Here is a 140,107-nt window from a genome sequence, read left to right as displayed (position 1 = left end):
ACTGATTTCTATTGCTGTCTGGCCTGGGGAAGGGAATGCGATGTAAGGATGTCCCAGGAGCTGGGATGCTCTTTCAGCTATGAGCCCTGAGCAGGATGCTCAGAAGCACCTGCAAAAGACATGGTAGAAGCAGAAAGGGCAAAAAATAGGGACGATCTCAGACCTTCCTGGTCTTCCTAACGCCAGGGAGCACTGGGAGCAGCCCAGGGCTGGATGTGGGCAGCTCCGGAGGTATGGAAGTCAATCCCAGCAGGATCAGCAGGCGCAAAACCATCGTTTCTGCAGGGGTTGCGCGGCTCTCGGCAGCAAGGAAATGGTTTCTGTGGTTTCAGCCCAGCTTGTCCTGGAAAGTGCCCAGCTCCCACCTCGCACCCGCCTGCTCCCCCTGCATGACTCACGCGCAAACCCAGTCCCGGGACTGGGAATTCACTGGGCTTTGGAGGTGGCAGCACCTCCATAGGAGCGATCTCATCCTAGGAGCGTGCTGAGGGGCTGCGGGATCGGGGCTCCTGGGGCTGCCCTTCCTCACACTGCTTCCCGCATCCTCCCTGCGCTCCGCTGCTCCGTGCCTCAGTTTCCCCACACGGATGGGATCCCTGCGTGGCGGGAAGGCGCCGTACAGGATCAGGCCGGGGAGATTAAGGCTGTGCAAATACTGCCACACTCAGGAGCGGTGGGAAGATACACGAGGTCCCCTCGCACGGGATTGCAAACTGGGACACTTCAAACCACATCTTGTGAAGGCTGCATCTGTCCGTGCATCTGTTCCTCCAGCCAGCACGTGCCCATCCATCTCTCTCACTGTATATTTGCTAATCTACCTGCCTCCGAATTTCCTCTTTGTGAGATGGCTGTGCTCTCACAGAGCTGACAACCTTTTAGAATAAATCCATACAGTGGGAGCTTGTGTTTTGCTAGAGAAAGGTCACTTGAGCGATTTGTATGATGGAGCCAAAGCCAACTCGATATCCTTCCTGCCTCAACATCCTTTCTCGGGCGTGCAGAGGGGAAAAGCAATCCCTGGAAACGCCAGCCCGCATCTCTCCCGCTGGAGCCAGCGCTTCCCTTCTCCATGGCAGGGGCAGGAGGGAAGAGAGGGCAGGGGTTAAATTGAGGCTTTGGAGAGCTGAAATCCTCCAAACACCAGGCGGATGTGGCACTTCCCACATTGCACGTAAATCAGACACACGCTCCTCACGGCACAGCGGCACACACGCACCGGCTATTTGCAGCACCCACGTTGCCTTCTTGCTTTCTGCTTAAACCCTCCAGGACCGGAGCAGTTTGCTCCAGCCCTGGTCCTGCTCTGCACTGCAATTGGGGGGTACCTGCCCCCAGGGACTGGCAAAACCCTGGGAAGATGCCCCTGGAGTGGCACGTGGCGAGCTCCGAGCTCCCCACACCTTGTGCAAGCCCCAGCTAACGTCACTGTGGCAGCAGTGCAAGGGGTAAAGTCCATCGCTGCGCTGGCTGGGAGCAAAGGGCAACGTGCTGCTCAGCGCCGCAGGATGCCGGGAGCAGGGATGCACTGGGAGCACCACCTTGCATGGCCGGGGTTTTTGGGAACGGGTCCCAGGCAGCTCCCAGGGAAGCTGCATCTTCACTGCCAAGTTTTGCATTGGTGGGGCAGGAAGCATTCCCGTGGGCAGTGCATTTGAGTCTGCTCCGGTGGTTAGTGAAGTCATGTAGCCTCCAGCGTTATGGCAGGCACACAATAGTCCATCGGGAATGCAGCCTGTGTCCTGTCACCCCAACACCACTTCTGACCTGCATCTCCCATGACTAGGATGTCTGACAAGGAGCATCCATCTGACTCTGCACTGAAGCGCCCCTATGAGCAGGTTGGGACACAGTCACGTTGCTGCCCCCTTCCCAGGGCTACCAGCCAGATGCAACTTCTCCAAAGCTGCAGAAGTGCCCACACTTAACCTGTCCCACTTCACTTTCTTCCCAGTGCTTCCAGCTTGGCAGCAAGGGCAAAAGAGGTAGGAATGAGACTGGTCCAAAGCCACCGCCTGGGTGGGATGAGAAAGGAAATTTACAGTTATCTTCCTACCATTTCTCTGCGAGATCCAGACCAAGATTTTCCCTCCTGATGCACCCAGGGCTGATGCTAAAAAGGGCCAAGGGGAACAAGCCCTGCTGCACTTTTTTTGCACTGGGATGGCCGCGAGGCCCGTGCCCATCCTGCAGGGAAGCCCTGAGGATGCGGAGACCACGGGGGCTCATCCCACTGCAGGAGGCAGCATCTTTGGGTGCTGGACAAAGCAGAACGGCTTTGGCTGATGGCACAGACCAAGTCCTCCCATCAGGGATCACTGGGGCATCTCAGCTCACTGCAGCCCCTAATTCAGATGTGGAGACACAACCTCCCCCATGAGGACACGAGCAAAGGAGCAAGAAAGCAACATACAAAACCTCACGGGTTGATGGAAGGTCTTCCAGCACATCCTTGCACCTTTCCAGGGCAACGCAGAAACATTTTGCAGGAAAGCACTAACTTCTGCTTAATCTGGGACTGGAAGAGGTCTCAGCCCTACTGACTGGGCTGCCGTGGTCCAGGCTTTTCGTGCTGTGTCAAAGCAAGATGTTGCAATAAGGCTGAGGCCAAAGGAGTGATGAGTTTTCCCAAGGCATGTGGCATTTCAGGCCCTTCAACATCTCCAGCTCTCCTTGCACGAACCTCAAGAGCTTGGGGGAAGTCCTGGCCCTGCCTCCTCGCTGGGTGGATGGATTCATAATCCCCAGAGCTGCCAGTGCCACATGGAGATCCAAGAGAGGGAGCCTTGGAGGGGCTGGACAGACCAGCAATGCTGGAAGGGCTTTTTATCCTTATTAGATGTAATTGAACTGTCCACAGAATCAGGATTCCAGAAAGGAGAGACACAGAAGAGCGCTAGGCGCCTCGGGAAGCCGGCGGAGATGATCCGATGTGGCACGCTGCTGGGACACATTTGGACATCCTCAGGCAAAACTCCAAGCCCCACGCCGTGCTAGCGAGCAGCAAGCTCGCAGCCCGGGCACCCGACCAGAGCATCACAGGAAAGGGGCTTCATTGGGAAATATCTCCCACCTGATGCTATGAAACAGCTCCGGGAGCCTCCTGGGCTCCAGATGTAGGTTTGGGATTGAGAGGCTGATCACAACATGACAGTTTTTGCCAACATGCGCATCTTGCATCGTTGCTTGTGCTGCTCCAATGTGTCCTTGCAGAGATTTTGCCATGCACGCTGCTTAGCAGATGCTCAGAGGCCTTTCACATTTTGCACGAGATTTCGGTGTCCCCCTGTGCATGTGAATGATGAAGCAGGAGAGCAAGCAGAGCCCAGCCCGCTTCGGTGCCAGCCGGCAGGAGCAGGCTCCGACGCGTGCCGTCTCCTGGCAAAGATCCAAGGAAAACTGCTTCCAGAACGCACCTACTCCTTTCAACGTCCGTTTTGATTAAGCAGGCCCCAAATTTCCATCTTTCATCCTCTTGCATCAATACCTACAAAGCAAGTTCTCCAGGGCTCTTCCCAGCAGCTGGTAACGCACATGGCACAGGGATGTCCTTGGGGGTAAGGGGATTATTCGGGTTTTGCCCGTTACCCACTTACAGCCCCAAACTGCTGTTGACTCATGGCTCTTTCCCTCCCACACTGAGGTCTGCAAACCCAAAGCACAACGAAGCCCTCACCATCCACGAGGGCTTGGAGGGACGTGGATGCAGCGCATGGAAGTTATGCCAAGAGCTTCGCTCAGGAATCTGCAAAACCCACTTCTGCACAGCTCCTGCCAAGAGAGCAAGCGCCGAGTCCCATCTGCAAAGCAGAGGCCAGGCCAGGCCCAGCCAGGGAAACGAGGGCTCCCAAGCACAGGGAGGGTTTGTGTTAAAGAGGCAGATTCCAAATTAATACATTAGGGAGAGGGGAAAAAAAAAAAAGAATATGAGAAGAAAAGAAAATGCAGCAAACCAAAGCTCTGCTCCAGGCTCTCTTGGTCCTTGTTAAATGGAGTCGATCTCCTGATTTGCACCATTTCAGAACTCCTGCTTGTGGAGCTGCAGTGGCTCCTGCAGACGCCCAGGTGGGAACCTGGATCGAGGTCCTCTCATTCCAGAGGCAAGGAGCAACCTTGTGGCTGGCGCTGGGAGGTCCTTGCTCAATGCAAGGCTCGTGCATGGAGATTATTCCCTGCCTGGGATCTCTGGAAAGGGGCTGGATCAGTGCAGGCAGAAATGGCTCAGTTTCCCTCTGGCAGCTTTCCCAGCTGAAGGAAAGAGGTAAAAGTGGAAGATAATGCCTTTTATTATTATTATTATTATTTTTTGAAAAAGTCCAGAAGGAAAGAGTTGTGCTGAGATGAGGCTGAATATGTATTTCAAGTGCAGCCCTCCTTCTCCCCACATCAGCAAGAGGACTCCCGTTTCTCTACTCTGCACAGTACAGAAGGAGAATCACCCTGAAACACTCATGCCTTCATTTCAGAGACCTCCTTTTCCTGCCTCTTCTGCTTCCCAAGCCTGCCTGGATGGGCGCTGACACTGGACTGAGATTTCCTGCAGGAGAAGCCTGGTGGGACAGCAGGGCAGGAAGCCCGTTCCCCCATGGATATCTACAGCTTCTGGAAGTGATGGAACGTGGCACTGCCACCAGGCACAGCTCTGGGCTGGGACACAAGGGTGGGTTTTGTCACCACCTTGCTGCACCATTCCATGACCCTCTTCCACGGATCACGGCCGCTTCCAAGAAGTCTGCATTGATGCCGAGTTCTTCACCGAGTGCCCAGAGCCCTACAAATTAATGAGTGGAGCTGCTAAGGAAGGTATTAAGAGCTACTTTTGGCCCAAGAACTGCAACTGCACATCCGGATTTTGATTTAGCCACTCGTGTAACCACCTGTTAAACTTTAAGCAGTGTCCGTAAGTCCTGTTGGCTTCCATGAGACCAAAGGACACATCTGAAGTTAAGCATGGGGTTAAACCAAACTTTTTAAAAGGAGTTTCTGAGTTAAACCGAGTTAAACATTCAAACCTCACTGAGACAGGGTTTGGGTACCTGCCTGAATCCTTAGTTTTCCTGAAAACAGGATGCAAAGACAGCATTGCTTCACCTGGCCAGGTGGGTACCTCAGACTGCTTCATACCCATCTTGGCCCAGTGACTTGTAGGAAACATCATGTTTTCCATCCAAGGGAGCCATCCAGGAGGTGAGGGACTCCAAGCCTGCACAAGCAATGAAGCCACATAAATAAGGATGGGAGCCCCGTGACACCAACAAGCTGGTGCTGATGGCACTTCCCTGTGGTCCTCATCCCACAGCAAGGCCAGAATTCCCTCGTGACCCAGGCCAGGCAGCTAGGAGAGCATTTGGGAGCTATTCTGTTTAAGCAATTCTTGAGCACTATTCTGTTTAAGCAATTCTCCTCTTGGAAATGAGGTTATGGAGAATCCAGTGAAAATCCCTCCGTGTCCTGCAGCACAGAGGAGAGGAATGAGCTCAGCTCGCGGGGAACGCGCTCTGCCAGCCACAGCTCTGCACGGATCCCAGCACAGCCAACCCACACCAGCCGGGAAAACCCAGCTCCTTGAGGATGGACTCCAAGAGAAATCCCTGCCAGCATTTAAAGGAGTCAATGCAAGATGCTGCGATGGGGATGGACAGGGAGCAGGGAGGGTTGGATGCGGTGCAGAAGCACCTGGAACCTGCCCCAGGGTGAAGCCCAGCGATATGGAGTGACTGGGGCAGTGCACTGCGTATTACCACCATCCATCACCCATTGCTTGTGCTAAGGAAGGAGGCCAAAGCTTCTGAAAAATGCACTAATGCCACTGCTTGCAATTGCCTGCGCTCTGCCGTGGATATTGCCTTGGGAAGACAACTCAATCTCACCTCAACACCAAGCAAGAGCTCAGGGCAATGCATTTGAAGGCTGCTGTTTTCCTGGGGTCCATCAGCGAGATAGCTCCCACATCACAAAATCTTCCTGCCTTTTCCCCACTCACCGCTGCACTACTAGAAGCAGTGAGATTAAAGCAGATGTTGGCAGCTTGCAAGGTTTTTCTTTCCAGGCTAGGCAAAAGTGACTTTGATTTTCCATGCTGTTCCAGGAGACTTTTCTGACTGAATGCATGAGAAGATAGGGCTAATACAGAATTTACCTAATAAGTTTGGAGCTACAGAGTAGTACATATACATGCATACCTCATGCCTGATTCAGATGAACATCTTGTGACTGATCTTTGTAAAAAGCAAGAATTTGCACAGGCAGAATTTTAACATCAGTATGTTTCCAGCAAGCAGCAGATCTGATAAAGACTGAGAGTGTTTTTGCGGGTGTTAGTTGCCTACATTTCAAAATCTGTCCCCAAAACGCTTTCTGTCTTAAACACATGAAAAACTTTCTAGCAAAAAAAGACCATCTTCCTTTAGCCAGCCAGAAATGTGCCCACATCCTACATGGACATACATGGGCTGCCTTTAAGCAAACTAGCTCAGACAGCAGTAGCACCATTGCTTGAACAACAGAGACCCAGGGCACATCCAGGGGTAGTTTTGCAGTGCACGGGGTTTATGTTAAGGCCTGAATGCTCTAATATCAGAGCAAGTCAGTCAGAAAAATATTCAAATTTGCTTTTCAAAAAGCAAAAAAAAACCTCACCAAGGATGGGTGCAAAAATCAAAAAAAAATAATGCTCACCAGGGACGGGTGCATAAGTGAATGACAAGGCAAAGGTCTGCAGAGAGGGTCCCCAAGCAAGCTGCCCTCCGAGGCATTTGAGGATGCTCCGAGATGTCCCACGTGGATACAGCACAGGGACGGACATCGCTGGACCCAGGAGCAGACAACAACAGCCCAAGCTGCAGCAGAGCCCAAGACTTCACTCCATCCTTAGTGCAAACAAGGACCTCCCCCTGTCTCACACCAATTATAACTCACTTGTAAAATAATTTGTTCCAGGTGGTGATTTGGCATCTGCTTGCATTTCACCCTCTGTGCTGAGTGATTGCAGGTGACTCTAATGAGTGGCTAATTGTGCCCTCGGTGGGACAGATCCTGGGCTCAAGTCATCAGGGGAAGCACCACGGAGCCTGGAGCAGCTCTGCCCGCATGCACCGGCTGGGGACACTGGCAGCGTGTCCCGTTGGGATGGATGCCAGCCCTGGGCAGGAAACTAGCCATGGAGGAAAGGGAAGAGATGGCCCAGGACGGGTCCCAGGCTGGCCCTGGTTTGGGAGCGGAGGATGGAGATGGGCCCGTGGGCGCTGCGGGAAGCGGCCGTGCCGCAGGCTGTCTGGACACATCCCTCCACGCTGCCCAAAAAGTGGGTTGCGAAAGCAGCTTAAAGCCACAAGTTCTGTGTTTCAGCCCTGGGATTTGGGCGTGAGGAAGATCCCTGGCTGCAGCCCCCTTCCCAGCTCCTCTCCTGCCACCATCCCCGCTGCTCAGTGTGTCCCCGGCTCACACATTGCAGGGTTTCTGTTTGCATCCGCAGCCCCTTTAAGCAGCCGCCCTCGTGTCCCCCATCCGTTATCTCCCTGGCATTCCAGAGCCTCCAGCCCTGGCCTCAGGCAGCCGGAGGAATTTGCTCTCCCAGCACTAATTCCTCCTTTCCCTCCGGAGGACCCGCGGGATGGCTCCTCTTGTGCAACCGGCCGGGAGAATGGGGACAGCCACGTCCTCGTCTGCGTCCCCATCCGCGCCAGCCTCCCCAGTGCAGAACGGGGGCCCATCCCAGCACCTCACTCCCATTTCCCCATGCATTCCCATGCTAGGAAAGAACATTTTTCCACCCAACGGTCGCTTAGCCATTGTGCTCCTCACCCAAGGATGGAGCTGAGGCTACAGCCCGCTGAAGCCACGGGGGTCGATAAGCAATTCCATGTGCACAAGAGCAAATTGCTTAAAAATAAAGATGTGAGGGATAGATATGAAAGCTCCAGGACTGAAACCAGCCTAATTACTTGGGATTAGGAGACGGCTCGGGCACATCTGCTTATGGCAGGGCTCTTGCCACTGTCCTCTGCAGTTGCTGCTGGCTACAGAGGCTTCTCATGTGCCCCCAAACAGGGGTATGTTCTGCAAGGAGATAGGTATGGGGACAGGAGGGCAAAGCTCCATCTCCAAATCCTGGTGGAACCTCCCTTTTCCTGACGCTCCTGCTGGGATGCTAATCACAAGAGAGCAGCAAGGGCACCCCGAGCGCACTCTGCAGCACTGGCATGGGACACATCCCATCCCGGAGCATCCCAGCAGACCCCGGAGCAGAGCCCCAAGAGCCCTGTTTCATGTCGCATTTTGGCCGTGGTGACTCCCAACACGCTCCGCGTGCAAAGACGCGCATGCCCAAACGCGATCCCATTGGAAAGGCTCTTCTCCCCCACCTCCCCGATTGGAAAAGCTAATTAGCAACTAGCCGGGAAGCAGCGCTGCAAAGAGTCGACCTGCAGGTTCTCTCCCGGCCCGGCCGGTTTGCGGACGTGCCGGGGCGTCGAGCGAGGGGGCGGCTCCGGCGGCGCCCGCCGCGGCGCTGGGAATGGGCCGCGGACGGAGCTTCCTGGAGGACGGGGAGGCCAGGAGACAAAATGTTCTTGCTCAATGCTGTAAACAAGCCTAAAGTGTTTTGAAAGACTCTGTCAATATAAATTACCAAGAAACAAGACGCCGGGATTGCAAAAGAGGAGCCCAGCTGCAGAAAGGCTGCGCGTGGCCGCGGCCACTCGAGGGACTGGGCACCGCTCTCCACTGCCCTTGCACATTCCCCTCTATTTTTCTCCCTCCTTCATTCACCCGCAAAGAGGGGAAGCATCAAGTGTTCTGCGAAAGCCGAGTGCATTAAAGCATCCTCCAGCCCCGGCCTTGCGAGCGGGGGGAATTTGCTAGCAGAGCTTCTTGGAGCGGCATCGTCCTGCTGCAAACGTGGGGGCATCATCCCCCCGTGGGAGCTGCAGCCACCGGCCAGGGTGATGGTTTGCAATGCCAGAGCAGCGCTGGGTACCGGCTCCCGGGTGTATTGCACATCCCTCTTGGCCCTCTCCCAAAAAGATCCCTTGGAAAGAGGCTCTCTGAGCCTTTACAAGGCTGAGGTACCCAGCGCTGCCCTCCGCCCGCCTGGGCACTGCAGGAGGGTTGAAGGAGGCAGGAGCTTTAAGGCATGTGGGGATTTGAGCCCAAATTGCCAAATGCTGACGAGGTGGAAGCAGAGGCTTCAAATCCCACTGCAGCCCAACCAGACATCACTGCTTCCGCCCCATGTTTCCATCTGCTACCTGGAGAATAAGATTAAACAGATTAAAACCAGGAACTTCTGCATCCGAGGACCTCCACCAGTCCCTGCTGCCGCTCCTGGGCCCAGGCTTGATGTGGATGAGGACCCTGCACCTTTTCTTTGCTCTCCCGGGTTTCTCCCAGCTCCGGCAGCAGCCTGGATGCAGCAGGCAAAATACAGGCAGGGAAGGATGTGCAAAAGGATCGGAGGTGGAAGGGCAAGAAAAACCTCCGTGCCCTGCACAGAGCTGCAGCCGGCGCACGGCGACGGCTCCAAACTGACCGGGATTTTGCCAGGGCCCTGAGCTGAGAACAAATAAACCGGGAGCGCGGGCGGGAGCCAGGGCTGCAGCTCGGCGGGATGCGGGTGCCGGGAGCTGCGGGCGCTCGGAGCCAGCGAATGAGGCCGCTGCCATCGCTGCCGCCCCTCGGAACGAGCCGGCCGGGAGGCGCCGGCGGTGCCGAACGCCCCGATAACCGGCAGCCAAAAGCGCTCGGAGCCGCACGTCGGGATTGATGCATCCGCCAGCGACGGCGGAGCCGGAGGGAGAGGGAGGGGAAGGAGGAGTGGAAGGGGAAGAGGCGCCTCGGCTGCTGCTCGAGCCCTTTCCGAAAGCTCCCGTGGAGCTTGGCAATGGTCCCGGAGCTCTCCCGGGTTTCTCCCAGCTCCGGCGGCAGCCTGGATGCAGCAGGCAAAATACAGGCAGGGAAGGATGTGCAAAAGGATTGGAGGTGCCGGAGCTCCTGTCCAGGGTTGGTCTCTGGGGCTCCTCCGCTTGCATCACCCACCGCAAGGATGTTTGCAAGTAACTTGGTTTAAAAACTTCCTTGAGCAGCAAGAAATCTGTGTGGGAGAGAAGCGCACGAGCACTCCATCCCAGCCGTCCAAAGCATCCTTAGGAGATGAGGCTGAGGAGGTGCTTTTGGGAGGCCCAGGACACAGGATCAGGACACCCAGTGTCCTCAGCAGTGCTGCTCAAGCCAGAGTTTGCCTTTAATTTCCGTACAAAACCTCCCTTTGCTCCAGAGGCAGGATGGGCAGTGCTACCGATTCAGCATGCCCAACACGGGCTGCTCGCAGGGACTTTCCAAATTAACTTCATTAACTAGAAGCTTTAAGAGGAAACAAGGTCCCTTAAGGCTTTGAGGCTCAATACCATATATTTTAGGTTCCCAAGATTAAACATCCTGCTAGAAACAGAGGTCAAATGACTCAGTTCTCCACGGTGGCACTGCCAGTCCTGGGTGCACGTTAGGGGTAGCTACCTGCAAAGGATGCAGTGCAGGATGGCCACCCCATCAAACCAGCCCCACCAAGGTCAAAACCATTTTTCGAGCCCTCCTGCCGAGTCTCGCGGCGCTGCGTATCAATAACCGCGGCAGCTGAAGCTGCCGACAGAGAGCAAACACTCCCCGTGCCGCCGAACCGGGTGACATTCAGCCGAAAGGTCACTTTTCTCACGCTGGTATTTGCATTCTCCATCTACATACATTAAAAGGGAAGCGAAGGGGCTGAAAGGGGCAGATGAATGGCCTGGAAATGCCGCCGCTGCTCGGGTTTGAATAGGGCCACGCATTTATTTCCAGCCCTTTCGCTGCTAACCCGGAGCTACAAAGCGCATCCCGGGGGGCTCTTATGCCCAAGGGACCCTCCGGTGAGGCCGGCACAGCAGCACAGGGAGCTTTTTGAACCCAAAAGAGAGAGTCTGGGGCCACCTCAGCGGGGGCGAGCTCAAAACAAGGCTTTTTTGTCCTCCCGAGCCCGTGTTTGCTATCCGGGGGAGGGAAGAGGTGTTAGGAAATCTCTCTGACTCAGTCTCCAAACTTGCTTAATCGCGGTGCGCGCGGCGGGCAGCGCGCTTGGCCACGGCGCTCCCGCTCGGAGCTGCACCGGGAGATACGGCTGCAAGGGCTTGAGGTTAACTGTGCCCCACGCACCTCCAGGCTTGCATTTTTAAAGGGTGTTTCTGCGTGATACGGGAGGGGAGATGTCTGCACGGGCACAGATAGGTTTCACTGGAGCCTTCCTGAAGCCACAGGCCTGCTGCACGGCACAGCCCTTCTCGATGCAGTTTCTGCTGGTGTCTCGGGCATCGGGGTGCATCTCCTTAACCAAAAAGGACAAGAAAAAGTGTCCATGAGCCGTGTGAGCTCCATCCTCAAGCCCAAGGGAGCCTCCGATTTTATCAGAGGGGAAATGGGAATGGGGCTTTTGGGAGGAGATATCTGGAAGACTTGAGGGCTCCGAGGCATTCCGGGCTGCAGCAGGGCCCTCGCAGCCAGAAATAGGGCAGGGGTTTCCCTCTGCTTTCCAAACTGCTCCCGGGAAGCAGCCGCTTGGTGCAGTTGCTCCATGTGCATTAGCTGCAGCGGCAGAGCCCGCTGCTGGGGCTGGTCCCTGCGCATCGGGGACATGACGGGGGGAAGGGGACAAGTGGCCCAAACAAAGGCCAATTCGTCAACCAAAACAAAGAGGAGAAGAAGGGAAAAAGAAGAAATCACAGGCATCCTCGTAGAATGGGAATGGTCCAGCTGGGATCGCACCCGGAGCAGGCGCCGGAGCAGATCCTCATCTCCGTAGAGCACCGATTCCTGGAGCGATGGGGAAGGCATCGCATCCCCACACTGTAAAAGCAATATTGACTGCGCACGAGCAAGGGGAAACAGCCTGATCTCAGCAAAGGTAACCTCCTCTTTCTAAATGGTTAATCTCCAGCGTTAGAGCTGGTGCGCTAAAGGAGGTTTAGGACAATTTAATAGCCCATAAAACTTTATGGTCCCAGCTGAAATTGGAGTGATAACTCTGGAGTGTAAAGCTATACTTTGTTAAATGTCTCCCTTAGATTTTTTATTTTATTTTATTATTGGAAACTTAACATCTGCTACAGCAAAATAAAACGGAACAATTTGCGCTGTTGCGAGACATGAGCATTCTGCTTCCCTTCGTTCTGTTTATATGTTTATTGCTTAAAACTTTGGCATCGATATTATCCTTGATTATTGCCATGTCAAACACTTAAAGGAAGGAAGGAAGAGAACTAAGCCAAAATGAACCTATGATCAGTTTAACCTGTGAGCAGAAGAGAAACCAGGAGGGTGATAAATTGCGGACATCAGGAAGGACGGTCCGGAGTCCTTCTAAATTTCCATGGATCTTCTGGCTCCTTGGCCAAATTTTGCCTGGAAGTTTGTTGGAAGTTTGGTCAAAGGGTTAAAGGAGCTCCCGACACATCCTCCTTAGGACAACCCTGCCCAGAATCCAGCCCTAGCCTTGGATGAGACATTCCCACCTTCCCAAGATGTCGTTCAGGCCATTAGGGGACCTCATGCAGGGAATAACGCCTATCCCTTACATGTTTTTCCCTTAACTAGCAATTAAGCTAGCACAATATTGAAAAAAAAAAGAGCAAGATACAAATTTAATTAGTTGTATTTTATTGGACTAACTCAGGAGAAGGGCCCTGGACTGCACCCGGGCACAGGGATCGATACTGAACATCTATTTCCACTAGGAAGCAGCCAGGGCTGCACCGTGAGCCGGAGAGCATCCGGGTGTTCCCTGCTAATGTTGCGGAGCTGCTAATAGGAGCTGATGCGGAGCCATGCGGACACGGCTCCCGTTGCTCAATTAACTAATTGTCTTTTCAGCTGTTCCGAATGGGAAGCGAGGGCAGAGCAGCCTTGGCATTTGCCCTCCGTTTCCATGGGCAGCTCCTTCGTTTGCTCTGCAAACTGCTCCCACCGAGGCAATGCGAGGGCTGCTGCTTTCCCAGCAGGGTGATGTGCACAAAACCCAACCTTCCTCCGTGTGTTTTATTCCCACCATGGAAACCTCCCACCTGGACACACTTAAATGACTTTATCCCAATGCTCAAGAGGTGGCAGGTCCCTGAGTGCCTTGTTAAAGCCACCAGCCGGTTTCCCTCCTGCCCCATCCTGCTTCTGCCTCATTCCACCACAGAGAGCTGGGACAACCTCCGGAAAAGGAAAAGCAGGGATTTAGCAACACTTTCCTGGTGTTTTCTTAGAAACGAGGCCAAGCTCAGACCCGCAGTTGCTTCCCATCCCAGTGGCATCTCCCATTTGCAAGGCCTGTAGCCCTTGGCGATGCTTAATGCTCTGCAGCCGCCGCTCCAGAGGCACAGATCCATCAGGCCTCGATAAGATCCGAGCGGGAGGACGGGAGGAAATTGCAGCCATGCCCAGTGCTTGATCTTGCGCTGCTGAACCTGCTGCGTGGGGGACATTATAGCCCAGGCTTAACAGCATCGTGTTAAGTCAAGACTGTGCAGCCCTGTGACCTCACAGCGCTCCATAGCTAGGCTATTTCCCTGAAAAACTGGAATTTAAGGAAATGGTAACCTATGGGCAGCTGGCTGTTAGCAGGATCTCGCACACGCTCCCTGTTTCCCTGCTCCGAAGCCATCGGCAAAGGGGAGCCAGGGCCGGCCCTCACGGACACACCGGCTGCACTCCTCCTCCTCCGGCAAATTGAAGCTGTAAATATCGATAGTCTTTTTCTTCCCAGGCTTTTTAATGCCCTCTGATACTTAGAAACTATTAAGCGCGCCCATCATTACTAACCTGCGAAGTAAATGCGTCCTAATGGGCAGGCGAGCGGCGGCGGCGCCGACAAATCATTTCTAATGAATAGCACCTGGCACATCCATCACCCTTAAACGCCAAAGCAAATCCATCTGCGCTGGCTGCTGGAAAGAGCCGGGCAAAACCCGGCCTCCCTTTTATTTTTTCCGTAAGTTTGGGGAGGATTTGGCTCATTGCACCGTGGTTACTGTGGTCCTTGAGGGTCCCTATGTGCTGCCCTGCTCCCAACAGCATCCCAGCATCAGGATCTGACCTCCTTTCCCAACACTGACATCCTGGGAAAGTCCTGCTGGAGCTCTGGGCTGCAGGAGCCAGCGAAGAGACTTAAGGGCTTGTTTATTTATTATTTATTTAATTGCTCGCAGGAAATCAGCCGCGATGCTGCTGTTTTCCCCCGCGGAAAGGGGCCGCCAGCCTTGAACGCTGCCCCGGCTGCGTCAGCAGCTCTCAGCTTCTGAAGAGGAAAAAACACATTTTATTTTTTCTCCGTAAGAGGGGTCTTGTTCCCTTTTAAGGAGGGGCCAGAGGAAGGAAGGTTGGGAAGGAGGGAAACGAGGGAGCAGAAGGGCAGAGGCAAAACGCACGCCCCATCCATCGCGTGCCAGGTGCCCGCGAGGAGGGTCGTAGCCAGCACGGAAGCAACTTTCCCCGTAACGTTATATCCTTTCCCTCGTTTATTGCTTTATTTGCTTGCATTTGCCCTCCTCGAGCAGCTTGCAGGGCTTTCCGGAGTGCTGGGATGGGGGCGGGATGGATGGGGTGATGGATGGAGCCCTCTCCCAGATTAATAATCAAACCGGGAGCTTTGACCGGGACTCATGTGGAAAATGCGGCTTTGGGAGCGTTTGTGCTGATCCCCAGCCACAAGTGGTGGTTTTCCCCCATCCTTTGTTTCTTCCTTCCCCCCTCTCCCTCTTTTGGCTTTTCTTGCCCCGATTTGACCATTAAAACCTTTTCCATCCTTCACCTACTCCAAGTGGCTCCTGCCCTGCTCTGATTTATGCTTTGCTTATCCTGGGGAAATAATGACTGGATAATAAAGAGCATCAAGTGGCTTTCTCAAACGTTCTGGTCACCCAGCCTGGCCATGGGGTTGGGACATATAGGTTTACCTTCCGTGCTGTCTATAGGGACATGTGGCTGCACCGCTCCGGCTTTCCCAGCGCCTCCGAGAACGTCGTCTGCTTGACGGATTGCCGTTAATTTTAGGCCAAGAACCTGCTGTTTGCTGATGTGGCCGGGGAAAAGGGGTCGTTTCTGTTGCCAAGGAGCTATTTTCACCCGTGATGGAGATGCAGCTTGGACAGCGAGGGAGCTGGGGAGAAAATCAGGGGGTTTGGGGCAGGGTTTGCATGGAGAAGCTGGAGAGGAGCTTAGAGGGGTCTGGACTGCAGGGCTTTGCTGCAGGATGAACTCTGCAAAGGGCATGATGCAGGATCAGACCCTGGGAAGGGCATTTTACCCCCTTTCCCCCTGCACAGGGAACACCAGACCCTTTTCCCTGGGGTACCCCGTAGCCACTGGTACCCAATTCCAACAAATATTCCCCAAAAGAGACAACCCCATTTGCTGCAAAGAGCAGACGAGATGCAGAGCAAACAGAAAGGCGAGCATGGAATTATCCTGCAGGAGGGATAGCAGAGGTCCCTCCCGGCCTTAAGCAATCATAATATATATGTATATACACATTTCTCCAATTGCTTTCGCCGGCCGCTGCCACGGAGCACAGGCTGGGAGTGTAAATCCGCCGGGAACGGGGCGGGATGCCTGGTTATTTACCCCTCGGCTCCGGCGCGGAGCCAGCAGTTTGCAGCTCCGGCGGCGCGGGCCCCTGCGCCCGCTCCCCGCGCCGGCTATAAATACGTGCGCGCGACGGATTTGGCACCGCGTATTCCTGTAAGTGATGTAATCGCTGGGAAGTTACTTAGCAACCGTGGAAAATGTTTTGGAGGCTCTAATTTTTCAGTATGGTAAAATCGTGTATTTATGCGGTGCGGCTAATCAGCGCGCTGGCGACTCAGCAGCGATGATCTCATTTTCTTCATCATTATTTTATGTGAATTGGGCTTTTAGCACTAAAGAGACCACAAAGATTTAATTCAAAAATGTGATTGCTTTATGTTTCCAGGGTATCATTAACATGGCATCTACGCAAATAACCATGGTAACAAACTGGTAATTAGTACATATATGGCACTTATTATTAATACGGAAACAGGACAAGTTCCAAATCAGCGCAGATTACAGTACATTATTACCATAGTAATTACCTGCAGTAACACACACAAATTGAACTAAATGGCCAATTGAACTAGAGTGAATGGCTTTTTATTCCAGTCCCTAAATAATGTGCATTCTTGGCTGAGTAGTTCAAGGTAAATAAAACTGTTTTAAATTTACTGCCAACTTTTTTCCCCTTTGCTGGGGAAGGGCTGGTGGTGGCGGGAGCTGAGACCTGTTGCCTGTGCACACAGTGTGATGATTGTGCGGACCCGGGATAAAAAGGATAAAAAGGGTGTAAGTTCTCAGCCCCTGCTTTATTAAGGGGTTTATTTCTGTGATTGCAGCCGTGATGTAACGGCCCAAGTGTCTAAAAGACGATGCCAGGTGACCTGGGGCCTGAAGTCAACGTTTGGTTTCTCGGTGCTTTTTTGGAGGGGCAAAAAGAGAGGACATCTGCATTTGGAGGAGGCTGGGAAAAGAAACTTTTAAAAGTAATCACCTTCATTAAAACGACTGAAAAAAACATGGTTTGTCCCAACTTTTCCCCCAGCCAGAGCCCTTGGCATGGAAGTGTGGGGTGTGCAGCCCCAGAGCCAAATGCAGCGGGCAGGATGGCTCAGTTGGAGTTGGGAAGCAGCTTCCGAAAGGCGGGAAGCTCCGGATGGGAAGCGCGCGTCGCTCACGGGCAGCAGCAGGTCCTGCAGGTGCACGCTCCAACATCTCTTTTTTCCAATTACTCCTGGATCTTCTTTTTCCTCCAACGAGTGTTACTATTTCCACTGGTAATTCAGACAACAGCAGACCTGGAGCTCGCAGGAGAACCTGGCACACACGGATTTCATCGGCTCCCAAATCAAAATCGGCCTCTGTTTATAGCCCTTATCTCTGTACTTCCATCGGGTGCAGAGAAGAATCATTGCTCCTTTATCAGCTGCATCTTTCACTGGGCTTTACCTTGCTCAATTCGTAAGAAAATTATTATTTTAGCAGGTGAGCACTTAATTGCGTCTCACTGTATTTGCTTTGGCTCACAGAGCACGGAAAAATCTGCTCCTTTTAACAGCTCTCCATTTAACGTGGCTTCTGATAAAGCCAAATTGCCTCTAACTGAGTTTTCCGCAATTCCTGCTGCTTTTGGCAATGCCATGGCTGCAGCAGCACTCTGTGAGCTTCCCAATGGGATGGGGACAAGCTTCCCACGGGATGGGAACAAGCTTCCCAGTGGGATGGGGACAAGCTTTCCACTGAGATGGGGATCAATGTCCCTTACCCAAGCTCTGGGCATGACACTGACTCCCGCAGAGCTGGGGTGCAGTGTCCCACTTTTCCTGAAACCTCCCTGATTTCCTTCCTCGGCCCCTCCGTGCCGGCTCCGGGTTGTTGTGCTGCTGTTGCCATGCCATCTCCAGTTGTTGCTATGGATTAATCTTTTTCTCTCTTTTTTTTTGCTTATTTTTATGTATGTCCTGGGAACACGATTGCTTAATTGGCCCTGCAGGTCTGACAGGCATCTCCACGTCTTTCCAGCAGTTCTGGGCCGCTTGCATCTCCGTTGCCTCCCTATGAAATGGGCAGAGCAAATCCCTCCTTCTGTCCCCTTCCCAAAACGGTCATTGGAGTGACCTTGTCCTGCTACTGCTTTGCCCTGGGCTCAGCAAAAGGGCAGAGAGCCCTGATGCTCTAATGAACACGGACACAGCGATGGGTCTCTTCCCTCCCGTAATTAATCGCATCTCCATCCTGCCGTCTCCAGTGAACAACACTCAAATATCCCTCCAGAGACTGGAGTTTCGGCGCTTTCTGGGTTGCAAACATCAAAGTGGGGTCGGGGACATCACGGAGATGGCAGAAAACATAAAGTCCGTCTGTCTGGAGCGGGGGGATCCGGGAACGCTCCTTCCCGATCCACAGCTGGTGGGTCCTTTAATTGCACAAGGGCAGGGGCATTCCAAGCATAACATCCTGCAGCCTCCCCACCGCCAGACAACGCGGCTTTTATTAGCCCAGGAATGTATCTTTAATAAACCCAAGGGCTTGCACTTGTCAGAGGGTGTCGGGGCCTTTTTTGGCCGGGCCGAGCGCTGGCGCGATGCCCTGGGCCACTCGCTGTCCCCACGTGTCCCGCGGGTCGCTGCAGCTCCGGGTGTTTGACCCCTTATCAGCAGCAATTTCTTTAATTTCCCTCCAGAGCAGCAGAGAAAACCGGGATAGGGAAGAGGAGCTGGAGCACCATGGGGTTTGGGGAAAGAAATTGAAAGGATGAGTTGGAAAATGCTGTTAGGACCATGCGATCCCAGTTAATTCAGCAAGTTGAGGGTTTATTCAGGCTCTTCCTTTGCCCAGGAAAGACGATGCAGAGCAGCTGCTCCACCAAGTAACAAATCCCCCACTCCATCCCCTCACCTTTATTTACCCGGTAGCAATTCCGGCTGCAGAAGTGCAACATTTTGGGATGCATGTGGCCCTGAAAATGGATATTTGCTTTAATCACTGCGCAGGAGCCCACGAGGCCGGAGATTTGTCCTATTGATTGAGCACGTGCGGCGGCGCCGGCGATAAAACCCTCATCGGGGAAAAGGGCGATTGGCAGGTTGACTTTGTAGGTTATTGGGTTTAGGGCATTTTGTGATTCTTTTCCTACCTGTGGGGCTGGTAGAAAGCAGAATAACTTTCCTAACACCCTTCCCAGCTTCCAGCTCCCCAGGGGTTGCACCGCGCAGTGCAGACCCCCCTCCAGCCAGCAAAACGGGCCTGGATCCACTTTCCAATGACTGGATCTGACATCGCTGGTTTATTTGGTGCTTTCTCCTTCCTTCTTTGGAGGGGGAAATTATCTGAGGTTTCCAAATCCGAGCACTTTCCGCGCCTGCAAAATGCAGCCGGGAGCATCGTGGTGAGCCACAGGGAGGCAGCGGGAGAAGCGCAGCCTTCGCCTTGGGCCCTTGGAAGATGTTTGCAGTTTCCAATTAATCTCATTAGTCTGGAAGTAGATGGAGGGGCGAGGAGGCGGGGAGGAGGAGCGAGAAATAAAAATAATTTCATGGGGAATTTTCCTTAATGACTTCTTAAAAACACGTAATTGAAAGCGTTGCTTGTGGAGAAAGCGCTAATAGCTGCAAAGTTGGCCGAGGGGAAATGCAAGAAATGCTCATGGAGCTCCTTGTGCTGGAGAGCTCCTGGTGCCGGTTCGCTGCGGTCTCCGGGTACCGCGTGTGGTGACACGGGGACATCCTGCTGGGGTGGCCTGAGCCAGGGGGAGGACAGGGCACGGGTGGCTCTGCCCCCTGCACCCAAGGAAGGACCGGAGAAGGGATGGACCTACATGGACCTGCTAGACCTCCAACCATCTGCAGATGTCCCATCCTCACGACACAGGGTCACCGGGCACTTTTCCTCTTGGAAAAAAAATGGGAATCTGGCTTCTGAGCCAAAAAGTGCCCCTTTTTACTCATTATCATCCCCAAAGTTGCTCGCGTTTCTCAGAGGCGTCCTCAGCGCACGTACGAACCGATGCAGCTGCTGGAGACATGGGCAGACTCCTTTGGGTCTTTGCACCTTGGGAGCCTCCATTTGGGCCACTTGGATTCCCTCCAGGAGCCTCAATCCCTTTGGGAAGAAACCCAAGATCCCTGGAAACCGGCGCTCCTGCAGCCTCGTGGGCTGGGGCAGGAACGTGGCGAAAGAGCGCGAGAGCAGAGGAGAAACTCAAACACAAAATGTGCGGCTGTTAAGAGCAAACTTTGCACCAGCTGAAGATTTTGACCTTATGTTCTCTCCAAGGAACAAACAAGAAAAGGAGGAGGATCACATTATTTTGCCCGAAATTTGGAGTGGATCGAACCCCCGCTGTTCCCGGCTCCTGAAATGAATGGCTATAAACAACATGCATTTCCGGAGGACGAATTAAGCAGCGAGCCGCAGGACTGGCTGTGTTTTGAGAGATGTTTATTTGTCCTCGTGGCTGCTCTGGAAGGAGTTGCACAAGGATTTGTTAAATTTTAACCCTGCGTCGTGCCCAGGTAAACACGGCCCTTTCGCCGCCGCGATAAGCAGTGGGTGCCCGAGCTTGGCTGGTGCTCGGGTCCATGCTCCGTGCATGCTGTTCCTCTGGGAATGCCATCTAGTTGCTGGTTGCAGGTGAATTTCTGCAAGTTTTGGGCACTTTCCTGCTAAAAGTTTGTTAGAAGATGCTAGGGAAGCCCTTGGCATCCCCCAGGGTGAGCGTGCTCGGGTTTTCCTATTCCACAGGCATGGAAATGCGAGGGGAAAACCTTGGGAAGGGTGAGGAGCTCTGAGACCCGACCTGCTGCAAGGACCAGGCTGTGACACCCTGAGACACGTTCTGGGTAGCTCTGGGGACAAGGACCCAGATCCAGGTGCCGTGACCAGTGTCCCCAGCAACCAGGATCAGAGATTCCCTCCTTGCCCATGAACACGCAGCCCTGGGCAAAGCTGGTGCTGGAATGAAGCCATCCAAGATCATGGATGAGGCTACTGAGGAAGCTGATCCGAATTAACACCAGTTTCCCGTCCCCTTTGATGTCCTGCACCCCAAGAGCATTTATGCATCTCTCTGCTCTTACATGGTCCAAAATGAGGGCTGAGGCCGGGCACACTCACTCCTGCAGTGGCCCCTTGCTGGCTGGTGCCCCACTGGGGAAGGGGACCCCGGACACAGGGTGCTCAATGTGGGTCCCCGGCAAGGAGCAGGATCTGTGCCTTGCAGGAAACACTTCCCAACCCGTGTCGTTCCCGCTCCGAGCTGGGAATGTTCAGAGGAGCCCAAACAACAGCGAGTTCTCACCCCGAGGCTCTTAGAAAGGGACTTCCACACAGAGGCTGCTCAGGGGGAGGCTTTTGCCGTTTTTTGCTTTTTCCTCCAGGAAAGCCCTGCAGCAGCATCCCGGCTTGTTTGTGCATGCGCTTTTGGGGATGGAAAACGCTCTTTTGGCTTTCAGCTGGGCCGTGAGGATGCCCCCGGCGCCGCTCCGGGAGGAGGAGGCAGCAGCCGCGCGGGAAGGAGCCGGCGAGAGCAAATGTCAGCTTCATATTTGGGGATTTTGGGGCTCTTTTTAACCAAAGGGGTTTAACCAATGCAGTTTTGGCCTCTGGAGCCCATCAGGAAGATGCCATGGAAAGTGTCCCCGCGCTCCGGAGGATGGAGTTTGACACTGCGGGGATCCGAAGGCAGCAAGGAGCCTCTCGGTTAGTGTCATATCCGATAACAGCTAACCAGGCTCCTCTAGGCACCGTTCCCATCTGATTTCCATCCGTCTCCGCTGCTTTTTGCATTATCAATGCTACATCCCCACGCGTGGGCACAGCCGTGCAAGCGCTCGTCGCTCCCAGATTTAAGACCAAGGGGAATGGGAAAGGGTTAAAGAGGAAAACGATGGCCTGGGGACATTGCAGAAAAGCCCCAGGAGGTCCCGACTCGGTCTGGACACCCCCAGTTTGCAGCAGTGCAAGAAGGGGGGTCCCAGGTTTGCAGCAGGAGCCAGGGCTGTTCGCTCTGGCCGTGCGGATCCAGCGCTCCCGGCTCCTGCCTCGGTGTGTGCACAGGGAAAGACGGATTGCCGCTGCTTTGCAGCATAAATCACCCGCCTCGCAGCACTCCAAAGTAGCATTTCCAACCTCAGGGTGCTAATAGGATCCAGCAGGAGAAAGAAACGCCGGCTAAGTAGCAGGCGCTGTTTGGAGAGGGCAACGGAGCTGATCCGCAGCCCCAGGGCGCGCGGAGCAATCCCGGGGCAGAGGTTAAAGAGTTCAGGAGCACTTCGGGATGCCTAATTGCAACAGGCCCCTTCCAGGCCAAAAGATGGATGTGGAGCGGGGCCGGGGGCAGCGCGAGGGCAGCGCCCGGCCCGACGGCCCCTCCGCCGCGCGAGCGGCTCCAGCCCGTCCTCGCCGCGGCCCAAAAACCTTCGTTTTGTCCCCAAAACACTAAGGGGCTTTATAAGGGGGGAGGTGGCTAATATTGCCTCTCTCCTTCATTTTCATAGTGTATTTTTTTTTCTTTTTCCATTTATTTTCTCTCTTTTCAGGCTTCAGCAGTGCTTTGTGCTCCCCCCAAGGTGTTTCTGCTGGGATAACATTTTTTTCAGTAGAGTTTTGACTTGTTGGGTTTTTTTTGACACACATCTGAATGTCATCAAAAGCTGATACTTTCTATAGAAAACAACATTTGAATGTTTTCCTTTTTTTGCCTTTTTTAACCTAAATAAAGTTTGGAAAGGAAATACCTGCCTCGTTTCTCGTAGAGCCGGTTTCCCCGCGGGCTCCCCGGTGACAAAAGCACAGGCTGGTTCTGGGGACACGAGTGTTTAATACCCGGTCCTCCCACACGAGAGGCAGGGGCAGGGGCATCCCTGCGGCTCCCTGTTCCCATTGGGATGCAGGCGGAGCGCTCCCGATCCACCCCCCTGCAGCCAAGAGGGGCCCCGGTGGCTCCGGGGCTCCGCTGGGAAGCGGCATCGGCTCCTCGGATGAGGAGGGGGATGAAGGCCTCAGCGGGAGCCGCGCAGCAAGGACCACGGATGCCCTCTCGTGGGAAGAGCATCACTCGGCTGCCACCGCCACAAGGGGACACGGATGGCTGGGCCGCCGTTGGGGCTGCCACCACCATGACAGGGACACAGATGGCTCCGTCACTGCCAGGGCTGCCACCACCATGGTGGGGACATGGATGGTTCGGCCACCGCTGGGGCCGCCCCCCCCATGCCACCACCATGAGGGGACACGAATGGCTTGGCCACCACTGCAGCTGCCACCACCACGGGGGGACACGGCTGCTGCTGGGGCTGCCACCACCATAGTGGGGACACGGATGGCTCGGTAACTGCCAGGCCTGCCACCACCACGGGGGACACCGATGGCTCAGCCACCGCCGGGGCTGCCACCACCACGAGGGGACACTGCCACCACCGGGGCTGTCACCACCATGGTGGGACACGGATGGTTCAGCTGCCATTGGGGCTGCCACCACCACGGGGGGACACGGATGGCTCGGCCACCATTGGGACTGCCACCACCATGGGGGGACATGGCCGCCACCGGGGCTGCCACCACCATGGTGGGACACGGATGGCTCAGCCGCTGCTGGGGCTGCCACCACCACAGGGGACACGGCTGCTGCTGGGGCTGCCACCACCATGGTGGGACATGGGTGGCTCAGCCACCACCGGGGCTGCCACCACCACGAGGGGACACTGCCACCACCGGGGCTACCACCACCATGGTGGGACACGGATGGTTCGGCTGCCGTGTGGAGTCCCCGGGGGACCCCTCAGAGGAGGAAGAGCGCGGCGAGGAAGGGCGCGAGCAGCAGGAGGCGGCCGGCGGGGCCGCGGGGCGCCGCGTTGCACAGGTCCGTGTCGCAGCAGTGGATGCGCACGCCCGGCAGCTCGGGCTGCTGGCAGTGGCGCGCGGTGGCACAGCCGCTCGTCAGCGGGACGCCCAGCACCACTGCAAGGCAAGGAGAGCGCCGTGAGCGCCGGGAACACCGGGAATGCCGGGAGCACCGGGAACGCCAGGAGCGTCGGGAGCACTGGGAGTGCCAGGAGCACCGGGGGCACCGGGAGCCCCAGGAACACTGGGAGCACCACAAGCACCGGGAGCGCCGGGAACACCGGGGGCACCAGGGGCGCCAGGAGCGCTGGGAACGCCGGGAGCACCGGGGGCACTGGGAGCCCCGGGAATGCCGGGAGCACCGGGAGCGCCGGGAAGGCCAGGTGCACCGGGGGCACCGGGAGCCCTGGGAACGCTGGGAGCACCGGGAGCGCCAGGAGCGCCGGGGGCATCAGGAGCCCCGGGAACGCCGGGAGCACCAGGAGTGCCGGGAGCACCGGGAAGGCCAGGCGCACCGGGAGCCCCGGGAACGCCGGGAGCACCAGGAGCGCCGGGAATGCCAGGTGCACCGTGAGCACCGTGAGTGCCAGGAGCGCCGGGAGCACCGGGAATGCCGGGAGCACCAGGAACACCGGGAGCGCCGCGCCACCCTCCGCACGCTCCTCGCGCACTCACCGCTCTCCGTCTTAAGGCAGAAGCGGTGCCGGAATCCCTGGTGGGAGTGGGAGCACGTGATGACCTCGGGCTTGGAGCAGCCCATGTCCACGTAGCGGGTGCCCGCGATGATGTTGCAGCCGTAGCACTGCAGGCCGGAGACTAGGGAAAAGCAGAGGAAAGGCTGCTGGATTTTTCCCTTTGGGAAAAAAAAATAATCCTTCTGGTTCTTCCCAGCTCGGATGTGATGCCTAGCTGGCAGCTTGGCCGAGTTGCATGGAGAGCTGGAGCAAATCTCCTTTCCGCTTGTTTCCGAGGCTAAGCGGTGCAGGATCATGTCCCCATGGAGGCCATCGCCACCGCAGGGACTCGGGAGCACCCGAGCTGCTGGACACGGTACTCGGAGAGGGGCTGGAAGGGGGAAATGCACCCAGAGCCGCTCGCCGCAGCACCGAGCCCCTTGCACCGAGCACCCTAGGCTGTTTTCTTGCTTTTCCATGAATTTCCCCTCAGAAACCTGGATGTCAAGTGATGGGTGCAGGACAATGTGTCCCGGCCACGGGTGACACACTGGGGACACATCCTGGGCAGGGAAAAGAGGCAGCCCTGGCTCATCAGAGGGGTCTCATCCTGCCCTGCGTCCCCGCAGCCCTGTCCCCATCCTTGGGAGGGCAGATGGAGCCCAATGTCCCCACTGCGGCCCCAGGGTGCCCACGAGCACCATGCGGAGACCTTTGGGTGCTGCCGCACTGAGAGCGATGCCTGGTGGTGGTTTCATTTGCAGGATTTGCTTTGTTTTTCCCCCAAAAGTGCCCCTGCTTTTATCCCGGGTCCATCAAGGAGGTCAAAATGTCTCTGGAATAGAGAAGATGGAGCCGCCTGGACGCAGCCGTGTCCGTGTATCCCCTCGGGGCAGCTCCATGGGAATTGCTTGCCCTAAACCCGAGCAGGAATCGAGCCATTTCCCGAGTTTCTCACAAGGAATGAGCCGGCTCCGCAGGCTGCTCACCTGTGCCCTCGGCAGAGCCGAAGGCGGCCGCAATCCCTGGAATTATTCATCGGGGCAACAAAAATCGCACCAATTCCCCCAACTTTCACCCACCGCCGCCTCGGCGCGACCCCCGGAGCGCGTCCCCGTGTGCTGCAAAACGCGGTGACGTCCCCAAAGCCACCAGCACGCGGCCCCCCTCCCCATGCAATGCCCTTTAATCCCCCCCTCATGAACAAGCGTCACGAGGGGGGTTTGGGGACAACTCACCCTCCGGCAGGACGAAGACCACGGTGAGCAGCGGGAGGAAGGCCTGGGCGCCGCCGCGCGCGCGTCCCGCCAGCATGGGGACCTCGCGGGACGCGGGCGGCCGGACCCCCCGGCCTCGCCAACCTCCACCTTTTCCCTGCAAAAACCCGCCCTGCGTCCGGAGCCGATTCCCGCTGCGTCGAGGGCTCTTTTCCTCCTCTTCCTCGCCAGGAATTCGCCGCTGCCTCCAGCCCGCGCGCGGCCGCGAGCGCCTCTGCGCTCCCCTCGGTTATTTCTGTCCTATTTCCTCTGTCCGCGGTCGCTTCCCATTAATACCACCGTGCAGCAGCTCTTGGAGAGAAATTCTCCCTAATCAAGATTTAGTTTTAAATCCACTTCGAAATCCTCTAATTCAGTTGGATTAGGCAGAAGGGGTTTGGGGAGATGTATGTTTTTACAGGTTTTTTTTTTCTTTCTTTCCTCCCTTCTTCCTCTCCGAGTGGCTTCATCTCCACGGTGGCTCTGGGTGACACTATTTAAAGAGGGTAGGAATAATTTTATTGAAGAGAAGCAGTCGACCAGTCTTAAATCCAAAGCATGAGACGGGCTCGCGCGGCAGCCCCGGGCACGGCCGGCGGGCTGCGGGCAGCGCTGAGGACGGAGGTACATTTGGCTCCATTTTATGCATTCGTGCAGCAGAAAGAGGCTGTTTTATAAAGCAGGGATGCAAAGGGGGCTGCCCCCAACTGCAGCGCCGGCTTTGAGGGGTGCCGGACCCTCTGGATTCAGGGATTCGGGAAGGGGCCGCGGTCCCGCTGCGGCTCTGACCCATGGGACCAGCTGTGCGGCCCATGGGGAAGCCCCCGGCCACTGTTTGGGCCCCCCATGGGACCCCCCAGCACCGTCCCGGCCTCACGAGCTCCCCCTCGAGCAACGTCTGGGCTCCGAGCGGTGCTAATGGGACTTAGGGAGCTAATGCTTACTAATGAGAGCGCGCGTCCAAGCGGGCGGGATTAAAACATTAAAATGACAAAATAAGCTGCTTACGTCGGCCCGGCCAGCAGCGCCCTGGGCACCGGCCGCCCGGAGCGGCGGAGCCGGGATGGGGCTCGGACACTGCCCTGATCGGCACCAGCACCAACCCCGACCATGGATAAGGGATGAGCTCCCAGCATCCCGTCCCTCTGCTCCGGGCTGTTGCTGCCCTGTCTGCTGCCCTGTTTCACCAGGGAGATGAAGGGAGCAGGTCTCAGCGCAACGCATGGGCACTAGCCCCGTGGCCACGGAACTCCTGTCACTCCTTCCATGGCGAAATTCCATTCGGTCCAGGCGTTGGATGCAAGGATGCTCTGAGCAGCTCCCCGGCCTGCACCGGGTTCGGCCCTTGGGAAGCCGGTTCGGATGCTCGGCGTCAGCAGCGGCTTCGTTAGCGAGCGAGCTCATTAGCGTTTCAGCAGGAGGCTGCAGGATGAGCGAGGGACAATGGGAGAACCACTGGAATAACTTAAGCCACCCACGGCACCTGGCTTGCCTCAAAACAACGTGCTTACGGCAAACATCTAACACAGCAAAGCCTCAGGGAGAAGGGATAAAATGCAGGATATAGGATTGATTTAAATGCACGCATCAAACATAGGATTCAGTAAGCTGGAACTAACTTTTACTCCCTTGATAAACTCCTCGGTATCAGAGGGGCCGCTGCACAGACTCGACGCCGTCGTCCATCCCCTGCCCACGACGCAGCGGCTCCGAGCAGCTGCTCCGCGCGCGGCGCTCCGGGCACCGCACCTGGCTCGGCAGCGCCGCCGCTCCGGGGAAGCCGAGCCGGTGATCCCGAAATTCCAGCGCATCCGAGCGAGGCGCAACGCGCCGCACCAGGCGGTGGATGGTGCTCCGAGGGTCCTGGCTTCGGTGCCTGCTCCCATCCCGGCAAATCATTGGGAAGAGGCTGGAGCGGGGCTGCAATAACCCCCTGGGGGCTCTGCCCAGCTCCCTGCACTGGTTTTTGCTGCTGCTTTTGGAGGTCTGCTCGGGTTTCACTTGGTTTTGTCCCCTTGGAATGCAAAAGGGAAAGGCCTTGAAAGGAGAAATAAAATTATAAAAGAATCCCTAACCTGCCTCTTTGAGGCTGCCACGTCTGGAGCCAGCGTGTCCTTAACTCATCATTGGCTCTGATGCAATTTTCTTATCCACCTGAGCAGGCGGCACCAGGATCCCTTTAGCAAACGACATTCTTCCTCTGATTGAGGAAAATGTGATTAGCAAATCCTCCTGGACACTCCTGTTCTCACTTAAACCTCTGGGATACCACGAAAGATGGATAAACCGCACGCAGATTAGACGGTTTTGCCTGCAAATCCTGCTTTAGGGCTCATCCCTGACAGGGGACACAACTTATCGCATGGCACTAATGTCCCCACCGCAGAGAAGCCGCCGCGCGAGCGGGGAGGTCGGGTGCACAGCCCAGCATTGCAGTGCAATTGCAAGGACAAAATGCAACGAGGGAGGGATTTGCCTCGCTGCACCCGCAGCAGCAGAGGACACGAGACACCCCAGGGCCCCGATGGCCCATTCCCTCCGTGCAAAATGGGAATGTTGCACGGGCGTCCCTTCCACAACAGCAGTGTATGCAGCTCCACACGTTCTTCTCCCCCTCATCCCGAACCTCCGCTTGTTTTTCCAACCCCCAAGCCCCTTGCCAGGCCAGGGAATGGGAAAAGCCCCCGGGCCGCGCGCGGTCTATTCCGAGGCGGGAATCGAACCGGTATCCCGGCGAACCACCCCGCGGCCGCCATCGCTAGCGAGGCGGAAGCGAGGCGGAAGCGAGGCGGCAGCAGCGCCCCTCCCCACCCTGCCGACGTTCTTTGCGTGCCCGCTGATTGGGCGTGCGCCGATTCGTCGAGGGCGGGGAAAGCGAGAGGGCGTGCTCAGCCCCCGCCCAGCGGGAGGGAGCGGGCGAAGAGCTGCGGCTGCGCGTTCTGATTGGATGAGGGAGATGAATATATTAATCCTGCGGCGCAAAGCGCCTTCTTAGCTGCATTTCTTGACGGTTTTCTGATTGTAAATAGAAATATGGGCACGAGAACACTATACTCATGAGGGGAATTAAATAATAATAGCAAAGGAACATAGAGAAAGGAAGAAAATAAGGCTCACCCTATAGTAAAGATCGGAAGGCAGTCGGACCTATAAAAGGCTATGGAGGGGAAACTGCAATCGTGTTGTATGAAAGGAGAGAAGGTTAGCACTCCCCTTGATAAGGATGGAAGAGGCCCTTGTGGCCTATACAACACGCATACGGTTAAGGCACTGCCACCTACTTCGTGGCATCTAACCATGTTTTTCAACTTTCCTCGTATGCAGAGCACTGCGGTTTCTTCTGCTTTTGCCCAAACAGGCTCCTTTTCCACTCACGGATTACTTTTTTATTTTTTTCCACACACCGAGTGGCCATGACAAGGCTGCTCCTGGGTCCCATGAAGCAAGCAGGTCACCTTGTGTCACTGCTACTTTCATTAAAGAGCCTGGATGCTAATACAGCTCTTTCCCTCTGCAGGTTTCAACATGCTCCAACCACCAACTTGGCAGGGCTCGAGGTGATGTCTCTGCCATTTCACAGGGGCAAATAAGCCCAGCCATTATAAAAACCATGTTACAGTGCAAGCAACAACTGCACCGCACACTGTAAGGGACAAGATAATTCTGGCCACATGGCCAGGCAGGAAGGCAAGAGATTGTAACTAAGTGGAGCTCAGAAGTTCAGATCCCAGCATGATTATTCCCAGATAGGATAACAACAACATAAAAAAAAAGCTCTTTCCCTTCAAGGCTGTGCAGTTTTGAGGGACGCACAGAGCCAGTAGCAGAAAGCTGAAGGCACGAGGAATCCTACTCTGGGATCCACGAGGGAGACGCATCTGCTTCAGCCTGTGCTGCAATGACCTGAACCTACATGGAAGTCATGGAAGTGCTCTGCTGGGATAAGGCATCAACTCATCTGTTTGCAAAGATGCAACTGGGCGAGAGACCCTGAGAAGCTGCATAAGTTATTTTAAAAAGTCTGAGCAGTTCAGCAGTGAGCTTCAGTACAGCTAGAGGCAGGAGTTTTTCCTGGTGGCAATGAAAAATACCCAAAGGAGACTGGTATTAGTAATAGGCAGTTGAGCATGTCACTATGAACTCTTACTTTTTTTATTAAAAAAAAAAAAAAAAATCTGTACTTCATAGTATATCATTAATGTGCAGCTGTCCTCCTTAAAGGGGGAGCAGGGGGGAGAAGGAAGGAAACCCCAGAGCAGTTAGGGGAGGAGAAATTTATACTGCAAGGAAGTTTCAGATACTCGCAAAGGCAGGAGGGTGACACCAGAACAATGCAGTGTTGCAGAACTCTTTATGTGAAAATCCCACACTGTCAGTGAGACAGTGAGACAGCCCTACCCTGTCTGTAGGCCGGCACAGCAGAATTCCTTTCCCCTTAGCTAAAGGTCGCTGGAAGGGTTTGTACTGATGTTGCCTCAGCTGAGGACACCTTCAGTTCAATCTTCTTCCTTTCTTTAAACAAGTTTTGACTGGAGTTATGCTCTTCTTTTCCTTCTTCAAAACAGATGCAAGTGGCACTCCGTTTCTCCTCCTTTCTCTTTCCTTCTTTAGAAGCACTTCCTTCTAAAGATGTTTTAAAAGAAGGTTCCTGGGACACAGACACTTCACATTAGTACACTCCTACCACAAGCATACACATAAAATCCCACCTTTTTATTATGGCACATGGTACTTGTTGGGATGTGTAAAGACCACATGAGTATGACAAAAGGGGAAAGAAATACCAATGCCGAAATAGATACAGAGTCATGCCATTATCAATACAGTTTCATACGATGAATTTCCAAAATACAAAAGTTTGGCTTGTTTTCTTTTTACATTGAAATAACTTTACAGTGTTTTGTGATCTTGCTTTTTGTCCAGAAGAGAAAAAAAATTAAAATATGCTGAGAACAACTACAAGCAGGAATCATTTTAATGGTGAACAGAAGAACTGTAACTTTGCTCTAGAACAGCATCTATTAAACACACGTAACAAGAGGTAAGCAACTATACAGAAGGTAAGAGGAGATTTCACCATAGGAGGCAAGTCAAGAGCAGGAAGGGGCAAATCTGGAACTGCATGGTTTTATTTGGTCACAAAGTTTGAGCTGAGTGTTTAAAATGAAGCACCCTTAAAGATGCAGCACTCCTATTTAAAACAATACAGAAACATCCAATAGACTAGAACCTACATTCTGAAAAATAAAAAAAAAATAAAAAACAGACATTTTTTTAAAAAAATCCACGTATCTCTAGGCTCATGACTTAACTTACTGTTACCAAGCAGACTGGCAGCTCTTCCTTAAGCAGCAACAGTGCCCAGAAGTAACGCCGCCAAAAAGTACAGTATCTTTGGGGTGTCCAAAAGAAGGCTGACACTTCTAACACGTTGTCAGAATGATCCATTTGTCTGCCAAAACATTAGGCAAGAGGAGGAGACACTGCATCTTTTTTTTTTTTTTTTTTTTTTTCCCACCACGCGGCCCGGTGCTAGCAAAGAGCTAAGGCGTTTTCTTTGGGCCAAGACTAACAGAAACCACTTTTATCAAATCTTCTTCAGGTTTCCTGCCAAACTGGATTTTCTATTCTCATGTGGTTTTTAGTATTTTTTTTTAAAAACAACTTTTCATGACAGTCTCTGAAGCGATACTGGAGCGTTTAACAGTCACTCTTCCACAGTTTAATTGTTTTGTCGTTTTCTAGTGCCGCTGATGCAATGATGTTTTCTGTTGGGTGACAAGCTGTTGAGATTACAACATCTAAACAGAAAGAAAAGATACACAAATATCATTATTAAGAGCAATGATAATGTGGTTCATAGCAGGCATCTGAGTTCATAAAATGAGGGCTTATTGCTGCTACATTTTAGAACAGCGTACCCAGCGTACTGCATCCCTATAGCGGGATTACAAACGTATTTATAAATATTTGATGGCTTTTGCTTCTCAAGAAGAAGAAACAATCACTACCAAAAACCATGCTGTAAGCAGGGTCCCCATGTTGAGAGTAACCATCGAAAAATGTTTGATAGATTACAAAAAGTGAGAACTCTCTAGATATCAGTTCTTGCTTACTTGGCAAAGCTCTCGGAATACTTCCTCACACAGCTCTCAAAAGCCCATTTCATTTTTCTTTTTCAGGTACATTTACAAACAGCGGACCACATGAGTCCTTATCAGGTGTAACTGTATCTCTACCAAAGTGACACGTCAAACTGGAATTTATCCTTCCAAGAGTGGAAGTTTTGGAAGGTACATAAGCAATTTAAAGTCACTAGTATCATGAGTCACTTAAATATCTTGATCAACTCCAAACTTGAGGAAATTTCTTTTTTGTCAAAATGTGTAAAAAATCAGTGTCAAAATCAGTGTAAAAAAACAAAACAAACAAAATACCCAACTAACACTTGCAAAGCCTTTTAAAAATCATAAAAAGGGAAGTTCAACTAAACTTCTGCTAGTAAATAATTCAGAGTGTGAGACAGTCAACATTAAATATCAATAAGCAGTGCTAAAGCTAAGCCTCCTTATAATAATAACAACAATAAAAGTAAAGGCCTCTTTCACACCTGTGTGCCCTTGTAATTTCTGTACAATCTCTTTTGTCTGAAGGTTCCAAATATAAACCAGGTTGTCTTCTGATCCGGACACAATCCACTGGAAAAGGAGAGAAAAAAAAAAAAAGGCATTTTAATCTTTCTTCTCAGATGTACTTAAGTGCTATTACCGAATACATGTTTCACCGTTTTCATATTAAAAGCAAATTCCAGCATTATAAGACTGATGTTTGAAGTGTTTTCTTCCATGGTACTACAGTAGCTTTGAACCAGCACTTTTAAAGGCAGTTTCCATTCCCAAACTAGTTTCTTCTACAAAATTTTACCCTTGCTATTTCATACAGTAGCCATTGCTTCTATTAAACTGAATACTATTCCTTTTCTTCCAACTCAAAACCAATTTTAGATGCAAGGATAGAGATGTTTATGAACCAAACTACAGAGAAAGATTTGCATCATCCTTATTCCTCATGGACAAAAGTAGTAAAAAAAATGCTTATTATTAAAAGCAACTGAAATAAGCACTAACCTTTCCACCAGTAACAGAGAAATTTGCAAATATGCAGTATTTCTCATTTTTGTGTCCTGTGTATGTCTTCAGGCACTGAAAGAGAATAGCCACAAGATGTAAAGTACAGCTGGGAATTAGTTCTCTCGCTGTTAAGGACAAACTCCCTTGGCAGAGTAGATTAAGTATTTCTGCCTCTGTTTCCCACCCTTCCAACTTATCTAGGGGATGTGGAGGTCATCTCTGTCCTAAAACACTGAAGAGTCATTTGAGGAAAGGAGACAAAGCCTTAATTTGCCACTTTCCCACAGAGAAATAGAACAACATCAATTTACTGTTCATAACATGTTATTAGTCCTCTTCAATAAAGACAATAATACTTCTTCATATTCATATGGTATTGATAAATGTTGAACAAGTTTAAAAAGCATACATGAAAGCCAGATTCTGCTATAACCTTAGTTAAGGCTTCAGAGTGAAACAGAATTGTTTTTACCTTTCCTTTGCTGTAGTCCCAAAGTTTAAGAGTGCTAGAAAACAGAAAAAAAAAAAAAAAAAAAACTTTTAGTTCTTGGATATTTTTCCCCATGTGACAGCTTTCTGGTTACAAAAAAGTTATCTCCACATCAGAGTTCCTAAAGTCTCCATGGGTCACTATAACCTGGCTTTGAAGGCAGCTTTATTAACATTACAAGTATCAAGTTTTACTGACTAGCCATTCTTATTCTCCTCCACAGGAGCACATTTAAAATATCCCCCCACACCTGCAAGTTTCTTCACAAAGAATGACCAGACACCTATTGTCTAAAATGAAGTCCCACTGAAAGCACATAGAGACCAAAATGGTCCAGTTTTTAAAATTCAGTCCTGCAGTGGGATGTTTCAATGAACTGAGCCTCCCAAGTCTCTGAAAGCAACAGCATCATTAATGTCTGTGAATGGAGATGACAGACCAGCTAATGCTGCATGGAAATCCTCCAGGTGAATCATTCTCAACACAAGCAACCCACCTGCACTGCTTTTATGCCTTAAACACAAAGCTATTTATATATCACACCCTTTAATAGAGTAGGTTTTCAGTCTCTTGGGTGATACAAGAGAATCCCATGATTAATGTGAGGAACTACTGAGGTTCTGAGAGGCAGACAAGCAGGAATGAATGGGTGTTGTAGTCACTAAGCAGCACCAAGGCTCTAGAAAACCTAAGTCCTGCCTGTGCTGTTAGCAAGGCACAACACAGCCCACTTTACAAGTCTGACAGTAAACACCAACTTCTTGTGAAGCATCATTACTAAAACAAGGCCTGAAATAAAGCAGCAAAAAAAAAGCTTTATGTGATAGCCATGAACACTTCAAAGCTTGTGCACGTTTCTTTTTTTAAGATACCTACTTGTCCAATGTTGCAGCTAGTATGTATTTGCCATTTGGGGAGAATTTCACAAAAGACACAGGCGGGTTATCATCATCTATGATAAAGTGAAAATAAAAGTGGTGTTAGACAATGCACAGCTTTATCTTTTCACTGGCAGAGAATTGCTTCTGACAATAACCTGATGCTACTCTTTCACCTGAGCAAAGTTTAAGTTTTGTTGTCTTTTGATACTTCCAAGAAATAGAGAGAATGGAGGTAAAAAGTTTTAACTGCTGCACAGCAAGCAAGTAAAACACTTTGCATAGCTCCCATTTATCCTTTAAGTATACTACACAACATTCCAAAAGAAAACAAGTTTCCAGACATGTGAGAGGACAGTTCCTCTTTCTGCAATAGATACAACAATATCCTTATAGAAGAATGGCAGGAACACAGAAATAGGACTTAAGGAAGCCACTGTTCACAGCACTGATGCAGAATATCTAAGTTACAACTAAACACCACAGAACGTAGCACAAACAAGAAGTCTTCCTGCTTACCAATCAGTGTTTTCAAGCACTGGCCTGATGCTGTATCCCAGATTCGACTATGAAAAACACAGACGAGACTCATTACTACTGGTTTTAAAGTCTTTGTTCTGACTTTAATGTCACTAATCTTTATTTTTAAAGGAAAAAGTCTTTTCTAAAAATGCAGCTGTCTTACAGCAGACAAGAAATAAGCACTTACCAGAGTCCATCATAGCTACTTGACACTATCAGGGACCCATCACGATTAAAATGCACCTGTAATGTTATAGAAGGGAAAAAAAAATACTGATATTTATAAAGACTAAACTTTTGAGCCCCACTGAAAATATTTATCTCCCAATATTGATGCTGCAATTCATACATATTTCCATTTCCCATACATATGGAAGCAGAAAGTCAACCTGACATGCAAATGACAGTCACAAGTTTAGATTAGCAACATTACCAAAACAAGACTCTCCCCAGTTTGCCTGGTCTAATTATAAAAGGGAATGAAATTTAACTACATATGACTGTTCAAGCATCAAGAACTGGAATGCATGTATTTCCTCAGAAGTTACAAGAGCATCTCAGCACCATCACATGAAGATATTCTGTTCAAAGTATTATTTCCTCTTGTAACAGCAAACCAGGGAAAACAATTTTAAGGGTGTGGAATTGAACCTTGTAGGTAGTCACATACATGCTTTGAGTTCCTCCTTTCAACTGCATGCCAAAATGCTGCTATTTTAAAGAGCAATTTCTCCTAATGCAAGTGCATTTGCAAGTGTGAAGTATGTTCTAGACTAAGCAAAACAATCACACATAACAGCTGCCGCTTAACACACCTGAGGCTTAATATTCTCTTAGCATTGCCTTCATTATAAAAATATAATGAGCTGTGCATTTTCTGTTTTTCTTCATTTGAACAGATATTGCTGTATTCCAAGTTACCTTTATCCATTAAAGGCGTGAGATTTGAAATGGAGCACACTATGCAATTACTACTACAATGTAAAAGTAAGAATCAGAGCACAATCACACTGTTCTACAGATGGGGAAGAGAAGCTCTGATCAAAACAAAACAACCACAAAAACAAGCATATTAGTGCATTCATTTTTCTGAAGGGACTTACAGCTGAAACGGGGTCAGAATGAGCAGGCAACGTCTTGAGGCACTTCCCTGTTTTCACATCCCATATCCTCACACTTTCGTCAAACTGAAGATTGAAGAAATGCACAAGGTGATTTAATGATGCACCTATTTGTGGCATTTTAGGTGCTACAGTCTGAAGCAAGACTAGATGCAGGGGCTACGTGGATTCCTCCATCCACATTGCAGCTGCATCAGAGACCTAGGACAGAAACAGTGTGCAGGGTAGCACGGACAGATGGAGAAGAGGGTTCCCTTAGCTCCTCCTCTGCATGCATGAAACCTGCACCTTTTGAGGATGAGCTAAGGGCTGCACTATGTCCACAAGCAGAGAAAGCAGTGACACTGCACAGGTCATTGGAATGCACGTTATGCGTGTGGAAGAAGACAGAGAATTGAGATATAAAGTGTGTGCCACACTCACTTTGCAGAAAGAAAAGGAAAAAAAAGAACTACTTACTGATCCGGAAACGATGAGGTTTGATTGAGGGTTGAAGTTGCAGCAAAAAACATAGTTACTGTGCCCCTTCAGTGTCTTTAAGCACTTACCCTGAAATAAGATTTAGCAGAGTTAAATATACAGCACCCTTCTACAGGCATACAATTAAGCTGCATTAAGGTTAATCACCATGCAGGAAACAAAGAAACCATCTCTAACTCCAGATTTAGATGAGCAAAGAACATTATTTTAGTGACCAAAGCCTGGGATTGTATTGCCACCATAAGGCTTAAATGCTCTCAGAAGATAACAAGATGTCCCATGGTAGCAAAGCAGTCTCCTCTCCAAAAGGGCACAGCCTAACTCACTCATCTCCACAGACCTTCAACCAGATGCTCGTTATTACCAGGAAAGAGCATAGTTTTTAAACAAGAACCAATGCTTAAAATTCTACCTTCTCTCATCATAGTACTTTAAATCAAGCTGTTCTGAGAGACAGGTTTAAAGATGCCAGGGCAGAGGAAAAGGAAGATAAATAGGCCCTGTACTTACCGAGCTTACATCCCATATTTTGAGAGTTTTATCATCGGAGGCAGAGACAAGAAGGTTGGAATCTGATGACCAAGCAACATCAGAGATCCCCTAAAACAAAAGGAAACAAGCCCTATTCTCAGCAGTGTTTCCTCACCAACACATGAAAACAGAAAACATAGACTACATATTATATCCACATCTGAAGCTAGCAAGAAAATTCAGCATTAGGAGTTGGGAATTATTTGACTGGATCACTGATCCCTTCACTCTTCATTTTAATCACCCACATACAGTCCAGAAACATCAATGGCTTGTTCACATAGCCCCTCGTTTACTGTGGCCACCAACGCCCTTTCCTGGCATTCATAAACAGTATGCTATATAAAGTAAACTGAGTAAGTATCTTCTCCTGATGACAAATGGCTTGCTTTTTACGGTCTGAGTTCCTAAGGTTGGTGAAGAACCAGATTCCAATAGGGTTTTCTTTGGTCAGTCTTCAACTTTGCTTATAGAACTTCAGCATAAAAAAAAAAACACTCTGGAAAACAAAACCAAGGCGGTTTGGGAGTTTGTATTTTCTCTAGAACTTTGGAGAATGAGTAAGTGCTAAGCGCTGTGTTTATGCGTGCAAAGACACATGAAAAATTCAATCTCTTCAAAAGGCAAATCGTTCTGCTCAAGATACAAAGGAAGAACACAACAGGACTATTTACTGGGACTTTCACCCAAGAATGTACATTGCCCAGTGTATGGTGGTGGTGTTCCTAAAATTCCATGTCTAAAGAGACCAGCTAGGCAGTGCATGCAGGTACTTATCAGGCTGCACTTCACCTGTATTTCCAGCCTGGCTTGCAGTTACCTCTGTAATTCCCATCCTAGACTATCACACAGGATTCTATAAACTAAAAGGCTCAAAAGCAAAACCAAAGAACAAACCTCCTGCACAAATAAATCCAACTATGAACAGAGATTACTGGATGAAAAAAGTAAAATAAACTCACTGCAAGTAAACTGTATTCAAACACATAGTAACCTCTTCGTACTTACCAGTTTATGACCAGATATTGTTTTTTCAAACTTGCCATCATATGCTCCCCAAATTTTAATGAGTTTGTCAGCAGCTGGAAAAGAAAGTGCCAGTTAACAGACAAGCAGCACTGCCAGCACCAGCTGTCTGCCCCAGGTAGAAAGCAGCACATTAACAACTTCCCTGCAAACAGCGGGAAGTTTTCCCTCCCCAAGCAGCTCTCAGTGCATAAGGAAATATGTAAATGGTAAAGAACAGTTTTGTGCATGTCAAGCTGCAGCAGCTGAGATGACACACACTGCTTGGAATGTAAAGAGTCTCTAGTCACTTTAGTTTCTCTGATGACAGCTTGGATTGCTACTTTTACTTGAGATTGTCAGCAGTAAAAGTAGTACAATTCCATGAGGAATGCTGAAGAACGTTTTTTCCCCCCAAGAAGAACAAAAATTACACTTTGAATTAATGCCTGCAAAAATCCAAACACTTTATCTGTTACTGTGTAAACTTGCAAATGACATCAGAGAAAAAAGGGTTGATATTTGCCAGACGTAGATGTTGGAAAACTTTTTTGGAGGAGGGCAAAAGGGAAGAGCAGGAGGAGGGAGAAAGAAGAGTGTTTCATGAGTATACTCGAACAAAAGAATTATTTATATATGGTGCAGTGGCCTTATTAAGGCAATATGCAGTAAAGCCAAGGATCTAAGTCCCTGCCATGTTTGGGAGATATTCTAGGGGCTCTCGGGAAGCTATTTCAATAGCTTTCTAAATACTGCAATAGGGTTATTGAAGGCTCTGCACTACAGGTAGCAGCCAGAAGCAAGGGCCAGTCCTCCACCCCACATTCACCATCTACTTTAGCTCTCCTCAATAATTAATACTGCAAGACTGTCTTCAACAATTTCATTTACCGTGTTCTAAATTCATCCTTTCCTAGAACTATGTTTTTGTCTGCAGATCCTGCAACAAATTTTACCGAAGAGCTTAAGCTAGATCTTTGGTGATGCAGAAAAGCACAAGTTTTCTTTGTCCTGGAAGAGAATTTCATGTTTATTTTTGCCCATTGCTCGGTAAAGGAAGCTGACTGGGTTAGGACTCCCTGATTTAGCAATCCACAGAAGACTCAAGGTTCGAAGCAAGAGAATTAAAATAAAGTAGATTGACAGCTTTAGCATTTGTCCTTTTAAGAAAAGCCCTAACACGACAGCTATCCCCCATCTTACCAAGGCAGTATTAGAGGCAGACGGATCTTTAAGGCACAAATTTGCAAACTTTGGACAAAATATTAAGGGAGTAATACTTACAGGAGCTGGCTAGCCATTCTCCATTTGGACTAAACTTTACTGACGACACTGCCTTTGTATGTCCTGCTAGTGTGAACTTTAGAGCATAGTTTGGTTTTACTGGTGCTGGCTGTGAGAAAAAAAAAAAAAAAAAAAGGCATGATTGAGTTTATAAACACCAAATTTAATACCTCAGTGACAAGTTCTGTATCAGACTGGGTCACTGCACAGTACTGAACTGCAGGAATACTCGCCATGATCGATTCTACTGCTTATATTTTTCCCCTCTCCAAATTCAGAAAAGATGCCTGGAGCCAGTAGTGCCTCACTGTACATGTACAGCTAAAACCTCATCTTTGGTATGAATCCCATCCCAATGGATTATTAATAAACAGCTGAGAATGATCCAACAGTCCAACCACAGACTCCTTGGTAGATTAAAAGATAACACTTAGTTCTGATCTGCATAACTGTACATTTTAAACTCATTTTGAATCAAGCCAGAGACCAATACTTCTGTATCTCCAAAACTCCAAACTTTCTCTTTTCCCTATTTGCGAAGTTCTCATGGTTAAATGGTGACAACTGCTTTAAACATCCACAGGCTTCAGAGAAGCTGAGCAATGACTGTTCCTCCACCCTGAAACTAATATCATAAATAAACCAAATCTCCAGTCACCTCTAGGCCTTTCAAGGATATAAACACCACAGATTTCTAATGCTGAAAGTGGCAAGAGTATTTCTTTTGTGTGAACTTCAAAAATAATAATAATAAAATACTCCAGCACAAAAGAGTTTGTACTTCATCTGCTTTTCCTGGAAGCCTTTAGCACATTTTCAGCTCTGGACAACCGCAGATCCAGAAATCCTGAGAAGTTCTTAATTCATATCGGAATTCAATTTCTTTAAAACCCTTAATTCCAGTTTGCCCTTTGAATATGTAGATAGTTTCCATGCGTATTTACAAAGATCTTGCTCGGAGGCCCCCACACACCTTGCTCTGATTGGTTGAGGAGGAAGGAGTAGATTGTGTTTTGGTAGATTCTGCATCTGGCTTCTTTTCTTCTGTTGCCATGGTTCTGAAGCTGGCAAATGAGACTTATGGTGCTTGAAGGAGAGAATGAATGTGCTGCTTCAAAAGAGCCCTTGCCACAGAGAGGAGAAACCACACTGGAAATGAAAACCTGGAAGAAAAACAAAATATCGTTAGCTGTCAAAGGGAGACTGTCAATCACTGGGAGAATTAGATTAGCATAACTGCAAGTCCACAGAAAATAGTGTTAAAAATTAAAAAAATATATATATATAGATCTTTTATCTACAGAACTGAATCCTACAGACAGACTTGAGGAAACATCACCTTTCATTTATTTTATATTGCCAGGCCTGTCAATGTGCAAGATCAAGAACCCAATCTATGGCTTTTTAATACTTCTTGGAAAGCCTTTTTTAAAAAAAAAAATACTGCCCATTAAAGCTAGAAATCATCACAAATAAAGGAGAAGAGCTTTTAGGTGTGGCAGGCCTTTTCATATAGTACTCCCCAACCTGCCCATGAGAACTGTAATCGCATAGTCAATACAATAGTTTGCACGTAAGGTGGAAGGACCAGTCCTGGGCCTTTTTCTTCAGATGTGCCAAGACACAGAATACAAAAGAGATTATAATAAGGAAATAATAAGGAGGAGAAAGTTACAGGCATATCCAAAGCTTGAAATCCTACTAGGCTACTTGCACCCTGCAATTTGAGCATTCCAGTGTCACATTCCTGCTCTAAATGATGCTCACAGCATCAAACCATGCTGCTTTCCTCCCTCATCTTTCCCCTGACTAAAGGCCACAGTTGCACCCGTCCCAGCACTCGCTTTTTGTACCAAAACCCAATGAAGTGCTGGGCCAGGATGCTGCAGCCAGGGCCGACACCACGCAGGGCACAACCAGCCGGATCCCAGGGCAGAACCACCCCCGGGCCCGCCACGAGGATCCATCTCCGAGGTAGGTTTTGTAACACTCCGTTACCGCTGCTGCTTTTTTATTATTTTCGTGCTGCCGCGAGCGGATTTGGGAGCAGCAGCCTTTGCACCTTCCCCGCCTCGCGGGGAGGGCCGGGCACGGGGAGCCCCCAGCCGCTCCCCCGGCATCTACCAGCACCCTCCGCAGTGACGAAAAGAAATTATAACTTTTCCGCGCCCAAAACGGCCCCTTTTGGGGCCGAGGCTCCAACGCTCAGCGCTGCCAACGGGAGGGAGACCGGGGGGGGAGGGGGGGTCCCAGGACATCTCCCCGGGGATGGGGATTCTCCGCCCGGAGCCCAAACTTTACCCGGGATGAGGCGGGAGGGAGCGGGTCGGGAAACGTGGAGTGGGGGGAGGGGGCGGCCGCTGCCTGAGGGGAGGCGGCGGCGGCGCGCGGGAGGGTGCGTGGCGGGGGAGGGGAAAGGCCGCCCTGGGGCCCCGCCGCCTCTCGGTGACTTACCGGGGGAAGGGGGAAGGGGCGGGGGGCGGCGGCGGCGCCGCCTCCTTCCCCTCCTCAGCGGCGGCGGAGGGGGGGGGCAGCGCGGGAGGGGAGGGGGGGACGCGGCGGCGGCAGCTCCGGAGCCGCCAGGCGGGGGAATGCGGGAGGGCGCATGCGCGCTGCGCGCCGCGGGCTGCACAATGCCGCTCTCTCCCGGGAGCGCTACGGCGCGGCCCGAGAGCCAAAAAGCAGCGGCGGCGGGAGGGAGGGCGCCGGCTGCGCCTTAAAGGGGCAGGCGCCGCTTTTTGCCTCGTCTTGTGTTCCCCGCGTGTGGCTTTCTGGTTGCCTTTTCTCCCCCCACTCCGGAGCTGAGGTGATGGAAAAAGAAGGATGCTCCTTGTGCCGGGGAAGAGGCCTGCAAGATGCAGCTGCAGCTCAGGGGCAGCCCTGAGGAGAGGCAGCTTTGAGGGTGCTGATGGTCGAGGTCTGCAAGGCGGCAGCCAAAAAACGGGGGGCTGCTAGGTGCTGTGGAGAAAGCAGGGATGGCACATGGGGCACTGCTAGCCCACACTCCCCTTGCCCATGCCAAGGAGATGACAGCCCCAGTGTCACGAGGCGCTTGACCCTCCATCTGAGCAGGGCCCCCTCTGGCTGGGCGCCATTTTCCCTCACAAAATGATGGAGGTCTGCAAGGTGGCAGCCGAAAAATGGGGGGCAGGCGCTGTGGAGAAGGCAGGGATGGCACATGGGGCACTGCTAGCCCACGCTGCCCTTGCCCATACCAAGGAGACAACAGCCGCAGTGTTACGAGGCGCCTGACCCTCCATCTGAGCAGGGCCCCCCATGGCCAGGCGCCATTTTCCCTCACAAAATGGATGGCACTGGGAGCTGGTGGCAGGGCACGCAGCCTTCTCCCTCGGCCTGTGCCTTGCAGTGACACCCAAAAAGCCATTTGGCCCGGTCACAACGGGGTTGGATGTTTTGGGGTCACACAACGCAAACCAGCAGCATCAAATCTGTTAATATAAGGGTGGTGTGGAAAGGCACAGGAGCCCTGACTTCTATAAATTTGATTTGTTAAGGCTGAATAGCCTATTTCAAGTTGAGCATCTGTTTAAGCACTTTTCTGGAGAGCACTGTTTTCATTCCTTTTTTCCTTTTTTTTTTTTTTTTCTTTCCCAGAACCACAGCTCCCGACTGCTTTCAGTTAAGCGGGCAGAAAGGCAAGAGACACGTGTCACTTACTGGCCCTTTAACACAGGAAGATCTTTGGGCTCCAAAAATTCTAGTGGCAGTTGAGAAAGGAGAAAGCCCCCCAAAAAAGAAAAAAAAGCTGCGGTTCGGCAAAGCCAAAGCCCGTCTCCTCCAGCCTGGAAACCCAGAGCAGAAGTCTGGAGAATTAACCCTGCCATCCAAGCGCAGGGAGGGAGAGCACAGAGCCGTAGGAGCCGCGTTGGCCCAAGGACCATGTTTGGAAACGGGTCAAGCTGAGTGTGTGTTAGTCTTTCTTCCAGGTGCATTTGGCCTAAAGTTTTGTTCTTTGAAAAATAAAAGAGGAAAGGGGGGAGGGAGATATGGGAGAGTACACAAATCAGCGTGATGGTGCTATTTATTATGCAACATTCTTGTGAGAGGAATAGGATTTTTTAATTTCATGTTGGCTGAAGTTTGTCTGAATTGTGTCACTGCCTGCTTTAGAAGTCTTTGCCTAATATTTTATAAATATATACTATAAATTCCATAAATATAGAATTTATATATATCTCAGGTACTCAAAAATCATAATGGGTGCAACATACTAATGATGATTCTAAATAGCCTTGTAGCTTCTGAACCCTGGATTTTTTTTTGAAACAAATTTGAATGATTATAAGCATTAACCATTTGGCTAAGTTTTTCCATGCATGCCGGACTGGGTTTTTGACAGCATGGCTCACACAGACAAAGGCAACTCAGCAAGCAAGGGCATTTCACTGGGACTGAATAACATGAGTGAGTACCCAGGGATCGGAAGGACAGACCGTTGTCTTGGGATAAAGCTTAACTTGTTGGTTATGAGTCATCCGTGAGGATCCTTCTTGCTCCCCAGGCTGTGCCGCCACAGCTGTGATCAGCAGGATGTGCTATCCGTCCAAATTCCCTCTCTATAAAAGAGTGGGGCTTGGCAGGCTGCTCTCTTGCAAAATCTTTCATTCCATTTGGTTCAAAATAGCCTGAACTTGGTGACCTGCCAAGCACACTGGAAAAGACACCTGTCTGTGGGTTTTTTGGAAGGGAGCAGCTTCCCTTAATGAAGAAAGGGGAAGAAAAGTCTTTCCATAAGTGGCTCAGATTACATGAAAGTGACTCCTTTTGGTGTTGATGGGGTGCTTTTGGGTGGCTTTAAGGGTGGTCAGGAATTGAGCTGGGGTCAAGGGTCCTGCTGTTGCTAACATTATAAATTTTGTCACAGATTCCACTGAGACCAGAATTCATCCAGTCCTGCAGATCCCATCCAAAGGACGTTAATGGTTGAGGAAAAGCTGTTGCTAACTTCAGTACATGCTCGATCTGCTTTTTAGATTTGTCTGCTACAAACAGACGCATGCTTACATTTGTGACGGTAAGTAATTACAAGGCACTAATCTTACAAGCTGTATAAGTCTATGTTTAGGCTTTGGCACAATTAACAATCTCAGTTAGGATTTTTATTTGTTTGGGCCGCTCATACAGCAAACAGGAAAAGTGCAGAACAGACTTAATGTGTCACACACTGTTGAAGAAACAGAAGGAACAAGAAAATGTCAGAGACCTGCTGTGTCTTTTATGCTTTTAAAGAGCAACAGATCCCCAAAATGTAGCTGTTTCTGTGCAGTTGCTAATATGCTGTTCTGTTTTTATTTCTAAATCCCAGATACATCACATTCATATGTTTCTCCTGGGATTTAAAAACAAACACTGAATGTTTTCCAGGCTGATATGTCTGCCTCCCCCATTACAATATGAACTTTGCTTGCATGAATGCCAACATTTGTTGATTGAAAACTAGAAACTCTCACCCCACTGGGACCCTGCAGATCCTAGTGGATCAGTAGGATCTGATCCACTTTGCACAAGGAGGGATGTGGATGTACTCTTACCTTGGGCACAAAGACTTATGGAAGCTGAACTTCTTTTGAAATAAGATCATTGAACATGGCATGTATAGAGCTCCATCTCAGTAAATTCCTGTTATGAAGCAGTCCGTGTTTGTGTAAGAGAAACCAGGACTTCATGCAGGATTAGAGTCCAGCACAGTGCTATAATGCATCATTCTATACAGATTCTCCCCCAGTGCAAGTCACAGCCAAGTTAATGTAAAAAGGCTGCTGATCTGAGAGCCCCAGACTGAATCACACATGGTTTGACTGCCAGACGTGATGACAGCCTCCCTCTCCCAGCCACTTCAACTGGAGCGGCAGGTTCTCGGCACTTCTCTGCATCGGGAACGTCGCTCTTGGCTGCTGCAAATGGTTGCAGTGCCAACGAATGGACAGTTCGATGCAATTAGCTCACATTCCTGAGCTAGTTTTTACAAAATCTAGGTATTATTATAACTCATTGTCATTTAGAAATGGAAAGTTTAGAACAGTTATTACTAGATTAGAGCACCTCTTATCCATTCTCTCCAGTCTTTGTAAGAGGGCAGGATGAAAAGGAAGAAAATACACAGGAATCCACTAGGGATTTGTTCAGCTGAAACCTAGCATTTTCTGTATCTGTCAGTTTAAACTGCCAGCTCAATAGTACACACCATTCAAAAGCTTGCTTACCTGTGCAAACCACTGTGTTAACTGCAGGTGCTGCATCTCCACACCACACTGAATGTGTAACAAATCCATTTAGATGGAGGTAATTTCCAGAAAAAATATATTTTCTGTGACTAAAGCTACATAGCCGTACTGGGTGAGCAGTTTCTCCTCACTTCTCAGGTTCCGTTGGCAAGTCTCTATCCTAATAAGTCTTTATCAGGACCTTGCCCTGCTTCTTTCCATACATGCAAACGTACCTCAATCTGCTGCATCCCAGCCTCCAGCCCTTGCAACCGATGATTCTTGCTATATTCTGATAAAAGACACAAAGATCAGGTAGGGCTCTTCACATTCTTCCTCTTCTTTGCAGGGGAAACTATTCATCTCTGTTTTTTCCAGCTTGAAGGTTGGAGGGCTGTTATGAAAATCCATTCCACACCATTATGAAAATTCATTGAATATTAGCTGTCTCCAGAACAGTATTTAGATAGATAATAACCAGGGTTCTTGGTTCCTTGTACAAGGCAAGCTTGTGTAAGTTTCTCCATTAAATTTGATACCCAAGTTTCTCCTTGAAATTTCACAGCAAAAGCAATGTTATCAAAACACAAAAAGCCACATCACTCCAAGACCAAGTAAAAGGACAAGAAAATTAGTTCTAGAGGTGCAAAATTGACCTCCACAGTCTTGTTCTCCTTCATTCTAAGCAACTTCTGCCTTCTCTAGTAGGAAAGCAATTGTAATATGGTAGGCAGAAAAAAGATTTCTGTAGAAAAAAATCAATGAGCTGGGGAGCCTAAGGATCAGGTTCCTGCATACGTCCTAGAGGACCATATATCAGAAGTTACTTAAGCATGAGCCAGAGCAATGTGGTGTGCTGGGTCCATGCCAAATGACTCAGGCCTTTGTAGGTAGAAGTCCCAAGCCCAGCAGTTTGGGTTTGCAAAACTTCATTCATTGTCTGCATTGAGCAGAGCAGGAGTGAGTAATGAAGTGCTCAGAGCTGAGCACGAGGCCTTCGAGCATCTCAGGGGGACAGGATTAAGAGCTGGGAGGTTCTAGCATGACACAGGCTTTTCTTTAAATAAAGTCTTTGAACCTCCTGGCTACGCCTTCCTCATAAATTTCTGATCTCCAAATGAACTCTTTCAAGATGAGTGATTACGTATATTACTGTAAAAGGTTCTCATTGGCATTTGCCTTGCCCAGTAGAGGAGCATCATTTGCCATAGCCATGTTTAGCGTTTCTTCAGTGGAAACCTTCCAAAGGGAGCCCTGTTTGAAACGCCAGAAAAGATAGGGAGAAAACCATCTTCTTCCTGGTCTCCTTCATGCACTGACATTTCTTCCTTCTATTCTATTATTAGCTGGATCACCACGACATCCAAATGTTCCAGCTCCCAGCAGGACCCCAAAGTGCCAGGCTCTGTACAACAACAGTGAGAGACAGTTCTTTATAATTTAACGTGGTAAGATGAAGCAGAAGAGGGAAAGTGTGCTAGAGCAATTTGCTTAATATCACATAGTAGCCTGCTAGTTGAGCTACCAATGAACTTGCCTCACAGCGTTTGCAGGATTACTATTTGAATTATGTTTTGTCAATTTTTCTTAGGTGGATGATTTTTTCTTCAGCCTTATTCCGGACAAATGTCCCTCTGCCAGTGTCCCAACAATATAGTAACAGAATAGTAACAGATAAACACTGACAAGGCCATTTTGGTCTTGGATAGCTCATTTTTTTCCTGCCTTCCTATTGATCCCTGTAGTGCTGTGCCTTTGGAGGCTTGTAGACATTCTGGCTCACAGGTTCCCTGTTTTGGGGCTGTGCTCATGCTGCTGACCGCGTCCTGATGAAGGTGAACCCTAGAAGATCCTAAAGGCACTTACACATTCCCAACGGTGTGTGACTAAGCTGGCTTTACCAGCTGGTATGGCCAAATTTCCAAACTACAAACTTTAAGTCAGAAAAGCTGAGTGCAAGTTCTGACACTGCCCATGATTCTTTGTGTCATAATATTCCCTTTCTCAGTTGAAAAACAGGGCTCATATTTTCTTACCCGTGAAAGCTGTTAGGAGGATTACTGCATTGTTATGAATTCCACAGATGAAAGGTACTACAGGAGAACAAACTGTAATTATTGTTTCAAACCTCTGCCCTAGTCCTGTCATCCTTCCTTTATTGAATATCTCTTACTCAATCGAGTAAACTCTGTTGCTACAGTGAGGAAAATCGTGTGAGTAAAGATGAGTCTTTTGCAATGATAGTATTTATCCCCGTGTGTTCAACACCCTTCTCTGTGCCACTGGGATTACCTGAGTCACTCAAATAATAGTAGTCACTTATATAGGCACTTAAGCAATCTTCTGCTAGGGCACTGCTTCGTCACAGGCATGGCTGTTACTGAATAAACCTTTTTTTTTGTCATGTCTAGCATCTACTACAGAGGTGACAGCTGCTGGTAATAGGATCTCACATGATCCCCTGGTAAGTGAGGTCTCATGGAGTGGCTGATGGTTGACAAAATAGTCAGAATGACCAAATTTGCCAACCTTGAGGTGTGTGGAGTTTGCACCAGCCTTTCATGTCCGTGTAAATGTACAATGTGCCTAAGGATGTCAAAGTTCATGCCCAGAGATGGGAGACAGAATATATTGCAGTAGACCACTTCAGCAGCTTTCTCCAGTTGTAACCCCTTCGTAATTTCCACATACAAATACTAACAAATACCTCCCTCGATGCAAGTGCTGATTTTGATGGTGAAACACACTGCACGGTGAAGTAAAGAAGCTTCTAGCTAGGAGCTTTGGCAAAAGTAGCCCCAGGAGATCCAGTGCCTCAGGTTAGTGTTTCCAACATTCCCTGGCTACTGCTAAAACTATTGGCTCCTGTCATGCAAGGCACTGAGTGCAGTCAGTTCCCACAAAACTTATCAGTCCCATGCAGTAAAGTATCTCCCTTTTCCACTTCCATCCACCCATGTTTTTAAAAATACTCAAGTCCTTGGCAGTAAAAGCAGAGAAGTAACAGCCCTAAAAAGAGAAAAAGCCACTCTATTTGTGCACAAATGGGTTGTTTTTATTAAACCCTATGCACAATGCTGCCTGTAAGAATGTACATATCCTTTAAGGGTGTGCTTTAAGGGTTAAAAGTAGTGCAATGACAAGGAGTAAATAAACTGCAGGTGTTAGTTAACAAGGTACTAATTGGGTAACTAGAGGTATAACTTAAAGGACCACAGAGGCTAATCAAAAGGCTTTTGGTGGATGTGGGGTACTCCTCTGAGCTTAGGGAGGAGGAAGTGAACTACTCCTGCTGTAGTCTTGTGTCTTATGAAGCTGGATGTCAGGTATCTGAGAGTAAGCGAAGTGTTAGATCTTGTGTGCAAAAACCTGTACAGCAGCATTATTTCAGAAACCCATTAATTATTGCATTTATTTTTTTTTCTAGTCTGAGTGTTCTTATGTTGGGCTAGGTAATTTGAATAATCCTGCTTTGGTTTCAGCTATATCTTTTTATATAGGGCTTATTTAAATGGTGTCAGTCTATGCCCATTTGGCTAACTATTATTTAACCTTGGTTCCTTGCATGCAGAAGGCTTTAAGGATCCCAGAATGTGTTTGCTTTCTTCTCCTTTAGAAGGTACAGCTGCCTTATTCAAGCACACGTTTGTAGACCTACAGGTAGGTGGGTGATTTGTATGTTCCAGGCTAAAAGCTGTTTCCTAATAAATGTCAGGAGACGGTTTCCCACATGATTTCCTTTGCCTGCATAGGAAGTCTCTTGGAAACACCATCTGAACTCTTCTCTGGCAGAAGGAACATGACAATTTGGGGTGAAACTATCTCACCCCTTCCCTGTGTGAGATCAGGATGCAACAAGTGTAGTTGGTGGCTGCTTTTGGGTAGCAGTTCTGGGGCCCTCCCTATTACCAACCTGATGTTGATGCCATTTATTTTTTTTTTCCCCTCAATATTCTTGTAGGGTAAGTGAGTCAGGGTGTTGATTTATTGATAGAGACAGAAGGGCATAAAATGATTGACTGCATCAGGCTTAATCCTGAGCAAGTATCTCCTGGGTCTTGTGAGGTCCTGGTGCAAGGAGAGCAGCCCTAACACTAGCTTGTCCCTTGCACACCCAGTATCTAACCTGGTACTCCCCGCTGTTGGGCTGCCCGTTTTGTGCATCCTGTGTGAAAATACTGTAGAGATGATGGTGACTGAAGTGACTTTCAAGTACCTGATGAGCCCATCAAGAGGGGTAAGGCTGTGAACTTTTTTCTAGTTCCTAAATTCACACCAGCTTTGAAGTTAAGAATGCCAAAAAATAAACAAACCAACAACAACAAAAAAAAACCCTCTTTGGTTCAGGCATAGACACAACTTTGGTTTCACTCTGGGACAGCAGCAAGAGTCACTTGATAGAATTTTCCAAAGTGTGTCTGCCCTCACTTGCACAAAGAAACAATCTTCCAGATCATAACAGGTCTGGACATTTCAATCCCAATGGTCACGTTTTTCCAAAGTTAATCTTCTGGAAATAAGGTCTTGCAGAGAAAACGCCTCCACCTTATGGCTACAATAAACTGTCTTATTAATTGGCAACGCTGCCTGGCTGTTTGTATAACAAGCAGCACGGCAGCCTCTGCTGGCATATGAGTCCACAGAGAAATCCTGTAACTACTTATTTTACGTTGACACTGAAACGTTTCCCCTGGATTCATTTGTTTTCCAATGGTTGGGGTGTTTTCTTTTTCTTGTGCTATAGCAATTAAAACATGTTTTGCATTATAACATTTTTTAAAAACTTTTTTGTACTGTTTGTAGTTCTGCTGCAGGATATCAGCTCTTCCTCTTTTGCATTTCCAAGTGTTTATGTTTATAATGGTGTTTGTGCTGGTGCCTGGGTGGTGCATTGGTAGAAGCCATATTCTGCTTTTATCCTATACATTAGATTAATGTCTTGTATACATTAGACTCGTGTGTTTTGGGCAACCAACGTGGGGTTATGAAATGCACTGACTACCTGCGGTTTGGGTGTTTTCTCATGCGTTTCGTGCCTTGCTGTCACGGCGCTGGCCCACTTCTATTTTTATTGCTGGTATTAGCTGTTGCATAAGAGTCGGAGCGCACGTTGCCCAACGCAAAGCACGAATTTAAGGGGAAAAATAAGTTGTTGGGGTTCAGCGGGACGGGAGCGGGGCCGTGCGTCCGCTCGGGGGTCCCCTCGGCGCTTCCAAGAGCCTCTGGAGCAGGAGGAGCAGGGGGGAAAGCGCCGCTTGTCCCGTCGCTGCCCGGGGCATCACCCGGGCGCTCCAAGCTGGGAGCCGCGGCCGGAGGGACCGAGCGAAGGAGGCGGCCGGGCCGGGGCGGGGGGGGGGGAGCCCGGCCGCTTGTGGGACTTGTAGTGCGGTTGCGGGGCGGGCGGCGGCGGCGCTGCGCGGCCCGGGACTACAAGGCCCACAAGGCCTTGCGCGCCGGCGCATGCGCCGCGCGGCGCCTCAGCGCATCTATTCTCCTGCCTGGCCGCGGATAAAAAGAAGAGCAACTGGAGGGACTCGCAGGCAAAGGGGGCCGCGGCCGCCGGGGCAAAGTAATCGCTTTAATCTTTATTTCCTTCCGTGCTCGCGCCGCCAGCACCGGGCCCTGCACGGAGCGGGGGCGGGAAGGAAGGAAAGGGCTGCGGGGGGGAGGCAGATCCCACTTGGGAAAGGCCAGTGCTGCTTATTTTTATGTCCCCCCGCCCCGTCCCTGCGAGCCCCCCGCGCTGCCCTCGGCCTTTGTGCGCCGCGACAAAGCGGGAGCGCGGCCCGGGCTCCGCTCCCGCCGCCGCTTCGCCTTCCTCCCCCCGCCGCTGCTGCTTCTTTTCTTCTTCTCCTCCTTCTGTTCCCCCCGGCCGGGCGGGGGCTGCGCGCCCGGCCCCGCGCGCGGCGGGTCTTCCGTCTGCCCTTCCTTTCTTTTCTCTTTCTTTTCCCTCCTTTTTTCTTTTCCCTTCTTTTCTTTTTCTCTCTTTTTTTTTTTCTTCCCCCTCTCGCTCTCCCTCCTCTCTCTCTTCTCTGCCCGCCATCTTTTGAAAGGGAAAATTAGGGGCGAGGAGGAGGGCAGTGGAGGGCCGTGAAAAGAAAAGAAAACAAAAAGAAATAATTAAACAAAAAAAAAAAAAGACGGGGGTGTTTAGGAAAGGGGGACAGGAGGCAACTCCCTCTGCTCCCAGCCGTTTCCCGGGGGTTGCTGCCTTGGGAGCGTGGAAAGCTCTGTTGCGCGGCGGGAAGAGCGCGTTTGGTGTGTTGGAAACCCCTGTATGTTTTCTATATGTGCGCGTGTTTACATACAGGCGCTCGGCTCCCTTTGCCCATGTCGCGCTCTGCTGTTTACATAACTTTTGTGAATAAACGACATCCCTAGTTCGCTGCCTGAGCTCGCTCCGTTTTAAAGAAACGCGGCGCGCGGATTTATCCACGGAAGTGTCGCGCCGTAAACAAGGCCAAGGGTAATAAAAGGGGAAAACTTCAGAACTCGGCTCTCGGCTTCCCCCGGATTCAACCCGGTTGCTTTCCTGCCCCCCAGCATGGGGAGCGGAGCGGTGTTTGCAGCCTGTTCGTTTTGCTGTCGGAGAAAGCTGCCGTGTCCGGTTGGCTCCCTGACGCGCTCCGGTCCTGCCGGGAACTCGCTTCCCATGGCAGTGACCGCAGGCACCTGGAGTGCGAAGTGCCCTCGGATCGCTTAAGTGCCGCAGCGTGGATGTGCCTTCTCATCGCTGGGAATCAAAAGCGAAAGGAAGCCGCTTTCTGCTAAGCCATGGCAGTGGCTCATACTCCCAGTATTTAGCTGTTTTACACACAATTTTTCTGGCGCTAGTAAATAGTAGGTTAGGGAGTAAAGCAATTAGCAAAGCACACCTGCTGTGCCTTGCTGGGGAGGGCGGAATGGAGCTGTTTTGACTTATTTTTTGACATGCTTGTTCTTATTTTTGGTGCGTTCAGTATATGTATGTATGCTAAGGTCAATGTTTCTTAAATTGAACTTGAAATTTAGGTTTAAAGTTGACACTCATGTCCTTAATTCACCTGGCAATAAGTCAAGGTATTAGAGAGGACTTGGTGAGTGCCATATGTGCTGCAGTATATGGGTGAGAAGTGCAGAATAAACATGCATCAATCAAAACAAACAAATCCCCGAGGCAGTTCTGCAAGCAGAGGAAATGCAGAAGTTTGTATTGCTTAAAAATACCCAGCGACTTGAGTACACTGCAGGTGCAAAGCCCTTGCCTCCTAATGGGCAGATCACAGAGCTAGCAGACTGCTCTCTGTTTTATTTTGTTATCTTGGAAAGTGAGGAGTTTCTCATAACACACTCCAAGGCTCCCAGTGAAAAAGAATAACTTCTGAACCAAAAACCTTCCTTTCTGGAAGGAAGAAGTGGCAAGATTGTGCTTTATTCCTCTTCAGTCCGCATGAGTTAAAAATGTGCATGTATTTAATGCTTTGAGACAATGCTTAATAAAAGGACTGGGTGAAGGGGAGCAGTCTTATTCAGCCCTCAGCATAAGCTGGAGTGCAGTTTTGTTTTCTATAGTTGTTGTCTATGTGCTTCACTGCAGACAGGAGCTGTCCCACTGAAAGGCCTCTTTAGTTTTAGTGACCTATGCACGCAGAGTTTAAATTAGAAAAGAATGTGCCCACCATGTAGTGGGACTGAAGCCTTTCCTCAAAAATGTCTTTGGAGTCTTAATTTCATTTGCTTTGAATAAAAATAGGCTCCTAAACAGCTTCTGGAAATAAGATTTCTGGCGTATTAGAACTGAGGTACTTTCAAAAACCATTGTAATTAAAAAAAAAAAAAAAAAAAAGTTTAAAATGCTATTTCAGAAGCTTGTGTACCAGCTCAGGGTGCATGGTAGGCAGCAGTGCTTTTTTAGTATTTTTTTTTCCTTATGAAAACTGTTTTTGTTGCTCAGTTGCTGCAGATAAAACCTATTTCAGTTTTATAACTAGCATTTGCTTGGACCGTTGTAACTTTACTAGGTAGAAAGAGTTAAACGACAGTTTCTAGTAATCCTGCAAAATCCCTTTTTTGAGTTAAGAACTGCCCGTTTGAACCGTCATCCTTCAGTCATCTCCAAAAGTGCTGGGACTGTAAGAGGGAGTCTTGATGTCCCCAAACTGTCCCCATGGGTCCAGCCTGCCTGGTGCAAGGGCCTGTTCCCCAGCTGAGCCCTAGCAAACTCAACACGGTTCCTACAGGCAAAGCTGGTGCAAGTTTGTGGATTCCAGTCGTTTTTGCAGGTGTCTTTTCATGGATGCAGGTTCTGAAAGATGCTGTTTTACACTTGCCCCTTATTTTTTAATGAGTGCTTGTGCAGTGGGCTGCGGGTCTCCAGCCAAGCCCCGCTGCCCTCCTGGATTCTTGTTCCTTCTCCCTTGGGTAACCTGGGGTCCCGCTCAGCCTCACTGACAGCACAAACAACACGGGAGTCAAATCCCTCTTTGCAGCAGACAGTCATGTAGGGAGGTCTCGCGTTTCAAGGGCTTAATTACTTTTACAAAATATTCGCTCTGTCTACTTTGGTGAGCTATCAGGTGCTTTAGATACAGGCAGAGCCACACTTAGCTATAAATGAACAAATAAATGAACAAAAGCATTTTGCATCGCAGCACTGTCGATTGTTCCTCGTCGTTTCTCCCTCCTCTGCTAATTTGCAGAATTCATTAATCCGCAGTGGGTTTCCCAATCGTTACTGTGGAGCGTATGTTTTGTTTTGTTTTTATAAATTGCCACATTATTCTACAGTAATAGCCCTGCACACTATTGTGAGCGGCGGAGTTGGGGGAATTAGCAAGGAGCCATTGTCTGCCCTGCTGCTCAGTGAGCTGTTTTGGAAGCTGTTAGGGTGTTTTGGAAGGACGTGCGCATCGAGCTGCTCATTCCAGCCTGTCTTACTCTGATGTCAGTGGCTTTTTGTCAACCATTAGTGCTTGACAGAGGTGAACATGTTTTCTATGGCACACTAGCAGTGCAATATAAGGGGAGAAATACTCCTAACCCACTTGCTACTAAAGCCAATGTAAAAAGGAAAAGGATTTGTGTTCTTCTGGAGAGCAGTGTGGAAATTCACAGTAATGTGCTGCTAAGGCTGCTTTTTCTCCCAGTCCTCACTCCTTCCTCCAGTCTTGCTGATACGGCACCAACGAAGGAAAGACTTGCTGCTATTTTAGATTCCTTTCACACCTTGCAAGCCTCAGTCCCCTCCTAGCTTGAATTTGATTAAACAAGGAGCATCGTGGCTGGGAGTGTTTCAGCAATACGGATAACCTGGGCAAAGCAGGAGAATTGTTGGACTCTTCCTTTGCTGAGACCAGAACTCAACGTTCTCCTCTGCCAGCAGTGCAGCAGGTAAAGCAAAGAGAACCTGAGGTGAAATCCCTGGAAATGGGGAGTTAAGCAGAACGTAATGTCTCAACCTGAACATTTCCAAACCTGAAGACGTTTACCTGCACACTTGAGATTGGGGCTCAGTTCCCGTCGTTGCAGGGCTGCTTTTGGAATAACCCCATTTGCCCCTCTTTACTTGGAGAAGAGAGAGGTAGCAGTTGTTATTCTGGGCCTTACAAGCTGTTCAATTCCTGAAGTTTTGCTTGGAGTGCTCTTTTCCTATGACAACACCGATACCCTTGCAGAGTGCTCCATGCATGGGCATGGTTAGACTGGAGATGCTCTTCACGTGGCCAACTCGCCTGTTGTAAGTAAACCGAGCTGTACTGGGAAAAAGAGTTTAAACTGGGTGGAAACTCTGTTCAGGGACCTTTCCAGGGAATGAGAGCAGCGTAACTAGCACTAATTTTCACACCTTAACTGACCTGCAGCTTCCTTGGGAGGCTGAGCAATTTTTGGCAAAATCAGGTGCTTTTCATGTCCAAATAGTAGGCCAAGTAGAGGCGTTTGCACTTGTTCGGCTGTGCTTGTTTTAAGTTCACACCTTGAGTTGTTCTGGGCCAACATCATTGTTTAGATGAGGTCCTTAAATGGGTTTGGAAACAGATAAAGTGAAGTTGGTGCAACCTCTCCTGGGGAATATGGTGGTCGTAAAAGGGGGGCTGCTGCACTGGTTACTGCTCATCTGTCGGCTCAGGGCAATAATTAACTTGATGGGTGGGTGGACTTGCTCTGCCCAATTACCAAGTCTAATGTTACTGTGGCTCAGTTAACAAGCAGTAATTTTAAGTCATGGTAATTCGATCCCTTTCTCTTCACTGTCCAGCCTCTTAAACTGACTTGAGTGTCATATATTGATTTAGGTAGACTTCGCTTGGGGAAGTTGCAGTATTGCAAGCTTAGAGCATGAATTATGAACCAGTAGGAGCTGATCCATTCTTTGTTATGCTTGCAGTGCTTTTTTGTCCTAAAGCAAATCTGTTCTGCTTCAAAATAGTAGCAGTAATCATTTTAATATGTAAAAATAATTTTAACAAATGAGTAGGAGAAAGCACTGGAGCATGAGAGTGTGCAAGGGAGGTTGCTTGCTGGAGGAGGGTGTTTCCCTGGTGAATCACTGACAATTCTCTTCTGTACTATGAAATGCTTCCAGCAAACTAATGTGTAGATCCATGTGTGTTTATTAGAGGTCTGTCTCGCTGGCAGCGTTTGCGTGGAGCTGCCACTAAGGATAACATCTGTAGTACTCGTAAATTGAATTCTTAATGTCAATATACGGCCATGCAATATTAGAGATGGAAGGCAGCATTATGATGTAGGTTATTAGGTGTGTAGAGCAGAAAGCAGTCCTTTAAATACATAATATATATGAATTGAGTGCCACTTGCAGGGACTTCGTGTTTGTCCAGAATAATTCCTATATGTTGCTTTGTTAAAAGGAGATGATCTTAGTTGCATATAGCCTTTTAAATTCCAGTGGAAGTGTAATTTGGTTATATTTAAAACTCCACTCCTAAAGATGTCGTGAAACTTGCACCAGTGTTGTGGTTTATCTTTGAGAAACACCTCTGAAGAGCGCTGCAGGTCTAGGGCTGGGGCGAAGCAGGCAGCAGCTCTGGCTTCTTCCTTTCTTTAGATGACAGCGTTGTGCTGAAAGAACACCTCATAAATATAAGTTGTTGTTTATTTGTTTTTTAATCATATTACCATAGTGCTGAGAAGGAATTGTGTGCTATGGGTTGTATAAATGCACAAGAAAAGTCTGATGTTTTTAATTGTGCGTGGTAAGGAAATGGTCCTGTCCCTGTTTTACAACAGAGGCACTGAGAAGCCTCCAGCACAGAGAGTCAAGAACTGGGCAGTGGTGTCAGTGTCCTGTTTTGCAGCTGTCCCTTTTTGCAATTCTTTGCAGAGAGAGCGGAAGGTTGGAGATGCTCTTCCCAGCAGGGAAGGATTCACTCTCCTGCTTTTTTTCTTTTCCTTCAGAATGCTTTGTGCCCCATAATCTCTCCCTTTGGAAATCAAAGTGCATAAAAAGAAACAATTATGACAAAATATCTTATGGAAAAAATATAATTTATTCACTGTATGTTGAATAAAACTGAGTTTGAGGGTTCTTTATTGTACTGTAAAAGTACACAGAGCACCATATACTGACGAAAAAGAGGAAGGGCAGACTGCCTTCAAAACACAAATGTTTAACTGTGCAGATCATATCCTTTAAAAAGCAGAAAAGGAAAACCCTGTGAGGGTGTAGACATACAATAATCCCATCAGGAGTTTGAAGTCTTTGCGGGTGTTGCCACGTTATGCTTTAGTGGGCGTACATAAATGCTTCTGTTATGTACGTATCGTCTGAAACTTGGGTCTATGCCAGAGTGTGTGTTTTCTTTGTGTTTTTTTTTTTTTATAAATTAACAGAAAAAGTTTGCTATCCTGAAGTTGGCAAGGTTCTTTTCTGGGGTTACAGGTTGAATCTGAAATAGGATCGTGTGTTGGAGAGGTTATGCTATCGAATGCTGGATGAAAGTGGAGGATTAGGAGACAGATCCTGGAAGCAGCTGGGATGCAATAATGAAAAGGAAGGAGCCTGTGCTGCTTAACCTGTGCTCTGACTTATTTCTTTTCTTCTTCTTTAGGCCACTGTGTGTTGCTCTTTCTGGACTGTTTAGACTGTCTGCAAATTAGGGCAGACTCCGTGCATGCTGCTCGGTGCATCTGGTCTCAGCGAAAACCGGGGAGTGTCTCGGTGGTAATGCCCTTCCAGGAATTAATGAAGGTGTTGAGGTGGTGCCTAGGCGCAGCCTTGTGAAACAAGATTAAGTCTAGGTGTTTAACCTGTCAGTTTATTGCTCTTGCAGTCACTGTAATCTGTTTTTTATTCCCTTTCCCCATCCCACTCTCTCTGCTTGCCCGTTTACAGTGTCCGGTGAGCAGCAGAGGCTGGAGTCTCTTACTGCATGGACTGCAACATGTGGCACAGTGAAGCCCTGATCCACGACTGTCCTGTCCATGTGTAGGAAAAATGGTGACCAAGTCCCAAAGGAACGTGCTAGGGCTGCTCTCCTGCCCCAGGCCGTAGCTCAGAATGAGAGCGTGTGGTTACAGTGCAGCTTTTAACAGCAGCCTGTTGTCAATCACACTGTCAAACTGCATGAAATGGGAAGCTTCACTTCCTCTCTTCTCTATATTTACTCCTTCTTTCTTTTCCTGACTTTTTCTATATTTTGCTGTCACACAGGGTGTAGGGCTTTTTTGTCCTGTCCTTCAGGATTAGGTGCTAAAGTCCTTTTCCAGTTTAACTGCTTAGTACTGTTTGTATTTGTTCTTTGCACCCATTTTGCTTTCTGCAGCCTAGATTGGCTTTTGGTGAAAACAGTGAATCAAGACCTTGCAGGACTTTAGTCACCATCCTCTATGGAAATGATGAGCACCTTAGGCCTGCTTGCTTGTCACCTTGGCTTCCAGACTGTCACCTCTTGGCACGTGGTGTTTTTATTCTTTACTCCTTGCAGGCTGCGGCATCGTTGCCTGATGGCTGGAATGGGCAAGCAGGAAGCCAAAGGTACCTTGATGGTGGGATGTGTCACTGGCAAGTTAGTGTCGTGGAACTTCAGTGTCCTGTTTAAAAAGCACCTGGGAATGCTTGGGTGCAGGATGCTCATGAGTGACTGCAGCTCAAAGCAACGCGCACAAATGGGCTTGCAGTTCTGATTAGCCCAGAAGTATGGTCTTGAATGCAGAAGCATGAGTGAGTAGAGATGGAAGAATAGATTGTATGCATTTTTGAAGTTTAAAGTGCTAATATGTTCTAGAAGCCTTTAGAGATGGAGTAATGGAGCTAAGCAGGCATCCAGGGGGTAGCGTTGGTGTCAGGTCTGGATTTGTGAAAGTGGCTGGACTGGAAAGGTCGTCATCGGGTCTGCAGACATTTTAGTTACACCCGTCAGCAATGTTTGAGTGTGGAATCACCAAACTTCTTTCTGTCCTTGGCCGACTTTCGCTTAGGCTTGGCAATTATACTCGTACAAGGAGACTCCTCTGGCCAAGATGGCTTTAAGCAGCAATCATGCAGTGTGAAGATGTGTCTTCAGGGCTGGGTATAGATCAGCTCTCGTAGCTATTGTATCTGCAACAATGGGAGTGCCACAGCCCTGCCTCTTCCTAACCAGGCTTTCTGATCCCAGATATCTAGCACTGAACCTCTTCCATCCTTTTATCTGTTCTTAATAGGCAGCTAGAGAGGAGGTGGGTCCCCCTGGTAGAGATCCAGAAAGGTATGGAGAACCTGAGTTTATTTTATTGTCACTGAAATTTCCCTGAGAAAGAAGTTTATTTTGATTGACCAATTAGTTGCATCTTGTCGGTGTTGGGTCTGCAGAACCCAGCTCTGGAGAGGTGCTGAGCCATTAAAAACTGGGTAACTTTGTGGGGAAGTTGCTTAGCACTTCTGCAGGATGGGGCTTGAAGTGGTTGCTGAATTACAGAGAAGGACCGAGCTGCTGCCTGTGTTGTGGTTTATCCCATACTTCAGGGTGCCCCCAGCCACGTTCCTTCCTCCCCCACCTATCCCCCATCCTATTCCTGACGTGTTGGGAGCCTGTACAGTGTGTGGCTATGTGCCAGGCACCTTCCCAGAGCTGCTTTTTTGCCTAAAGTGCAAGATTGCAGGTGTTATGCTGTAAACGGTTTTCAGGGGGACTGCAGTAACTCCTAGAGTGCTAGAACTTGCCAAATAAACGTGTCAGGGTGAGGGGTGACAATATATTTGTTGTGATGCACTAGGTATGAGAAAGCAAATGGTAAAAGGCAGGTTTGCCTTCTCCTGCTGTCTCTCTGACCCTCCTCATGACTATGAGGTATCCTGAGTTCAATCCTGTGTATCATCCAGGGTAATTTCACTGCCTCTCTGCTTTTCCCTGCTAGGAAGAAGTGGCATGAGCAGACTCTGCCCGGACATGCAGATCTGTTGAACACTTTCCTTTCTGTGCCAAATTCCTATTGAAAATGAAGGCTGAAACAGCTTAACCTTTTTTCTTCCATTGCCACAAATGTATAATTGGTGCATCTTGTTGCAAGAGGTACAACTGATAGGATTTTCCTGTAAATCAGACAACAACTAAAGTAAACTCAACTGCTCTCTTGCTTTGCTTTCCTCTTGTAGCCTGACTAACAAAGCTGTGCATAGCCCAAGACCTTTCATGAAAACATATTTCTGGGTCAAAATCTGCCTAAATCTCGTCAGAGAATCACACAAAATAGGGCTGGAAGAAATGTGCAGAGGTCGTTTTGTCCTTTTCCCTGCTTCAAAACAAGATCAGCTGTGCCTAATCCATAACAGAGGCTGGTTATCCAAATTGTTCTCAAAAGCAAAGTCAAAGCTATGAAAACGAACCTGTTACACTGTGAAACATCACTCTGTACTTGAATCTGCAGCTGTTAGAAGGCAGCTGAGCCCATAAAGATTTGTGCCTTGCAGACGGTATGTGAGGTGCATCTAAATTCTTGCTCAGACTCTTACCAGATGCCCAGTGGCATTAGCACTTGGATGAAGAGCGATGCTTTGGCCCAATAATTGTCAGGGAGACCATCCTTTTAACCAAGGTATCCAGAATACTGCTGGTAGGAGTCACTAGTGCTGTTGTAGTCAAGAAGTGACTTTTTCATACCCTTGAACCTGATTCTCAGGATGTGCTGAGGATATTCCAGAACTGAGGACCCTTGAAATTACCAGTTTCTTTTGGCTGACTCTGATCTACTGATTAGGAGCCCCCAGGCTCCTTACTGAGGCAACGCCTGCTTTTATAATAGCCAAAGAGACCAAGGGTGAGAAATCCATCTGTATAATCTGATGAGCATTAAACCAAGTCAGAAGCCAAGGAACTGAGTTAATCTTCTGTGATTGTCCTCCTCCCTCACACAGAGGTAAGTTAAGGACACAGTTATGTCCTCTGAGTCGCAGGATGATGTTGAGGAGGAAGCTGCCTGGAGGAGCATCCCCATACAGAGCTGTGTGAGGGGGAGGAAGAAAAGGACACCTGTGTGCTCTATTTCCTTCCAAGGAGCCTGGAGAAGTGGTACAACCCTCATTTTCTATGGCCATGTACATGAAATGGGTGCAACTCCCCTCAGTTTGCACTCAGCTGGTGGTGATGAGTTGACTTGTATGCTCTGATGGGCAGCGATGCACCACTTGTGGGCTAGGAAGAGGTTTGCTCCAAGGGTTCCTTGCACTGTGTAACAGCAAGGCCTTGGGACAGGGTCTGGTAAACCTCTGTATCTGTGTTTCCTTGACAGATCATTTATCAGAAATGCAGTGGATGTCACTTAGTCTGAGGATGGGGAAGGGAAAGTCTGGTTAGGAAAGTGATTGCTAATAATCATTGGAGAGAAGGATAATCTTCCTGTCACCTGCATGGTGTTTCTCTTACCCCATTTGAATGCTCAGTGCCCAAATAACCCCAGATCCATGTGTTGCCTCAGGCCTGACTGGCCACTGTGTTCAAGCTCTGCACCGTCCCCTTTGCTGCCCAACATCTTCCTGCTGAAGTGACCTATGTGCTGACTAACGTGGATGTAACCACAGTTACATCCCAACTGGATGTAGTTTGGACACAGAGGTGTCCAAATAACAGCAGAACTACCACACTAAGGAAAAGAGTTGGAGCACCCACCTGCTAATGTAAAGCATTAAAAATGTAAAAAGTTACCTTTTAATTTTGCAATCAGCACAAATGCCATCCTGTGCCACCCAAACAGTGGCAAGGGACAGAGCCATCCCTTAAAAGTTGTGCAGTGCCAAAGAAAGTGACAGAGCATTGGCTGGAGCAGCCGGCTCGCTGGTTTCATGAGGCTTTAGAGCTGCTTTTAAAATAGTCTCCACAACTGCAGACTGTCTGTGGGCTGCAGAAGTTTACTAAAATGCTGTCCTGCTAATACAGGGAATTGATTTTTTTTTCCATGCCAACTGTTTCTGCACTGGCTGACCTATGCAAGCAAGTGAATTGAAATCAAAAATAACAAAAAAAAGAGTTTGCAGCCTAGCTGTGCTTTTTGATGACTGGTTTGGCCAGGGGATGAGCCCCAAGCCTGTAGATTTGCTGCGTCTCGCTCTAGGAAACATTACAGCTCATCTCAAAAGGAAGGATTTGAACTCTAGAGAAGCAAGTTGTATTTGAAAGTTTTCCTAATCTTCCTTTTTCTCTTTTTAACAAAAACATTATTTTGAAAAGTTAAAAATAATGGAATGGAATAAAAGGACACTTTCAGTCCAAAAAAATCAGGAATGATCTGGAGTCAGAGCAGCTGCCGCAGCGAGCGAGGAGGAGGGTTCACACGATGCTGTGAGCTGGCCAAGAGCAGGGGGATTGGGTTGCTCCTTTCTCTGTTTCCTGGTGAAGCATCGTGCCGAGAGGAGCATCTCCCACCCTGCTGTAGTGAGATCTCCTCAACCCTGGTGTAAGGCCGAGACTTAATTGGAGCTCTCGGGATGTCTCACGGGAAAAGGATCTTGCCTTTCAGTGGTGCTCATGTTCAATCTGAAGAACCAGCTGCACATGTACATTAAAGATGCATTTATGCCAGCAACAAATATTTCCAGTGCTGCTGCAATAGCCCAGGTAGCTATTCCTGTCTTTCAGCTGCAGGATCCCGAATTTAGGTGATGGTGCTGCTGAGAGGTTCAGGTTCCTCAACCGCGTTGGATTGTTGCAGCCAATGAGTTGCAGAGGATCAGTAGCCAGAGAAGCCGCCGAGCTGTCCCAATCCAGCCCCTCCTCCCTTTGCTAATGTTCTTAATTAAAATCCTTTCCGAGTTCCCTCGCTGATTATTGCAGCCCCTGCTAGAGAGACGTGTAGGTGCCTTGTTAGAGGCCAGCGAGCAGAGCGCTGGGCACACGCGTGCGAGGAAGACAACGCGCGTCCGCAAGAGCTCGTGGTGCTACTGGGTGGAACGAATGAGGACAGAAGGGAAATGTCGTTATCTCTGTGGCCCACACGAGGAGCTGGGGCCCCGAGAGGCTGCCTGGCTTGCCCAAGGCCAGAGGGGGTCCTGGCAGAGGCAGGAGCTGGGGTCTGGGTTTTCTGAGTTACCAATCCGGGGTTTAGTAAATATAAAGTTTTTAAAAATCCTCTCTTGATTGGATTTGGAAAAGTAGGAGGGTATAAGGAAAATGTAATGAAAACACAATTACTGCTTTTATGAGCCGTGTTGTATTTAACCTTAGTGTATTTAAAGGGAAAACTTATGTTACTATATAGTTTCAAACTTGACTGAAATGTTCTACATGGCTATAAATTGCTCGCTGTGAGCGGTTCGTTTCCCATCAGTCCTGGTGCTGGATATTCAGTTTGTTACGACACTAAACAAAACGTCTCGGTGATGGTCAGCAGGGGCCTGCAGTTGCGTGATGGATCTTGCTGCAAGGCTTCAGGGGCTGAAATCCTGCAGGGAGCTGCTCAGAAAGCCTGAGCAAGGCCCTTCATTTTCCCTACAAGCACTATAAAAACTAAATTCGCCCTATAAAATCAACCAGCTCCGGTGTCCGGAGCCGGGGACCCCTCCGAGCTGAGCCACGGTGGGCTCTGTCCGATGGCCGTGGAACCTGGCGCTCGCAGCTGGCTCCCTGCTTGCTGCCACCAACTCTTCTTCCGCGTGTTCTCTCGTGTCACAATGTCACCAGGGTGGTGGCACTTCCACTCTGTTCTCCTGGTTCTGAGACCTGCTGGGACAGAGGCTTCCTGGAAAGCAGATGCTTTGGCTGCTTGGGCAAGACTGGAAAGACTGTTACTTACCCTTTTCTGCTGCAGATCTGTTTATGTTTGTACACATTTATTTTTATAAAATCCCCCTAAATTAGGTAAGTGTTTAGTTCTCATCATCATCTCATCAGCTGCTCAGCGGGTAGGTTGATAGTTTATATTTAGTCCAGGTATTCAGCAGAGATGATAAGGGATATATCAAGGAGGAAGTTTTTTCCAGGATGTCCTAATGCTCACTCCTTCTTCCTGTGTTACTGCAGCTTCTGTCTTTGCTCTCTTCTTTGATGATGTTTCTCAAGGCACATGTGTCAGTGAGAATATTTGTGTCGTTTTCTGTATGTATTGGAAATAATTTGCCTCTAGAAAGTGATTGTGGTCTGTTTGCCATGAGTAAGGTAGCTGCAATTCTGATGTGAGTTGAAACATCAAATGTTTATAGAAGATGACACAGCAAAGCTGTTTACCATATGGTGTAGGTGACACAGTGATGCTAGACAATTTTTTCCTCTAGAGTATGTCAGGAAAAAACAGAACTAAAATAATGGAATTTATGTGTATTCTTCTGTATTTCAGGCATACCATTAAGAGCCCTCTCTTATCCAGGGCATGGGGTGCAATATAAATATAATATGAATTAGGACTTACGTTGAGCCAATGCTTTGGCACAGCCTTTGGGATCTGGAGATCGCTTCTAGTTAGGATGGTGCTGGTGGCATCTTGTGCTCAGGGCTCATCATGGCACCTCTCCCTGCACCCCTCTCTGCTCCTCTGGATCAGGATCCCAGGACAGTTACTGGATTTTGCAGTACGGAGACTTGAAAGTTAATGTGGAGCTGCATGTTCTGGATTTACTGGTTTGGATTAGCTCATCCTTGGGGACCTCTGCATGATATCAGCACTGGATTATGCTGCTCCATGTGTTTTCTTTGTGAGAAGATGCACTCTGAGCCAGGAGGCAGCAAGAACCAGTGCTATGAAGCTTACCAGGTCTCTGCAGACCTTCAATTTGGGAATTGTTGACTTGCTGCCTCCTGGGTCTTGTACTGTGCGCGTCAATAAGATAAGAGCTTATTAAAAGAAACGAAATGAAGGGTGAAGAACCTGGTCAGGATGCTCCTACTGTTGCTGGTGATGGGACATGCCTGCTTCAAGTAAGTCTGTGTATTTACACATCGTGCTCTTCCTCTCTTATGATCTAGGTTGCATGGTTGGACCCTGGAAATGGGATGCCAGTCCCATTCGGGGAGCATAAAGAAAGAAAGAAAATCTCCTAGCTGGTGTTGCTGCGACAGCGAGTGAGAGCCAGAGGCAGGAAGATGTCGACAGTCACCTCAGCCATCCAGGCTCCTCAGGGCCCCGTGAATCCCCCGCCGCCGGAGGTCACTAACCCCAATAAGCCTGGCCGGAAAACCAACCAACTGCAATATATGCAAAATGTTGTGGTAAAGACCTTGTGGAAGCATCAGTTTGCTTGGCCTTTCTACCAACCGGTTGATGCAATTAAATTGAATTTACCAGTAAGTATCTGTCTTTTCCTGCCCTGTGTTCAGTTCTTGGAAAGCTCTGAGAGATCAGTTTTCCGGTCATTAGATCAGACTGGTCAGGTTGCTTTTTGTGATCTCCATGAATGTGCTCAGCCCCTCTAAATTTGAAGGCAATGTCTTTAAAAACTGGGGATCTCTGGAGGAAAAACCTGCTGCACCCTTAGTGAAGGGAGAAAACAGCACCCAGGCAAGCTGTCCTGGCGCAGCTGAAACGTGATGCAGCATTTGTGGCTTACCCGTGGTGACTTTTACATGCCGCTTGTCCCCTGTCTGTCCAAATTGAGTGAGAACCTTGGTGCCTGCACTCAGGAGCATTTAGCACTGGCATCAGTGTGATTTGTTGAACTTTCCTGGTTTTTCCAGTGGCTTGGCTGTTGAGGACAGGAGAAGCTGACTAGCAAGGATACTTGGGAGCTGCCAAGCTCCAAATGGAAGCAGGAGCAGCTCCCCAGTTGCATCCCTGTGTCTCCAGTGCTTGGTGCTAGTATCCTGTCTCTAGCAGACCGGATAGTCCAAGCTCCAGCAGGTCATTCATCAGTGACTGTGTTTTTACCAAGCAGCTTTCAGGGATGTGAAGTCTGGAGAGCTCCTGTTACCACAGGTTATGACCTGATTTTATGGACTGGATCAGGAGTCTTTAGAACTGTGTAATGTTGTTGATTGATACTATATAAAGTGTGAGCCAGAAGAGTAAAACACTTAACACCTGTGTGATATTTCACCAGGTCTCTGCTCTTTTGTGTCTTCTTTTTGTGGATTTAGTTTCTTGGTGAGGACTTTTGAAGTGGTTTTAAAGGCAGGTCACCAGAGAACTTAAAGGAGTTGCTGGAAGAATAATTGTTTTTCACACAAGGCCTAAATCAAACCTGCACAAACCCAGTAACCCCCAGGGTTGCCTTTTCTGCCTTGCGTAGGAATAGCTGCTGTTTCAGGCCACTCCTGTGGCTTGGGCTCAGGGAAGGGCCAGTGGCTGCATATGGCTTCATGTGGTCACACAGTGCTGCTTTTCTCCCAAATAAGAAAATTAAAGCATATAACCTTGCATGTTTAGAGCATCTCCAGGGTAATCACAGCCTGCAGTACCACGTGGAAGCCTTTGGAGAGTGTTTCAGGGGAGACACCAAAGTGTTTAGTATGTTCTCTACCAGTGCTGGCACTGAAAGTGATGGGTGTTTCAGAGGCAGCCTTCTAAAAGGGCAGGCAGAAATCCCATTTCCTAAATGACAGCTAATCCATAGTTAAACTGAGCACTCTGCTCAAGCTACTGCTGACACTGCTGTCCCTAATTCTGGGCCCGTGAGTATAAATTGTCATGTTATTCTATTTAAAAAATGTGGCACCCTTCCACTTCGTGGTACAAACCACAGCTGCACTCAGAACCCTTGTAGCATTTATAAAAAGCCAATAATGTCCATGCAATCACTTGCCTGTGTGTTTGAGCATGTGTTGATGAGGGTTGGGGAAGGTTTGTGCTTGTTTTCTCATGTTTTGTAGTCAAATTTGTAATAACAGCAGTGAACTGAAAGCTACAACTTAGAAAAGAAATGAAAGCAAAGGTGGTGTTTGCAGTTTGCAAAAAAATCTGGGAAGAAGGAATGTGAAGAAAATGTGGAAGAAGGAATGAGGAGAAAGCTGGGATTAGATGTGAACACAGACTTTCCTGTTAACTTCGTTCTTGTTTCTTCAACAGGATTATCACAAAATAATAAAAAACCCCATGGACATGGGGACGATCAAGAAGCGCCTGGAACATAACTATTATTGGAGTGCCAGTGAATGTATGCAGGATTTCAACACCATGTTTACAAATTGTTACATTTACAACAAGGTAAAGAATCCAGACAAGTTTTGAGCTGGGGCACTGCCTGGGAAAGACCCAACTTCTGCTGTTACAGGGGTTTTGAACGGGCTAACTTTTCGGCACTACACGCCTGCCTTGCAAGGATTTGAAATGCCACTAATTGCAACCACATTACTGGAAAAGTACAAAGCTGTCTTTGTGCTGTGGCTTTCTTCCCCCGCGCTAGTTAAAATGGCAAATGTGCTTTCTAACTAAAGGTAGGTTTCTGTTTTGGGATTATGTGGTGAGTTGCTCAAGATTTTCGTCCTTGTATTTTCAGCTAGGAATTCTTTCAGATTAGCCAAAGTTCATGCAACATTTTGCACGTGTTAAGTGATTCCTTAATGACAAGTTTTACACTGGCTGTCCAGCAGTAACAATATTTCCTACCTCTCTTAGTAGCAGAGGACAGTTCAGTAAGTGATGTAATTCTATTCCCTGCCAGTGTTTCATACCTATGTGTGCAGCTTGTGATTGCATATTGTTATTTTGGGTTTGGTTTATTTGCTGTTTTTAATGTTAAAAGCCTGTATTGCTTGTATGATGTTTTCTATGGTGGTTTGTCATCGTTGAACCATACTGGAGAACCAGCTGAAATAAAATACTTAGTTTGAGCCACGGAGAATATGGTTACGCTCTTCTCTTGGACCTGCTGGCATCTGCTCAGTTTGCTGCTGCTTAGGCTGATAGTGTGCTCATTATCAGGGCTGCTGTTGGAAGTCCTCATGGATGCAGTGTACTTGGGGTCAGTAATGTGTACGTGCTGGACCAGGAAGAGCAGTAGGAGGGTAGCAGTAGGAGGAGAAGGAGACCTAGTTTATTTGCAGGGCTTGAATAAGCATCATTTATTTGTAGGGCAGCGTCACTGAGGTTTTCAAAGTCTCATCTTGAGCCTCTCTGCATCTGATGTGTGGATGGCATAGACTGGCTTGTCTTCTTGTCCCTGCAGCCCACAGATGACATCGTCCTCATGGCCCAAGCCCTGGAGAAGATATTCCTGCAGAAGGTTGCCCAGATGCCTCAGGAGGAAGTCGAATTATTACCCCCAGTTCCTAAAGGCAAAGGCCGCAAGCCGTCGGCGGGCACGCAGAGTGCAGGTATCAACCTTGTTCAGTGACAGCCAATGTTACGAGTCTGTTGTTGAGGCCCGACCCACCGTCCAAGCTACCTGAGTGTGTAAAGGGTGAGGAGGTAGTAAAGGAGCACGTGCACAGATGATTAGAGCAGCAGGAGAGAATACGAGACTTCTAGGTCCTGATCCCCCACTGTTTCAGGGCTGGTTTGTCTTAAGGCCCCGCATACATCATACAAACATCTCCCCATCCATGGTGTACCCATCCCCATGCCCCTCGTGCTGCTATTGCTTCCCCTATGCAAAGAGGAAGCCAAGGCAGAGAGACACAAGGTAGTCAGACACCCCAGGCTGTTACAAGAGACACTGTGGCCCAGAAAGCTGCTTTGGCTCTGGGTTTATACCCAGAGTGATGTGTGACTGCCAAAAAGGAATTATTATGCTGTTGCAAAAGGCTGTGTAGAGGATTGCGTATCAGTTGAAACTAAGTTTAGTTCAGCTTACCTTGAGCTGATTTCAAATGGGCTTAAGAGGGAAACATCCTTAAGCAGGGCAAAACAATTCATAAAGGAGCTTGTGTGGGCTGAGTAAATTGTTGCGAGCATTTTCTGTAAACAAGATCTAATTGTTGCTCTGGGAAAGTCAACTGTTCCCTTTCACTTTCCTGACTCCCAGGTGCCAAATATAATTGCAGTTTCATCTAAGCCTAGAAATTTGTGGTGTTGTCTTTTCAGCATCCTAAAAACTGCTGTAAAAATATAGGAAAGTGTTGCTAGTTTGGTCATTAATTACTAGACTTGGCACTCCCTCCACTTCTGGACTAGTAAGCAGTTCTTTGACAGTGCAGATGTATTGTACGAGAACCTTGCCTGGGTATCAGGAGACATGGGTTGTACTCCCAGCTCTGCTGTTTGCTCTGCATTAACTCACAGTGAATCTGAAGTGCTTTGAACTTGTGGGGATCTAGCTGGGATAGAGGAGTGGTTGCTACTGATGGCCATTCCTAGTGAAAGATTGAAGTCTATTCAAAACAGAGCTTGTCCAAAAGAATCATTTTCTATTCCCTCATTTTCCTCTGCTTGAGATGCTGTTCTGAGAGCAGGGTACTTTGAGAGCAGGCAGAAGGGTGAAAACTGTCCCAGAACAACACCATTCATGTGCAAAATGTGGAGTATTTTGCTTGTGTGCGGCTAGTTTAAAGCTCACAGTAGGCAGACTTAGGCCAGTGATCACTCAGCTTTTTTGGCCCCTGGGTAACAGCACCAAGGCAGTCATTCAGTGTCCTCCTTGCCCTTCCAGTGGCCCTAAACTGGGGTCTTTGGCCAAGCCCATGGTCGCACAGCCCGAGGGCAGCAGCGTCACTTTGTCCCCAGTGTCTCGTGGGCTCCTGTAACCATCGCTACATCGCAGCGCGTTCTTGCTTTGTCGTTTGAAAGGAACCCAGCAAGCAGTGGCCGTGTCTTCCGTCTCCCCGCCGGCCCCGTTCCAGAGCGTCCCTCCAGCCGTGTCTCAGACGCCCGTCATTGCTGCCACCCCTGTGCCAACCATCACTGCTAATGTCCCGCCTGTCACTGCCCCTCCTGCCGCTGCTCCCCCTCCGCCTGCTGCTCCGATCATGCCGGTGGTTCCTCCTACGCCACCGGTAGTCAAGGTAAACAGAACTCGACCTCTTCCTCTTGGGAAGGCAGATAAGCAGTGCTCGTTTTCACCCCCTTGGTGCTGGCTACATGCATTATTTTTCTTTGCGTTTGGCTCCTTGCCTCTCTGACCGTTGTCGCTCTGAGATGTGCTCAGACAGGAGCTTCCCATTAAGTTGGAGTGGGTTGAGAAAAAGGTTTTGCTTCATCCCAGCTGAGGGGATGTCACCTGCCTCAATTAAAAGCTCTCATCTGACCATAGACATAGCCAGTGCTGATATCCCATGAACCAGAGCTCTCAGAGGTTCCCCCATTTTGCACCATATAATACAAAATATCTCTCCTAACTGGGATTTTTGCTGGGATTTTAACTGGGTCTGTTCCCTTAAGATTTGCAGACTCCAGCACTAGGAATGTTCCTCTCTGCCATAAAGCAGTTCAGGACAAGCCTGTCACTCCAGTTGGAGGAGATTGATGTTGCCTCCAGGTTTTGGGTGCATTAGTTCTGTCTTACTGACTAATCAGGGAGTCGTCACTGGTGTTTCACTATTTACTAGGTTCATTTATGGTAAATGAAAACATTGCTCTAAATAATTGGAATTTTCCTAGTAAATTGCATATTGCTTTAAAATGATGAAAACAATTTAGAGAAAGTGGGAGGTGTTTTTTGAGCTGGGAAATTGAGTTGGAAGCTGCAGCAATATTGGTGTTCACTAACATGGGCTACCAGAATCACTAGATTTATTGTCTTGCCTAGTTAAACCCACAGTTTGGGAATTACTAGGGAAATTGGAAGTCAGGTCTCCTTGCAGCTGAACTCAGTCCTCTTCAGAAGCCTGTCTTATTCATACTGCACTTTCTGTCCAAGTGACTTGTTTCTGAGAATTCAGTTTAATTTTCAAACTCATGGCTGAGCCTAAAAGGGAGTTTGCCAAATACATGCTGCAAAATGAATCCTGCTTGCAATTTGTTCAAGATTCCCTTCGGATTTCCTGAGGGAAAACTTCTTCCTTACCATCCAGGGGAGTAAATCCTTCCTAGGAGCACAAGAGAGAGCTGGCTTCACAGTCACAGATTAAATTGGACAGAGATGCTCAACTTGCTTGAGGCAAAATCATTGCATTCCTGTTCTTGTCTGTAATAATCTGCCTTTGTATGGCCTGTAAATACAAAGAATTGAGGGCTCTGGGGTCTTTGGTGATTAATATTCTTTGGTTCAGAACTTACAGCCTGATCCTGCCACTGGGGACTCAGACTTGTGCTTAAGTCACTACCACTTACAAGTCACCATGTGTTAGCTGAGCTGCAGTAATGACCTGGGCGCCCTCCTTTCCCTTGGCAAACACGAGCTAAGAATCCTTAGCTTGGATCTCAGGGAGATGCAGAGAACTAACACGTTTTGCATCGTGTCTGGCCCTGGGTTGGAGACGCGCAGACGGCTGTTGCTGTGGCTCAGGTGACATGTGGTGATACATCACGTTGCAGTCACTAAATTGGGTTTTGAAGCTTCTAGTCGCGAGTTCCATTTATCCCAGTGAAGTAATTCTATTTTCTGTCGGAGGACAGGCAGATCCCAGAAATAAGGATGAATTGTGCTAGGTTTCTGCTGGCAGAGCGCGAGCACCGGCTGCCCACTCACGAGCTCCATCTGTTTGGTGTTTCAGAAGAAGGGAGTGAAGCGGAAAGCGGACACCACCACCCCCACCACCTCAGCCATCACCGCCAGCCGCAGCGAGTCACCCACTCCCCTCTCGGACCCCAAACAGGCCAAAATCATCGCGCGCCGCGAGAGCGGCGGCCGGCCCATCAAGCCACCAAAGAAAGACCTTGAAGACGGAGAGGTCCCCCAGCACGCCGGGAAGAAGGGCAAACTCTCCGAGCACCTCAAGTACTGTGACAGCATCCTCAAGGAGATGCTCTCCAAGAAGCACGCGGCCTACGCGTGGCCCTTTTACAAGCCCGTGGACGCAGAGGCCTTGGAACTACATGACTATCATGACATTATCAAACACCCCATGGATCTCAGTACTGTGAAAGTACGTCCACATTTACCACCTCTTTTGCAGGGTGTCGTGGCCCTCTGATTTCAGAGGACTGGCTCCTTCTGGGAGAGGGAAGCGGGGGGACAAGGGTAGAAACTGGAACCTGTTTGGATATTATTTGGATTTTTTTTTATATTTCACTTGTTTGCCCTCTCCTTTTTTCCCTGTGAAGTGGGAAAATCTTTTTTTTTTCTTCCCCGCAATGCAGACTGTACAAAGCCATCCTCTCTTTTTGTGGATAGTCCAGCTGTTTAAGCTCGTGTGCTTGGGACTTCGTTGCGCTCTGAGAAGAGGTGCAGTATTGCATGAGATTCGATTGATAGTGTCCTGTTTCCAGAAGCTGCTGCCTATCTACTTGTTGGCTTGATGTGTGCTCCAGATAGGCTTACACCAAGCGATTCCAACTGGAACCTGACGATCGCCTGGTACTTGGGAGAGGGGAGGAAATAATATGATGCTTGTGCAGTTTGTCTTTAAGAGCTTAGCTAAGTGTGGGTCAGTTTAAGAGGCATTTTTTCCATCATTTGGGAGGTTTCTCTGGCTCCCTCCTAGATATCCATGGAGCAGAGCCTTGGTTTTCCAGTTCCTGTCTTCTGCTTGGCAGCTGGTCATTGGAATCTGTGTTGGTGGAGGAGAGACTTTCTTCCATGCGCAGGGAGCTGAGGTGTTTCCACTGGCTTTCACCCCCCACCAAAAAGTGCTTTGTCCAAAAGCCAGACTTGCTGTGTCCCAGCTGAGTGGTGCCTGGCTTTGCCTAAAATGCCCAGCTGACCATGGGGCAGCTCCATTCCTGGTTCTTTCCAGCTATTTTGGGGCAAATTCCATGCAAGAGTTAGAGCATTATGCTCTGCTTCTGCCATGTTAATCAGACATGATGATGCAGGGGCTCTTGCATTTGTAGGAGTAGTTTTCCGTGGTGATAACATAGTTGTCATGATCTGTGCATTGAGGATTAGATCGGAGTGAGTCTTAATCCCCATTCTGAAGCTGTGACCCCGAGCAGTCTTCCTGCAGCTCTGTGCCTCAATGTGCCTGTCTGTAACATGGGGATAATGACACTTAGGCCACCTCGCAGGGCTGTTGTGAGGACAGCGCTCTGAAAAGCACTATTTAAGTGCTAAGCGTTATTATCGATTGAGTTCTTGCTGTTGTGGGTAAGCTGTGGTGGAGTTGGGTGTCTGTCTTCTCCTGAAATTACACTGTCCTGACTTTTGTTGTTGTTTTACATAAGCCAGTGCAACGTGCGGGGTTGTCTAAGACTTGTAATAGAGCCAAGCTGTGTTAAAAGCCTTCCCTGGCCTCCTGGGATGAGAGGAGAGGAAGGATGGTGAGTTGAGCTGAAAACAAATGGGTTTTGCTTAAGCAGCACAAAGGGAAATAGATGTGGGGAAACTGTCCTGATGTGGACGCAGCCAGACCAATGTGGGAGTGAGTGCAGTGGCTTTTGATCTGTATTAATTACTTCAGGGGCTGTATAAAGGAGAGGAAACCTAGTCGAGAAGAGGGAGACAGAAACAGTGGTAGTAGCAGGAGAAGGAGCTAATTGAATGTGACTTGTATGCCTTTTTATTAATAAGGTGACTTTGTGCCTTGTCAAAATTCATTCACTTGGTTTTGCAGTGAAGTCCCTCCTGTCCACTTAGCTTGGAGGTCTGTCCACATGCTGTGGGGCACAGGCCCATAAGATAATTCAGCTCAGAAGGGACCCCAACAGATTCATATTCCTGCCTTATGCTCTTGCACTGATCTGCTGTTTCCAGAAGTCACTAGCTCCTTTGAGAGGCTCTGCTGAGAGCAAGGCCAGGCCCAGTGTGACCAGTCTTTGAGCAGTACCAGATTGTAAATGTTTTTTTCAGTATTATTCTGTGTATCAGGACAGAGGTGCAGGACTTAAGTGACATTAGCTACTTACTATAGTGTTATCTGCTCAGAGTTATGTCTCTACAGGCTGCTTGTAGGCTACATGTCAACATCTTTTCTAAGAGTCTATAAACTGTAGTTTCAAGGAAGTCTGTTCTCTGGTAACAACTGTGATGGGAAGAGGTGTCTCTTGATCCGTACAATTGCTCTTCCCATTATTGAATTAGAGCTGCAGACAGTTATTGATAGCCTTTTCTCTACTAGTCCTGGGAAAACAAGTCATTAGATGGCCATGTTCCAGATCAACTCGGCTACTGAACTAATTTCGGTGGTGAACCTAGTCCTTCCAGACCTCTTCCCAACTCCTTCACATCTCCTTGACTTCACAGGATGCCTGTGGGTCTCTCGAGATCCCCAGCAACCTGCTAGATCTCCCCCTACCACCATGGGAGTGGAAACCTGACTGCCCAAGCTGATATTTCCATTGATTCTTAAGATCAAGCTCCAGCTGTATTACCACCTACCATAGGATATGCACTTGCACAACAATCTGAAGGAGAAGTTGCATCCTGATAACTGAAGTCCCTCAAGCCGTGTTGTCCATCTGTACCTTCTGCATCCTCTCTTCCTTTCATCTAAATTGCACTGCTCTGGGATTTTATGGCTGAAAGGAAAGTGAGGAGCAGGAAGTATATACCATCCCTATCAGCAAATGCAAAAACAGCACGGGAATTGCAAAAGCCAAAAGCTGCTCTAATCAAGTTGACATTTTTTCTAACAGAGGAACATGCATGTGAATAATGTATTTTTGAGACGTGGTTTGGAGGCTTCTCTTTGGAAAGTATTCTGCAGAATCCATGTGCAGTGCTGCGATTCCTTGGGCTGCCGCTGCCTTTGCAGGCAGTTAGGACTCTCTACAGTCCTAATTTTCCTCCTCTTAACAGCATAGGTCTCCAATTGCACTTTTTTCCTGCAGGGGTGGGTGTTATTCTCTTTCTGTAGCAGCATAGGACAGAAAGCTGGAGACAGGTTAGTGGCAGACCCAGCAGAGTCTTTCATATGTAAAGACTCTGGATTTGTCTTTCCACTCGGTAGAGTCTTTCTTAATAAACTTGTTTGAAGTGCTGTCTGGTGCTGTTTTTTTATGAAGTGTTTCATTATCTTTTGCTCTGGGCCTGAAGCTGATAGCAAGACTTCTCTGGGATGCAGTAGGTAATGTTAAGTGCCTGGAGCAGAATCCTGCCACTTGTAAGCAGTGCAGTTCTGCAGTGTGAGGCTCCCAGAGACTTTAGCTTTAATTCTGTGCAGGTGACAACAGCTGTGGTCAAGCGGTACCAATTTCCGTGCCCCAAAGTGCAGGTTGGAGCATCTTTTTCAGCTTTTCCCTCTGGCTTCTGGGTCAGCAGCAGCAATATAGATGTCTCTGCCTCTTATGCAGTGGTGAACAAGCCGTAGTCCTCTCTAAGTGGATTTATAGGAAGTGTTTACTTTTGGAATAAAGTACTACCTCCGGGGATATAAATACACTAGTCAGTTAATTTTCTTGCAGTGAGTTGCTGTGGTTTCGGAGCAGCTGAGCGTGTCTTTTTTTTACAGCAAGGAGACATTCTTTCAGGGAATTTTCAAAGATTTCTTTAATTGCACCTATTCTAGAGGATTTCTGAGATCGTAGAACAGGGGCTTCGTGAAGCAGCTGCTCTTATTGAGGCAGTTTCTGCAAGGTGCAATTAGGGCCCAAGAAATGGGGCCGAGTCCTCCCCAGCTGGTGGAGGTGGTTGGAGTGACTGCAGCAGAGAAAATACGTGTGGCCCGAGCCCTGGTCAGCACCAGCCTTGTGTCCTGAAACCTGCCTTGAAAAAGGTGCTGGTAATTACGGAACAGGGACTTGGAAAGCCCTAAGGTGAACCTTGAATGACAAATCATTTGGATTCAGCTTCTCTGAGACCTGGAGCGCACCATGGCAGGTCCAGAAATGATGCATTTGAGGAGAGACTGATGGAACTGAGGGAGTTTAGGAAATACAAGAGAGATAAGTTAGGTCTTCAAACGTGGAAAAAAAAATGCTGTAAAGGGGAAGACAACAAGTTTTCCCTGCATCTGCCATGTACAGGACAGGATATACCTTAGAGTAAGAGTCACATTAAATGCTGGGAAACAAACTCCTGAACATTAGTGATTATTAAACAATAGAATTAATTGCTGAAGGACAAAAGAGATTGCTGTGGTAGAAGTTGCATGTGGCAGAGCATGGCCCAGTGGCCTCCCAGCACCTTTTCTAATCCTGCTGTTCATGGCTCTGATTTGCAATTGTAAATGCAACCTCATATTTTAAGCAACTGAGTATCTCAAAGTGAATTTGTAACCTGGAGATATTCTACCTCATCAGTTTAAACTCTCTTCTTTCTTTTGTCAAGCTAATTTTTCTTTACAAGAAAACAACAACAAAAATCAGAGATTAAAATGCTTTGGGGCTAGAATAAAACACGTTTTGGATGAAGGCAAAGCCTCAGACACTGAAATGTGCTTTGTAGGCTACAATCAGTCAGTGAGCACACCAAACAAATACATGTGCGTCAAAAAAGCCCTTCATGCAGTAAGGTATATTTAAAATAAATGGTTCCCTTTGAACATACTGTTTTGCTTTGGAATTGACCTGAAATGCTTTTCCGACAAGGCCGGCCCTCCTTCAGGCTGGAGGGACACAGGTCTCCTTCCCGTCCTGTCTCTGGGCTCCAGCTCTTTCTCTGAGTTTCTTGCTGAGAGAACAAGATCTTGTGGCAAAAGTCTGACTTTGCACTTTGGCTGCAGCACCACAGGGAACATGGCAGGAATGTTGTCACCCTATGTACAGGTCCCGCTGCAGCTGCCTCATTGGAGGGGAAATTCTGCCTCATTCTGGACTCAAAGCAAGAGAAATGGATGAAAGTGAGACCTTGGAAATAAGGGAAAGAAGCCAGGTGCAAGATTTAGCTGCTGGTATTTGTCCTCGTTGCATTACTGGATAACATTAGGAATGGATTCCTAAAAGATGGATTCTGTATCCATTCTGTCAGCTGGGCCTTGTAAATCGTGAGTGGATGCTGTAGTTTAACAAGTGCCTTGTCTTGCTGTAGGAATCACTAAGTGAAATTCATGCTCTCTATTAGTAGCTCAGAGTAGATGTCATGATCTTTTCTGCCTTTTTGGATCTACAGAAGTGTTTAAAAATGTAGAAATGTACATGTAAGGCACTCGTATAATTGTAACTTGCTTGTTTGACTTCTCTTCCCAGCCATGTTCCATGTTCACATTAGTTTCTGAACCAGCAAACCCTTGTCCTGAGTGACTCTCTGGATGTTATTTTAGATTTTTCTAACAGAAGGCTGGCCCAGGCAAGCTTCCTAGTAACCCAATAAAAAGATTAGAGTTGAAACTATTGTAATATCAACAGCTCTGGTTATCCTTTTTAGCAAAAATTCTGAATATGTTTTTTTTTTTAAGCTGATCTGAGCCCTCTGCATGCCACCATGTAATTGCTACAAATGCCTTTTCCTTATGGCTTTTTCTCCCCTTCCCCTTTGGCTTTTTTGTTTGCAGAAAAAAATGGACAGTCGAGAATACCAGGACGCGCAAGGGTTCGCGGCAGATATTCGGTTAATGTTCTCTAACTGTTACAAGTACAATCCTCCAGACCACGAAGTGGTAGCCATGGCCAGGAAGCTCCAGGTAAAGCTGTTGGCACACGTGTCTTCCAGAATCCGCTTAATTGTGCTGCAAGGGGGACCATTTGGAGAGCTTAGCGTGGAGGTGGCCTTGGCACCGGCGAGGGAGAGGCTGTGATTCCTTGGAAAGCAGCCCATTCAGTGCTCTCTGCTGCAGAATCACAGTGCTCACGACCACATGCCATGTTCTGCTCAAAATGTTGTAGTCGTTGTGGTGTGAAGGAACAGGAGAGTGTTCCTGGGTGTGCAGAATCTCCTCTCTGTGCATGCCATGGAGATGGGAGGAACCGTGTGGACTGCAAACAGTGCCAGCCCCACAGAGCTGATGCCCAGGCTGTGTTGGGATGTTCTGGCATTGAGACCAGCTCTGCTGTTGGTGTTTGAAAGCCAGATTCGTGCCTGACCTTGTGCAAGAGCTACTCACAAGCACAGGGATTGCTTAGCAGAGGAGAAATGGAAGGTGAAGCAAACCAGAGGAAAGTGTTAGAAATGCCAAAATGTGTCAAGCCTGGGATTCCTTTAGTCTTGCTCCTGTCTCTGGCAGCAGCCAGTGCAGGAAAACTGCAGAATCCCCCTGGGAGGCAGAGATTGTGAGAGCCTGTCACCTCCCACAATCTTCCCATGCAAAAATGGATCATCAAGGGTTGATTCTGAAAACTTTGAGTCTAGTCCTAACCCACTGCAAGCTTTTAATCTCTTCAAGAGAGGAGGAACCATCCATGTCTTACCGTGATGATTTCAACCCATGTTCTAGAAGGTTATCGTCAGTATTTATTTGTATAGCACTTTGCATGACAAAGACCCTTACATGTGCTGTGGTACCTGACATGTTTTAAAAGCCAGGGTGAAGACTTCATGTCTGAGGCTGCCCTTGTCCATGTTTGTGGGTTTTTCCCCTTTTTTCTAGGACGTCTTCGAGATGAGGTTTGCAAAGATGCCCGACGAGCCCGCCGAGGCGCCGCCTGCGCCTCCGCCAGCGGCAGCCGTGGTGAGCAAGAGCACAGAGAGCAGCCACAGCAGCGAGGAGAGCTCCTCCGACTCCGACAGCTCCGACTCCGAAGAGGAGCGGGCGACTCGGCTAGCAGAGCTCCAGGAGCAGGTGAAACAGCCAACTTGTGTGTCTGCGTGCATGCGTTTGGGCAGGAGAAAGAGCTTAGCAGGAAGGAAGGTCTAATTTTGTGTCTGGAGGTGATTTGGTTATTTTTTTCCCTTGAAGTCTGATGTGTTTTTTCATCGTTCTCCACCAGCTCAAAGCTGTCCACGAGCAGCTAGCTGCATTGTCACAAGCGCCAGTGAACAAACCAAAGAAGAAAAAAGAGAAGAAAGAGAAAGAGAAGAAAAAGAAAGACAAAGAGAAGGAAAAAGAGAAGCACAAAGTAAAAGCTGAGGAGGAGAAGAAACCCAAGGTGGCTCAGCCACCAAAACAAACCCAGCAGAAGAAAGCCCCAGCTAAAAAAGCAAACAGCACGACCACGGCTAACAGGTGAGAGCTGGTCTCCTGTTGGTGGGAAGGCCAAGAGCTTTCAGCCCTGTTGTCCTATCCCTCCTATTAACTCACTATCAAAGAGCATTCCCGGGTATCTCCGGGAGTTTTTAAGTTGGAGCTGGCAGTGAAGCCATCGTATTTCCACTGTCTCTCTCCAGGAGAGATCAGGTAGGAATTCTGAGATAAGATTTTGCTTTTGCCTGGCTAATGAGGACATGCTGCTTCATTGCTGCTCCCCACTGCCACCTGGGCTTGTTTCATGCCATAAAGGGCCAAAAATTAATAGGAATGGAACAGCTGATCTCAGGTTTCTGAAGTCCTGGTACTGTTCAAACCATCTGGCTAGAGGTTCAAAGTCAGAAGCCCTGGGATGTTCATTAAAAGGGGACTTGAGAATTCATTGCTTGTATATGCTCCTAAATGTTTCCATGTTTGCCAACCCCCCTAGGCAGCCCAAGAAAGGAGGCAAACAAGCGTCTGCAACCTATGATTCCGACGAGGAGGAGGAGGGTCTGCCCATGACCTATGATGAGAAACGACAACTCAGCTTGGACATCAACCGCCTGCCTGGAGAGAAGCTGGGCAGGGTGGTGCACATCATCCAGTCGCGGGAGCCTTCCCTCAGGGACTCCAACCCCGACGAGATAGAAATAGATTTTGAAACATTGAAGCCCACAACTTTACGAGAACTGGAGAGATACGTGAAATCTTGTTTACAGAAAAAACAGAGGAAACCATTTTGTAAGTTACCTCCTGGGGCACGTGTTCCCCCAGCAGCTCTTGGGCTCAGCTTTGGAGTCCGGGCGTATGTGTTGGGATTCTTTTATCCAGCTGTTGGGTATGTGATGAGAGGGATTTTTAGAGCTTCTTTTCTCCCAAAGAAAATATTCAGAAACTTTCTATTTTTTCCTTCTTTCTTCCCATGATGTCATCCTGTGGAGACCCGGAGGGACTGCTGTGTTCCTCTGCAAGACCTGTGTGATGTCTTTATTGCTTATCTAGGATCTGGAAAGCACTTGCAGAGGTTTCAGTCTCATTCTGTTAGGTGTTACATGCACACATCTGGAAGGATCAGTTTCTTATCCTGAATAGTTCATCTTCTATTTAGGAAGGAAATAAAAAGCAGGGTTGGAATCCAGAGCACCAAGGGAATAAATGACTTGCACAAAGTCACCTGAGTAACCTGTGAGTTCTGGGCGTAAGTGTCTGAGTTATGTGCTGGCTCCAAAACTGCTCTGCCTAGATGGCCTGGATGCACCACACGATCCTCAGTCTGCCACATCAGAGAGTAAATGTCCATGTGCTGGCACGGATGTGGGCAGACTTCTCTGTGCCTCGTCCACAGCGGGTGAGTTGGTGCAGCCCCTGGAGAACGTAGCTCCAGCTGCCTGACAGTTAAAGTGCCGCTCACCTTAAGTGGTCCTGGCTCTGTCCATCCACTTGTCAGCTGAGAGTGATGCTCTTAAATATAACGTGATAGTTACAGCTCTCGCAGAGCATCTGCTTCTTCACCACCCGACCTGCAGGTAGGCCTGAGGAGCGGTCACACTTTGACCCTTCCTTTCACTTTTGAATAACCTGGTTTGAGTTTCTCGAGTCCTTTCCTTGCTGCTGTAGAGTTCAAGGAAAGGGTTTTTTTTTTCAGAGTTGTTAGGAATGGGAAAGCAGTCTTTTGTTGTGGAAGCACAGCCTGGAGTACCGCAGATAACCCGGGATTCGTGTCCTCCTGCTCCTCGGCGCCCGCGGGCCGGCTTGGCTGCACCGCGGAGACTCTGCTGACACCCGACCGCAACCCGCCTGCCCTGCTGCCTGTGGAGTGCTCATGTGCAGGCCCACACCCGCTCCAGATTTTTTTAAATCAATATTTAAAGAAATACATAGAAATGTAGGTATTTCCTTGCTGGCTCAGGCAGAATATCAGGCCTTGGTTTTGCTCCTGATATTGGCCCCAACACTTGTTACTCCTCCTTGGAGGGATTTCTTCTGCTCCAAAGCATGAGGATTGCTGATACTTTTTACCATTTTCAGTGCAATTGATATAGCTACATTCCTACCATCTGCTAGCTTTTGTTACTGTTGGTTTCTAACCTGTTTTTATTTTATATTTGAAGCAGCATAACAAAATGCAGTTCAGTTCTTGTATAATATATCTTAAGTTTTAATGGTAGATGCTTACCTCTGACAACCTTTAATGGGACACTTTATTTTACAGGGCAGAAAACCCATGTAACAATTCTGTAATTTCAAATGTGTAGCTATTGACCATATAACTGGCTGGTAAGTAACCTGTAACTACAAGGTTATTACATGGATATTTCTATCTTCTAAAATACTTTGCAGAAGGTCTCTTTTAAAAAGTGCATGTTACAAGATGATGGTGATTGGATCTAGACAACTTGGCGTGTTGTCCTCTATCTGGGATGTGTAGTTGCTGTGCGGTCACTTGACTTTTACAGTGGCAGTGGTCGCACAGATTTACATGCCCTGTAAAATAGTGATGTCCACTCTTTTTTTCCCCCACAACCATGCAGTTTCAGAAATTATGCGTTCCTCCTCCACAGCTGCGAGTGGAAAAAAGCAAGCAGCAAAGTCTAAAGAAGAGTTAGCTCAGGAAAAGAAGAAAGAACTAGAAAAACGGTTACAGGATGTCAGCGGGCAACTAAACAACAACAAGAAACCTGCAAAGAAAGGTAACGGTTCTGGTTTGACTGCTCTAATGATGCCTGGAGAGGTGTGTGTGGGCAGAAGCAAAGGAATGGTAGATGAAGCTAAACTTCAGACAGAAGACTCTAGCTTGGAAGAAGAAAAAAGGTAGCAGAAGCCAGGAATTTTCTTTGTCATTGTGGCAAAATTACTGTCTTCTGTTAGCCTGGGGTTTGCCCGGTTGCTGCTGGGTGCCCAGAGTCCCCGCGTGAGCTGAGCAGGGGTTTGCGGGGAGCTCGTGTGTGCGGAGGGGACGAGGCCTGGCACAGCCATGGGGAGAGAAGGTGCCCAAAGGAGCCGGGAAGGGAGCGGGGCCACGGCAAAGCCCCTGGCGCGGGATGCAGAGGGCCGGAGAAGCCAACCCGGAGCCGCTTCCCGATCTCGCGACTAACCGCTCTGCTGCTCTCCTGCCCGCAGAGAAATCCGGCTCGGCCGCCTCCGGAGGGCCCTCCCGGCTCAGCAGCAGCAGCTCCTCCGAGTCGGGGAGCAGCAGCTCCAGCGGCTCCAGCTCGGACAGCAGCGACTCGGAGTGACTTACGGACACTTACGGACAAACCCCCAAACGGACACCAGCCTCCCCAGCGCGCTGCAGCGTTCCCTTCTCGCGTTAATACACCGCTCTTGTTCCACGGTGGTCAGGTTTCCTTTTTGGTTTTTTTCTCTCTTCTCACTCTGATTTCATTTATTTTATTTTTTTAATTCAGTGTTATAAAAGATATCTTCCATTTTTTTTTTTGGGGGGTGCTTTTAATAGGTCAAAGATCTTTGCGTGTGTGTGGCTAGACTTTATGACAAATAGTTCCCAGTGCATAAAGTCTCTAAAATCCGTTTTTACTGAAGTTTATTGGTGGGAAATGGAAGAACTTTGAGCTCTTAGCGAGAGATCACTAGAAAGTCCTATGAGGTTTGTAGTACATTTCCCTCCACCCCTTTCCCCCTCTCCCAAAACGTTCCCTTTTAATAAGCCCACTTGGCTCACACAAGGAGAAAATCTTTTTTTAAAAAGAAATCTCTGTAAAATGGTACTGTATCTGAAAGATGTTAGCTTTTGAACTAGTTGGTGTATTTGTTATTAGCACTAGTATTCTTAATCTTGAAGTCTACAGTGTGATGAAATTGCAGATGCTATCATCTTTTTACATAAAAACAAAAAAGAAAAAAATCTCATGTACTGTGGATTGTTAACATGTATTTTTTTTTGCTTGTTTTTTATTTTATTTTTAATCTTGGTAGGGGCATAAGCACCTGTTCAGGAAGGTATTTAAGCATGAGCTTTAAGCACGTGAGCAATAAGAGTGGTTGCATTTTTACTTGTTTGTTTATTTCCACATTCAAGAGCTTTTTCTTGGGAAAATGTCGGAAAGAAGGGACACTCGCAGGTTTCCTGGAATTGTTATTTTTAGCAGAAAATAGATAACGTCCAGGAAAAAGACACTCTCTAGGAAACCTTTTATTAATTGAAAACCTATTTTGGCTGAAAATTCTCAGCTGGACCTCCAAGAGCAATCCCTGCAGGGTGACCAGGATAAGTCACTTGCTCATGATTAGGTACCTTCTCGGTGACAAACACCTCAGTCTGGGCTTAAATACAGGAGCATTTGAGCTTCAGCTGAGGCTGAGCTGGCAGGGGAGTCGGAGAGGAGGGATGTTGGGTTTGTTTTGGTTTATTTTTTCCTTATCTTTATATCAGCAATGAGCTCCTAGTAAGGGAACACTGCTTCTGTGTCACACAGGGTGCAGGTTTCCACACACTGAAATGTTTACCTCATTAATAATAATAAAAAGAAAAAATAAAAAAGGGGGAGAAAAAAAGTAAGAAAAAAAATTTAAGGCTAGCAATTTTTTATGAGTCCAGCCTGATGTTTTGACCTGCACTGCTGCAACACACTCCGTTTTCACTGTCCCTGATTTCATGTATATATAAGTACTTTATTTATTAAAGCCATTGGTCATTTAAAACTTTTTTTAAAAAGCAAAAGCAAAGCTGCATTATGAAGTGCAGCAGAAATGCAGACTTTTAAAAGTGGTCTGAGATTTAAGAAAAGCAACAAAAAGGCAAATAAAAATCTGAGACATTATTTAAATATATTGGACTTTTTACCTATAGGTGCTACAGTCCAGTCTTTTTGTGTGTCTGGTGCTCTGTCATGTTTTGTATGTTCATTTTTGGTTTTGCTTCTCTCTTTTCTTCATTTCAGCACCCTTTTCTCCTGTTTTGTACAGATTTTGAAGAAGTACAGGTAGATAAAATTGATGCAGCACATTATTTACATTATTTTCTCTGTGATATTTCCACAGGTCTTCTGTCTTTCTCCTTTTTTGATAGAAGTGATGCTTTTTTGTTTTCTAATCCAGTTTTAGGAAAACACCCGTTCTATAACTATATAAAATTTGTAATCTGAGGGGCAGAAATTTATTGTAAATTCTTAACTTTTTAACTTTTTTATCGTAAAGAAAAATGTATACAGAGTTTAACAGAAAGCTATGCCTTTCCCTCTCCCAGCACCAGACCCTAAGGCTGCCCCTGCACCACGTGGCAGCCCTAAAATTCATCTTGCTGAGGTGCCGGAGGCCCTGTGGAGATGCCCGTCCTTCCGAAGGAGTTGTGGGGTGCACCCAGCTTTTATCTTGCATGTGCATGGCCTTGGAGGTCCCGTGAGTCCTGATTTCCATTGCTGGATGAGCCGGGATTAGGATCCCGCGTGCTGGGCTGGGTTCTCTCTGGAATATCCGTGCAGGAGGAGGTGAGGAACCAGCCTGTAGCACTCCAGGCCCTCCTTAGAGCATCTGCAGTCAGCTCCTTGCCTGCTCATTGAGCTTCTCGTAGATATTTAGGCAGTGGGATTGTCAAGAAGCTTATTCTTGCATCAGTCCTTAAACATCCATCTTTCAAAGACGGGAATGTCGGGAGAGGTGTGTGCAGCAGGGGGATTCACGTGTGTCTCGTACGGCTCCTGTGGCTCCGTCCGTGTTAGCCGCACAGTGACAGCTCTACACGATCTGCCCTGGAAGGGTTTTCCTGCCTTCTGCCAAGGGATGAGTGGGAGATGCCCTGCTCGAGCGAGGCACCACCTTGCTGGACACCCCCAGCTCCCTCGGAGATCATGGGGATACCTGGCCCATCAACAGGAGTCCTCTGAGTCCTGGCAGGTAGAGTTTCCCATAGAATTTGGAAATGGATAAGCTTAGGGGATCCTGATGCCTACTGAAATCCATGGTTTTTCTTTTCCATTAGCAAGCCCTAAATGGAGGTAACTTTAGTTCTTATATTTTTTAAAATTCTGCCCTTAAAATTCTGCCCTAGACAGACCCTTACTAATATATTTTCAGAATTTACTCTGAGGAATTGTAATATACACCTAATGAGTTCTTAACTACGCTTTTTAATGGGCTTGCATTTTGTTTGTTTCTGCAGTTCCCTGAGACTTGCATTACCACAACTGAGTAGTATTTTAATTAAAATAATTACCAACCAGTTCAATACCATGACAACATGGATAAATAAGCTTCCATTTTTTTCCCCAAATGAGATCCTTTCCTGTGTGCATTAATCTGAGGTGTATTTGATAATCTGAGGTATATTTTTGATTTATTGTGGCCGCGCAGGGATTGGAGACCTGGCTCTGCAGCACACCAGGAGCAGGGACCGCGGCTGGGGACAAATACTCCTCTAGGACACGGATGTGTCCCACTGCCCACGGAGATGGATGGAAAGGTAGAATCCAAGGCTCATAGCTCAGGCGTGATGGAAAGGGGCCAGTCCCCATCCCAGCTGGCCTGGCTGGAGCATTTGCAAGGAAATAAGTAACAAAACAGGGGTAGGTGAAGAACAACATGGTGCTTATCCCTGGTACAGCCAGCTGGGACTCGGCTGCCCCTGCAGTAGCAAATTTCAGCCTTTGTTTTCATGGAAGCAAAGTTGTTTTTCCCATTTTAGTAGCAGTTTAGTAGCAGTCAGCCTAGGCCTGACTCTCGTTTCAGGGGGGACAAAAAGGCCCCTCTTCATTTCAAAAGGTGGCTCTTTTTTTTCCTGTTTTCATGTTGTTTGTAGCTCGTGGTCTCACACTGTGTCAGTAGTGCTGCCTCTTGTGTCCTCAGGTGAGAGGGTCTCCAGGAAAGAAGAGATTTTCAGGCCATAGCGAGTAGCAGCTGCCCTTAATGAGTTGGAACCTGAAGAAACAGAACCTTTACTTGAGCTTGTGTGGTGTGACATGGCAGGACAGGTGTCATGAATTAACTTCAGAACTCTGTAACTAGCACTTGACATGGCATTTTTTTTAAAACTTGGCAATAAAAAAATATATATATGATAGAATTTTTCTTAATTGAACAAAGTTTTCACTTTGTTTTCCAAGGGAAATCTCACTGTCCTTGCTATGATTTTTGTATGTAAACACATAGACGGTTTTATTGAAACCATCTTTGATGAATTCCTGTTTTGTCCAAAAAAAAAAACCCAAACCACCCTGGACCTAGTGTCACTCCACCAGCATTACTGCAGCTTTGACAGCTTTGCAAATTATTCCAATTGTAAAATCCACCTGTTTCCTGGCATGCCATGGCCTGGAGGCTCAGTGGGACCAGGGCCAGAGGAGCATCCTGTGGGCCCAGGGCCCAACTCACCTGCTAGGGAGGCTGCAGAGGGGGACAGTTCTCTGCAACCCAAACGTTGTTGTGCAAAATCATTTCAGTTTTGTGTCCATGGGGTTTTTAGGCTTTCCTGCCAACAGGGTTTGTAACTGTAGGACTGATGCTGCAGAGCTGCTGTTTGTGCAGGTGTGTGGTAGATGCACACACAGACATAGAGGAGCATGTGTGTGCATGTGCATACATATATATATATATATATAATATATATATTTATACACACAAGCACACAGTAGTTATGCAGTGAGGTGTCTCTCCATGTTCTCTGTATGGTAGAACCAGACTGCAGTTACCTAATCTAGTTCTTTCTCTGTTTTGGGGACTCTTTGACCAGTTATTAATTTTTTCCTTGTTTTGAAAGGAATGATGTTTTTAAAGTTGGGGTTGGAGCTGGGGGCAAGGGACTGGGGCACAACACAGACAAACCACAGCCTTTTTGGTACTGGATTTTAAAATACGTGTTCTCAAACACAGGCAGTTACCATTGGGGCTAACTGTGAGCAAGCGGATGGGGATAAATTCAGGGCAAGGATTCACTACACTAGCATAATTACTTGCTTGTAAAAGAATGAGATGCTTTTTTTAAAAAAAAAAGAAAAAAAGGTATTTGCATATCTTTTTAAACATTGTTTTTAAAAGTAAACAAACCACCAGCTAGGATTTGACACAGGCCACTTAGAACTTATCCCTGATACTGGCATAACCAATCCAGACAGATTTGTTGTTGTATTTTTATTTTTTCCTTTTGTTTTTAATATTTAAAAAAGTTACTTTTCTGTATGATGTGCATGCAAATTTACCGTAATTCTTTTTCTTAAAACTTTTTAGTGCCATTTCTAGTATATTCCTGTAAATGTCAGTTACTGAAAAAAAAAAGAGTCAATGTAAGTAGTTTAGCTTGTTTATTGCAAATTGCTGGCCTCAAACACAACAGAATTAAAAAACAAACAAAAAAAAAAGTAATCTTTGATGTTACTGGTAATCAAGGACTCTGGTCCTGGGGCATTTGTTTTGTTTTCTTAATAAAAAGACAACTTGTTGTGTGTGTGTTCAGCTGGATGCTGTGCTTTCCCCGCTGCCCTCGCTCCGCCGCGGCTCCTGCTCCGGGGAGAGCCCGGAGGCCTTTGCTTAAGGAATCGGCTGCTCCTGCCAAGCGCCGGACAGGAATAGAGCAGGAGCTCCGGGGTCACGAGGCTTAAAATAATTTGGGAGTCGCTTTGCAAGGTCCCCGTGCGCGCGGGGGCTCCCGTGTCCCCGTGCCCAGGGCCAGCAAGGCCGTGTCCCCGTCCCCGTGGCCCTCCTGGAGCCCTCCTGGGTTAGGGGCTCGGGGGGCTCCAGCCTGTTTCCTTTGCAGCACAGGGCTCTCCAGGCGGTTGCTGGTGCAAACACTCCCCTGTTTCTCCAAAACACACTCAGGGCCAGGGCAGCCAGGCTCCCCGAGGGTTAATCTTTCTCCAACCCCGTTCCTGCTCGCTGCCTCTAAGCGCCAGGGTCTTGCCAAGGGTTCAGCAAACCTGTTCTCTCCGTTTAGCTGTTGTAGCGGTGACAACTGCAGCCTTGGCTCGGCCTCTCCATTCGCAATTCCCACAAGGAATTTTCTCCCCGTTGCTTTGCTGTTCTTGCCGTGGGGCTTGTCTTGCAGGTGAGCTCGGGATGGGCAGTGCAAAGGGGCCCGTCCTCTTCTTTGCAACAGCCTTTTCTTGTTTTAAAGTCACTTCTTTGCTTTTCCCTCCTTCCTTTCCACCCAGCCTTCGCTCCTTCCATCCAGGCTGTTTTCTGTAGTGTTTCTGTAGGCCTTGGTGCATCAGATCTGTGCTGCTCCATACAGATGGGGAAAGGCAGAGGGATTTGGGGTGCATCCTGCTGGCACCCACAGCCCTAGTTGCTCCTGCGTGCCTGGTACCTGGGTCTTGCCTCGCTCCTCCATCCCGGAGCCAACATGAAGCCTTGGGGCAGGTTCTTGATCCAAGACCCCCCTGGAGCATCCCCAGCAGGGCAGGGAGAGCAAGTTGGTCTCTTTACCAGAACCTCCTTTCCCACCTAGCGCAACCCCTAATTACAAAGAGCTGCCTCGACGCTGAGTTTTTGCCCCGGTGCCTTGGCTGGGCTCGAGCGTGATAATAGCTGTAATCCTGGCGTGTGCTGCAGCGATTAACAGGGGAGAGAAAAAACAGCTCTCACTGATGCATTCAAATCACTTTATTTCACCAAAGAGGCTACAACTGCATTTAAAACAAGTGCATCAGCACTACAGAACCGGCTTACAGAAACGCTGCCTTTGTAGCAGCCGCTCCACAAACCTGCTGTGACTAATAAGGACACACAGATATGGAAAATAATACAGTGAGAGACGGAAGAACAGGCCACGTTCTTTTCCTGTGCTGTCATGCAGCGCCTCGAGGTTGAAGGGACTTGTGCACACACTTAGGCTTTTGCTCTTCAGTAGTCCTAAATGACATTGCTTAAATAAAGGAGTTTTGGTTGACCAGCCACATAAACAAAAAGGGACTGATTATACCACAGCAATCAATTTTCTTACTGAAATAAAGAAAACAAAAGTGTCTTTTCTATAAGAAAAGTAAAGGAAATGAACAGCTGGCTTTGGGGAAAGGCTGCTGTTTTCCTCGGCTCCCTAAGCTCGGAGTGAGCAGTTTGGGAATACCCAAGAGGATCCGACGCTGCTTCTCCCTAGGATGCCCTTGGACCACCCTCCCGCCCATCCATATAAATAATGACCCTTTGCACAGCCAAGAGCTGGAGCCTACACGTGGTGCCCATCCTTGCAGCAGATTTCTGACTCCATCTAGTTTTGTGCATCCCCTTAAGTGCTTTTTCCCCAGCTGAAACACACTTTTCCCCCCAAAATATCTCAGCCGGAGCTGGTCCTGGCAGGCTCATGAGTTCTACACACGTGTGTACAACGCGTGGGTCTGTGGAGCCCTGCTGTCCATCTCGGCAGGTTGAGCTTTACGAGCACACAAATCAAAGTACCAAACACCAAGACATGCATAAATACATGGAAAACGGAGCTGCCCGTGGCAGAGAATCCGCGCGCCAAGGTCAGTGCTGAGTGCCCAAAGCCCCTGGGATCTCGCGGCTCTGCTCAGCGCATCAAGATCCGCTCGCTTTAGTGTCTTCACTTGTAGCATTTAATGCGTAAAGTGGGGACGTGGAGGAGGGTCCTCTTCACCACATCCCCCTCTCTCAAAAAAAATAAATAAAGTGCTTGAAAAAGGTTTAACGGGAGAGGTTTTAGATCAAGGTAATAGACGGAAGTGATGCCAGTGCCTAATTTTAGCCAGGTTGAAGTCCACGTGAATCCACGTTGAAGTCAACATTAAACCGGAGTTGCTCCATGTTCAGCACATCCCCGGCCAACCCCTAAACACAGCGCGACCCCAACCTTACACTTAAACACTGAATTCCAGGCATTAATTCCCCTGCCAACAGCGCTGCTGTGTCTGGCGGAAAGACTCGGGATTGAGTTTGAATTTCCATGAGCTCTACAGGGCTCGATCTTTCCTGAAGGAAGTTATAAGGTTCCAGTTCTAATAGAAACAAGAACCTGAGAGAGTAAAAATGTATTTTTTTTCCATCCTAGAGTCCTTCGGTTAGTTGAAACAGACATTCCCAGGCACTACCTTTAAAATAAATGTGCCAAATGTACTAAAACAAGAGGTGTTACCCAACCAGAATTACAAAATCCTTCCTAGCTACTGCATACATTAAGACTTAAAACACTAAGCACACTTATAATAGACTATTTCCTTCTCCAATCGATCTGTGACTGCAGGTAGGTGACTATGTACAGGTTTCCTTATGTCCCTTGGCAGGAGACGTGTAGGTTTGCAGGAATTTTCTCCCGGAGCCCTTAACCCATCCCTGCCTTTTGGGGGGTCGGTACTTGCAGCTCCGCTGACTCCATAAAATCATGTCCCTTACTGTGATTTCCATAATGCCAATCTGTGGCAGCAGAAAGAGCATTTTGCTCCACATAGGGCAAAACCTGTTGATCCCTCCAGACATTTTGAAGGCCCAGATGAAATTACCACTGCATTCTTCTCTCTTCCCTTTGCAAGATAAATCCTTCCCTTTTTGCTTCATCATTAGCTAGTCGCAGACCATTGCCAGGTAAGTCATGAGGGGGGACACGGCAAGCAGAAAAAAGCTGTACATTTTTGCAGAAAATCCCCCTAAATTCTGCTTTTCAATGAAAACCAGCCTGGACTTGCTTGTGCCCCGGGGCCCTTTGCAGCACTGAGGCAATGTGCAGGACTAGCAAGTGCAAGTGGTGGCCGGGGACGGTTCCCGAGGGACAGTGGGTGCTACTCCTGCTACACGGGCCCCTTAGGAGCAGCTAATTCCCGAGCGGGACGGTTTTTGTTCCACACAACCCAACGTCCTGCACAATCCGATGCTGCCAACAGCAAAAATCAGCGCAGGCGCCAGGCAGCCTCTCACCCATCCTACGCACAGAGCCGGGACGGTGCAAACCGTCCCAAACTCGAGGCCAGGCCGGGTTGTCTCCACTGCAGACGCAAATCCGCTGGGGTCACATAATGGCACAAAACTTGGACTGCCCCGTGTCCCTGGGCGCATCCAGCTTGTTCTTGTCCCGCACCAGGATGGCCTCGTTGCCGTACTGCGAGTACCACATGCTCCGGCTGCGGCTCAGGTAGGTGTTGGGGGGAGCGGACTCCAGTTTCTGCTGCTGCTGCTGCCAGATGAGCAGCGACGTGTCCCGGTAGCGCAGCCGCGCGTAACCCTCCGACAAGGCCTTTTCGGGCAGGGGCACCCGCCCGTTCATCACTTTGTCGGCCTGGGGGATCCCTCCCTCCGTGGGGGAGAGCGGCCTCACGGCAGCGCCGGCACTCTGGAACATGTCACAGGGATCCGAAATGCATCACATGGATCCGAAACGCGTCACATGGATCCGAAACGCGTCACATCGATCCAAAACACACTGCGTTGGCTACATCCAGGTGGGCTCCGAGCTCCAAGAGCATCTCCAGGTGCGGATGCAGCTCAGCTGTGGCTCTGTGCTCCACGCAGAGCATCTCCCAACGGGAAGCTCCAGGGCTCACCGTGCCCGCGGAGGGGACGGAGGGGACGGGCGCCTGTGGAGCGTGCCGGGCAGCCGGAGCTGGCTCACGTAGCACGGAAGGGCATCGGAAACCTCGGGCATTGGGGACGCTGCTCCGCGCTGCATCGCGCGCAGGGGTGCGAATGCCCGGGGTGCCGCTTCCCGACGGCGCATGGAGCCCCCCGGGCAGGCGAGCGGGGGCTCCGCAGAGGCCGGGTGTGCTGGACAGACGGGCTCTGTTACCGGTGTCCTTGTCTGCGCGACCTGGGGGGACACGGGGATGTCACGGGGGGAGCTGGTACTGGGGGGTTGCCTGCAAGGGCGGCTTTCCCAGCACCACTGTGTCCTGTATCCCGGGCCCTTCCCAGGGATCCTGCACCAGTCCATGTCCCCAGGGGTGCCTTCCTCACCCATCCATAACCTCCACCCCTCCATGGATCCTATGCACCCAGCCCTCCATGATCCCCCCACATCCCTCCATTGGTCCATGCTTCCCCCCACCTCTCCATGGATCCATGCACCCATCCCTCCATGACACTCCTCAGGGATCCATGCACCCACCTACACCTAAGTCCATGCTCCCACCCCTCCATTACTCCCCACCTCTCCATGGGTTCAGGGACCCATCCATCCATGCCCCCACCCCTCCATAGGTACATGACCCCCCCATGGCTCCATGCACCCACTGCTCCATGCATCCATGCACCCCCGCCATGAATCTGTGGACCCACCCATCCATGCCCTCTACCTCTCCATAGGTCCATGACCCCCATGGATCCATGCTCCCACCCTCCATGGATCCATGCACCCACCCATCCATGCCCCCCACCTCTCCATAGGTCCATGACACCCCAAGGATCTATGCACCTGCTCATTCATGCCCCCCGCCTCTCCATAGGTTCATGACCCACCATGGATCCATGCTTCCACCCTCCATGGATCCATGCAGCCACCCATCCATGCTCCCCACCTCTCCATAGGTCCATGACCACCCCATGAATCCATGCACCCACCCATACATGCCCCCCACCTCTCCATATGTCCATGACCACCCCATGAATCCATGCACCCACCCATACATGCCCCCCACCTCTCCATAGGTCCATGACCACCCCATGGATCCATGCACCCACCCATACATGCCCCCCACGTCTCCATATGTCCATGACCCCCCATGGATCCATGCTCCCACCCTCCATGGATCCATACACCCACCCATCCATGCCCCCTGCCTCTCCATATGTCCATGACCCCTCATAGATCCATGCACCCACCCATCCATGCCCCCTGCTTCTCCACAGATCCATGACAACCCCATGGATCCGTGCACCCACCTATCCATGCCCCCCACCTCTCCATAGGTCCATGACAACCCCATGGATCCATGCACCCACCCATCCATGCCCCCCACCTCTCCATAGGTCCATGACCCCCCATGGATCCACGCACCCGCCCCCATGGATCCATGCACCCACCTATCCATGCCCCCCACCTCTCCATAGGTCCATGACAACCCCATGGATCCACGCACCCACCCCCCTGGATCCATGCACCCGCTCCTCCACGCCCCCCCCCGCGGGTCCATGCACCCCCTGCACCCACGCTCCCCCCGCGCACAGCTCCACGCTCCCCCCGCCCCTCCTCCCGGGTGTCCCCACGCCGCTGTCCCCGCGCACGGACCCGCCTCGCGGCGCTCCAGGCCCCGGCGCGCGGCCGTGCGCGGCGGCGCCTCCCGAGCGCATCACGGCGGGGAGGAGCCAGCGCGGCCGCGGGGGGGCCGGGGGCGGCGCGGCCCGGGTCGCCTCTTTGTGCCCGGCCCCGGTGCCACCTCCTCGTGCCACCCTCGCTGCCCCTTCGGGCCGCGTCTCCTTCCCCCGGGCACCCGCGCATCCCCCGGGCAGCGCGAGAAGCCGGTTCCCGAGAGGGACGCGCGGTTGGTTCCGCTGCTGCTAAGGCTGCATTGAAGCTCTCCATGTCCTTATCCGCTGCCAAGGCAGCGCTGTCTAATCCCCTCGCAAGGAGCTCTCGCTCCGGATGCGGCCGCCGCTCCTGCCCGCGCGGCCTTGGGCACCGAACAAAAGTGCCAGTGTTTCCATTACGGCATCGCGACCAGGCACAAAGAGAATGGAAAACAAGGATAGAGCAAAATGAGAAAGGAATGAACATGCTATTAAAATTCCTTCTGTTAAATTGCCCCGCTGCTGCTGTGTGGTTTGTACCTCCCGCTAGACCAGGGCAAAGGAGTCGGCCCGGACCGGGCAGGAGCTGCAGGGTGAAATGCAAAATAATCCCCAGAAACCAGGTGATTTTTTTGGCAGGGATGAGGTGCCTCCATCTCTGAAAAATTACCCGCTCTGCCACCATCAAAAATGAAGCAGAGGCCCCAGCAGGGAGTAGCTACATTGCCAAGATGATGCCAGGAGAAGGGAGAACCACGGGTCACCCAAAGCCACCAACTTTGGCCCTTTGGGGAGCCCTCTCTGAGACCTCAGCCGATGGGGATGTGCCTAGGGACGAGGGGCTTCTCACGGGGTGAAAAAGCCTCACATCATCCCTGCTGTTAGCCTCCCGGCGCATTCAGTCATCCCCAGGCCTCTCTCGCGTGGGAAGGCAATAAAAACATGTGCAATTAAACTCCAAAATTGCAAGAGAAACAGCAGCCCGTCTCCAGCAGAGGGTAGTGTATCTGCAGCCATGAGTCCTGCAAGCTCCAGTTTCGCTAGGGCGCATTGAAAGCAAGATCCGAGTCCTCCCACTTCACCCCTATTTTGGGGGGACATGTATAAAGGGAACCCCCCTCTGCCTTGCATTAACGGTTATTTTCTTTTGCTGCTGTCAGACTCTCTCTGCCATCAGCTGTTTTTATTGCTGCAGGGGTGGGTGAGGAGCAGCCCTGCTCCGACACCTCCCACGCACACGTCCGGGGCCGGGAACAAGTCGGATTAAGCAGCGAAGGAGCCAGGACAGGGCCAACAACTTTAGTTACAGCCACGCAATAAACTGCTCTGCGGTCCCAGAAAAAAAAATGCTTAACAGAGAACCCAAAAAAAAAAAACCAGAAAATGCCAAAGTTGTTACGAAAAATCACCTCTGCGGGGTATGAGCAAAGTAGAATCAGCGCAGGCCAAAATACACCCAGAACAGGGTGTAGCTCTGGCTGGGAGAGTGGTGCCTGAGGACATTGCTCTGCCTCAGATTATACGGGATTTATTCTGCTCTGCCGGAGGGGAAGAGGCCGTTGCACCAGCGAGATCAGGAACACGCAGAGCGCCAGCAAACCACGCTAAAAGAGGTGCCTAAAAAGAAAAGCCTGCCCAAATTCCTTGGAATTGCAAACAATAGTTAGTAATTCTTTAGGGATCTCGTCCTTCTCACACTGGAAATGGGGGGTCACGCCGGTAGAGTCGCTCTTGCTGCTTTATCTCCCGTGGATACATTTGGAAGAGATTAGCCCTGCATTTGTTTGACACGCAGGTTAATAGCTTCCCTTCGTTCCAGGCTCGGCTTCCGGTTCTGGCTATCTGGAAAGCCGGCATGGAAACGGATCCATCCCGGATTAATGGGGAGCGGCTGGCTGGTGAAAACTCGGCCCCTTCCGAGCTGTCCTGAGTCACAGAGAGGAGCCAACTCAGAGTGTGTTTGTTTTTTTTTTTTTTTTTTTTTTTTTCCCAACACTTCGCTTCCAAAGAGTTAGGAGCTGAGCTCTAATAAATACCCGGCAATTAATTTTAATGTTAATAAAAACCCTAGCGCTTGCAGGCGGGGAGCGGAGCGCGGCCCGGAGCCCCCCGCGCGGCCGCAGCACCAAGTGGGGAGCGCCCGGGGGGCCTCGGGGGTTCAGCCCCTGCCCCGGCCACGCGTGTCCCGCCGGATGCCCGCGCGGGGAAGGGGCGGTGGGAAGGGGACGGCGCGGCCGGAGCCCGGCCCCCCGCGCACAAAGCGGCCGCCGGCTCCTCCCGGCGGGGCGGGGAGCGGTGCGGGGGTTGCGCGGCGCTCGGTGCCCTCCGCGCAGCGCAGGTGGGCGCTGCGCGGCCGCCCCCGCTGCGCGCTTTGTCCGCGGGGCCATGCGGAGCGCTTAGGTAGCGGGGGCAGCCGCCCGCCCCCCGCAACCAGCGGCCACCTCCGCGCCGCCTCTCCCCCTTCTTTTTCCCTCCCTCCTTCCTCCTCTTTCCTCCTCCTCCTCCGCGGGCGGCGATGGAGCGGGGCGCGCGCTGCGGAGCGGCCCCCCCGGCAGCCTGAGCGGCGGCGGGAAGAGGAGGAGGAGGAGGAGGAGGAAGGCCAGCGGCGGCCATGGAGGAGTGGAGGCAGTGCGGCCGCTGGCTCATCGACTGCAAAGTGCTGCCCGCCAACCACCGCGTCGTGTGGCCCTCGGCCGTGGTCTTCGACCTGGCGCAGGCGCTGCGGGACGGGGTGCTGCTCTGCCAGCTGCTGCACAACCTCTCGCCGGGCTCCGTGGACCTCAAGGACATCAACTTCAGGCCGCAGATGTCCCAGGTAGGACGGGGCGGCCGCCGCGGAACTTCGCGGGGCGCGCGCGTGCGGATATAGGCGCCTATAGGCGCCTCTATGTATGTGTGTGAGTCCACGCGCTTCGTCTCCCCACTCCCGTCCGTGGCCCCGTTATCCCAAACAAAAGCGCCTCGGGGTGCAGAGCTGCTCCGCTCCCCGCTGCGGCCCTTAGACGTGTGGCCTGGGGGGAAGCTCCTCCGCGCTGTCCCGGGGGATCCCGGCCTCGGGGCGCGCTTTTCCCGGGAGATATTCCCCCTTTCCCACCCTTCCCACACGGTCCGGGAGGGGGCTGGAGCCGGCAGCTCCAGCAGCGTTGAGTTCAGCAACTCCGGGGCTTCGTCCCTGGAAAGGTTCCCTGCTGCTCTTTGTGTTGGTGGAAAGGGGCTTAAACAAACAGAAATCGGCTCCAGTTGCTGTCGTTCTAAATGCTTTGCTCTTATTTATTTATTTTATCTCTCTTTTTTTTTTTTTTTTTTCTTTTGCGATGCGATCTGAGTGTCATTTGCATGGGAATGGGGAAGTGAAATCAGTTAGAAACAAATGAAGTTGGGCAGCTGGTCCTCCCTGCCCCACCACCCGCGTGGTGACGAGCGAGCAGTGAACTTAGTGTCCCCTCCTAAGGACGCCAGGTGAAAGGGAGGGCAGCTCTCCTGGTAGCAAGGACGTCCCAGGCTCTGCTTAACTTTATCAAAGCATTCAAAGGTAAATAATGTATAATGCTATCTCAGCTTCTAAATAGACTCCCTGCAAACGTGCTGCCTCTCCTGCCTCTTTCCCTGCTCCATATGGGAGTTTTGCCCAGCACATGAGTGCTGGGGACATGGGGACGGAGCTGCTGGCTCCCGAGGTCAAAGACCCAGGTGATCCAGGTGGGAAGCCCTGGCTCCACAGCTGGAAGTGCAGATCAGCCTATGCAGGTTCTTGTGTTGGTGCTCGTTAGGAGTAGCTAACAACTCCGGGTGGCTTTTCCAGGATGGAGCAATGCTGTGCGGCTTCCAGCCTTTGAACTGGCCCAAGAAGCTGCTGCTTCCAAACAGAAAGTGTCAGGCGGGAGCAATAACTGTGCACAGACTCAAATGTCTGCAAAGTATGCTGAGAATAACCTACTATGCATTATTTTTTATTTTGAGGAGATACTATAGCCCTACAGATCCGCTTCCAGTGAATATCTGCCCTGTGGGGAATTGAGGGTGGGTTTGAAATGCTGGTGGGAGTCTAGTGAAGGTCCCATTTGGCAAGAAACTCTTGCTGAGGCCTCAGGGCAGGTGTTTGCACTTGGGGAGGAATTTGCAGCCCAGCTGCAGCTCATGAAGCCACTTGCTGCCTGCAGCACCTGAGGGCTCGTGGGGCTGGGGTGGCCTTGCCCAGAGCTGAACCGGGCGGCCTTGCTGGTCAGCTCGCCTGGAACTTGCTTTTCCAAGCAGACCTGCAGAACCTGGTCATGGACAGCCCTGGGATGGAGCTGGATGGGACCTCACAGGGAAGCTGCCCTGGAGAGCAGGTGCTGCTTCCCCCTGTCTGCCCTGGGCTCCAAATCCTCCTCAGTGCTGTTCTGAGTCCTCATATGTGTGCTTGTGTATTTGGGATTTCATGTTTACCTCCTGAATTTGGGAGCCTGGGACTCCTTGCCCAAGGAGAGCTAAAGATCAGCTGTCCCTCGCCTTGGGGACGCTCTCTGAGTGCCCCGATGCCCTGGGCAGGATGCTCACGTGGGCTCGAAGCCTCCAGCGCTGCTCCCTGCTTCACCCTGCTCAGTGTTTGAAGTGGGGCTGTGCCCACTCATAACAGTGTTTTGCCCTAGGGGAGCATCAATTCAAACACCAGAGGTGAATTTGTGCCTCTCTGCACAGAAAATGCTCTAGGATCAAGCTGCTGCAGTGTCCTTCAGTTTGCTTTTTCAAGCCTGATTCCAGAGGTTCGGCTCTTCTGGTCCTCAGTGGTCCCTGCTAGGATAAGCTGATCCCGTCTGCTCATCAGCCCAAAGTTGCTCAACCTCAGCAGAGAGGAAGAAAACATGCAGGAAAATAACCCAGCCCATTTAGGGCTTGTTTTCTGCTAATTGCTTTTGCTGCAGCTGCTGATTGTGAAGAGGCGGGAGGTGGAGTCGGTGTCCTTGCCCTCAGTATTTACTGATTATTGTGCCTATTACTGTGATTGGATTTTGGGGGACGTTTCAAGCTGTTTTGTCAGCTCATAAACCACAAGTGATGGAAGGGGCAGCTTGATTTGTGAGTGTGAGCAGATGCAGCACCCCTCGGGCTTGTGATCCTCTGGTCCCCTGTGCACAACTTCCCTTATCGTGTTTCTCCCTGCTCCGAATCATCGCTCTCCTTCTTCCATCCCTTCCCAAAGCAGCTCCAGGACCCTCATTCTCCCCCTGTGTTGCCCTCCGTATTCCCTGAACCTGGCACAGTTTTCCCAGCCTCTGGCACCACAGCTGCCTCCCTTGTACCCGTGTTCCCTCCATGACAGAGATGGAGACTTGGGAGCTTGGATTTTCATTGGTAATTAGATTGGAATTGTAATTTTGTCAAGCCTTTGAGGGAGGACAAGTAAAATGTTTTTTTTATATTGTGGCAGGGTTTTTACTGCAGATTTGGGTGAGGTTGACTCTCTTTTCCATTTGTTTGTGATAAAATTGATCTTCCCTAACCAGGATGTAGACAGATGGAAACTAATATGTTTATCAAAGCAGCTGTGCCCTTTTAGGGCTTGATCATCCAGTTGGCTGAGACCCTAAGACTCTAAGTAATGTTACAGCTATCCCTCCTGCAGGGTTGTCCTGGGCACTGCTAAATACTTACGTTTTTTGTTGCTTCTGAGTCTCCTGGATATCTGGATTTATGCTGCCATATACATATGTGTGTGCATATGTGTGCCCAGACCTTTCTTCAAGTTAGCAGTAATGATCTGCTCATTAAGAATTCTTCTTTTGGTGCGTGTGAGCATCTCTATAGATAATTCATCTCCGCCTGCAGCACACAGAGGTTTTATTTGGGCTCTTGAGACTGATGAGATACAACAAACCTAATTGGCACGATGATTTGGCTGCCCACCGTTCTGCTTGTGATGTTAATAGGGAAACACGCAGAAAGCCGCCTCGGCGCCGAGCTGTCAGGAGGCTTCGTGGTTGCTGTTTCTCCTTTCTATCTGGAGGATGGATATAAAATAATGTGATATCGAGGTGCTGTTTGTTGGTGATGCGGCACCCGCTTGCGGTGACACCGCGGTGCAGGTGGCCGGTGCCGCTGCCTCCCCCTGGTACCGCAGATTGGGGCACGTTGGCGTGTTTGGCGCTCGCAGTTGCTCACAGGGCCTTGGGGCTTTAGCAAGCTTGCGAGCTTCGGAGCTACAACGCTGGTAATTGCTTCCATATGTCCTGATAGCAGCTAAATATAACTCGGTTTTATCAGAACTGACTTGTCTCCCGAGCAGTCGAGGAGCTCGCTGCCGAGGCAGAAGGCTGAGACCGTGCCCTGTTGTCACACGTGTGGTTTTTTCCACCTCGACAATACAGCCCCTCTGCTTGTCACTTTGTCCCCAGGCAGGATAACTCTTTGGCTAAAGACCATGAGCGTCCTGTCCTTTTGGGTCCTGGAGAAGGGGGAAACGGTACCTTGTGTTTTCTCATGCATCGGGTGTTGTAGCTGCCTTCGGGCTTACCCTGCTCCGCTCCTCTTGCCTTGTATTTACTCTCTGCTTCTCAAAGTCAAGTTCTGTTCCAAGGAAGGCTATAAAAAATGGCCTCGCTGCGTATCCCTGTTTACTGTGTCTCAGTGACTTCCCGTTCGGATGTGCGAAGCTTTCCAAAGGAAGAAAAAGGTGCTCTGGCTTTTACGGCCCAGCTCGCGAGCCCGCTGCAAACAAGAGCCGCTTGTTGTCTCGCTTCCCAGCCCCCTCGACGTCCCCTGTGACGTTGCAAGGCAGCAAATGCCAAATAGCACCCGAAATCCTCGCCTTGCCCTGCTCTTGCAGTTTGAGGTTGCGAGATGCAATTTAAGCAGCAGCTGCAGGCGATTATGTCTTCTGCTGGGGCAGTGCAGGGTGTTGGATGGATCCGTCCAGCTGTGATGGAGGGATGAGCAGGAGCGCGGTGTTCCCATTCCCCTCCACCACCCGCCGAGCGTCGCATACCTGCATTAAGCACCTGGCAGGAGCGGGATCGGGAATGAATAGCAGCCTTTCAAGATCCGGAGCCAGAAAGCCCGGTGAATTTGATCGCTGTTCGAGGTGGGCCCAGCCTTGGGAGCTGCCTGTGCTCTCGGCAGCGTGTTGATGAGCTGCAGGAAGGGCTTGGCTTGTCCAGCCTTCTTGGTAGCATCTCCCCGTGCCAAGAAACGGGTGCCTTGTGGCGGGGAAGCGGGAGATTTCCCGGCGTTGGCTCTTGCTCCGTGGCTGCGGACGCCTCGGAGTCAGGGGCTGGGGGGGAAGCTGAACCAAGTGGGTTCGAGCAGCAGAATTTGGGGCATCGGTACCGGGTCCTCTGGGGTGGCCAGAGACAGGCCCGAGCATCCCAACCTTCCCTGTGCGGCTGGATGGGGCCGGTCCCCAGTGCCATATCCCAGGGATATGGGAGGTACCAGCGTTGTTGCCCCGGAGCCCCTGCTCCCTCCAGCCTGCCCGGAGCCAGGCGAGTCCCCATCTCTGGCACTTTCGGGAATATTGCTCAAGACTGACCCAAGGGCGAGTTTTTGGTCTGCTGCTTTGTCCCTTCTTAAAGAGCCAAACCTTCTGCTTTCCGGTGTTCCAGCTCTTTCCCTGCGCTACTTCCTTCCACTCCCCCTCCCCGATCCTGTAGCTAAGTGTCTTTTGCTATTCCCATTTGCACAGAGATCGAGGGACTCCAATGTCTCTGTGGTCACTGGAGGGGGGGATTTCGGGATGTGGAACGGATCCCGATTAATCCCTGGGCACTTCCCTTGCCCTGTGCTTTGCGTGGGCTCTGTGGGCTCCTTTCCCTGCTCCCTGGTTTGCAGCACAGTCTGATTGCAGCCGCTTCCTTACTCCAAGGCTTGTTTCCTCCCCCAACTCTTCTCAGGGAGTAGGAGGGCTCTTTCTTTCTCTCTTTTTTTTTGTGGCAACTGTTAATAAAAATCTCCATTTGACAGCTTCAAACCCAGCATTAATTAAAAGGCTTTTCCCAGTGTTGCATTTCCCCTTAAAGAACCCAGACAGCCTGAAAAAGAGTCTGTTTCCAATATAAACACGATTTTTTTTTTTTTTCTCCCTCACGTTTTCCCTGGTTGCAGCTCAGGGTTGTGCCTCATCTGATGACACCACTTGATGCAACCCCTGCTTCTCCCTGCACCCCCAGTGACCGTGCGTGGTGGCCGGCAGCAACGTACGGGGCTTGTTCAATGCAGCTTTGGCACTTGAGTCCTTGCTGTCCCGCTCCTTCCTAGCAGGATTTATCAGTGCCCTTGTGGACATGTTCCCTGCTCTTGGATGCTTTTCCTGGAATATTTACCAGCTTTTGGGACTAGCCCAGCATTGATGGCTCCAGGCTGTGCTCATGGTCAGCTTTAGCTGCAGTGTTGGCACCTGACAGACGTTTCACCCAGTTCAATGAAAAGAGGGGGACCTATAAGATGTAACTTGAGTAGTTGGGTGTTTTCTGCTTGTGTCGGGGGGAATTCTTGCTCTAGCAAAAGCCTGCATGACTTTGCTGTGGGAGGAATGGGAAGAATACAGGTGCAGATAGCTCTGAGTTGCTAATTGGTGTTTTGGCTCCAAACCCCTTTGCCTCTCTGGGGACAAGCACCAAGGAGCGCTGGTCATCGCGCTGCAGACTCAGCCCTGTGGAGCACGTGGGTGTTTGCGAAGGTGTCTGAGCACCAGGGTCTTCCCTTCCCTGCAGCTGCTGCTCCCGGGGGCTCCAAGCCCTTCCTGTCCCCAAACAAAGGCTGGGACTTCCCGTTGACTCCGTTCCGCCTCCCACGCCGCTCGGGTGACAGGAGATAACGCGGGAGCTATTCCTGGTGTCCGGCAACGCGGGGGAGCGCCCGGGCCCGACAGCCGCTATTCAGCGGGAAGAGCCTCCTTCACCTTCTTGGAATGGCACCAGCCTGAGTCACATCCTGCCTCGCCGCGCTCGCTTGTCCCTGCTTGGATCCAGCATGATCCCGCGTCCCTGTGCGGCACCATCCGTGCTGGGGAACCCAGCTCAATCCAGCGTTTATTTGCTGTGATACCTGCTGCTGGTTTGGGATGGAGCCCCCCGAGCCTTGCTGGACCTGGGGAGCATCCCGGCATTGGCACAAAGCGCCCTTGGCTGCTGGATGTCGGCAGCTGCTTGTGATGCTCCCAGCTGGACTGGGGCCGTATTCCCAGTTGGAAACTGAGTTGGATGATGAACGGGGGGAAAAAGAGAAAATCTACTTCAAACAGGTGCTTTAATCCTGACAGGACGAGGGGGAAATTTGCCCTTCTATAGAGTGCCTATCTTCTTTCTTTCCTTCTTTTTTTTTTCTTCCCTATGTTTTCTAACAGTTTAGCTGCTAAGAGGAACATCTGGTGTTTGAAAGGAGCTGCGGTGGGAAGAGAAGGAGGCGCAGATTAAACGGGGAGAGGGGGAGAAGCGATTTGTGCCGTGGGTGCAGAAGTGCTGGGAAAGCTGCCAAGCTCCCATGCTGGAGGAAGCATTGGGCCCTACGGAAAGAAAGTGTCCAAGCCTTGAGCAGCTGGGGTCCTCATATCCCGCTTGGTGCCAAGGTTATTCCAAACCAGCGTTTCCCGGTTGGCAAGGGTTAAGCATCCTCCTGGGAGCCGCCGTGCGGGCCCTGCGATGGGCTTTATGAACCGACTTGGCTTGCACGGACAAGCTGCTCGGCTCCGTGGGGCTTATCGGGTCCTCGGAGCAGTTCCCAGCTGGGCTGGGAGCGCCCGGGTTCACCCAAGGATACAGGTTTTCCTGCTCCTGAGCGCTGATCCAGGAGGAACAGGGCTCATGGTGAAGTCACGGGTGCAGCAAGAGGGGATTTTTTTTTTTTTTTCCATTTTTGGAAGGAATCACGTGTGTTATCCACTGGAAACTGCAGGCGGGATGGCACAGCCTTAGGACAGGGAGGATGCTCAGCCCTGGCAGCAAACTTGACATCTTTTGCACGCCCGCATGCAAACCGCGGGATGCGAAACGTGAGGGCTGTGCCGGGATTCACCGGGATGCGGCATTCCCAGGGAAGCATCCCGGTGGCACCTGTCCCCGCTCATCTCCCTGCGGCCCCAGTGACTCACTGGCCACCCCATCACGGGGCATCTCGGTTTACAAAACCAACCGGGGCTGCAGGGCCGCGTGCCTGTTCTGTGACACTGTTTTACACGAGATTAAGGATTTTTGCTGAGTAGTCTGAAAACTAAAAGAAAAAAGCAGGATCTTGCCAGCTATAAATCTGTCTCTGTTTTCACACAACAGCTAAGGTTGGGCTGGGCACCCGCTCGCATCGCACATCTGCAGCCCAACCTTAACCCTTGCAGGTCCATCAGCTCAGGAAGCTCTGGCTCTTCCCCTTCCCAGCCATAGGGATGTTAATGCTGATGGAGCATCCACCTTTACCTGGGACCTCCCAGACTTGATCATTGCCCTTTTTCCCCTGCTTTGCAAGGTGCTTTTTTCTGCATGATGAAATAGGTGTCTCACCCGGGCCATGGCTCAGGTGCTGCGATGCTTCAACCACAAGAAGGGATGTTGAAACCTTTTCCTTAGGGGTGGTGAAGGAGAGAGGTAACTTCCCTCTTTGACATCTCAGTTATCTGGAAAAGGATAATGAGGAAGCTTTAATGAAACTACAGTATCTGCATGATTACTTGTCGCAAGAAGCATTTCTAATTAGAGATTCAATTCCAGATTTTTGCCCCCTTCCTCCCCCCCCGGCCTTCCCCCTTAATTATATTTGCTAACGTGTTTAACAGCTTTCCCTTCAGAAAAGAACAATTTATTCAAAGGTCATAAACAGATTCTGGCATTAATTACTCCAGGAGCCGCACTGGGTTACGCTGGGGAAAGCAACTCCGTTGGGAATGCTAAACCTTTCTCAGCTGAGTTTATCCATGGTTGAAATGATGTTGTTTGTGCATCGCACGCAGCCAGATTGTCCCTCCCCTCCAAAAATAAGAGGTGGTTGCATCTGCACGTTGTGCCCAAGGTTTTAAAAGCTGTGGGAATTTACGGTTAGTTTCCATGAGTCCTGGAAGAAGCTTCTAAATGAACATCTCTTCCACCAACCGCTTGCTCCCCTTCATTTTACAGGTGGTATTTAGGAGTATTTCTATGGTTTGTCCTCGTTTCTGATACAGGTGGCTCCCTGCCGTGGGGATGGTGGTAAATGCGCCACTTCATACGGGCTCCTCGCGAGGTTAATGGTTTTGGTAACCTCCAGATTTTGGAGCGGCTGTAACATCTGTTCCGAGCGATAATAAAATGGAGCTGAGGGGGGAATTAGCATACAGCTGCTGGGACGGGGGAAAATGCTATAGAAAAAAATAAATTTATTGCTGGAAGATGAGGGCCTCCTGCATTTTTCATGTTGCCTGATGCTTTTGGCAACATGTGCAAAATCTGGGCCTTTGTGGAAGAGGACAATGCTGGAATATGGGATTCTGATGCAAATTTAAGGCTTGAGTGTCCTTTTGTTTTTTAATTTCAGCCCTCACCCGAAGCCAGAAGCACTTTGGGGTCTTTCTCAAGTCTTTGGGTGCAATGCAGGGATGAGCTTGGAAACTGCCCATTGCAGCTGTTCTGCCTTTTGGCCACCTCCAGGCTTGGTGTCTTCTCCCCGTTTTCCCAAGGAAAAACTGCTTTTTGCAAACCCTGTGCATGGGAGAGGGGCTGCTGCTCAAATCCGCTTCAAGTCTGCTCTGCAATTTGGGTTTCTTGAGATGGATGCCCAAATAGCAACAGGATGACTGATAAATCAGCAGTGCCAGACAGTGCTTCCCTTCCATAGAAACCTGTTATTCCCAGAGCAGAGCTGTTATTACCGTGATTTTTGGTGCTGCTGTGGCAGGAGCAGGCAGAGCTCCCTTATGACAGGGTGCACAAGGTAATAGCACAGGTGCATTTGCAAAAAGGGGTATTTAACTTGTCTTTATGCTAAAGGTAACTTAATACCTGCCTGATTTTTGTCTCTGTTGCAGTAGCAACCAGGCTTTGTCATGTGTTTGAGTGCTGCAGAATAGGTGTCAAACGTCTCCTCCCTCTGCCTGCCTGGTATTTGACTTGAAAAAGGAAAACTGTGAAAGTAAAATGAAGCAATAGATGCAGATAACCCTTCTGGGAAGGGGGTCTGGGGTATGCCACCAGCGCCTGCCCCTTGCTCTGCTCCACCTGGATCTTCCTTCAGCCTTCTCCTAACTGGAAATTTTGCTGTAATTCCATTTTTTAGTCTTCCAGTTGCTCTGGCTGCACGGCAGTCTGCTTTGGATTTTCCTGCCTGCCTGCCTGTTTGCAAATAAAAAGCTAGGGAAAACGTAAACAAAAAGCAGGAATGACTCCCTCTGCCATCTCCTTTCCCCAGGGCAGTTTCTGGGTTGGGCGACTTTGCTGTCACTTGTATGTCCACGAAAGACACAAAGTCCATGTTTGTCTTCTCTAACTATGGTTTATGTTTTCTCCACAATACCCAGCATCTTCCCACTGTTTTATCGCCATTTCAGGTATTTCTTGCAAGAAATGGTGCAGGTGGAAGACTCACTGCTGCAACCTGTTGAGTTTGCCCCAAAAGTGCATCCTTGTCCCTGGCCTTGTCCTGCCACGTGCATGTGGATTTGGGATGCCGTGGTGCATGGGGCAGAGCAACCCCACGGGGACATTGCTGCTCCCCTCCCACCACGTCCCTGTTGAAGAGGCCTTGGATGATTTGGCTTTTCTTGTGTTTTTTTCTCGCCGTAGGTGAAAGTCTGATCCATTTTCAAGAGGTTCAGAACAAGGCCCTTAAGAGTTGCTGGTGCCCTCTGCAAGCCATGAGCTTGCAGATGTTGCACTCTCCTCTGCTCCCCGAGTGGGAATGTTCTTCTTTTCCTTTTTTTTATTATTATTTTTAAGTCTCCATCTGCTTCTTGAATGCAAGCAGAAGCAACGGGTCATGATGACTTTACATAAAACGTTATTTATTCTCCCCTCCCTGAATGCGCTCAGCAGATGGGAAGCCTTTTCTCCATGCAACTCGAGGCAGTACCGTTCTGAATAACAGCTTCTCATATTGGAAGCTACACCTTAAAGAAGGATGGTTTATCTTCCTTGGTGTTTATAGCCCTGTAAAATACCGTGTAGCCTTTTTTATTTTATTTTTTTCTTCCTGTCTAGCCCTGATTGCAGTATGTAGAGGAGCAATTTATTCTTAACAGCTCAGCCTAACAAGCACTGCAGTAACTTTTGCAGGAGCCAGACCTGTCTTATTTTCTGTATGGCTTTTTAAAAGCACCGTGCTGCCTCATAAACAAATGTTCTTAATAACTCCTGCTCGGGGCTGTGCAGAATGGAGTATATGTTGCTCTGACAAATCTCTGTAGCTGTTTTTGCGCTCGAATTCTGTGCATAAGGAGAGGTTTTGGCTGAGAAGAGCCTGTGTGCAAATGCAGGGCTGGGCCAGGTTAGTGCACAGCCAAGTTGAAGGCAAACGATGACATATTCTGCATAAACACAGATCTTGGGCAGCGGTTCCTTAGTCCTATAATGCTTTTTTGTGCTGTGCAGTCTGGTGACTCCTCCATACGTTCTACACTGTGTATGTGTTGTTGGAGGCAGTTGCTAAGAGAAGGTTTATTTGAAGACAGGAGATCCCTGTTTCGTTGTGTTATATAGGCCTGTTCAAGCAGTGAAAGTTAATCCAAGTTGGGGGACACATGGAAACAGGGAAATAGGGCAGAGGTACCATCAAAATCAGGAATAAGAAGAGTCTTTATTTAACTGCATGTTGGCACAATATTACCCACATCAATAAAATCACTCTGATTTCTGGGTCAGCAAGCTCTTTTGGGGCTGCAGCCTTTTAGATACGTCGATCGTCTCCCATTAGGAGCTCTGAGTGTTGTCCTTTCGTATCCATGTAATTTTCGATGTGATCAAGTGGGAGTGGATGGCTTTGGGAGTGGGAGAGGTGGCTTTCCCGAGCGGAGGGAGCTGCGGATCGGATGTGGCTTGGATGCTGTTTCCAGCTTCCCTCCTATAACCCTCCTCATTCGTGTTCCATGCTGACAAGTCTCTTGGGCCTGATCTCCGTGCTCAGATTGTACCAAATTAATTAGACCAGCCCAGCCAAAGCAACACAACCTTCCCCAGCGCTTGCTGCTCTGCAAATGCAATTACACAGTTATGCAGGGTTTCTTTTGGACATTGCAAAGAGTGAGCTCTGCTTGGACAAGCTGTTCCTGCTAGTGTTACTGCTTGTGTCTGCTTGGTGCTCACTGTTCAATGCTATTTCCAAGTGGATTAGTTGCACCAGTGAAATACCTGCCTTTGACTAGCCCCAAGTCAATGCGGGGATGGAGAGGGATGAGAAAATGCAGCTTCAGAGAATAACTGGCTTTTTCACTGGCTTTTCTTGTCTCACCGCAGGGATGGGATATGTGTGGGGAAATTCTGGTGGGGTTTACATGCTTCAAGGAGCGTAAATCTGGAATAGCTGCAGGATTGCAAGAGTGTTAGTGTTGTGTCTGTCGTTATGCATGCACATTAAACTTGCTATTAAATCCTTTTGTGAGCAGCATTAAAAAAGTCCCGTGCTTCCTCAATTGCAGTAATCTTGCCTTATTAGACTTTAAGTCATTGATACTGGATATTAATCCCTGTTCGTCTAGTTCAGATAGGACTTGCCTCAAAAAAAATACTAAGCTTAAGCTGGAAACTATTTGGTCAGAGCATATGGGAAACTTTGGAGCAGAATGTCAGAATTTTCCCCTTTCCACCCAAAACTACTGTTAATATGGAGGGAGCATAAGTGCATTAGAAGGTGCTAGCTGAACAGCTTGCTTCGTCATTCCTCCTTCGAGCACCCAGAAGACTTCCAGCAACTCCTCTGCCAATCCTATCACGTTAATGTAACAGACTGGGCAGAGTAGGATGCGGATATTAGATTAGAGGGCTCTGCTGATCTTGTTATATTCCCAAAGTATTACTTTATATAAATATCCAGAGCCTTATTTCCCATAATCTGTGGGATCTGTTCTCGGCCGTGGTCCTTGCGAGCTGGGGGATCTAAGCTTTCTAAGCGGCTTTGCAAGCTAAGTAGCTGGTAGATTAATTTTCCGTAGCCTGTTTTCATGGTACAAAAGAGGGTTTTTTGTGTTGCAGCGGTGACTTCCCCCTCTGGAGCTGGGGATGGAGAGCCGAATGCTCCAGATAGGGTAAAACTGGCCCATCCGCAGGGAGAGATTTGAAATAAAGTAGGTTCTAGAGTCACAGACAGTGATGTATCCAGATCCAGAAAGGTCTGGAGCAGCTACCGTAGTTGTCAAAATTTGGTGCAAATACCTGCTTGAAATGTTGAGCAGTTGCCTTTATCCCACAGCATAAAGGAATCTATCCCACAGCATAAAGGAATCTTTAGTTCGTTTTGGCACTGAATCCCTTTGCGCTTTGGGAGAGTTTGCAGCACAGCCTGGGTGTTTTCTGATGTCTCATAAAGTTTTGCTTTGCAAAAATAACTGGAAGCGGAAAGAGATTTCTGTTTAACTTCAAGTGCAAATGTGGCTAAGGAGTAATTAATACCCCTTGGAAAGGCTGGAGCCTCCTGGAAATGGCCATTCCCTTGGAGGGCTCGTGCTCCAGTTTCAGTAATCCCTCCGGCGGAGCAGAGGCTCCGGCTTTGCTCCGGAGCAGCCGGCTCGCTGGGAAGCACCTTGCGGGTGCAGGGAGAGGCTTCCCCTGGGAACGCACTGGCATCTTCCCTGGACATCCTATCCATGCCTCCTGGGGTCTTGGGACTACATTATTTTGCTGTTTAAAATGCAGATTAGGGCAGGTTCCTTGGGAGCAGGTGGATTTAGGTACTTGGCTCCTGCTGACTTGAGTCTGACTAGGGTGCATAAATGCTTCAAGGTCGTGTGCTGTCTCCAGTGGTTTCCTTTTCTTAAAAAAAGAAGAAAAAAGGCACTTTAAGACTCTGATCAATAGGCAGAATTATCGTACCTGAAGGTAGATCAGAGCAGGCTGATTTCAAAGGCTTTTACATTAGAAAGGAGAAACGCATGTGGGGGGCACCGAGCAGGGCTCTGCAGCAATGCTGCCCGAGGAAGCGCAGCAGAAGAGCCGGTTTTCCAGGGATCCCATGCTCTCATTTCGGGATGATGCTCCACATGGTGTGAGGACCTTCACGGGCTGGTGCCACCAAGCACCAGACATAAAGCCGGGAACGAGGAGCGATGGCTTTTTGCCATCTGCTTCTCACCTGGCTTTCATTATGATCCTCGAGTGGTTTGGAGCAGTGCTTGATGTTCTGCAGAAATAAATTACGCCCCTCTCCTCTCTTTGGAAAGGAGAAAAATGCTCAATTTAAATGACTTAAGAAAAGGAAAAGGAGAATTCAGCCAACTGGAGCATGGCAGTAATGCTGAGGGCCTCCTCCCTCGCTGATGAAGCTCGTTCTGGTTCTCATCCCCTGCACACACGAGGGTGGTGGTTAAACCTGCAGCTTTCCGGTCTCGGTGATACCTACAGTTGCTCTTCAGTTCATAATTTCCTTGCAGCGCTGAAGGGGGAAGGAACCGATACCCTGAATGCAAATCGCTAAAGGCAGCGAGAGCACTTTATTTGGAAAGAAAAACTGTATGTCAAACTTCTGGGCTCTCGTGTGGGTTTTTCTTTCTTGATGGACAGAAATGGCTTTAGAGCTGTGGTGAAAAAGGGTTAGGATTTGGGGGCCTGGTCTGAATCTGCTGGAGATTTATGGTAGACTCTTCATAGGACCTGAGAAGCTTTGATGAATTCACTACCAAAAATGCTTGGGAAAGATAGGCAGAAAGCTATTTCCCTGACACAAGGAAACTCCCCCCTGCTTTATGTTTTCAGCCAAATCTAGTTAGTTCAGCATTTTTTGAACAGTCTGTCAAGCTCCCTAGCAGGAGGCTCATCCGTGTTTAAGTTATATTACAGGGTTTAAAAAAAAAATACAGCAAGGAAGATGATCTCACTGCCTGCTAAGTCTTCTGGCAGCAGGTCCCTTGCCCTGTTGAAACCTGGCTGTGGCATGTTTCTAAATATTCTCCATATTTAAAGAATATCATGGTTTCTTTGGGCTTCTTTGAAACTGTTTCCACAGTATTTATTTTCCATTCTTATGAAAAAAAAGGGGTTTGCTCCCAATTAGTGTCACTCCTCCTTCTCCTCTCGTTGTGTTTTGAAATAGGTGTTTTGTAGTAGTTTGTTGCTTTGGGCATGTCTCAAGTGCAGTTGCGGGACTGGTGCTGAGGAAGCTTGTTCCTGGGATGCAGAAGGAGGTGGTGTCCAAAGCCTTGCTGAAGTTAAGGTGCATCATATCCATTCCTCTGTCATGTCTTCTGTTTCCTTTGAGGAAAGCATTGGTTTAGATTAGTGCAGTCTGCTTTGCTCTATCTGTGTTGAATATTCCCAATTTACCCTCTTGCCCTTGCAGAACAGATCCCAAAGGGATGTGCTCCAGATGGAGCATGACTTGCTTTTTGACATGGGCTTAGTGTTGTAGGGTACCAGTTAGCTTAAGCAAAACTGTGGGCAAGTGCATGGGGCAGTTGCCAAGTGCCCGAAGCTGTGGGTACCTTTTCCAATCTCATTCTGGCAACAACAGATTTTATATAATCCCAGCAGCTCCACCTGGGAATGTTTGATGTGTGTCAGTGGGAGAGAAAGTTCTTGTTGGGGCTGTCCTGCCTCTTGTCTTCCAGCGTTATGGAAATTGGTGTTTACAGGGAGTGTGTGTGGAGCCCCAATCCGCCTTGGCCATCTCGCAGATGCGGGGCTGGTGTGTGGCTGTGTGCGGGGCTGGGTAGACTTGGTCTCCAGATCCAAAATGTTAGAGCTAAAGCAGTTAGACTTAAAAAAAAAAAAAAAAAAAAAAAAAAAAAGACCTCAATGGAATGAAATATGAAAGGTTTTGTAGTAACCTGCATTAACTACAGTGATTGTCTTGCGTTGCATGTGTTGAAGTTCTTCTCAGTTATGTTATCACCCTGCGAGCCCAGTGTTACTTCCTACTCCTGTTCTTGCTGCTGTTTCAGCTTCCTTATCTGCAGAGGACATGTGAGTCTAGCAGATTCTGCAAGCATTGCTTTAAGCTGAGATCTGTGGGTAATATTTATGGAGGAAAAAGTGCATGTGCTCCTGATGCCTGAATAACGATGCATGCAACAGTATCCATGCAAGCTCTTGCCAGAGAAATCTTTTGGATGGTGAAAGATGCCGTGCTATTAATTTGGCAGAATTTTTGAAATAAGACTTCTTAGGTTGTTAAAGTGCCTTATGTTTGTGTGCCCTGATGGACTACCTTGCCTCTGTCTGGTGGTGACAGCCTGGTGTGAGCAGCAAAAAGATGCTCTGAGAGCTGAGACTTTCTCTAGCAGTGGTCAGGCATCTGAAAATGGCAACAGGTGGATCTTTGGAAACTGATGTATTAAATACATCTCTTCAACAAGCGTGCCTGGTTATTATTTAATAATTTGGTCTGTTCTGCAGTTTTGGTAAGTGACAGCTAGCTATTGTAAGCAGCAAAGTCTGCTCCCACCTCCTGTTGCACATCTGCCCCTGGTGCCAGAGTTTACTGTGGAGCATTTGTAGGCCAGCTTGGTTTTAAATAGAAAAAAGGTGAATTCTGCAAATGACTTGAGCTAGTCCAGACTTGCAGGCTGCTGCCCAGGGCTTCATCTTGCAAGTCTGGCCTGAATTCTTGATGTGACAAGGTTTGATTTCCCGGCTTGGCCGCTATTTGCTTGTCGTAGAGCAAGAGCATAACCGTTCTCATCACTGGCCTGACAGAGGTTCTTCATGGTCCAGTTCCCTGTGCCAGCTTGAAGAGCAGGAAAACAATGAGCCCTTGGAAAGTCTGGTTTAAGCGTATCATTACAGTGTAACCCTATATGCGCTTACGTAAGTCTTCATTTTCTTGAACAGCAGCTGAGTTCTGTGTTATAATTTGATTGCCACGGTTCAGGTCAAGCCCTGTCTTAATATTTTGGGCTGGCCAAAATGTTTTGAATTTTCCTCGCTGAAAGCTCAGTGTGTGAGGAAGGGATCTGATTTCTTGATCAGCTATAATCGTAATTCCTGTTTTACTTATTCTGTCCCTGTTTTACCTACTGTCATGTCTTATGCATAATGCAGCGCAGGGAAGCAGGGAATGTTTTTGCTGCTTTCTTAAAGACATCCTAAAAGCTGAATCTCTTGAAGTGTAGTCAACTGTGTGATACGATGTAGGGAGTTTCTTTAGGGTCTTCTAAACCCTCAGTGGCCAGGTTTGGGGCTTGCAAACTCCAAATGTGCGGTTGGGGTTTGGATCGCTGTTGAGCTTGTTGGAGCTGCCGAATTTTGGGTGGTTGTTGGGCAAAATGTCTGGGTTGTTCCCTGCTTCTTGATATGAGCAGAGAATTCCAACCTGGAAGTGTCTTGGATAAAATGCTCCAAGGCAAAACAAGCGAAGCCCTTCTGTTACCTTAATGATTCCTGTTTTTTCAGTTGAGTCTAATGCTCGGGGTCTCACAAAGGAGGGAAGTATTGTCATCAGCTGAGGCCTGATGCTTTTCTTTGGGAAGTTGCAGCTTCCTTCCTCTCATTTAAAGCCCCCGCGCTTCATTTGATGCTCCTCCAAAGCCGGCCCCCACGGCCGCTCGTGGTGGGATCCCGCGGGAGGGATGTCCCGTGTCCCTGTGGGAGGGATGTCCCGTGTCCCCGCGGAGCCGGGCGCTTTCCTGGCACCCTTGGAGCCCCAGCAGAGCCGCTTCCATGCGTAGGGTCCGGACAGGCACTCGCTGGCCACGAGCCCAGTGCGAGCTTCCCCGCCACGGGGCAGCGATCGTGGATGGGATTTGCTGACCCTGTTGTGCTGGCGCTGATGAACCTTTCCTGCCGGGATGCTTGGGACAGCAGGGCCTGGTGCCTTCCCAGCTGCACACTGCTGTGTTGGATTCTGCTGCTTGATTACCTCTTTTTTTTATTTTTTATTTTTTATTCTTCCGTGTAAGTGTATGCAACGGAGGAAATGAGCCTGCAGTCCCAGACTGCCGCAATCCTCAGGGGAAGTTCAGGGGTCAGCAAAACTTTCATATGATAAAATGGGACGAGGTCCCGGCAGCTTCCGCAGCTCTGGGCTCTGCCTCTCCATTGCTCCCTGGCCGGGTGACAGCAGCACGGAGAGGGACCGTCCCTCTTCCTTGGAAGCGGAGAAAACATATATATGCATGTCACGCTTTCTGCAATTGCTTCTGGATGTCACCATATATTACTTCTGTATCTCGTTGAGTAATTTATTTATTTGACCCCGTGCCGCGTCTCTCGCTTTTTCCATGTCCTTTCAACATCTGCCACCTCGGAGGAGCTGCCGTGAGTTACTGAAGCAAGGAGAGGGCTCGTGTTTGGCCTGAGATCTGGGAGTGCTGGTTAATGTTTTGCCAACTCCAGTTTGAGCGTCTCTGAAAGTCATTCCCCTTTCTCCATGGTTGAGCTGGTGGCTTCAGTGCATTTAATAGGTTATTCCCAGGTTTTTTTTGGTAATATTTTTCCCACTGGAGGTCTGGCTGGATGCTCCTCACTGCAGCAATCTTGCTTGCTGTAGCCCAGACTTAACTCTCCGAGGTGCATCCCCATCCCAAGCTATCGAAGTTTGCCAAAATAAAGGATTAACACCATTTCTCGGGTATTATTCTGGGGCTAATCATTGGGAGTGGATGAAGGGGATGCTGTAGCGCGGCTGCCGCTCACCAGTGTTCTGAGCTCAGAAATCAGTCTTTATAAGTGGCGTTTGCCCAGACTGGGAGTGTTCTGCCATGGAAATGCCTTTTAAAAGAGGGGGAAACAATAAGCTGTGAAGGCTGCGATTAAACAGACGCTGCCAGCTCCCCATCGGGGCCGCGCTTTCTGCCTGCTGCTTTTGAGCAGTGCCAGCAGCAAGATAAGAGGAAACCTTGCATCACGGCCGGGAAGTGCTAAAGAAAGTTGCTTTCGTCATCCGGCCGTGGGTTATCCAGGGCGGCGAAGCGGCGCATTCCCGGCGTGCTGCAGGGCCCATGCAAAGCCCGCGGCTTTGGATGCGGTTCAGCACCGTGGCTCCGTGCCCGGTCCCTCCTCCGGACTTCCTTCCCGACGGGTTAACTTAACCCACATCCCTGCCCTTCCTAAGGACCAGCTTTTACGTGGTCCTGTGCTGCTGGTCACCCACGGGATGCAGGGATGGGGACAGCATCATGCGGATGCTCTCGTGGCTGTGGGTTGAGCCACGGTTTGGCTCTGGATGGACGTGGACAATGTAAGTGACCCCATTGATTTGGGGCTTGGATGGGCCCTGTGGAGATCATTCTTTTTTTTTTTTTCTCCCTTTATTTCTCCTGTGCATCATTTACTGTCTCAAAGTTGTGATCGACTGCTGACTAAAACGGCCTCAGAATAAATCTAGCTAATTTTAACACAGTCCTTGAGTAATGCTCCAAAGCCAACAAGTTATCATTACTAAAGCAGCCGCAAAACACCCCCGAGCAACAGCCCTAGACACCCTCCTGCAGGCAGGAGGTTCAGGAGGTCCTGGGTGAGCAAAGGCAGCGGGATGCAGCCGATGCTCCGTGGAGGATTAGCCGGGATGAGGTTAGATCCATTCAACCTGAAACGGTGGAATGGCTCTTGCTCGCTCACAAAGATGCTGTTGGGATGCAGCAGTTCCCTTGCTCGGATGTGCGATCTCTCTCGGAGATGTGTGAGCCTCCCCCACGTGCAATGATGGCTATAACCCGTGCCATTAACTTTTAAAGCTGGAGGCTTAGAAGGATTTAAAGGAAATGGGCGGTAGAAGCTGGAGATCAATGAGGCTGCGGTGCAACATGAAATACCCCCTTGCTGCGAGTCGCTGCTCCGCACAGGCTGTGAATTCCTGCCGGGCCCCAGAAGACGGAGTTATGAAATAACCCGTATCGGCAAGAGAGGTTGTAAAGCAATTCCAAAAAAACTTCCCCGTCTAGACAGCTTGTATTTACTGCAGTGTTTATGTGAGATAGAGGAATGCCCTAGAAAAACAGAATTGTTTTCAGTTTCTGCCTCTGGCTCTGGCTTGTCTGATGAGAAGACTCGGATGTGATGCTCATGTCCTGTGCTATAAGCACCGTGCTGGGGACGGGTGCTTCCCCCGGGCACAGGGCAGAAGGGTAAAAGGTTATTCCTGCCTTTTCTGGGGGAACCAGCCTGCTTTAACCTACTCGTCTCCTCTTGTCCTTAGCCACAGACCTGAAGTATAATCCTGAATGCAGTAAAACTGACAGGCATCGTCATGGTCGTGTCTGTGGAGATGAGATGCGCCCCATCTTTTAATAAAATAAATAAAAAGCAGTTTCGTCTTGCTTTGAACTTTGGTGTTGCAAGCAGTGGTTTGGTGAGATGCTGCTTTGATGGTGACTCGGTGAGCGCAGATAGCGCCGCAGGATGAAATCACACTAACCAAATTGGTGCAAAGGCCACCAAAAGTGTCTCGGGTCTGTGTCCCGTGGCTGTGATTCACCCTGCAGGGTGCTCAGTTACGGAGCAAAAGCGCTAGAGGTAAAATATTTGCAAAGAGCTTGCTGAAAAGGAGCAGCTGCTTGAAACCACTGCAGAAAGTTGGAGATATGGTGTGGATTTTCAGCGTTCAGAGTAAAGGAGGGGTGGAATTAATTGGGCTGCTCAGTGTACGCGCTCGGCCAGTGCTAATGAGAGATGTGGGTGGTGCAGCCAGAGGGTGCCCCGTTTTATTCTCCGCATCTCCAGCCGGGAGTCCCTGTCGGAGCGAGACCGTCTGGAATCTCCGGCTTCAAAATCCCTATCATGGATGAACAAACAGCCAATTATTGCTATTGTCAGAGCCGGGCTTTTCTCGAAAAAGAAACATAAGGTTGTTCTGTGCCTGAGCTCCCTGAATACCATGAGGTGGTCCCAAGAGAGGCGGCTGCAATTAGCAGCAAAGCTCTGCACAAGCCATTCCCAAAGTCCCGTTTTTATGGTTTTTTGGGCTCTTTTGTTTGGCACGTGTGCGCGGGGGCACATGTGCCTACGTATGGACCTGTGGTTGAATGTGCGTTAAGGCCGTGCCCTGCTCCCGCAGGGAAGCGCAGGGTGGCATCAGTGGAATCAGAAATGCAATTTTTGTTCTTTTTTCCCTTAATGGAGCATCAGGTGTAATTTATAGCCCACTGAAGTGCAATGTCCCATGTCACGTTTTCTGGCTGTTCTGCAGCGTTACCTTAGGCTTGAACTGTGAAATTTGGTTTTTAAAAGGGCATCTGCTCCTGGTGCACAGCTGAGAACACAGAAGTCCGAACAGGGCACTGGGCGCCTGACATTTTTGGTAACAACAAATAAACCACCGCATCATTTCTCAGTGCAAGTTTCCATGTTTCCGTTAATTTGTTTCACGTGTGAATTTAGCATAGCTCCAATGAAAGTTGCGCCTGCCTTACTCATTTTTCCTTCCTCCTCTTTTGTTTCCCTGCAGTTCCTCTGCTTGAAGAACATTCGCACATTCCTAAAAGTCTGTCACGACAAATTTGGGTTAAGAAACAGCGATCTCTTTGATCCCTTTGACCTCTTTGACGTTCGGGATTTTGGCAAGGTAAGAGCGGCTGCAGAGCTCCGGGGTAGCAGAGGGTTTTGGCATTGCTGACACTGGATGTTTTTTGGCCTCATGCTGCTGCTTTGGATTAAAAATACGAAGCCTGGGTGGCTTTCTGAATAAACTCTGCACCCCAAACCCATGTGCTGCTAAACTGGTGGTATTGGGTATTGGGCTGTGCCTTTAGGTAATGAGGGGAGATTCAGGCTTAAAACTTGGTGTTTTGGTTGCAAAGCCACTGGGATCAGTTGCTGCAAAGGAGCAGTTGTCCCGGAGCAGCACGGTGCTGGCTGCATTAAAGACACATGTAGTATGGGCAGCTATGGGTCTCTTTAATGTTCTTGTCCCCCCAGATCAAGGGATGGAAAGGGAGGTCTCTAAAACATATGAGAAAATTGGTTTGGGGAGGAGAGCATGGGATTCGAGCAAGGGGCTTGGCTTTTTCTCATGTTTTGCCCCAAAATTCACTGCTGGGCAGCAGGTTTGGGATGCCAGAAGCATCGTCCCTGCCCTCGGCCGCTCAGCATGGGACTGGGCACTGCAACCTGGGTTGCACCTTTTCCTTGTATTAAAGATAGTCCCATAAAAAAGGCTGGTTTTATAGCTGGGCCAGTGAGTTTCCGTGTGGGCTCAGTAAACCCCCCAACAGGGCTAATTTAGAGGACAGCCCTGCGTGGCTTTGACAAGAGGCTGTCAGTCCCATGTCCTTCTTTTTGGCATTGGTGGCATCAGGAACACACCATTACTCCGATGGATACAGGGCTTGGAAAGCTATTGCACGGGGGCTGCCGCTATTCTTCACATTAAAAGATTTATTAAAGCTCTGTATTGCTCTACCTCTCTTGAGCTACCAGGCATAGGCTGCTTGAAGGCATTTTTTCTGTTTTTCTGATGAGAAGATTTCCACTGCTGATGAGGTTATTTTGTTTGATATTTATTGCCTAATTTATTTCTGGACCATTATCTGGAATGTGCAATTGCAGGGGCTTGTTTTATGAGTTTTTTGATTTATGAAGCACAAGGCGGCTCGAGTTGTTTTGAGAATACGAATGCACAGAGAAGGAACCATTTGGGTTGGGGAAGGAACCTTTGCTAATTAAAACACTGCTTTACGGTCGCATTGTCTCTTGCTTTTTAGTGCCTCAAATTGCCTAATAAGACCATTAATAGAGCTGGCATTAAACCGCTCCTGGAACATGTCAGCTGGAAACAGTCTGGCTTCCTTTCTGTCCCAGCTAGGGAATAACTCTTCCCTATTTCTGTTTACTTCCTGGAGGTCATCCGTGACCTCACAGGCCTTTGCCTTGTGACTTGGAAAAGGGAGAATTTGCCATGCCCTCTTAATCAACAATTTAGCTTTTTAGGAGACTTGGGAGGAGAAAATGGTCACAAACTATGGATTTTACTGCCTGCATCAAACTTATTCTCGGGTGCTTTGTCTTCCTCAAATACCTTTGCAAGATTTGAGGCAGGTTCTCTGCAAAGATCTTTTTGTTTTTTCCTTTATGTAGTGTTCTTTTTTATTTTTTATTTTTTTTGGGGGGGGGGTGGGAAATAAGCTGTTCAGGTCTGTCCCACCCTCAAATCCCTCTGGAAGCCTTTCCAAACACCCCTATTGTCTTTTCCACCTTCCATTCCAACATTATCTGCGGATCTGCGCCCAGCAGTGGCAAAGCAAACAAACAGGGACAAATCTGCTGTTGACCGAAGCGAGTTTCTGTTTTGACTCACAATCCTACAAATCCTGTGAGAGCAGAAAGGAGCCTTTAATTTACGTTCCCGCTGGCCAAACGCAGCCTTCGCACACACAAAAATTCTCCGTGTAGCCATTCATTACTTGGATCAATAGCACTTTTTGGTTACCAGCCACTTATGCCATGTAAGAGGCTTTTACGAACGGTGCAATAGTAATAGTTGACCATTTAATTACAGAGGAGGCTTAGTGCAGGGCTGTTGGGTGTTTCCTCCTCGCATGCTATTTAAGTAGTTATTCCTCTCCTGCAAGCAGAAGGCCAGTTAGGCAGCGTTGCTAAGAGCATTTGGGTTTGCTGCAATGCAATTAGCAAGTAAAGCTGCAGAGGTCGGAGCTGCTTATGTGCTGCTGACCCCCATCCAAAGGGATTTTTCCGTTTGAGATCCGCAGGCTTTCCCAGGGTTTCTTAGCAAGAGGAAGCTACTGCTTTTTTCTTTTTTTGCAGATCTTTTTGGCAAAATTCAGCATCCAGAGGTGTGGAGTTCATCCCTGTCTTTGCTGCTCGCTTGCGTTTCAGGCTTGGGGTAGTAACTGCTACTTGGCTTCCAGCAGGCTGATGGGATGGGACGGAATCGTGTGGGCTTCTCCGGCTGAAATCCCTGCGGAGCTGGGAAGCTTCGCGTCCGCCTCCGCGGCCGGTTGGGTAATGGGCAAGAGCAGGCGCTTGCCAAAGAGATGCATCATGTTTCTTGTCATTTTTCATGCAGCGTTTTCCAATTACCCGAGGGAATGAAAAGGCAACCTTAAACCATTCACAGCCTATATGCACTAAGAATAAAAAGTGTGTATATATTATATATGTAAAAATAGAAATAACTTCTGCAGAAACACTATTGTGTGCAGGGCTCTGAGGGCAAAAACTATTCTTAGTGCAGCCTTGTCTGTGATTTGGGTGAGTACTGGGGTGTTCTGCAGGGGTGCTTTGCACCCAGCCCTTGCTAGGGTAGCTTGTCCCTGATGTGCTTAAGTTTAATAGCAGTGATACAAGACGTAGCTTTTATTGAACTTGCTAATTTGTTGGCACCGACTACAGCGGGATAAGATGTACATAAATATGGATTAAGCTCTTTATCACTCTATTAGTCAGCATGGTGGTAGCAATGTTCATTAGAGTTACTCATTTTCAATCACTTGCAGCGATATACGATTTTCGTTTTCAGAAATATAGTTCAAATATTCCTAAGCCTGTGGAGCGTGCTGTTTATGAGCCTCCTCCTCCTTATTCTCCTGGTGTGTGTTTAATTGTCCCGATGTGCCAAGTTTCTGGACGATTTCATCCAAGCTCTCTACAAGGTGGGGGTCTTCAGCACCCTGCCCCTCTCTGAAAAACACACACCCCATTGCCAAAGAGGTAGAAAAAAGGCAAATTTTCTGCTCATTTTCCAAAGTGGATATGAGGTGGATAGCCGTCTTGGTGTTACTTAGGAATATGGAGATGTCTCCACCAAGGATCAGTGGCCTTGGCGCTGTTTCCCCTTTGGATTTTCCTCCCTCGGGTGCCCCTGTAACATCATGCATGGCAGTATTTTACAACGTGCCTTTAAAACTGGATGCCTGCTTTTATCCTAGCTTAAGGGGGATGGGATTTCATATATGAAATAGCACAGTTTTCAGTTATCTGTATTATCTGGCTGCCTTTTGGTGCCATTGCAAGCGAAGTCAACTCAACACCTTCCCTCCTGCAACCAACCTGCAGGGTCTGCAGCTTTTTCCATCTGTGATATAATTTACATATATGTATGTATATATGTGTATACACACACACGCACACATTATATATGCATATTTGTTTCTCTGCTGACTTTTTGCATCCCCGAAGGAATCGGTGTTTTTCTTGCTGATGGTGAATCCCCACAGTGATAGGGAGAGAAGGAGGAGGAGGAGGAAGAGCAGAGCTTTGCAGGGCTGGCGGTGCCCGCGCACGGCGTCCTGTTTATTTACAAATCCCCGGAGGAAGGAGCCGGCAGAACAGATGCCCCCTTGTCCCGCGTCTCGGCTTTCCGACGAGCGCTGCGTGGGAGCTCGCTGGGCATCCAGAAGGAGCTCGTATCAGAGATGGAAGCGCTTGAGTGTGTCGTGGGTGGAGCGGGAAGTGTTCTCCAAAAGAAGGGTGTGGGGGGTTTATTTATTTATTTTTAATTCCCAAGGGAGCAGTAGAGTAACCGGCCTGCAGAGATGTGTGTGTGCGCACGCTTGCATGCAAGAAAGCAGGAACTCGCTTAACCCCTTCCCTGCCCGCTGCAGGGAGGCTTCGTGTGACTCTTGCGGTGACTCTGCCCCTCAAAGGCTCATTGGGAGGGCAGGACAGGCAACTGCAGGACCTGGCATGTGTTTTGGGGCAGAATGTGGAACGCTGGCACGGGAAAGACCGTTCCTGTCCTTGCAAGTGGACATCGCCACTGGCATCGCCAACCTGCCGCAGCAGGACGGGTCTTGTCCCCGTTGAGAAGGTGGGTGCACGTTCCCTGCACCCTGGTTAGAGTGAGCAAAGCGGGTCCAGTTTCCAGAGTGGAGAGCAAATGCACCGTGAGGTTTTTCCGTGCATGGACATGGGATGTTGGGCTCCCACCAGCTATGGGCTCGGATGGAAACGAAGCATCCGGAGCCCCCGGCTTGCAGCAAGAGCCAAGGCTCGTTTCCCCAGCATGGCAGGAGCTTTAGCTCTGCCGGGCAACTTCTCCCTGCTTTCCCCTTCCTCCCTGCCCTACTTACAGACCGGGGCTGTTTATAGATGTGCCGTTTTCAGTGAAACTGAAAGAGCCAGAAATGTTCGTTCTGGGAAGCTTTTCTTTTCTCTTGGCTGCCTTCCCCAGTATTTTTCCAAGGGGTCACATTAAGGGATTTTATGTTTCAGATCAAACAAGCACAGGCAGGATCTTCCTTAGCTTCCATGGGCTCCTCGGGAGAACCAGGCCCTGGAGCCTTCAACAGCAGGCAGTGATTTGAGGAACCCACGATATTGATCAGGACATATGTAAACATATATTCTTAATGCATATGAAATGGATTTTCCTTTACCACCTTGATTTTTCCTGAACTCTCCTTGCAGTAACATTAGACAAGTTCAGGGGAGGGGGGAAAAAAAAGGACTTTTTTTCTGTCTAGAAAAGTCCTGTGATTGGTAAAACATTCACCAGGCTGCCCCCTCCAAAAAGGGCAGGGGGAAGCCAGGCTCTGTTCCATGGCCTGACAGGTTTTGCCTGCTGTTGGAAAAAATGCCTGGTTTTCCTTGGAACCCCTTCCTCAGATATTTGAGCATTCGATGATGCAGTGAAGATTGTCACCATAGAAAGTTGTCAGCAGGTCTGGAGATATTGTAGAGCTCAGTTAGTGCAACTGATATCACTTGACCAAACTTCTGGATATGCCCTTGGGAAAGGAAGGGGGAGTATCCCAGGTAATGCTGCTCCAAGGGATCTTTGGGATTTGTTGTTCTGCAGTGAGCCAGGCTTCTTACATTTCTTGGTGAATCTTTTCCACACATTTCACAGCCTGTTTGGGCTGTAACATCTGGTGATGAGACTGTCCCAAGGCCAAATGGCCTGAATTTACACAGAAGCAATTAGCATTTCTTGAAACGGATTAACACGCAGCAACGGCCCGAAAGTGAAACCAGCAGCTTGGAAGTGCTGACACTGCCCCCGCAGATCCCGATCCTCCGGATGGATCTGCCTTCCCCATGGAAAAATTCAAGGAAAATACAGGAAAAAAAGCAAGCCTCCTCCATGAGAGGTTAGGTTTAGTCTTTGCGAGGAGGAAGAGGAGGGGTATGAGTTAGCATATCAAAGTTTAGTGCCTAAAAACAAACATCCTCCTGGAACGCCGGAGCCGGGACGTCTCGTGTCCTCTTTCCTGCCCGTCCTGCAGGAGAGGACGAGCCGGGGGTGCTCGAAGGGAAAGCAACGAGCTCGGCCAGGGAGGCCCCGGAGGGCTCCCGCCAGCTCCGGATTTGGGATCTGGCCTCCTTGGTAGAGGAGAGTTAATGTTTCACAGCAAATAAACATTGCACGAGGGAGACGGTGGAAATCATCCACCAAAGCCTCTACTTCCAAGCAGTGCGTGGTTGGGACCAGGGTTGACATGAGCGTGACGCCGTGTCACCGATTTTTGGTGTTCTCCAGGGTTTTGAGATGTTTTGGGTCCAAGTTCATGGCCAGCAAGTCCTGTTCAGCTGCATGGACATCTCCTTAAATCAGGGCTACCTTCGTGCTACCGCTTGGTGCCAAAATGAGGGCCAGGCTCCTCGCTTTCCCCCAGGGTTGTTTTTTTTTAAAAAATCCGTCTTTTTTGTTGTTGTTGTTCCGCTGGCTTTCAGAATGGGCTGCTTGTTTGTTCTTGGAGTTCTGCCAATTTTTTTTCCCCCCTTTCAGAAACAAATTGGTACGTTTCTTCCAAAACGTTCCGTACTTGCAAGATTGCTCCGGGTGACTCCACCTGCCCGCTCCAGGCCAGGCGCTGGGCTAGGTGTGCGCATCACTGAGGGCAGCAAAATGTGGTGGAAAACCTCCTGGAGCTTCAAGGTATTCGTCTCTTCCGTGTGTGCTGCATGAACCAGATGGGAACAAGGCAGGGAAATGGGATCGGAAGGTTTGTTCGCATCTGCGGTGTTGATGGAGAACATTTTTCCCCTGCATAGGTTGTAAAAAACCTCTCTCGGCCTTGCAGGTGAGGTTGGGGTGGCGGAGACATCTGAAAGCCATCTGCATGGGTTGTGCAATGTTCTTAACTATCAATTTCCCCTTGGAAGGGCAGGCTCATTTCTCTTGGAAACAGATGCTTTTTTCCTTTCCAGCTCTTGCAGCCTTTTTTTTGCCTGGCTCGAGACATGCAGGAGGAGGGAGATGGGGCATCTGCAGCCAGGGTTGCTGCGCAGCCCTTTGCTCTACCTGCAGCGAAACAGCAATGCTTGCCCATCCTTGGCACTTTGCTCATTGAGTTAATGAGCCTCAGATGTTGATGCTGCAGCTAGTTCATTTATGCTCTCTGTTTTAATGGTGTGTGCATAAGCAAGACATTCTCTTCTTTGGCACTATTCTCTTCCTACTAATTACACATTAATGGGTAATCCTGGTAGCAAGAAAGCAGCCCTAATGCTGCTGGGTCAAGCTAACCATATGGGCACGCTCCATGTGGTGGGTCTCAAGGCTCCCTGTTTCAGGCTTGTTAGTAACTTTGGGAATTTTTGAACCAACGTGACCTTGGTAAATGTTTACAGTTGCTTCCCTTGCTGAATAAGGCACTGTTTGGTTTCTAGCTCCAGTGGAGACTTCTCTGGCTAGCAGGTGGTGGGGATTTCAGAGCCTGTTACTTGAGTTTTGAAAAAAGTGGCTCATCCTTCAGTGGAAGGAGCTATCTGCAAATGGGCTGGAAGTAACAAACTGGAGCCAGCGGTTTGTACGTTCTTCTCAAGCTTGGGGAAGGGATTATGGTTGGACTCGCTCTTGAAGGTCTTTTTCAACCATAATGATTCTACGATTCTATTTGGTCCCTTCAGCAAATCTTGGCTACGATGTAGCAGTGAAGACAACTAGATCCATGAATTCTATGTTGTCCAAGCTGATGTAGATGTGGCACGAGAAGCAGTAATATGTGAGCTCTTCAGAATAGTGATGGTGCAGCTGGGATTGAGGTCGGGATGTCTCAGTTTAGGCTGCAGTCTGGCAGGCCGTTATCTTGCATTCTTTTAGTCATCTTGATGAAGGCTGTTGGATCTCGTATGAGTAGGGAGAGAGTCACCCTGATATTTGTATTGTGTGGTCCTTGACGATGCAGTGAATGCGACTTACATGCAGAGTAATGGCTCTGTTAGAGGATGCTCTTCTGCCCCCCTTGCTTCTGTGCATCAAACATATATATGGAAAGCATATATATATATATATGGAAAGACACAAAATGGGAGTTTTAGCAAGAAAAGCTCTACAGTGTTTTCACAAGGTAAAAACTGTGCACACACTCACACATACCTACCTGTCAGTGTCAACACTATTAGTGTGTGCTGAGAATTAAGTGGGGGATCCGTGAGGGTGTTAAGTGTAATCCCGGGAATGCTCCTGTGCACCTTGTGCTGCCCTGAGCACATGGGGCTGCCGGAGCTGAAACACGGCTCTAAAAGCTGTGCTTGGAGAGCCAGGGTGCGAGACAGCCGGCTCCGGAGGTGTTGCTCTCTTGTCCAGATGATGCACCTGAATCTGATGAGGCCTCCAATGGAAAAGGAGAAGCTCTGTCTTCCAAGCCAGTGGACCATAAAGATTACTGAAAAAATTGAATATATTTCTTCCATGCGGAAATAGTGCTTTAGTTCACGCACTTAGAGATTTATCAAAAGGGCCTCTGTGCTCCAGAAGCAGCGCTGAGATCACGGCCCGTTGCAGATGTGAGTCGAACTGGCTGCATCCCACCCTGGGCAGATATGAATAACCATTTTACAGCGCCACTGTATTTTGAATTGCACGTGTCCGTTCTGCTCTGAAGCTGTCTTACAGAAGCTGATTTGTGCAGCAAACTGACTTTTAAGGTCTCCTGCTTTTGGAAATGAGGTGGTGAGGTGGTTGCAAGAGCTGTGTGTGGGCACAGCAATGCAGGATGCTGGCAAGCAGCAGCAGGGCCTGGGGTGAAAGTTGCATCCACCAACATGTTGCTCTGATTTTGTTTTGTTTTCCAGACATGATGTCAGATCCTATTACAGGGGGAAGTTGATTTTGTATTAGCTGAAATAATTTGATAGTTTGGGGTGCTTTGATTTTTATAGACTTAGATGACAGCACCTTTGCCAGGAATGTGATTTTGGGGGCCAGGTGAGCAGCAGGGCTGGACTTTCATGATGTGTTGGATAAGGTATCAAGATTTGTTAGAAACTCTGATATTCTGTAGTATGACCTTGACTGGAAAGTGCTGTCCTAAAAGGAAAAACGCTATTGACCTTCATGGCATTTCTGAGGTGCAGAAGGAAGTTGGGTAAAAATGATTTGCCTGTATTTGATTGAGATGAGACTCTTTTTTAACATGCATGTGGTAGAAAAATGTACAGTTGGGAAGTGGATAAACTTTGGGGTTAAATTCAGCCTGCAAGGAGCCCTGTGAAGGACTCCAGCATTGAGGCCTCACTTCACTGTGTTTGTTTGCTCAGTCTGTTTCCTCCCACTCTCCCCCTTGCCTTTCCCCCCCCCCCTTTTTTTTTTTTCATAATATTGTTCTAATTACTGGAGTGTGAAGAATTGACTCTTAAAATGCCTCCTGGCAAATTCCATTTGTGCATTGATGAAATTTCCCCTCACTGCAATGTCGCCAGCAGTGTGAGCTGCAGTAGGGCAGCTTTGGGCACGTTTTCTGATAAAAACTTCTTATCCAGCCTTCCCTGGCAATCTGGGGCACACTAGTTATCACACTGATTGCAGATATACACGCTAATGCAAGATAAAATGAAAAGCAGAGGATTCAAGAGGAGGATGAGGGGTTAATGTTCTTGTCCATTAGGGTTCTCACCAGTTTGTGTTTTCACAGCCATTTCTCCTACTCCAGATATGCTGCAAAAAGGTTTTTTTGGGGGGGGATTGGCCTTTTTGTACTCATTTTTTCCTCCATGCAGCCAGGCAAATCTAGAAATGTGATGGGTGAAGCCACCGGAATGGATACAGCAACTCAGCTGGGCTGAGCCTCTGACCCCAGAGGCTCAGGCAGGAGATGAGGGGAAGGACTTGAGGCTTTTGGAGAGGTCCAGCTTCAAAGCCCAGTTGGAATGAGCACGTTTGCAGGCACTTTTCTGCTCATACGTGGTCCCATGTTTTCATTTCTCATAACTTTGTCTTGCTGGCTGTATCTGGACCTTCTGGTCCCGCTGCATCTGCTTGCAACAAACTCTCCTGTTTGCAGGCTGGGCAAGTGCATCGTGCTGTGAGGGTGTGCATGCTCAAAACATGATCCTCCCTGCTTAGCCGGGACAGTAATTTCTTTTTAAAAAGCAATGGGGAGATTAAAAAGACAGGAGACTTCTACTGAAAGCAACAGAGCTGTTTCCACAGGCCTTTTGGGGTTTTGAGCAATGGTTTGGGCTTTTTCTGCAGCTGCAAGGGACTAAGAACTTAAAAATAAAACTAAAAGCTCAGTTAGCAAGTAATTGCAAGGTTCCCAGGACTGTGGCTTTATGGAAAGAGGCAAGGAGGAGATTTTCTTCCTAACATTACAGAGTGGGCAGTTTTGGACCATCTCTGGATTCCAGAGCTGTTGTGGTAGGTCCATGCAGCAGATTTAGGCTGTGAAATTAGAGGTTGCTTCTGTCTCTTCCGTGTGTTTGCAGCATGGGAGCTGGACCAGGGGAGGAGAGCAGAGACAGAGAGGAAATGGCTTGAAAGAGATTTTTTTTTCCCCAGGCTTGAGTGAATGGATCAAGCTTCCCACAGCAAAAGGATTGGGAATAGGGCTGCTCCTCACTGCCTGGTGCCAGCTGGGATGCTGGATGGTGATGCTGGTGCCTTGGGCTCCGGTGGTAACTGCAGCTGGTATCTGTACAGCCTGACTCTGGTAGCAGCATCTCCCTTTCCTCCAAAGAAATAAACCCAATCCCTTGCAGTATCCCTTGTAGAAAAGCATAGGAAAATCCAGACCAATAATAATGATTGTGTAATTAGAAGCTTTTACTTAAACATGTAATTCTGTTTGATTTTATTTATTTATAGCCTTTTTGCCAGTGGTTTTTATCCATTAGCCCTGTGGCTGCTGGAAGAGGCTCATTGCCCCGAGGTTGGGCTGCTCCGTGCTTGAGAGGCAAAGCTCAGAAACCCAGTAACAGCAAAGGGCATGAGAGGAGTCAAAGTGAACTGAGAAACCTTGATACAGATGCATCCTCATGCTCCTCTAAAACTTTCCATCACACTGCATTTGAGCTGCAGATGTGTTCTGGGGAATAAATGATGAAATAAAACAACAACAACATACGGAGCACATGAGCTGTGGGCACTTTTTTGCCCATGTGAAATGGACTGTGCTCTTGAACTCGCAGATACTGCTGTCAAACTTATGTTTTTTACTTTGTCCTGCTAGCTGGCACTGCACTGTGAGATTGAGGAACCAGGCAGGAGGCACTGGGCAGGGGTTGTCAGTAAGTTTTAGTTGTTCCCTAAAATTTTCCTAGCCAGTGTGCAATGCCATAGATGCTGAATGGGTGCTGTCAGCTAGCACCCTTGCTTTTCCAGGCTACTTTTTGCTAATCCTCTTAAAAGCAGCCCATGGACTTCCACGTTGGTGGAAGCCAGAGTGAAAATCCCTCTTGGAGGAAGCGGAATCTGTCCTTAGAAATGCAACGAGCTTCCCAACTGCTCTGAGCTTCCCCACTGTCGTGTTGCTCAGGCTCTTACCTGACATGAACCAGGGTCCACTAGCTGTTTGGATGGGCTCCCTGCTGCCTGTAGCTGCTTTTGGGCACATAAAAAGCTCTAAATGTCCCTTGCAGGAGCGCCTGGCATGCCCTGCAGCATCGGTTAATGCTGCTTCTTGGGCAATGACTCACAGAAGAGCAGCTCAGGAGCCATAGATTGCTGACCCTGCAGTGTGTTATTGCACTGCTTTATCACCTCATCTCTTTTAGCGCTGATAGAGGAGAATTTAGAAAAGAAAAAGGGAGGGAAGATAGAGAAGTCTCAGCTGGGCCTGGCTAAGGAGAGCAGCCATCAGCACTGGGGTGGCCAGGGATGCTCAGCCCTGGGCTTCTCTTTTCCACTGCTTCTTGTGCCCTCTGGTGCAAGAATATTGTTTTTAATGCTAGTCAAACTGCCCAAAACTCTCTCTCTCCCTATAACATAACACAAAAAAAGGCTCACGAGGAGGTAGCAATCGATTAAGATTACTTGGAGCAAGTTCCTGTTAGTGTCTGAAGGGTAAGCAGGTCTTTAGACTTCTGTGGTTTTGTTCCGTGCTATTTCTAGGTGCATTAAGTCTGTTTTTACCCTGTTTTCTTCTGAAATATAAATGAGAAAATGTCATAACAAGGGCCTATTTGGTGGGAGGCGGAAAATATGGCTGTAGATGTGAATGACTAAAAGGAAGGTGAGATAGGAGATGTTTCCCAGTGACGTTCATCAAGGTTATCAGTGTAATTTAACCTCTGGTTTTACCTGCGTGTTTAATAAAACCAGGAGTCGGAGGGATCCATGCGTAGAGATGAAATGCAAGATACAGAGGGAGACTTTTCTTTCCTGTGTGTTTCTAGAGATGGGCTCGTGCCGGGGAAACGGCCCTTGACCCTGTGGATCTGGAGGAGGCTCCCTGGGGGACTTAAGCCTAATGGTCCTTTCTATGGGCTCCACATCTGCGTCTGGGGCATCTGTTATCTGTCGTTTTCTTGGGCAATATCTGCTCTAAATGGGCTCTAGCTGAGCTGGAGCGGGTGGCGAGCGCTAGCGCTAATGGGAAGATCCGCGGGAGCCGTTTTAGCGGGATGCGCTCCGGAGGGATGCGGGCTGGTCGGGCGCGGACCCGGCTCCCGTCGCGGCGGTGCCACGTGGTACCTGCTCCCGAGGTTTTGGTTCTGCAGTTTGAGCTGCATGAGCTTCCCGCCAGGATGGAGGGGGCTGAGCTTCAAAGCAAGCACGTGAATAAATATTTTGCTGACTCGAGGCTACTCTGTACTCGTTTTCCTCCAAAACAAGTTCATAGGAGCCTTCTCCAGCCTTGCAAATAATAGGTTTTGTTTCACAACCGTGACGATGCCATCACTTTGCTCAGGTGATGACCTTATCCACCTCTTGCAAGTGTATTTTATTTATTCATTTATTTTCTTGTTCTGAAGCCTTTTTTTTTTTTTTGAATATTTATTGGGGGAAAATACTGCAGAAAGTGTCAAACTCTTCCCTGCTGCCTATGTGGCTTCGATGATGGGCTGCCAACGCATGTGGGACTGCCCCCCCTGAACCCATGCACCCAAATCCTATGTGTTTTTTGTTGTTGTTTGTCTGGGGGTTTTTTGAGTATTTGTGGCTATCTCATGTGGATGTAAGCCGGGAATATTGCTGTGGTATCGCTGGCCTGGATGCATCTTGCTGTCTGCTCCTCTGTGTAAGGCAGACCTTCTTCTATAGAAAATAATCAGATAATTTTATGCCGTGGAATGTTTTCTGTATGGAGAGGCACAGGCTATCAGTCGTCATCTGTGTTTTTTAATGCAAACTTGGTCTGCGTTTCTGCTGGGGAGGCTGATGGCACCAATTAATTTTATTGTGTGAAAATAATTTTTGGTGCCAGATGATTTGCACGGACTGAGCCTTATGCTTCTTAATGATTTCTCTATTAATTTAACTGCCGCTACTAAACAGAGGATGCCTTTCAAGTGGAAAGGGAGACATGACCTAATACCATGGATAAAATATTAGCAAGAGCAAATTAAAGCCTGCTTAGCACCGTAAGGACCTCAGCTGGTGCAGGCAGCAGGGAGCACCTTCCCCATCCAGTGACTTTCACTAATTGCTGCAAATCTGTCCCCAAATCAAGGAAATAAGGGGGACGTTACGATAAGGTCACATTAACCTGTTCTTTTTCAAACTTTGGAAGAAATCTGTATTTGCAGTGCAGGTCTCAGCACTATGCATGTGCTGCTGGCCAACTTCATCCATTGACTTCTGCAAAGAGGGAAAAAAGCTCCTGTACTGCGCAAAAATATAATCAGATTAATATCGTCTAAGTGAAACAAGAAGGGAAAGAAAAAAATCAATGCTGGCTGTCAGCAAAGTGTTTATGGAAAGATCTATCTATTGGCATTAATATTTTAGTTGCTGTGAGTGCCACAGAGTTATGCAGCTCCTGCACGGAAATACGTGGCAAAGTGGCTGGTAACTAAATACGTGAACTCCTGGGCTGGGGGCTGATAAAAGAAACCCCACTGGTAATGGGCTCTGTAAAGCACTGCCACCAGTTTTGGTGCTAAAATGCTCCAACTGGAGCAGAGTCACAGTGTGGGATTTCTCTTGGCTTGGACTTTTTTCCTGCTCTTGGTTGAGGGTTATAGATATAGAGTGAAGTCAAATCTTCCCTTAGGGTAAGTACAAGCATGAAGCCTATTACAGTTCTGATTTCATTGGGGAGGTTCCCGAAACTTGATGTCCGTTGTATTTTCTGAGTCACAAATAGAACTGAGAACAAATAGAAGAAAACTTAATAGTTTTTCTGGGCCGTTCCTGCAACGTGAGCAACGAGGATGTTGAAAGCTGCTTGCTGGACATGCTGGGTGATGGGTCCCTCCAGCAGCAGTCGTGTCCAAGCTCTTCAAAGACCTCAGCTTTGCACCTGCTGTCAGTCACCTAAATATGTATGTCCAGAAACATGCACCCACCTGGAAACCCCTTCCCCAAATATAAAATAATCCAGGTGCTAGAACCAGGCCTAGGTAATATTGCAGCATTATGGTGATGCTTCTCCCCTGGTGCTTTGTCTCTCTTTATCTCATCAAATCCGATCGCCCAATATTATAAGAAGTGATGAGTAATGGAGCTATTGGCCTTTTTAAATATGTATGAACTTCTCGAGGAAAGCCAGAGAAATGAGGGGCGAGCAGGACAGATGACAGATGCAAGATGGGTCATGTTTTTGACATGCTGTTTTTTTCCCTCTCCGGTGTCCTGAATCATTACTCATAAGCAAAGCATAATATTTCTGTCCTTTGTATGTGTGGATTAAGACCATTATTATCTTTAAAAGGAGGCTCTATCTGGGTCACAGCTGTGGCAGTGTCGTGGACCGATGATGCTGCGATTCCCTGTATCTTACCTTAGGATTGCTGTCGAGGAACAGGGATGGGTCTCAGCGTGGTTCATTTTATCCTCCTGGTACAGGATGTTTTCCCTCTTTCTTGCAGCCTTTTGGAGTGTGTGCGGGTAAGGTCACGTAAACGGGTGACACCAACTTTAACCATGTCTTTGCAGAGCCATGTGCACGCAGGGTGCTGTCTCCTTGCACCAGCAAAACTTGCTTAAGGAAGGAAGAATGCCACAGGGAAGGAATTTCTTGCTCCACGTGGTTGTGTCTGTGCGAGGGTTTGCAGGGTTGGATCTTCAGTGTTTACATTATGTGCTGGAAATAATAACCCGTGCCCCTGGCAATAAGCTGGTCACCAGGAGGGATGCTGACGAAATGATGCAGATGGTGGGGAGAAGTCTCAGGGACACCATGGTGCATGCCACAGTGTTTATTTTGGAGTCATTTGAGTTAATTTCCCCATCTTGCAGAGCATCCAAACCTCCAGAAGGTCTAAATCCACTTCCCCACAAGATTTGTATCAGTACAGTGGATCTAATGCACTCAATACTGTGCGATGCTGCTGCCTCTCATTTGTGCTGTGGTTTTTATGGGAACTGGGTTGGCTTTTAAGCACGTTTGACTCGTTTTTGCCCTTCAGGCTCTCGTGTTCAGGGCTGCAGAAGATCTGGGGGGTAATCGGCCTCCAGCTGCCCCGCGTGGGCAGGGGGTCGATGCGTCTCCCATGGGCTGGCCTTGCTGCTTGTGCTTGGTGGGCTCTTCAGAGACACGTGGGGAGAAAAGATGCCATTCAAAGAAAATTACTGCCTTCCCTATCAATGGAAAACAAAAGTCTTTTGTCCTGTCAATCATCTGGAGGCTTTATCCTGTCAATCAGGAGGAAAACGTCTCCTTTTCCCTTCTACCAGACTTCAGAGCCCCAGTTCTCCTTCATTCAAAACAAACATGGGCTGGGGCAGGCACCTGATTTTTTTTTTTTTTAAAAAAAAGAAAATGCTGGAATATTTAATCAGTATTAAGACCTGAGAGTAGGAGGTAATACAAGTAACTGCAGTAGTGTCCCCTTGTCCCATAGCTGCACCCAGGTGACACATCCACCTCGTGCAAGGGTCCTTTGCAGCAGCGTGATGCTAATGTCAAACCAACGTGAGCTTGGGGTGCAATGAGTGTTTATGCTTTGGGGTTTGTTTGTTTTTGCTCAATATGAGGAAACCTGGATATGGAAGAACTAAGAGCAGTGAGTTTAAATATTTGCTTTGCCTCCCTCTCCCATTTTCCTCCCTTTGCTCTCTGCAAGCCTGTGTGGGCGGTTCTGCCCCATGGAGGTGTCCAAGCCCCGGGTGACGTTGAGCAGAAGCTGCTGTGGAGGAAACGTGACCGTACCGGGCTCTGAAAGATGCCACCCTTGGGCTCCAGGGCAGAAAATCCTTCCCGTGCGGAGCAGGAGCGGGTGGCTGTGCCAGGGCAGCACTCGGATTCCTGCCCCGTGACTCATGCCCTGCTCGCATGCTCCTTGTCCTTGCATGAAGTGGCTTTTGTCACCCAAGCAGGGCCCTTAGGCGAGCTTCAGTGCAGCCCCTGGCCTGCGCGTGTGGCTTGTCCGGAGCTTTTGTTCCCTTCCCGAGGCTGCAGGAAACTTCCCTTTCCGCTCCCTTTCCCAGGGCGATTTTGCAGCTCCTTCGTGCACGGCCCGCGGGTGCCGGGGACCTGCAGCCTTTGGGACTTGTCCTTTGGAGCAGGGAGTGACAGGTTTGCGTGCAAGTGAGCTGCTCCTCGGCGCTGTTTGCAGCAGGTTTTGCAGGGAGAGGTGCTGCGCTCCCCTGTCCCCCACGAAGGAAGGGCCACGCATATCCCAGGATCTCCCAGGACCTCCTCTTATGCTCTTCCTGCAAAGAAAGAAATACAGCTCCTTATTCAAAACCTTGGGCTCCTCTGCCTTGTCAGCTGGGTCCTGGTAATCACTTTAATCTGCAATTGGGATTGCCTTAAAATACAAGAATTCTTCAGTGACTGTCATTTTCTTTGTTGCCTTCAGGCTCTTCTTTTTTAAAAAAACTAATTTCTCCTGGCAGATAAGCACCAGGGCTGCAAGCAGTTGCACCGGGGGTGCAAAATTAGAATTGATTTATGGGAATGGGGGATACGATCTAGAAAATGTCATTTTTTTTTCCCTCTTGAGCCTATAAATTAGTTTTGATTACAGTGAGGTTTCATACGATCCTTATAAATCAGTTCCCAAGGAACTGTGCAGGTTTGGGAAGGCAAAGTCCAACGGCCAAAGAGGAGCGCTGCAGTGTCTCCTTGATTAGGTAGGTGAGGGTCTGTGTTTTGAGGAATAACTGGAGATTTAAGCAATTGACCCTCCTGCTGAATTTTTCAGATGCTTCAGCCCTTCCTCACTAGCAGAGCTCGACAAGGACTTGCCAGGGATGCGAAACCGTGAGATGTTTTGGGGAGATTTGGGTTTATCCGGGTCCTGCAGGACTTCACATGAGGACCTTCCAGGCAGCTTTGGGGATGAGCAATGGGCAGGAGCGCTCAAGGGAGCAGCAGGGCTGGGAAATGCCCCTCTCCGCTGGCTCCCTCCAGGGATTTTTGCCCCGCTGCTCGTTCGGATGCAGGGCCGCGTGCGGGTGAAGCCTGCGGTGTCTCCTCGCCGTTGCTTTGCGGTGTTTACAGCCAACGGGGAAGAGCGGAAGGATATTAGCGGCAATATTTTTAGCCAGTTTAGGAGGAAAGGCATTTTGTGTATGCATGGGGGTGTTTGCTTTGGGTTCGTTTAGCAAATGTTGGGGATTTTTTTTCCCCTTTTTAATTAGGAAGATGCAAGCTTGGAGCAAATTGGAAACAGATGGAGCTGGTGACATCACTGTTTTATTCCTGTTGGTGCAGATTAGCTGCTCTGTGTTAAAGCCTGAGTAGGGTGTTTTAGGCTTAAACACCCTGTGTGTGCTCCTGTCCTTCCTGCTCTACTTTTCCTTTGCAGCTACTGGCTGCTTCCCCAGGTGATATCCCCTCAGATTCCAAGCTTGCCCTGATTTCTCCTGCTCTGGCTCCATGCACAACCTGTCCCTGCCTTGCAAGGGCTGCAGGGCTGCTCTTCATGTCCATTAAGGGCCAATGCTGCAGGAGCAGAGCACGAGACGCGAGTTGGTGGCTCTTGCACAGGAGCTTCCTCGAGAATCCCTGGGAAAGCTCGCATGGCCCTGGTTCGCTTCCCATCCCGTAGTGTGATCACTTTGCCTTTTCTCTGCTGTTTTCACGAGTTTCTGGACTGGAGATCATCCCTTGGGATGCACCCGAGGCGAACGGGAACGCGGCGGCCGCCGGCGCGGGCCGCGCTTGGAGGATCCGCGCGCTCCCGTCGCGCTCCCGGCTCCTTGGCCGGCGCTGCCGCCGCTCTTCCCAGCGCAGCAGGAATCCGCCTTCATCTCCCTGGCAGCACATGAAAAGCGCCGGCCGCAGGATGTGTTTGTGCACATCGTGCCGGGGAAAGCTGGGCCGCGGGAGCGCGGAGGAGGAAGGGAGCCCAAGTCCTCTCGGGATCATCACACTTATTTTCAATCCTTTTTTGTTGTTGTTGTTTTTTCCAAGGAATCAAAACTCTGTTTCTTTTTGGTTTTGTTTTCCTTTCCTTTCCCCTTCTCCAGTGGTGCCCTTGAAGATTTATTTTGCCTTTTCCAACAATAATATTGCCCGGGTCCTGTTTGTGTTGCTGACGGCTAAAGCGTTTGCATGAGAGGTTGGGCAGGGTTGCAAGCACTTCCCATAGGACCCAGTGGTGCAAAACGTGGATGCCTGAACATTTTCCCAGTGGGAATCTGGGCTTGGTGACAGGAGAAAAATCCCTTTAATTGGGCATGGCTTGTCCTTGTGAAGCCGTTTTCAGGGGTTTTGGGCAAGGCATCGCATTAAGTCCAAGGTGTTTCACACTGTTCTGCAAGTGTGGAATATAATAAATATTGCTCTAAAATATATATATATATGACCCCTTTTTCCTTTTTGCACAGAGCTGTGTTGGATCATGGCTCTATGCTTTTATACCTGCTGTTTAATGCTCACGTGTGTAAATCCAGCCTGGTTTTTCTTGGCTCTGCAGGAGCAACTTGGCTTCCTCGGAGCTTCCCAAGCAGCAGGACGGGGTCGCCAGTCGTGGGGGTGTCTCCAGGCCTGAAGTTTTTCCATTTGACAAACAATTCCAATGGTTTGCAGTGATGTTTTGTGGGGATTAATTGATATCTGAAGTATGTTGTGCTGAGAACCGTGAGAAGCAGCAGCAGGGGTAGTACATGGAAGCAACCACAAAGACAGTACAGGGATGTCTTGTGTCTTGAAAATCTTCCTGTGACAAAGTCAGAGCTGTGTTCTGATGCCCAGGCTGGGAGCAGGTGGATTTTGGTTTTTTTGACCCCAAAAGTCAGGTCGAGCCCTGGTCCCTGTCGAGGATGCGCCCGTTCCCCATCACGTCTGTGCTGGAAGTCACCTGCAGGTAGGAGAGCGCTGGCGTCTGTAGCAGAGCCCTGAGCAGACAAATAACCCAGAACCACCTAAAAACTGAGGTTATAAAATCTCCCACAGCAAAGGCAGGGTTTTATAATGCACTTTTTAGCAACTCTGCACATGGCAGCTTGGAGCAGATCCCTGACATCCCTGGCATCTCGGCTGGCACTTCTGAACTTGCCTGGGTTTGGGACAGGTAAAATCTCCCCAGGAAAGCAGTTCTCATCTTTCTTCCTCATTTAGATCTTATTGCTCGTTGTCAGTGTAGAAGGTCCATCCGTTCTGCCTGCAATCATTTTGCTAAGGCCAGGGTCCAAGAAGACACTATTTATTCCTCTGTTTAAATTTATGTACAGTGTAAACCATTGTGCTTGAGCTGTTTATAGAGAGGAGAGGCGCTTCCTCTTCTCATTTCTCATTCTTAATCAACGGTTTCTGCTTACTCACCATGAGCGAAGCCCGGGAGGATTCATTCTTTTTGCTTTTTCCCCCCTTATTAAATTAAATGGCCCTGGTGCAGGTACCAAAAACCAAGCAATCATATGGAAAAAGCAACGAATTCCCAAGCCTGCTTCTTTTGGAGGCAATTTGCTGTGCTGTTATTGGACCCAGCCCCCAGAACATTTGCATTGCCAGCAGCAGGTACCTGAAACCCACTGAAATATTTATTTCAGGTATTATTTTGTGTAGGAGACTCCTTTGCATGCAAGAGTCTTCAGAGCAAGATCCCCCTCCATCCATCAGGATCCGGTCATTCGGGGTCCCTGCTTTCACTAAGGGCACGACTCCACAGAGGATGCTATTCTGCTGTGTTTGCTAGCAAAGTTTCCTGTCTAATGCATTATTTTTAATTTCTTCTTCCTTTTCTTGTACCGTAAGTGTCCGGGAACTGGAGCAGTTTCCTGCCCTGCAGCTCCGAAGACTTGTGTGAATCTCATATATATGAACGGAGACCCTGGGGGATTGCTTGGATGGGAAGGACAGTCCAGGGTTGTTGGACATGGATTTGATACCTGGCCCCTGCATTGGGACTTGCTGGGAACATCCCCAGGTAGCCCTCGCCAAAGGGCTGGTGTGGATGAAGTTCCTGCTGCTTCTACTCTTCTCACATAATGAAATGAGTGTAGGGGTTTCTAGCACAGCAATTATGAATATTTCTCTTCCCTCCAAAGGAAGAAAAAGTGCATTTTTGTCTAATAATAGCTGTACAAGGAAGGCTGTGTGCAAGGAAGATGTGAAAAATATTACTCCCCCGTATTGATTTTTTTGCTTTGTTTGCTCGCTGGCTCCGTTATCGCCCTGGCAGAGCTGTGAGCAATGTCATCCCAGGCTCAGCTAATGAGCAAACATCAAGTCTTATCAGGCTGCCCTGAAAATCCGCCTTTGCTGTCATTTAAAAGAACAACTGTTTGAAAAATGGGCCCCAAGCAGCGGCACTTTCCATGCAAGCCTGCCCCGTGTGTGGAAACTGCAGCTGGAGGAGGAGTGGATCCAGCCTCCTGGCTTTTTCCGTGGAAGTCGAGTAGATGGAGTGACATGGGAAATATGGCAGGGTGCTCTGGTGGGTGGGTGGCTGCTTGTCCCCCTTGTCACTCTGGGAATGCCAGTGAAGTGACACTTGTCCTCAGAGGGGACCAGCCACAGCTCCCTAGCGGGCATGGCCGGTCCCATCCTTCCCACGTGCAAATCCATTGCTGTCCTCTGCATCACGGTCCCAAACAGCATCCTGGTCTGGGGAATGCCCGTGGAGCTGCAGGATGCATGAGGACACATCCTCCCTCTGCTCCATCCCACCCATGTCCCTGCAGAGCTGCTCACGGCTAAACCCTCCTCTGTCCCTGTCCCCTACGTTGTCCTCCTCTGTGCATGCGCGAGGACCACAAAACACTTCCCTATAGATCGGGACGAGACCCTGGAGCTGTTCTTGGAGGATTACAGGTCCGTGGAGCTCAAAAATGGGTGCATTTCCCATCCACGTGCAACACGGTCCATATCCGAGACCCTTGCCCTCAAATGGGATCTTTCCTGAGTGAAACCACCTTTCCCTTTCGAAAGGGTCGGTTGGAAAACACCCATGACCACAGTTGAATAGGGGGTAAAGTCACTGCCAAGGAGGTGAGACCCTGAGCCCTGGCTGTTCCTCAGCAAAATCTCCACAACCAGCTTTAGCTGGAGGGTGGCCAGGCGCTGCGCAATGGGATTAAGTGTAATCCTGCCCCAAGTTTTGCAGGTCACCTTTATTTGGTGCCCTTTTTCTCCTCTCTCCTCTGAAAGGAAATGTTTGCAAATGCTTCACTTGTTTTAAATTGACCCCGTTTCGCACTAGCAAGGGCAGGAGTTAGCCCCGGGGTCTCTGGTGGGCAGAGATTTGGGCTGTCGCGGAGTGATGTGCATACGGTTTGAATACCATTAATTAAATGAGGGTTTTGCAGCCCCTTTTCCACTCCGGAGCAGCAGCTGCTCCCTTAGCAGGGAGGCAATCGGTACCTGCAGCCTGCGCAATGCAGTCCCTGCAACCAACCCACCCTACTTGCAGTACCTGCATGTATTATTCATCCTAAATAACGCATACGCCAACTTTGCAAAGGTGCAGGATAAGGCAGAGGAGTTTTAGGGATATTTCCGACCTATAAATCTTAGCACTTGAAGTGTTGGTGCATTTTGCGTATGTGTTTGTGGGTACCAAGCGTGTGTTTTTTTGCAGAGACCCACCCAAAATGAAATATTTTGTAAACAGGCAACGTTGCGTTTTGTTGTGGCAAAGCTGCTTGGGTGTTTAGTATTCCTCCTTGCTTCTAATAGGAGAAAATCGGTGATTTGTGCATGTCTATTGATTTTAAATCCAGGTTTGAACTTGGTCTAAATATGCCTGGCAGGTGCTTCAGGATTAACGTGCTAAGCTGGTGGGAGCAGGTTGGAAGAAGGGAGAATGTGAAGGTCACATCCCAATTTGGTGTGTTTTAAAGAATAAGAGTTTGCAGTTTGGGTACCTCTTTGGACTTGAGGTCAGGACGCTTGATTTAAACACCAGGTTGCTATGAACCGTCGGCCAGGTGCTAAAGTTGTAGATATTCTCATTTGTTGGTGTTGTTTTCATTTGTGTGAGCAGGGGAAGGAAAAAAATCTTCCAAAAAAATGCTGAGGTTTGATCAGAAAATTAAATAAAAGTCGCACATCTCGCTGGCTTCCTTAGAGATACTTTATGGAAAGGAGGTGGGGAAGAAGTCAATGTATGTAAACCCTATTATAATAATTGAGTTTAAAGGAGGCAAAAGGAAAATCAGGCATTGTTTATTTAAGAGCAGCGTTCTGTAACATTGTTAAATCCTGGTCTTCCTGATAATGTAGCAGTCTACCCTCCAGTCTAAAACAAGAGCTCGAGAAGCCCTTTTCTTTAACCGAGTAAATAAGATTTAACTCCTGTGCTCTGTCTAGCTGTTTCTATGGAAACGTGATTTTAGCGCCAAGGAGGCCGCGTGAAATTCGAATTGCTCCAGATACAGCTGTGAAAGCAGCCCCTAAAACTTGTCCCAAATGCCACGGGCCGGGATTTGTGCGCGGGGCATCGCGTTCCTGCTCTATCCATGGCACTCGCTGATGCTCTGCTCTTGTAGGGCTGCTTATGTCTCTCCCCCCAAAAAATAAAATAAGGGTGCAGATGCTTGCAGAGGTGATGCTGAACCCAGCATCCCGGCTGGCATCCTGGAGGAGTAACTGGCCTTCAGTGTTGCTCATCCCTAGGTTCCAGTTCAAAGCTTTTGCAGAAGTGAGCAAGCCAAAAAGGTCTCCTCTTTCTAGTTAAAGATTATTAAAACATAGTTATGTTCATGCACATGGATAATGGAACATCTTTCTCTGTGGGCCCTAGGGTCAAAATAGACTTTTTTAATGTTAATTTTGACAGTGCAATTTTTTTTTTTAGATATGAAAGTTCCCATTCTCCTCATAATCAAAGTGGAGTAAGCCCAGCAATATGATCATCTTCATTAAAATATCCAGCTTATTTTTGCTGCCTTTTTGTGAATAGATAATGCAGTGAATCTCAGGGTCTGCCCTGGAGAGAGGGCTGTGGGTGGAACCATCAGATGGTTAAAAACAGATGGCCTCTCTAGTTGTCTTTTTTTTTTCTGGCATCAAAGATCATTTCACTTCAGATCATTTGACTTTCCAATGAAAAACTGGAGCTGAAATGGCAGCTGGAGAACCGGGATGCGTTCTGCCTTCTCTGCTTGGAAGGGGAGGTTGACTACAGCTAGCTGGATCCTAGGGATCCTTCTTGAAGAAATAACCACCGCATCAACTTAAAGCTGTTCAGTTTTTGCCCTCAGCTTGAAGGGAAAGGGAATAGCAAGGTGTGAAGGGCTTTTTGGCAAAACAGCATGGCTGGACACCTGCGCGATGGACGTACCCAACACGGACCGGGACGTCCTCCAGGTCTGCGTCCGCTCAGACCTTGCAGCGCGTTGGGTGGCTTAATGAACAGGACGGAAGCCAACTCCTGGATCTGGAGGTTTTCCACTCTTTTCTGCCTGAGGGCCTTTTGTAATCGTAATGAAAAAGAAATCCTCCCTCCCCATCCACCTATCCTTTATTGGAAGTGCTCAGCCGTCATCTGCAGTGACTTTCTAATAAAAGAATGTCTCTTAAATGGAGCCCTGGAGAGTGGAGCTGCTTTACAGGGAGCTGTTTGAACTTGTTTCCTTGCTGGCTTTTTAATATAGTTTAATAGAGTTCTGGTCCTTTTCCTGCATAGTTTTTTTCCTCATCACAGCTCATCGCTTCCACTCTGTTGTCTTGCTGTCAGCCAGCTCTGTGCTGGGAGGAAGGGGAATGACTTGGGAATGGCAGATCTGGGTATTTTAGATATTTAAATCGCAAATGCAAAGCCATGAATGGCTCAACTCTGTCCAGGTGGTGGAATGCTCTGCAGTTAAAGCACTGGTAATGAGTGTTTGTAGCACCACAGGCGCTTGCTTAATAGGTTGCAGGTTTATTCCGCGTGCTTCCTTGTTTGTTTATTTATAATTTTATTTTAAGCTTGTCATGAAGTGCCGTATCAATTGC

General features: G+C 49.1%; 5 protein-coding genes and 1 non-coding gene across 11 annotated transcripts in view; 3 read left to right on the top strand and 3 right to left on the bottom strand.

Annotated features, from left to right (window-relative positions):
* Positions 1-23,359: 23,359 nt before the first annotated feature.
* LOC148594594 (uncharacterized) lies at positions 23,360-25,409 on the bottom strand. Its single transcript, XM_088525442.1, has 3 exons — positions 25,334-25,409; positions 24,097-24,237; positions 23,360-23,538 (listed from the first exon to the last, which is right to left on the bottom strand). The coding sequence occupies exons 1-3, from the start codon at positions 25,407-25,409 to the stop codon at positions 23,360-23,362; spliced, it is 396 nt and encodes a 131-aa protein (XP_088381568.1).
* Positions 25,410-28,530: 3,121 nt separating this feature from the next.
* LOC148594593 (U6atac minor spliceosomal RNA) lies at positions 28,531-28,658 on the top strand. The gene has a single exon (XR_015913412.1). It is a non-coding gene; the product is annotated as a U6atac minor spliceosomal RNA (small nuclear RNA).
* Positions 28,659-30,916: 2,258 nt separating this feature from the next.
* Positions 30,917-40,061, bottom strand: WDR5 (WD repeat domain 5). Its single transcript, XM_010222753.2, has 13 exons — positions 39,766-40,061; positions 38,793-38,901; positions 37,512-37,585; positions 36,483-36,572; positions 35,952-36,041; positions 35,475-35,558; positions 34,559-34,614; positions 34,369-34,415; positions 33,848-33,923; positions 32,954-32,987; positions 32,479-32,553; positions 31,962-32,049; positions 30,917-31,152 (listed from the first exon to the last, which is right to left on the bottom strand). The coding sequence occupies exons 1-13, from the start codon at positions 39,844-39,846 to the stop codon at positions 31,052-31,054; spliced, it is 1,005 nt and encodes a 334-aa protein (XP_010221055.1). The 5' UTR covers positions 39,847-40,061; the 3' UTR covers positions 30,917-31,051.
* Positions 40,062-50,477: 10,416 nt separating this feature from the next.
* Positions 50,478-82,263, top strand: BRD3 (bromodomain containing 3). 5 transcript variants are annotated; one of them, XM_088525317.1, is made up of 12 exons: positions 50,478-50,585; positions 64,384-64,701; positions 66,419-66,556; positions 67,518-67,665; positions 69,077-69,291; positions 70,942-71,313; positions 76,756-76,884; positions 77,788-77,979; positions 78,128-78,363; positions 78,815-79,107; positions 80,928-81,056; positions 81,487-82,263. In XM_088525317.1, the coding sequence occupies exons 2-12, from the start codon at positions 64,501-64,503 to the stop codon at positions 81,600-81,602; spliced, it is 2,169 nt and encodes a 722-aa protein (XP_088381443.1). In that variant the 5' UTR covers positions 50,478-50,585; positions 64,384-64,500; the 3' UTR covers positions 81,603-82,263. The 5 variants fall into 5 exon arrangements, with proteins under 5 accessions (XP_088381443.1, XP_088381445.1, XP_088381447.1 ...); XM_088525319.1 differs by lacking the exon at positions 81,487-82,263 and adding an exon at positions 80,579-80,643 and having other exon boundaries at positions 80,928-81,055; XM_088525321.1 differs by lacking the exon at positions 81,487-82,263 and adding an exon at positions 80,579-80,643 and having other exon boundaries at positions 80,898-80,982.
* Positions 82,264-90,265: 8,002 nt separating this feature from the next.
* Positions 90,266-90,654, bottom strand: BRD3OS (BRD3 opposite strand). Its single transcript, XM_088525465.1, has one exon. The coding sequence runs from the start codon at positions 90,596-90,598 to the stop codon at positions 90,269-90,271; it is 330 nt and encodes a 109-aa protein (XP_088381591.1). The 5' UTR covers positions 90,599-90,654; the 3' UTR covers positions 90,266-90,268.
* Positions 90,655-94,980: 4,326 nt separating this feature from the next.
* Positions 94,981-140,107, top strand: part of VAV2 (vav guanine nucleotide exchange factor 2) — an 88,509-nt gene continuing 43,382 nt past the window's right edge. For both annotated transcript variants that reach the window (XM_088525332.1, XM_088525331.1), the window contains exons 1-2: positions 94,981-95,293; positions 115,936-116,052. In XM_088525332.1, coding sequence (XP_088381458.1) covers positions 95,090-95,293; positions 115,936-116,052 — 321 coding nt within the window. In that variant the 5' untranslated portion in view covers positions 94,981-95,089. The remainder of the gene's footprint in view (positions 95,294-115,935; positions 116,053-140,107) is intronic.

Source organism: Tinamus guttatus, unplaced genomic scaffold, assembly GCF_059628265.1.
Source record: "Tinamus guttatus ecotype Peru unplaced genomic scaffold, ASM5962826v1 Tinamus_guttatus_pri_ptg000226l, whole genome shotgun sequence".
NCBI classification, from domain to species: Eukaryota; Metazoa; Chordata; class Aves; order Tinamiformes; family Tinamidae; genus Tinamus; species Tinamus guttatus.
The sequence above is the reverse complement of the archived record's forward strand: the minus strand, read 5'-3'. Positions and strand labels throughout refer to the sequence as shown.

Coding starts and splice junctions, on each gene's coding strand:
- LOC148594594 (XM_088525442.1), bottom strand. CDS start 25,409: ATGCTGGCGGGACGCGCGCGCGGCGGCGCCCAGGCCTTCCTCCCGCTG. Junction 24,238..25,333: donor GGTCTTCGTCCTGCCGGAGG/GTGAGTTGTCCC, acceptor GCTTTTCCCTAG/TCTCCGGCCTGCAGTGCTAC. Junction 23,539..24,096: donor CTGCCTTAAGACGGAGAGCG/GTGAGTGCGCGA, acceptor CTTGCCTTGCAG/TGGTGCTGGGCGTCCCGCTG.
- WDR5 (XM_010222753.2), bottom strand. CDS start 39,846: ATGGCAACAGAAGAAAAGAAGCCAGATGCAGAATCTACCAAAACACAA. Junction 37,586..38,792: donor AGAATGGCTAGCCAGCTCCT/GTAAGTATTACT, acceptor TTTCTTTTCCAG/CTGCTGACAAACTCATTAAA. Junction 33,924..34,368: donor GTGCTTGAAAACACTGATTG/GTAAGCAGGAAG, acceptor ACTTTATCATAG/ATGATGATAACCCGCCTGTG.
- BRD3 (XM_088525317.1), top strand. CDS start 64,501: ATGTCGACAGTCACCTCAGCCATCCAGGCTCCTCAGGGCCCCGTGAAT. Junction 66,557..67,517: donor ATTGTTACATTTACAACAAG/GTAAAGAATCCA, acceptor TTGTCCCTGCAG/CCCACAGATGACATCGTCCT. Junction 81,057..81,486: donor CAAGAAACCTGCAAAGAAAG/GTAACGGTTCTG, acceptor TCCTGCCCGCAG/AGAAATCCGGCTCGGCCGCC.
- BRD3OS (XM_088525465.1), bottom strand. CDS start 90,598: ATGTTCCAGAGTGCCGGCGCTGCCGTGAGGCCGCTCTCCCCCACGGAG.